This window comes from Pelecanus crispus, chromosome 6, assembly GCF_030463565.1.
Source record: "Pelecanus crispus isolate bPelCri1 chromosome 6, bPelCri1.pri, whole genome shotgun sequence".
Taxonomy (NCBI): Eukaryota; Metazoa; Chordata; class Aves; order Pelecaniformes; family Pelecanidae; genus Pelecanus; species Pelecanus crispus.
Genome location: NC_134648.1, coordinates 47,685,005 through 47,823,932, shown reverse-complemented (window position 1 = coordinate 47,823,932; position 138,928 = coordinate 47,685,005). Strand labels below are relative to the sequence as shown.

Sequence of the window (138,928 nt, the reverse complement as noted above, 5' to 3'; positions counted from 1 at the left end):
GTTTCTGAAGAGACCTCCATGGGCCACTCTGGAGACAGGACACGAATGGCCAATTAACCCAAGCAAGTACAATGAAGGGAATGTATCTCAAACTACCCAGGGCTGGTTCTCTGATCTGGCATGGTGAGCAGCTGGACATAGCAGACTGTCAGGTACAAGGGAAGTCAAGAGATCAGATCAGCTTAAACCTATAGATGCTTCTTTGATGAGAGCAAGGAAAGAAAAACAACTAGAAGCATGACTGTTTCTGGAAATGCCTTAGAAATTGCAGACCCAACAAAGCAATGTAGCACCTATCACACAGCGGTCAGTTGGATTTGCAGAGACCTTTACAGGCTCAGGAAGCTACCCTTCTAATGCATGCCTGTAACACTGCTGCTTCGGGGTGCCTCGCCTCCTCAGCCCTCCACAGCCATTTCCAAGTTCCCCTCAGCATCTGTCCCCTGCCCACTCTTCAACCATGTAAAAGTCAGACATCAGAGACAGCAGCAGCAGCAACAGGTCAGCGCTCAGTTCAGAAGTCTTCTAACTTGCCTTCCTTCCTCCACTGTGCGAGGAGTGAAGAGAAGCTAACTTCTGAGAACCAGCTGCAGTGCTGCTGCTCACAGAGCAGGAAGCTCTACTGTACACATTACCCAAACTCTTATCCAAGTCTTGCTCTGTCCTGGTTTCGGCTGGGATAGAGTTAATTTTCTTCCTAGTAGCAGGCATAGTGCTGTGTTTTGGATTTAGTAGGAGAAGAATGTTGATAACACACTGATGGTTTAGTTGTTGCTAAGTACTGCTTATGCTAGTCAAGGACTTTTCAGCTTCCCATGCTCTGCCAGGTGCACAAGAAGCTGGGAGGGGGCACAGCCAGGACAGCTGACCCAAACTGGCCAAAGGGCTATTCTATACCATATGACATCATGCTCAGTATATAAAGTGCAGGGAGTTGGCCGGGGGCAGCAATCGCTGCTCAGGGACAGGCTGGGCATCGGTCAGCAGGTGATGATCAATTACATTGTACATCACTTGTTTTGTATATTCTTTTATCATTATTATTATTTTCTCTTCCTCTGCTGTTCTATTAAGCTGCCTTTATCTCAACCCACATGTTTTACTTTTTTTTTCTGATTCTCTCCCCCATCCCACTGGGGACGGGAGGGTGAGCGAGCAGCTGTGTGGTGCTTAGTTGCCGACTGGGGTTAAACCACAACATACTCCTAACTTCCCTTCTCGCCACACAAGGATTTCTGTTCTGGGTTCAAGAGATCAGAAATAAATGTCACGAGCCATATGTGGACAGGGCTTTTGCAGTACCTTCCACCAGGGCTGTATTTTCCTACCTTTTTACTTACTTTAGAAATCGCCCCCAACTTATACACACAGTGCAATGTTTGAATCCAACAAGCTCTACAGCCTCCTCTATACGCAAAGAGCCCTTCAGCCTCAGTGCCACCTGAACATCCTCTGCCAGCACAGTAATTATAGCAAGAGACTCCTTCAAGGATCTGGCCTCTGTCAACCGTTCAGCACTGGGCTCTCTCACTGCCCCAAGACAGGCTCAGCCCAAGATCTCCCTCAGTCCGTCCTGCAGAACAGAGTACAAATAGTCAAAAAACAGACTTTGCAAAGTAAACAAAAGCAAAGCTCTTCCCCTGACTAGCACAGCCTGTGGGAGTCCAAACTCCTTGTGTGCTCTGCTTTAGTCTTCAGCACTTTTCACAAGTGCCAGATCCCAGCCCCACAGTCTCTGCCAGATCCCAACTCCACAATCTCTCTCAGACTTTTTACTATTTCCTCGGGCAAAATCTGATAAGAGGTTGCTGGGCCCCTGGTCTGCATGGTGTTTACAGGAACAGACCACTCTATCCAAAGCTTCATTAGGTAAACTAGACTCAGTATCACCACATGCACATATTTCAGAGGATTAAGAATAAGATTTCATCAAAAGCTATTTCAATTATCAGACTGCACAGCAGATACACAGCAAAGGTCTCTGAGAGCAAGTCTGGCCATGTATCAACAACCTGCCCATTCCATGAAAAGTCTACCTGCCTAGCTGGTCCCGCCCCAGGAAGCACCCTTGTGAGGCTCGGCAACCGCTGGAAAGCAGATGGGCGAGAGCACGGAGAGCAGCCTGAGAGCAGTGTCGGTGCAGATGGGAGATGGGATCAGGTGAGTGACTGGGGTAGAGGTTTTGTGGAGAGGCTGGAGGGTCTGTCCGGGGCAGCTGGCAAAGCAGGCTGCTGCACCAGGGGTGGAGCATCAGCACTTTGGTTCTGAGCCAGTAATTTACATTGACTTTAGTGAGGCTCTCAATGCCATCTCCCTTAGTATTCTTACAACCAAATTAGTGAGATAGTCACTGGATACATGAATAATGAGGTTGGTTGAAAACTGGCTGGACCATCAAGCTCAAAGCTGACCAGCAGTTACAAAGTCCAAGCGACAACCAGTGGAGCAGCATCTTTCAAGTGTCAATACCGGGCCCAATACTCTGTGATGCCTTTATTAACACCCTGAATGATGCGACAAAGTCTATGGCCAGCAAATTCACGCACCATACCAAATCAGGGGTAGTGGTTGATAGAGAGCAGGGCTACTACTTAGAGGAATGCCAGTAGGCTGGATAAATGTCTCATGAAGTTCAAAAAAAATAAAATGTAAAGTCCCCTGCCTGGGAGGGAATGAATCCATGCAACAGTACAGGGTGCTGCCTGACTGAGGAGCCACTTTGCTGAAAAAGTGTTTGGAATTTGTAAAAAGTTTGGGAATGCAGTGGGGGAACTCTTCAAAGCATGTCCCCAAGATCCTGTTTTTTTTACTATGAGGGTGGTCCAACACTGGACCGAGTTGCCCAGAAAGGCTGTGAAACCTCCATTCCCAGCGACATTCAAAACCCAATTGGGACAACGGGGTGAGCATCACACCCTCGTTCGACCTGCTTTTCACGGGGGGCCGGAGTAACGACCTCCGGGCTCGGAGCATCCTGATTCAGTAGTCCTCAACTAGAACGACCGCTTCTGCGTTCCTCCCCCAGCGCTCAGCTTCCTGGAGACCAGCAGGGAGCAGCGAAAGGCGAGGAATGAAGACTCACCCACCGGACCAGCAGCATTCCCGCCAGGCTCCAAAAACATGCCGGGGCTGCCCGGGGCTGCAATTCGGAGCGCCGGGCCCCGGGAAAGCGGGCAGGGGCCCGGCCCGCCACCGGCCAACAGAGGGCGCTGCGGGATGCTCTTACCGGGCAGGCCCGCGGGAGCACCGCCGCCAGCACCGAGCACCCTCGACAGCAACGAGCACCGAGCACCGCCGGCAGCACCGAGCACCCTCGACAGCACCGAGCACCGCCGGCAGCACCGAGCACCGCCGGCAGCACCGAGCACCCTCGACAGCAACGAGCACCGAGCACCGCCGGCAGCACCGAGCACCCTCGACAGCACCGAGCACCCCCAGCAGCACCGAGCACCCTCGACAGCACCGAGCACCCTCGACAGCACGGCTCTCGGGAAGGGACTTGCGCGGGGACTTGGCCGAGGCACGGAGAGGCCGGGGGGCGTTTTCTGCAGCCGGCGAGTCGGGTGCATGTGTGGGGGCTGCCCAGCCGGCTGCACCCACGGGTGCCAGCCCACGAGCCAGATCCCCCGTAACTCCTGAGATCGGCTCGATACCACTGCTCTGCACGTTGAACGTTGCTTGTTGCTTCAAGCGTCCGGGGCTACGGGGTTCATATTGCCCAACTCCCCTCCCTGATCTCGAGATCTAAACACATGCTTAACAAAAAACGAAATTTAAATTCTTACATAACCACATGACTCCAGGCACTGGGATGATGAAATCCTAAGCAGCACCAAGACTCTTCCACTGACAGAGGACCTGGAGGGGACTGCCAAAACCCAGAAGACACAGCCCGTCCCGGGCCATTTTACCGGACAGTTTTGCTTACAGCTCAGGATCGTGCTCACATCCATCATGCAGCTGAACACCAAGGCCACAAAGGCATTTGCACGCTTCTGTCAGTTCCAGAAACTCCAGTTCCAAACTACAGCATATTGGTTTAAGCTATGGCACTTTATCCACAGATGGCACGTATGGAAAATCAGACATGGGGGAAAGAAACCCCAGTGAATGGAAGTCTCAGGACCTAAAAGACCTGTATTTAGAGGCGGCGGAGCCTAAAAGCGCTGCCTCAGGTGTCTGACTCGTGCGTTGATGCAACCGGCTGGGGCGGTTTCAGGCATTCCCATGCCAGTCTCTCCACCCTGCTCTCCTGGCCTGTGTTAACACACCCGTTCCAGGGGAGGCAGAAAGGAATGGGAACTTCAGCCTTTGTCGCTGGGCACTGGGGAGCTCTGCACAAGCCCCTCTCCTCAGTCGCTTGGTTAGCTAGCAGCACTGGGGATGGGGGAGGGTACGCACAGGCTCCTTTTTGTCACCTGGGAGAGCTAGGTGACAACAGACAGCAAAGATGGTATTTTAATACTGCTAGTTACACCTGTCAGAGCACATCATCCAGATCTTAGAGATGCTCATACATATACATAGAGATGTTTCATACATCTGGAGCAGTTCCTTGCCGCCACAAACCCCGTGTGTTACCACTCGGCTGCTTTCACACATGCCACCAGTGCATTACTCCTCTGCTCTCCCCGACCCAGCTGATCCCGCCGATCACAGACTCAATGCATCGCATAGGTTGGAAGGGGTCTCTGGAGGCCACCCAGCCCAGCCCTGCTCAAAGCAGGGCCAGTCAGAGCAGGCTGCTCAGGGCCTCGGCCAGTCAAGTTCTGGAGGTTCCACAGCCTCTCTGGGCAACCTGCTCCACTGTTTGACCACCTTCATGGTAAAACATCAGGATTTTAGCACACGCTCTGAGGAGTCAGCACTCCAAACTGAATTTAGGCAAATCACTTATGCCCTCAATATGCTGTTCCATAGGAATTTATACAGCTCTGTCAGCTACAAGATCTGCCTCTTCCATTGCTCTGGTATTGGCATTTGACTGATCCTGCAGTAACTTTGGTCAGGGACTCAAGACCAGTGGGAACTCAACCCTCCCACATAAATATGTTTGTTGTGCCAGCGTAACTTCCTGGACCATTTCACTGAGAGGTCAGACAAGTAACTGCGTAGAAGCCAGGAAGGAAATGGAATCACATGGATGGGAGCAGAGAAGATAGCAGGACCACACATGTAGATTGATTTAAGCTATCCTGAAACTGTAGTTTCAGGGCCTCGATTTACCTGGCTATTAAGATTGGATCACACTCTTCACCCACTTCATATGGTTCTGGGGGACAGCTAATTGAGTCAGTGAAAAGCCAAGGTTGTCACCTTCAAGGCACTCAGTGGCCTGGCACCAGCACATCAGAAAAAAGGTCTCCTGAAACACCAAGATAGACTGTAGGCAACAACTCTGACCCTCTGGCACAGGAAGAGTCTGCAGTAATGTAATGCTTGCCTGTGCAAGAGACCCCATTTTCCAAGGACCTGTCCAAATTTGGAGAATGAGCTCCCTAGAGACTAAGGGCCCTTCAGTACCTGCCCCTCTAGACTGCATGCTATGCTGCTTTCACCTGTAATGCAAACACACAGCAACACAGAATCCGCTACGGAGAGGAGAGGGGAACAAACCACACATTTGCCTATTAGTCACATTTGAGGTTAATGGGAAAGTACTCAGACGCTGCTCTGAACGGCTCACGGTAAGCTGCAGAATAGAACAGAACACTTCAATCATTAGTGCCCATATAGAGCTCTGAGATCCTCATGTGGAAATCATTATATAATAAATACTTTGTCCTCATAAACACAGGTGATTATTTCAGTGCATGATGTATCTTAAAAGGAAATACAAACCTTTAGTTAAGAGTCAGAGCTGGTCTTTACCACATTCTGTGCCTGATCACCTGCAGGGCACAATCTGTCATGCAATATCCAGTAATTAAGCTATATTTATGACAAGATTGGAAGCTGTGAGATCATCCCCTCTGCAACTACACGTGATAGTTGCACTATTAGCTGTGATAATCATTCTCACATGCATGCAACAGTTCAGGCCTTTAGCAGCAGCCAATGTCTGATGTTACAACAGCAAGTGACAATGTGACACGGAGAGGAAAAATAATGCAGACTTTGGTCATAAAGTGGTTTGGAAAAAGGCAATTTTGCTGGGATTTGACTGCATGGCATTATACTCAATTCCACATATCCAGCAAATGGAATTGGTTTGTACTTTGATCACAAACACACAGATATTGCTGACTCCAGAACTGTCATCTTAATATCTGCCCTCTATTATAAGGAATCAACAAATAAGCTGCATTTATTTTTGGCATGAAAATACTTGCACAGTAAAATGTTTTTCAAATTACAGGTTCTAAAAGTTGTGAAAAAAATTGAAACATTGCAAATCTGGAGTGCTGCAGCTCTCTTGGCAAAGATGACTTGTGTTTACGTTATATGACAGGTTTAACAAGAAGCCATGTTAATCCTGCTCTGGTGTAACAAGCGAGAGGCTTGCACGCCTGTAGTACCTTTCCACAACAAGGACTAAAGCTACAGCAAAAGGAGTTTCATTAGGAAGGCAATTACAAGTTCAGGTCTTGACTAAATGTCCTGGGACTAAGAGCCAGAAGCCATACCCAGTGAAGCATTTGCCCTCAGTAGGGTCCCTAGAAACATAGAGGTAGATAGAGTATACATAAAACTTTTCTCAAATAAATATTCCTATTTGGGAACATCCCTTCTGGGGGAGGTAGTTTGTATGAGTATCATTCTGTAGTTCTAAAAGCTGTGGCAACCATCCCATCAGTTTGCCATGCCACTCGACTCGCAGACTGGAACAAAGATCTTGAAGATAAACAACTAGGTAGAGGAACATGTTTCCTTGTGTGTTATTCCACTGTATTTGTCTCCAGTATCAGCTATGTATCTACCTTTCAGTGAAAAACATTAGTTCATGTTTCCCTTAAATCCCACCCAATATTTAGGATGATTTGGGAGTAGTTTACCAAATGCCGCAGTCATCAGGATTCTTTTGGAGCAGTGAACACCTTACAGAACCCTTACAGTGAGGTAAATCCTCTAAGCTGCCAGAGCTCGTTCACAGAGGGGTGACACAGGCAACATCCACAATACCAAATGAAGCAGGGCCAGGAACTGTTCTGTGATGGGAGGGCCAGGCAGTACACTCACCACATCCACACTGCGCAGCACTTGGCCCATGGTCACCTCCAAACTACATGTGGTGTCCTGGTAGCCCTAAGGCATAAGTATTATTTAAGGAGTGTTATTTCAAACACCCAGAATTGAAGAAACGAGGGCCGTGCCACAGCCCAGTGATTTACAGCATGAAGCTAAAGGACTTGTCATATGCCAAAGCCCAGAGGTGCGTTTGATAGGATGAAACCTGCTAGGATATTGCTGGATGAACCCGCAGAGTGGAGGGAGCCCCAGTTTCACGCAGTCTTGCCCGCTGCTCATCGGACACATACTACCCTCTGAACCATGCCCAAGCACCACCTTGGAGATTGCTAGTTGGCACAGGCCAAGACTGTGTCAGGGACAAGAGTTATTACTGTGTAACAGGGCAGGGAAAATCAGCAGTCCAATGCCCAAGCTTGCTACCTTTGATTAGCACCACAGGCATGGCCAAGGAACCCAGGCTTGTGGCACCTGGAACATGCTGGCAAACAGCAGGAAAAAATAAAAGGGAGGGGAGGAGAGGGGAGAATGGGAGGATCTGAGACTCCCAGGAATAGTTAAAAGCTGTGAAGAGATGAATTCTTTGAAAGTCTCAGAGTGAAATCCTTATCTGTGCCGAAAACGCCATTGGCTTTGCACTCAACTCTTATGTAATGACAGCAAATTACTTTGATTTATTTTCCTTGCTGTCCTCAAGGTTAGTGACACATCATCATTAGGTTACGTTACTATTTTAATTCAATTGCCATACCACATGCTTAAATGCTGTAACAGAGCTCACCCTTCTTTCTATCGTGTGCTACCGGCAACTGTCATTTCTCCTACAACTACAGTTCAAATGCTTCATAGCAGCAATTGCATCATTCTCATACTGAAGCACCCACTTCAGTGTCAAAATAACGTTTTACTTAAAAACACCAGTAACCTGGTAATATCTGAATCCTGTACATTTCAGATTATATGCTTTAGGACTGACACTGCTACTGTATTTTATGGCCTTTGCAATACCCTTACCTGTTCAAAACAAATACTTAGTTTTGCAAACATAAGCAGATACTGTACTATGAGTTGGTTTCACTTCCCTTATTCCCCAGCATAAGAAGATTCAAGATGGGCTATTTAAAAGGAGCTAAACCCTTACCAAATGGAAGATGCAATGCAATCAGAATTAAAATTAATCCTTTAATGTTGCAGCTGGTTGTCTTTAGCCAAAAGGATCAAGTTACAAAACATTTGTATAAAAACAAAACTCAAATATAATCAGTGAAGAGGAGCTGAAAATCTGTTGTTCTGCAAACCAAAGATGCGGGGGGGGGGGGGGCGGGGGGTGTGTGTGTGAACAGAACAAGAGCTCCATAATTGGAAATAATAAAGATAGTTTGTCCAAATGCTAGCTACGACCTTCTTTTGTTCTCCCATGATATCCTGTTGATATAATATCCAGGTCCCTCGTGGATATCCGCTGTTTCCAAATGAGAAGAATGAGTGTTGTTAGTTTCACTTCAGCACCTCACAGGGTCACCAGCCTACCTACTATGTCTGGAAAGCCTGCTGGAAGCAGCGTCAAAGAACAACCTTATCAGCAAAAGATCTGAACGGATGAGGAGCACGGACATATGAGATCACATCTTGTGGTAATTTAAACAAATTTCAAATACCATTACAATAAGGAAGCACAGAACAAGAGCAAAAGTTCAGCTAAATACTTACAAACCCACATAGGAAGAGTCATAGCTGATGAGATCAAGCACACCTTTTCCCCCCCTCTGCTATCAGCCAGAGTCTTCTGACACAACCTGACAGCAACCACCCGAAGCAGGTTGTAAGGACAAAGTCAGGGTATAGTGCTGCCTCCCTACAGTATTCCCCAAGGCCCCAGAGATTCACAAGAATCAGGACTTCCACAGCCAAAGGGGTTGCTTTTGTATTTAATAGGCCTCATTAGCTTTTTCTTCTGTTCATTTTCTGGACTTCTCTTCAGTTCAAAAAAACCTCATAGTAGCCACAAAATCATGCAACCAGGTTTTCCACAAGTAACAACAATGTGGGATGAGCAACCTCGTCAAGTTTGGTTTTATCCCACGTTTTCCCCAAGTTTCATTTGATGCACATCATTCTTATGTTGAAAGAAACCTGCCCTCACTCGTGTCTCTGTAAGGCTGAAGAGTCCTAGTTCATTTACCTGATTCTCACCCAGCAGCTGTTCCACACCTCAGAACACCTCTTTACTTCTTGCACCTCTTACAGTGCTCTATGTCCTTCTGAAGATAAGATCAGAACCGTACAGAGCATTCAAAGCACCGGCACACCACAGATTCACCCCGCGCCATAATGATGCTCTCTGCTTTGTTCTCTAGCTCTTCTTTCTTACCTCCTTACCTCTTACCAACATTTGATTTGCTCATTTACCAAGCCTTGAGCTGAGATTTTTTACAGAACTATTATTATGCCAAGACCTTGTTCCTAAGTGATAAATCAGCTTCTAGGCTCTTCCTGTATATTTGAAGTTAGGATTGGTTATCTCCCATTTAAAACACTTTACATTTATGTACATGAAATTGCATCACCCACTCGCTTTGTATTGCAACATTTTACTAAAGTTCCTCTCGGATCACAGGCTCCAATTCAGATCCTTGTGGAACTTCACATACTGACTCCTTCCACCGAGAAAACCTTTTTGCTCTGCCTTACAGTGACTTGTCTTTAACCCAGTGTCAACTACCCACATGAGTAGTTATTCCAGTTTCTTCAGAAGCTTTTGCTGATAGTTTGTTGAATGCTTTTTAGAAACCCAAGCAGAGGACATCAGCTGAATCTCTACTCTCCACATGCCTTGCCGACTCCTCACTGGACTCCAGACAATGTGTGAGGCCATTTCTCTTTAGGAAAGCTCTGCCAGCTTCCCTGATACACATTTTTTCCCTGCACCCACTAGTTCATCTTTTTTTAAACAGTTTTCATTAACTTGCCTGGTACAGATAACAGGCTCATTGCTCAGCAGCTCTCCAGAACTTTTCTATCCACTTTTTTTTTAATTGGCATATTAACTATCTTCCCATTCTCTGTTATCAAAGCGCTTCTAAATGCAATGTTACACAAAACCATTAGTAAGCAGCTCAGCTATTTAAATCTTGACTTCTCTTAGAACTCTTGGATGAGTATCATGCAGTCCAACTGTTCAGCGCTTTTTATTTTAGCTATTTGTTTCATAACCTTTTCTACAGACACTTCTGCTTGAGACATACCCTCTGATAAATCTTTCACAAAATCAAGTACAAGCACAGAAATCTTCTTAAGTCCCTCTACAGTGAGCACAGAACAAAATAGTAATTTAATTTTTTTCTAGAACCTTACCTCCTCTGAACAACCCGTTTATTTTTGACTGTCCACCGGCTCTGACAACTTTTTTGGCAGGCTTCCTGTTCTATTTTGACCGAAAGCCGAAGAGTCAGATTTATTGGCAAAGTAACAACAAAACAAATGACAAGAGAACCAGCAGAACAAGTGTTCAAGGATACAGGTGCCTGGTCACCTGCTACACTGGAGTCAGGTTTCACAGGGTAGCTCTTGTATTGCAAGTGCAGTAAAAAAAAAACACCAAAAAAAAAGGGTAATTATTTTCTTTCACCTAATTCCATATGGAAATAAGAGCTAATTGTTGTTATGCATTTTTTATGTTAAGTCGAATTGTATCGCCTTTGATTTTCCACCGTCACCGGTCAGTTCTTCCTGCTAAGAGCTGATCATGGAGATTGCAGGTGGAGCGGTGACGCTAGGGAAGCCTAGCTAAGGCCTGCGAGAGCTACAAGCTGTTACGGTGAACCCGCCTGGGATCCGGCACCCAGCACCACGGGGAGCCAGGGAAGCTCCCCTTCCCCCTCCTGACACCTCGCTCCCCCCAGAGGGGACCAGAGCCCACGCAGCCCCGTCAGCCCGCCACAGGCGCCCACCTGCGAGGGGCTCGGCGCCTTCGCCGGGCTGAGCAAGGCGCTGAACGCCGGGCCCGGCTGTGGGGACGCTGCGAGGGCCGGGCCGGGCCCGGGCGAGGCAGAGGAACATGGCCGCCCGCCCCGCGCGCCGGCCGCTGGGCCAACGGCCCGGCCCTCGCGCGCGCCCCGCCGCCGCCCCCCCCTTCCGGAACCTTCCCGCCGCAGAGCCGCACGCGCCAACCGACGCCCATCGCCCGCCACGGGAAGAAGGGCACCGGCCGCTTTGCCATATATGGGCACGGCGGAAGTACTTGCGTCATGGCGTTGGCTCGTAGCGTCTCCGCGGGGAGCGGGACGTCACGTCCCTGACGCGCCCGCCGCGCGGCGCCCTGGCAACCAAACAGTAAACAGGGCGGCGGGCGCGCAGGCGCGGTGGGGCTCGGCGCGGCCCGCGGCGGCGGAGGAGGAAGAAGAAGAAGAAGAAGAATAAGAAGAGGAGGAGGAGGTGGCGGCGGCGGCCCCCGCAGCGCCGACCGGGCCGGGGAGGGCGGTGAGGCCCGGGCGACCTCACCGGCCGCCCGAGGGGAGGGCGGCTGTGGCTGCGGCGGGGCGGGCCCGGGAGCTGCGACCCCACGGCCCCGGGCCAGCGCGCAGGGTCCCGGGGAAGGCCCCCCTCAGCCCCGCTCCGGGCCTCTCCGCCGCCCGCCGTTCCCCCGGCTCCCTGAGAGAGCCCCGCGGGGTCGCGGCTGGGGCCGGCCCGGCGCTGGGAAGCTCCGCGGTGATGTCAGGTATCGGCAGCGGTGCCAGCTCGGGCCCCTGCGCCCGGCCCCCGGGCCTGCGGGGGAGAGGGGCCGCGGCCCGCGGCAGGAGCGCCGGAGGCGAGGGGCGAGCGGGGTGTGCAGGGCTGCCGGGGCTGCGGCTTCGCTCAGCACCGCAGCACCCTCCTGCATCCGGCGCCGCTTTGCTGTGCAGCCCTTCTTTATTCCACTACAAACGTGTTTAAGCCTCTTCATGTTGTTTTACAGCTCTGCGTTCTGTAATTCATAATAACAGTTCCACTATTCCTTGCGTTGTGTGGCAGTCTCGTTTCTAAGAATTAATTACAGTAATGCCCTCAATGGGATCGGGAGCACAGGAGGCGTCAGAGATAATGCAAGCGTTACCTGCTTGTCTTATCTCGTTCCATTGTTTTGTTTCACAAAGCTTTGTACCGATATCTGTGTGATGTATCAGATACGGCTTATAATTGAGGCACATGCATGTAATCCGTTCCAAGCAGAGATTGCTGCATTACTCCCTCTCATGGCTCTGTTGAAGTTAGTGGCAAGATTCCCACTGATTTAAGTGAGATTTCACTCCAGAGCTCTCAAATGCTAGGAAGCAGATAAATCATATCCATGACACGCCATAAGTTTTATCTAGCGCATCCTGAATCCTGGATCATCCTAGGCTGAAGGCAAAGAGTAGGGCTGGGGCCTGGAGTTAACTGTAACGTGCCTCATGTAGTGGCACCCCTGAGTTTGACATGGCGCAACAAATTCAAAAGCTGACACGCTTGGCACTTAGTGTCACTGCTGTTAGAAAGAAAAGCCTCAGTTGGGCTGCAGGACTGCTGTCTCTCAGAATTCGGCACTAGATTTCGCTTTAACCTGTCCAGTGATCATGAGAGATAATGGGGGCAGGATCACTCCACCTGTGTTGAGGGGACTGGATGGTATTCTGGGACTCTATAGACCCCTGCTGCTTTCTGCCTCTCTGCTCAACGTCTGGTGATTTCAACAGCACATGTGGGCTCTCCGAGGCCTCTGAATTCTCCAGCTCTGAACCTGATAGTTTTTCAGCAGAAGGCACGTTGTGATTCCAGATTTACTGACTTCACGGGGTTACTTGTCACGTCAGTCCCACTCTCTTGCATCTACACCTACACGACTGCTTCAGGGGTCAGCGCTACTGTGCATTTGCTGCGCCTGGGTGTTGCCCTTGTAAACTCAAGTGGTGATGTGAAAGTAGTTGCTTGTCGGTGGGTGGCATCTCAGTAGCAACTGGGGTCATTCTTCATCAGTTGTCAGCGCTGCCTGCAGCTTAATGTTGAAAGACGGGAAGCCGCGCGTGTAATATTTGCTTTTGCACAGGGCAGGCCTTGTTGAGCAAGCCGTGAAGCTGCAATATGTGCTACTGAGATGAGATACATCCTGTGCGTGTTCTGATTAGGGAAGGGGTGAAGAAAGCAGAGCCTGCCGCAGTGACCAGGAAATGCAGAGTTACACAAACCCAACCCTGAACGCCAGAGAAACCTCCAGCCTGCAGAGGTTGCCTGGGAGCACGGTGTCAAGGTGGCCTTCAGCTGGACACGCGTGCCAGCACAGGTGGCATCTTTGCCTCCACCTTGGGAAAGGAGTTCTCAAGAGCTGGAGTGACAGGGTGGGAGGCCATCGGGGGGGTCTTGCTGCTCTCGTGGGGCTCTTTGTGTGTGAGCATTAGGGAGGGAGCAGGGTAGTGCTCTGCATGCAGGGCAACCCACCCCAGCTGCTGTCCCACCAGAGCAAAACACGTCACTGTGCAAGAGCAGGAGTGACAGAGGGTAGCAGCCCCTCTAAACAAACTCAGGAAGGTGAGGCCACATTCCACAGACACCAGGGAGGGAGCACATTCCCAGAGCACAGGGGCTATTTGCCCTAACTCTTATTCATTCAAGGACTGGCCTAGCTTTAGTAGGAAACAAGGGGCAAGGGAAGGGCCAATGTTCTGCTTATACCACTCAGCCCAAAGCGAGAAGAAAGTATGTGAGCATCTCTCCTCCCCTCGTGGCCAGGAGGCAATACTCTGCAGCTGCTCCCAGAGGTGCCAGACCAAATCTGGGGGCAGCTGGAGCCAGGGTGCCTGTCCTCTCCTCCCCAGGCAGGAGGAAGCTGGGCTGTTAGGCACATGCAAATGATCAGGTGGACCCAGCCTGGAGATGGCCTTCCCAGTTCAGAGCCATGAACTCTCCTGCCCTTTTTACCTCCTTTCCAGTGAGGCCTCCAGCTTGTCCCCAGCAGGGTGGGTGGGAAGGGCATAACTGCAGCCAGCCCTGACACCAGGGCAAGGATGGGTCTGGCCTTAAGGGTATTCCAACCCTGATGCGCCCCATGCCTCAGGCAGCTAGCACTGGCCTGCAGTTTATAAAGCCCAGCCTAGATTAGAGGCCAGGGAACCCCTTTAGGGTCACAGGGACGCGATGCGAGAGGTAACGCAAGGACAGCTCCAGCAGTCAACTTAAATGCTTTTATTGACAATGTCTCTGAACAATAATAAGCAAACAATGCTTAAGTTTCATCCAAATTCACTTTCCACATGTCAAAAAAGACCTCAAGGTAGAAAAAAATAAAATAAAAATATAAATATCTGAGAATCCATCTTAATAAATAAATTAAAAACACAATAAAAACGTTTTCATGGAAAACTTATGTCAGAACATTCAGACCACCTCAACAACGCATGATCAGTAAAGTTACAATGAACATCAATGTAGAACTACAGTACATGGATATAGCTATTTATCTACCTACTAGAAAATAAAATAGAGTCTCTTTCCCCCCACGTAAGATGGGTCATTGCTAAGTCATCAGAACACGATATTGCCAGGAACACAGTAGTTATTGTTAATCAGCTGCACTAGATACGAGTTGGAGATACCCAGCACCAGGTTAAATTCCAATCATTTAAAACCAAGAGATTAATTAGTTAATGCTAGTGATACTAAGGAGGGGAGGGAGTCACCTACCCAGCCATGTGGGACATGCTACAGACTACCAGCTCTCATGGATGGGCCATTGGGGACGAGACAAACTCCATGCGATTTGCTACATCTCTGGAAGAGGTACGAGGCCTCGGTGCGGGGCGCTCTGCCAGGCCCCGGGGCACCAGGCCAGACGGGGGGGTGGCGGCGGCGGGGCCCTCCCCGGGCCCAGGGAGCCCCATGGGGCGCAGCGGTGAGTCCGTGGGGGTGTGCGGGCAGGGGAGGGGGTCCGGCAGGTCAGTCAATGCTGGAGCCCCTCACAAGGCCAGGAGGGTGGGGGAGCTGAGGGAGTCGGACGAGGGCTCGTTGCTGCTGCTGCCCTTCCGGTGCGCGGCAGCGCAGCTGGGGAAGGCGTCTGCCTCGGGGTAGGTGAAGACGAAGGTGGAAGTGTAGGTGCTGGGGCACGGGGTGCAGGTCACCACAGGGGTGCAGAGGGGCTCCAGCTCACCGCTGGTCCCGGCGCCCAGCGACTCCCAGTCCGACGCGTAGAAGGAGGAGGCCCCAGGCAGGTCCATGTCGGGCACGGAGCGGGAGGCCTCCCGCGGCCCCGTGGAGAAGAGCAGCTCGTCGAAGGGCTCAGCCTTGAGCTCCAGCCCGCCGCCGCTGGCAGTCTCCTTGGGCGGCACGGCCGGCGGCACCTCGGCCATCAGCGGCAGGGTGAAGGCAGCCTCCTCGGCCATGGGAGGGCTGGGGGTGCCCAGGTCCAGTGCGGTGGCAGCCGCCAGCTCCTCGGAGAAGCGCAGCTCCTCGGGCATCTTGCAGGCGGGCCGGTGGGCTGCCAGGATGAACTCCAGCTTCTCCTTCTCCTTCAGCAGGTTAGCGATCTCTGCCTGCAGCGCAGACTTCTCCTCCTCCAGCTGGTCGGTCTCCTGCAGAGAGAGCAGGGCTGTCAGCCAGGGCCGGCATCACCCCCGGCTGGAGTCCCCCCTCCTCTTGCCCACCCCCGCCCCCGGGTGCCCCCCCCGCCGCCTCCCGGGCAGCACTTACCGCCTGCAGCGTGTCAGTGAGCTCCCGCCGACGGTTGCGGCACTTGGCCGCTGCCATCTTGTTCCTTTCCCGGCGGATCCTTCTCTTCTCCTCCTCCTCCGGGGACAGCTGCGGGCAGAGAGAGGACGCTCAGTCCCGCCGCCAGCCCGGTGCCCCCCGGCCGGGATAGCCCGCCGGGCGCGCCCCCGCCCCCGCCCCCATCCCCGTTCCTCCCCCTTCCCCCCCCCCCCCGACAACCCCGGTCCCCTCTCACCTGCTCGACTTTGCCCCTGCGGCCGATGCTCTGCCCGCGGCCGCCCGGCGCCTTCAGCACTGCGGGGCGGGAGTAGGCGGCGGGGGCGGGCGCCGACACGCCGTAGGGGTGCCCGCGGCTCTGGGAGGGGGCCACCGAGGAGATGAAGGTGGGCTGCACCAGCCATTGCAGGTTGGGGCTGGTGGAGATGGCCGTCACCGTGGGCACGAAGCTGGCGCTGGAGACGGCCAGGTCGCTGCAGAAGTCCTGCGGGACAGAGGAAGGGGGGGGGCTGCCGTCAGCGGGGCGCCCGGACCGCTCCCCGCCGCCCCCGGGGCCTCGCCGGCCGCGGCGCCGCGCTGCCAGCGCCGGCTCCACACGAGAGCGGCCTGTTATAAATATCTCTGACGTCCGCGCTGACGCAGACGCTGCTCCGGAGTCTCCTGAATGAACTCGCGTTTTATCAATGAAGCCGCTTTACACACCCGCCGCAGAGCGCGGCCCGGGCCACGGCTCCCCCCGCCCGCCCCGCCGCGGCGCCGGGGCCGCTCCCCCCGCCCAGCCCCCGGCCCGGGGGCAGCCCGCCGCGGCCTGCCCTCCTCCGCGGGCACCGCCGGCCCGGGCCCCGCGCCGCCCGCTCCCCTCCCGCAGTCCGGTCCCGTCCCGTCCCGGGCGCTCCCGCCCCGCGGCGAGGGCGCAGCCGGCGTGCCCGGCGCCTCACCTGCGGGTTGACGGGCGAGCCCATGCTGGAGAAGGAGTCCGCCGGGGAGGGGTAGTAGGTGAGGCTGTCCCCGGCCGGGGAAGCGCTGCTGCAGCGGGAGGAGGGCGCCTCGTACTCTCCGGCGAAGCCCTGGTACATCATGTCGGCTCGGTGCGCGCTAAGCCGGCGGTGCGGTGCGGTGATAGCGGAGCGCCCTTGGGGAGGAGGCGAGGAGGGGGCCGGCTGCGTGCGTCCCTCTGTCCGGTCCGCGCCGCGCGTCTCTCCGCTCCGCCGCCGGGGCTGCCTCTGCTGCTGAGTACCGCGCGGCGCCTCCCTTTTATACCCTCCCGCCTCCGTCACTGGGGACGCACCACCCGCGCCCGCGGGGGGCCGCCCGCCCCGCGCCCGCCCCGCGCCGCCCCCGGGGCCGCCCCGCGCGCCGCCCGCCGCCGCCTCCCGCGGAAGGAAGCCGCGAGGAGGGGCGAGAGGCGGCGGCCGGGGCGGGGAGAGCCCCGCGGGCGGCGCGGGGGGGAAGCGGCGGCGGGGTTTCCCCCCCCCGCGCGGAGTGGTACGGCCGGGCTCGGGAACCCACTGACGCAGATATCCTTATATGGGATACATCCTGTGCGAGGGGGCGTGACTGACGGGAAGCGCTCCAGGCTGCAGCCAAGTGCGGCGGGCGGCGCGCGGGACGGGGCGGGGCGGGGCGCGGCGGCCCCTCCCTCCCCCACGCGTGGCGAGACCCCGCCGAGGGCCCCGGCGCTGCCCCCGCCGCCGCCGTCCCGCCGCAGGTGACCCCCTCCCCGCCGGCGGCGCGGCGCTCCCGGGCAGGCGGCGGCGGCGGCGGCAGCCCGGGCCCCGCAGCGGGCGGGCGGGCGGGCGCTTTGCGCCGCGGGCACAGCCCCGTCCGCGGCACCGAGCGGGGTCTGCCCACAGCGGGGCGCGGGGCCCTTCCCCGCAGCCAGCAGCCCGCCCCGCTCGTGTGGCACTACTGACTCGTCCATTACGTCCGCGGAGCAATAGGCGAGAGCGAGGGCCGTGGCACGGGGCGCCGGGAAGCCCTGCCAGGGCAGCCTGCGGGGCCGCAGCCCCCCGGGCAAGGTTGGGAGAGCGTGGGAGCAGCGCTCAGGGGTGCTGGGACACCTGCCAAGGGCACGGGCAGGGGGCCACCGGGAAACCACCGGCGAGGAGCGAGGGGTGAGGCTCGTCCTTTCCTCCAGTTTGGGTTTTGTTTTGATCCTTGTTGCAGCGAAGCCCGGAGACACCCACCCACGACGGGGATGTCAGGCAGCCCTGGCTCAGGTCAGGCTAAGCTGGGAGCCAGACCGCAGACTCGCCTTGCACGGGAGCCAAGAGATCGCGGCTATAGATAGTAACAGGGAAGCTGCAGCAGCGAGCGTGTTTACAGCAACAAACAGAGCCTGCAGCGCAGTCTCCAAGCAGGAGCGTCACCCAGCCAGGCTGGGATCCTGCTGGCAGCCTCTCCCGCTGTTTGAGCTCATGGGCTAAATGCAGCGCCTGATGCTGTTGCTGTTGCTGCGCGAGCAACCTCAGTTCTTAGAGATCTGGGCCACGGGGGCGGGAGAACTGGGCCAGCTGCTATTTCTGAGCTGCCCGTCAGAGCGGAGGGGATAGCCAAGGACTGCCACAGCTCACGGCCCGCACCGCTCCCTGGGAAGGACCCGCGGGGGCCAGCGCTGCCTCTTGCCAGCTCAGCGCCGTCCCGTACGCTAGCCCCTCTCGGGGCAAGCGTCGGCCACCCCAGGTCCCTGGGCTGCCACGGGCTCCTCGCCCTGGCCAGCGTCCCCCCCAAGCCAGCTGCCGAAGCAGTGGGGCGAGCATGGTCTCTTCAGCAGCCCCAGGCTGCAGGCAAGGAGGTTCCCCCTCAGCACTGCCTGGAGGAGGGATGTGCCAGAAAATTAGCAAAGCCGTAACCCTGCCATCCCTGCCAGCGGCCAAGTGACAGGCCGAACCTCTGTGGCCACATCCCCAGCAGGACCTGGGTTGACACACTGGTGCCCAGCATGGGAAAGAGCTTCCAACACTGTTTAAAGTCCCAGACGTTTGCTAGGTACGTTTCAGAAAATCCCTGCTTAGCCCTGCTGCTGTCTAACAAACTGCCCCCCCTGAAAAAAGCGTCTGGAAATCAGGGAGGGGGACCCACTTCACCAAAGCCCAAAATATTTTTGTGGCGCCCATGCAAACCACCTGTTGCCATCGCCGCTGGTGACCGAGCGTGCTCTGTTTGTACCAAACGGAAAGTGCACGGACGCTGCAGATTTCTAACACGTGGAGGCAAGGAAACAGAGAAAGCGAAAACACATGACGTGGGTTTGTTGTTTGCTCCAAACGCGGGGCGCACACGTTTTACCGCAGCATGTGTGAGAAAAAAAAAAAAGGAAGCAAGCGGTACCGCAGGGACAAAACAGAGTCAGAGCATGAACCCTCCCGCCCGGGTGACGGGGTTGCCCTCACCAGTGTGCCGCCAGAGCCTGACGAAGGTTCCTTGCCCCCCTCACCAGCCCGGAACAGGCAGAGGCATTTGGCCCTTCCAAAGTAGCGCAATCTGAGGAACGGACCATGAGTCCATTGATCACTACAATATTATTAAACCTGTACAGCCAGGGCCAGCAGGGTTTTGCCGGGCTCTGGCGGTGCTCGGCTGGGCCTCAGCTGTAGGGATGCACCACTGTGGGGACTGGGATTCTCCCCAGCCCAGGGGTAAGGGTCCCCCATCCCAGCACGACCCTTTCCCCCTGCTCCAGACAAGCCCACGGCATGGCTGGGCCCTGTGCTGGCAAGGAAGAGGTGGCTGCTGACCACCACCGGCAGGGAGCTGGCTCTTCCCAGATGCCTGGCCAGACAGAAGAGGCCATGGCCACTGCCACTGCTTGGGCACCACAATGGCGCTGGCAGGGCAGAAGGAGAGCACCCATCCAACAAGGATCTTGTCCTGGGTACCAGTGGGACCCCTCCACCTGCCTGGCCCCTGCCTGTCCTCCCACCAAGCAGGGAGGTGGGAAAGCTTGCAGCTCCCGGGCTTACAAGGGAGCAGCGAGCTCCCCGGCCCCAGAGTGCAGCATGGGAACTTGGCCCTGCTTTCACACCCTTCCTTCAGCTGAGCTTTGTGACTGAGCCTGGACTTGGAAAACCACAGCAGAGAAGCGCCTGAAGTGTGTGGGCCGGTGCAACCCGCACAGCCAAAACCCGCTTCAGGGGCAGCAGACAGCTGTGCCTAAATTTGGCCGCTCACCAGGGGAAAGTTCATGCCAGCAGTGTGGCCCTTTGGCAGCTGCGTCACAGCCCCGACCCACCCTCTGTCAGCAGCACCGACCACAGCGTGGTTCCACGTTCCCTCTCTGGGCACACACTGTGACAGACCTCTGCCTCCAGCTAACCAGGGGCTGCTGGGGTAGGTGGGAAGGAGACCTGGGGGACAGAGTCCAGCAGCAGGGCTGGCACGCGAGGTACGCTGCCGTGGGCACCAAAAAATAGCTCCTCACTGTAAAATACCCCTCTGCACTGAGAAGCCATCACTGCCTGGCCAAGCGCCCTGCCCATGCCATCAGAGGATCCATGCAATAGCCTGAACACCCGTTGCAGCACAGACTTCACAGACAGGCTCCAGGGGCATTAGTGCAATTCCCCCTGCACAGACCTTGCACACCCGCTGTTCCCAGTGTCCCCCACCACGTGCACTGCCAGCACGGCACGAGGGACCCCCTCCATCCGCCTGGCCCCAGGGCAGGGGCTGCAGGGCTCAGGAGCAAACAGGATGGAGAAGCAGGAAAGGGGGTTTATAAACCAGTGGTGGGGGCCTGCCCCCTCTCTTGATGTGGCCAGGGAGCAGGGGGTGGAGGAAAGGCCTCTAGCACGTTATCCAGGGGGCCTGAGCTCCCCCCAAGACAGACTGCAGCTATCGCCCTCCCACCTAGCCTGGGAGCCTCCAGGAGGGCAGGGTTCCCACCTCTGCTGGTCTTTAAAATGCAGCACATACCCAAAGCAAAGTATAAATAGCAATTAATAATCACAGCAGCTGGGTGTGTGACAGGGACATCCTAAAGAATAAACACTGCAAGCAGAGACATCCCGGCATCTCGTGGTCGTGCAGCCGCATGCCATGGGCCACCAATTACTGCGGATGACGCTGTCGAGCCCTCCCACCTGTTCTCACCACTCTGCCTGCTGCTTTCACCTGCGTCGTGGCGGATGCTAGCTCACCAGGCACGGCCAGACCTTGCTCCACACACTGATGAAACTGTGCGCTGCTTGCAGCTGACAGGTCCGAAAGGCAGCTTCACCCATTGCAGAGCTTCCTCCGCACCCTGGCACCGGGCTGGCAGCTGTCGCCCCACAAGCGAGGGTTCATAACCCAGAGCAATTCAAGTGCAAAGTTCTTCAGCCGCAGCTCCTGCTGCTGCCGGCGCCGTCCCTTCATGCGCTGTGGCAATGCAACAGAGCCGGAGCACTGCGGCCAAGCTGGCCTCTTATCTCCCCGCCGGCTCCAGTGCCATAGGCCCATCCCAGGGCATTGTGCATGCTCATGGTTATAATCCCAGGTCACCGACCAGCTGGGAGGAGAGAAACACCTGAGACAAAATGACCCACACATTTGTGGAACCGCTCGATATTTAGAAGTGAAATCCCAGAAATGAAAGGCAGTAAGCTCGTGCTCAGTGAGAGGCAGCACGTTCAAACCCAGTGACAGACAGGCTGATGCAGGTCTTTTCTGCTAATCAAACAAGATCCAAATGAGGCAAGCACAGCTGCGCTTTCCTCGCTGGAACCCCGCAAGGAGCTTTCAATAAAACCCCACACAATCAAGAGAAAGCCTAGGCTTCTTGTTGCATCCAAGAGCTTTCTGAAGGTGGTGGCTACACGGTCCCATCACATCAGCTGCCTCTTCCCCCGTGGGGCTGGGCAGCCACAGCAGTGCTTATGCCACGGGCTGGAGTCTGGATAAAGGGGTCCTGCTCCTGCATCGGCAGGGTGGCTCTTGAAGAAAATGGCCAAGAGTAGCACGGGGGGAAGTGCTGAGATGAAGAAGGAAAAGGCCGCTGTGCTTAGCTAAGGAGATTTTGTTGTGGGTGGAGAACAAAGCAGCCGAAGTGAAGGGAAGGGACAGGATGTTGAAGATTGTTTGGCTCAGGACAGAAAGAAACCCTCTAATTGTTGTGACTGGGGAATGCTCTTGGGGAAAGGCTCAAGAGGACTCAGGACAAAGGATCACAAAGCTGAAGATAGCCTGGGAGGGAGGGGGACAGCCTGCGGTTTTACCACTGCTTGGAGAAACAGCCCTGCTTTGCTGGCAGTAGTCCCCAGATCACCTTCCTCCTGTGCCATTCGGTGTCAGAGACCAGCACGCTGGGCAGGCTGCCCCGGAGGACAGCCATTAACACAAGCAAGGTCTCTTTTTTTGAGTCCTTGGCTGTCATAGCAATGGGGCTGTTGCAGGGACTCGGCCCGCCCTGGCCCAGAGGGAGTCACATTCAGTTGCTGCTGCTGAAATGAAATGGTAAGATTTGAAAGCAAGGTGTTTGCTCCCTGCTCTGGCTGAGCTGTACCTTGGCTGGACAGTCAGGCTGCACACAAGACAGAGCTGAAGGAAGCCATGGGCTATGTGGAAAGACACTGCCACTGCAGGACTAGGAACCCCAGTAACACAGCAAGAGAATAAACGACGAGGCATGGCTATGCAGCGAGTTGGCCTTCTCAGCCCTAGGAACAAACATTGGGAATACCCCAGGAAACTGAGGTTCCTTAGATGGTATTTAAGAAATGTAATAAATACAAAATTCAGTATTATTAAATGGTCTGGTGTTAACAGTGCCATGAATATACATTCAGGTAAACAGTGTGGAGTGCTGCCAGCCCAGCCCCAAGGCTTTGATCCTCCCCAAGGATCCAGATCTGCCAAGCAATTTGGTTTGGCTGGGGGGAACTGCTGGGAGGGGGAAAACATCTTTTGTGTTAACTCATCCCTAAGTATCTGTGCAACTAGAGCTTAGCATATGCTTGCACAGAGAGACCTGGGAGGAGTATGAGATTTGCAGATCATCTGGGGTGCTCTGCTCCATCTCTGCACAGCAAACAGGGTCTGGAGGAGAGCCTCTGTTGCTCACAGCTACCAGCCTGCAGCTCATTCCAAGTCAAGGAAAGCACTTGCCATTATCCAGGCCCATGCCAGCGCCGGAAGAGATTGGCTATTTCCTTCCCCATCAAGGTCAGATGGAAAACATGTAGACAATAAACAGGCCAGAGAGTACAGGCCTGGAAACTCAAGCACCTGCCCCCACAGAAGAGGCACAGCAATCCACCTTGGGACTAAGCTTGGCTGGTGATTGCACACGGGGCCCGTCCTTCTTTGAACACCCCTCCCGGGAGCCTGGCTGCCAGTGGCACGACCGCCAAGCCAGTGGGGACAGGTTAACTTTTCTCCCTGCTTGCTTTAGGACCTCAATGGAGCTCTGCAGGCTGTGAAACTGGCACCTCTCTCCCACGCGAGATACCCTCGCCCGTGCCGGCCTCCCCCGGCACCGGGAGCGCCAGCGTAGGTGTGGGCAGGCACTGAGGTGGAGAACAGGCGCCCTGTGCTCCAGCACAAAGCCCCAGTCAGCCGGCCTGGAAAGCCGCCGGCCGCCACCCACCCCCGGTTCCTGTAAACAGGGATTCCCTCCTGCCTTCCCCAGGCACACCCTGCCTCTCCCGGGGGCCGCAGGCAGCCTGGATGGGGAGAGCGGCCGGTCCTCATGAGGCAGCAGAGGACGGAGACGAAGCGCCGGGCGCCGGGGGAGGGGGGCGATGCTCGGCCTCCCACAGCCTGGGCCGCCCTCTCGGGGCCCACCGCCCCCTTCCCGCCGGGACCCCTCTGGCCCACCCGCACTGGCCACTGCAGTTTTGGGGTGCTCGCTGAGGCCGATACCCTGGCCAGGCCTGTGGCACCCCCGCGGGCCCTGCTCGTCCTCCCCTCAGGCCCGGCGTGGGGGGGGCAGCGGGGGGCCGCGGGGCCTGGCGCCCACCCAGAGACGGAGCCCCAAAGGCTGGGCGCTCCGCGGGGCCGCCGCACCCCGCGGCCGAGCCCCGGGCACGGCGCGCACCGGCACCCCCGGCCCGGGCCGCCCGGGGGGACGGGGTGCCCCGGGGCCGGGCACACGCCCACGCCCGCGGCCCCGACCCGGCCGCCGGGGCGGGGAGGGCCCGGCGCCGCGCAGGCCCCGCCCCCCGCCCTTCCCGGCCAATCCCGGCGCTGTTGCTGGGGCCGGGCCGACCGCCTGACGTTGCCCGGGAGACGACGGAACGTTGGAAACACACAAACCTGTTGACGTCGGTGCGTGGTTTCCGTAGAAACGGGCCGGCAACGTCATCGCCCTCCCCCCTCCCTCCTCTCCCCGCCGGAGCTCGCGGGCGGCGCAGGCGGCGGCGTCAGCCGCAGCGGGAGGGGCGGAGTCCCGTCGCCATGGCAGCGGCGGAGGGCGGGGCCCGGTCGCCATGGCAGCGGGAGCGGCTGTTGTTTGTTTGGGAGGCGGCGGCGGCGGCGGCGACGTCGGACGGGAGCCGGCGGCGGCCCCGGCCCCCGCCCCCGCGGCTGCCGGCGCCCGGTACGGCCCGGCCCGGGAGCCCGGCCGCGTGGGAGCCCCCACGGGCGGGAGGCAGCAGCCGGGGCCGTGGGGCAGCAGAGATCCCGGCAGCCCCCGCTGGAGCAGCCGCCCCTCAGACCGCCGGTGGCTGCTGGGCTCCCCTGCCCGGCGCGCCGGGAGGGCGGCGGCTTGGTAACCTGAGGAGGGAAACGGGCCCAGGGTTAAAAATAATCCCGCTGGAAGGGAGCATTGATTTTTAACCCGGATCAGCTGTGCTGCCCGCTGCACCGGGGAGCCTGCCCGGTGGTGGGAACAGCCTGGCTGGAGGAAGAGCCTGGGGCTGGGATGGGCTGGGAGGGACAGACGGACAGACGGACGGACGGATGGATGGATGGGGGGCCAGCCGCAGAAGGCCGTGCTGCGGGCGCTCCTCTGAGAGGAGCGGGTATGAGCTCTTGCCCCGCTGCAGGCGCGGGCTGAGCGCCCGCAGCACATGTGCTGGGGGTCTGCTGTGCTCGTCGCCCGGGGTGCCGAGTGGGGCGCGTGTGTGAGGTGGACATCCAGGCAAACCTCAGGAATGCGGCCTTGAAGCTAAAAGAAAGAAACTGAAAAGTGAACCACAGATGTTGCAGCATTTTCTGGTCCGTCTCTTGAAGAGCGGCCGGGCCCGTTCCCCTCCCCTCCCGGCGGCATCCCCTGCAAAGCCTGCTCTGCCAAAACCACCCGGCAGACTTTGCCCGGTGCCAGCGCGTGGCATTGCTCCCGCAACCGGCGGCAGTGGTGCCCGGCGGAGGCCCGACAGGCCAAACGCTCCTCCCTGCACCGGGGCGGCATGGGCTGCACTGGAGAACCTTGCTCCTGGCGCCCTGCCTCCTCCCCGGCTGCCAGCCTTTGGGTGTGCTTCGGGTGTCTTTCCCTCTGACATCAGCTTCCTCCCGTATGATGCGCAGCGGCCAAAGCCCTCCTAGGTGAGACGCCCGGCGCGGAGAGCTGGCTGGCGGCAGGACCCACCCACCGGTATTTCCCCTCTGTGCCGGGGCCAGGTGGGTGGGTCACACCGGCCGGGGGGCTCCCCTGAATCCCCAAACACTGCCTTCGCATCCAGGGTTGCACAAGCACCGCCGGCAGACGGGAGAGGAGGGAACCTCGGGGCCGCCCGGGTCTCTGCCGCCGTGTCGGGTGCCTGCGGGGTGGGAACTCCCAGCGCCTCTTCCCGCCGCCACCATCTGCTGAGGCCAGCAAACTGGAAACCAGCTGCTTGCCCAACCCTCGCCAGCAGCCAGGCTGTTGTCATTGCTGTTTGCTTTACATCAGCTCTGTTTGGTTTGGCAGGCTGAGGGCAGCAGGTTCAATCCGGGTGATTTTACGAGGTCTGGTTCCTGTCCCACGCCCCTCGCCAGTGAATGAACACGACGTACATTGAGGATACCCTTGCCCCGCAGCCCCGGGGCAGGAAAGGGTGCGGCTGAAATTAGTGTTTGCTTCTCAAGGGCAAGCCTGAAGTGCCGGTGTTTGGGAAGGTAATCACCAGGCGTGAGAAAAGGCCTCTGCATGGTCACGGCAGCTCCCCGCGTGCCGCGGGTGCCCGGTCACCTGCACCCGGGGACCGCCGGCCGCGTGGGAAAGTGTGGGTAGGCGGCCAAAGGCAGGGATCACGCCCAGGGTCTGTCCGGCTGCAATGCAGAGTGTGTCCAAAGTCACCTGCCAGAGCGACTGGGGCCAGCGGGAGGGATGTCCCACCGGGGCGGGTGCCCTCCCACAGCCCTTGCCCCAGGCAGTGCCTGCTGCTGATGCCCAGCTTGGGGGGCGGGAGGGGGGTGCTGCTCCATTTCCATCTGAGCTGCATCTTGTCCAGCCAGCTGGTACCTGTGGTAAGGGGGGTGGTTTCTTTTCTATGTTTCACAGTGAAGTGAGGAAGGAAAAATGCCACTAGTTACTCCTGCTGCTCCCCTTTTCCCAGGACAGGCTGTCTGCCCTCTAGCCCTGTCCCATTCTGGGGCGCAGGCAACGGGGCTGCTGGCACAGGCACTCACAGCTCCTGGGCTGCAGGGAGCCACAGAGGCCAATTAGCCTAGTGTCTTCCTCCTTGTTAGCTCCTGCCTCATCTCAGTCAACAGCGCAGCCCCATCCTGCCAGTCAGTGACCCCGCCGGGAGTGGGGTGCCTCCCCCATTTGCCACAGGACCTCACCCCCGGGGAAGGAGGAGTGGGGCAGAGGACGGAGTTCAACACGTGGCAGCAGTTCAAGTCACCTCCGCCCAGCCCTGCCCCGGTTGCTCCTTCCCAAACCCGCCCTGCCCCATGGCATGCCAGCCCAACTGAGCAGTGATGTGGGATGAGAGCAAGCGGCTGGAGATTTGGGGGATGGGGGGGCAGCCACGCAGCTCTGTGTCACTCCTGGTCCCCTCCTGCCTGAGCCATGTATCTCTTTCCCTTGTGCTGGCCATAGGGGCATGCAGCTGTGTGGCAAGCAAGTTGAGAGAGCTGACCTGGCTGGAAACAGAGCACTTTATTTCGGCAGGCTGGAGGTCAGCTTGGGCCGCTTGCTGCTCAGGCTTGCCGTGGGCTGAGCTGCTACCAGGGTCCCCTCCCCCCCGGGGGACCCCATTCCCACTCCTTGCCGGGTCCAGCTCTCGGCTGTGGGGTGACAAGCCGCCCTCTTGTGCTACCCCAGCAGAAAACCCTTTGCTGCCTTTCGTCAATCAGTCCTCTGCCAGTAGCAAGGTGAAATGGCTGGGAGCAAAGTCAGGAGTCAGCAGCTGGTGCAGGGAGAAAGCTGGGTCCCATGCCAGGAGGAGTGGGAAAAGTCAGCTTACAGCAGCTCAGCTCGGACTGCTGTGGAGCCGCAACCTGGGCGGCCAGGTACTCGGCTGTGCGGGCATGACGCAGGGTGCGGTGCCGGCAGCTGCCCAACTCCCTCTAAATCAGCTGATCCAAATCTGGGAGGAACAGCCAGCACCTCCCGAGCCAAGCTGGGGTGCACAGCACTGCTCTGGAGCCTTGCAGTGAGCTGCGCTGGCAGACGACTAATGCCTGGAAAACAGAAGATGATGGCTTTTCTGCCAGATCAACTCCTGGATCTGGTTTGCCAAGCAGCTGCATATAGTGTTGCGCTGGCACAACAGAGAGGCTGTGAGCAAGTGCCGAGAAGTTGGGATTGCTTAGGCTGCTTCGAACAGCCTTGGCACCAAAAAAGTGTAACCATGGTCACAAAGATGACCCTGAGCTAATAGGACTCCAGTTATCTGCAGAGCCTTTGTGAATCCAAGCCTGGGACAAGTGTTCACTGAATTCCCTCGCTAGGACAGGCTTTAATGAGTGCTGGAGCTGAGCTCTAGCAGGAGGGCTTGAGGGGGGGTTTCACCTGTCCTTCTGCATAATATTTGAACGTATTTGCATGTCCCTGCAGAACTGAGGGGTGGTTGCTTGGCTGTTCTCCTGTTCCAATTTATTGTGAGCCCATAACGTTTTCAGTCCCTGAAGCATTTTAGTTTCTTTGTGCTTTTCTTGGTTGCTCTGGTGCCAGTTCTGGTGGTTTTAGCAGCCTCTGCCCCCTGGGCAGCATTCACAGTGAGTTGCATCTGCAGCAGTGTTGCGGGGGGCTGCATAATAGCACCCCTGCTTTCGCTTCATCCCGAGCATGCACTGCCTGGCCAGCACTACAGGGGCTTACAGAGCTGCTGCGCTCTCTGTGCAAATCCTCTCCCTCCACACACACCAAATCTGTCCACGTAATCTTCGGGATGCTCCCCTCTATCCCAGGCTGGGCTGCACTCATTCTTTTGGTGATGATTGTCCTCTCCCTCCCCCAGCAAGCAGGATCACTCTGGAGTGAGCTGCTCGCTGGGATCGTGACTGTTGTGAAACAGTTTAACTTCCTACGGGAGCGGCAGCCCTTGCCTGTCAGCCTGTGCCTGGCGCTCACAACGCCTCCGGCACTCACAGCCCTGACGTGCACGCATGCACGCTGCTGCACGCACACCCGTCCCTCCTCTGGCATGCCTTCTGCGCCTGCTGGTTTCCCAGGGGCCAGGACCTGCCCTGGGGAGCGTGCCAGCAGAGGGGACATGGCAGCGTGCCGGGGGGCCGCGGGTCCCAGCGCCGATGGGCGATACATGAGGAAGATGGATATCGGTGCTGCTGGGAGGTCCCTGAGGAAGCAGCTCTACCACCCCAGCCAGCAGCTCCTTGGGTGGGTGGGCAGTGGTTATATGTGGACCACAGTCCCCTTGCCCTGCAGGTTATCCTGCACCCAGCAGTGCCTCCTCGGGAGTGGCCGGGTGGCAGGCATGGGCTTTCAGGCAGGAACATGCCTGGGGGGGGATGTCAGATGCTGTGGCCGCCATGAGCCTCGGCGGGTTTCCCAGGAGGTGACTCTTTAGGAAATGGGTGCGTCCCGCCGGTGCCACTGCGGGAGGCCCCGCGGGAGCTGCGTGGGAGCGAGGAGACCCACGGAGCAGGCTGGGCCCTGGCCTGACCCTCCGGTCATTAGGGAGAAGGTGGCTTTGACGTGAGTCAGCAGCAGAGCTGGGTGCAGGCAAAGCAGGGCCTGGAGAGCAGAGGAGCAGGGAGGTGCCAGTCGGCATCATGACACGTCCTAATTACTTTAGCTTCCAAATACATGTTGCACTATTAAATTTGCTTGCTTGCACAAGAAACAAAAGCAAGAGGCATTCCCCAAAACTCCTTCCAGGCAGTGGGCTCCAGCGCCTAACTGAGATGTTGACAGACTCTGCCTGGGGAAGACAGGGGAGCAGGGAGTCCTGGTCGCACCACCTCCTGCCAAAAATTCCTAAACCGGCAAGCCCAAGGCTTGCTGCCCTGCCTCGCCAGCCTGGGATCAGGCACCGGAGCATTGCTGATGAAGCCACCACCCAGGAGGGCCAGGAGCGGAGGAGCCGCAGCCCCCGTGGGCGAGGAGTCCTGCGTAATGCCACTGCTCCCCACAGTTGGGAAATAGCTATTGCGTGGAGGCTGGGCATTGTGGTCAGTGAGCACGGGACAGGATCGCTGCCGTCTGCTTAACCACGTCGTGCCTTACGTGTGGGAGGTCAGCCAAGGGAGCAGCCTCTGGGATCTCACAAGGGCTTGGCCGCAGTGTCAGACCGCAGCATGCCGGAGCACCAGGAAGCGCAGGCAGCAAGGGCACAAACCCCCCACGTCCCCTCTGCCCCATGGGGTCCCCCAGCACGCTGCCCGGCTCCCAGTGCCAGGTGCTGGGCTGGCCCTGCCAGGCTCCTCCGTGGTCCCACTGGTCTCCGGCGCAGCCACAGAGGTCCCATGGGAAGAGCAGCCTCCTCCTCCTCCTGCTGCTGCTGCTGCTCCTGCTGCTCCTGCTGTGGCTGCTCCTGCTGTGGCTGCTGCTGCTGCCACCTAACGGAGCTGCTCCTGCAGCCCGGGTGAGATGAAAGCAGCAGTGCTTTGCACCGGCAGGCCAAAACTTGCACACCTCAGGCAGCCTGCTGCCCCGCTGTGCCCGTGCCCATGCTGGCAGGGAGCATGTGTGACATGCAGGTGCTGGAACGGGTGAAACCCTTGCGTGCATGTCACACCACACAGCAAGGAGAAGACCCGGTCTGTCCCTATAGATGGTCGCCCTTGAATCTTGCTGACACGCTCTCTCTCCGTACACATGCACATACAGCACACTTGGCCCACGCGGCTGCCACACGCGTGGAGATCTCAGCTGCCGGGAGCGAGCATCCGAGCCACCGGTTCGTGGTGGCTGAGACAGGGAAAGCGAAGCAGCTCCCGAGCGATGCAGGTCATGGCAGGATGCTTTATATAACCCACAGCCACAGAGAAAACCAAAATAGCTGCCTCCCTGCTGCTCCATTCGTCTCTTCCATCAAACACAGATAAAATTAGAGCAGGCGGTGACGTGCACCTACGTCTGCGCAGGGACTCCAGGGAGACAGAGGGAGCCGGCTCAGGGCTCTGCCATTAGCGACACAGCCTGCCAGAGCTTTCAAGTAAAATCCGTCAGCGAGGCTGGTGTGTGGCCGCAGGGGATAGATCTGTGGAAGAGGAGGAGGCGGCGGTGGGGGGGCACGGCTACCGAAGGTGCTCGGGGACCCCTCCACACCTTGTTGCTGCCTTTTGGGAATGCAGGCAGAGCGCTCACACGCAAGCTGGGCTTTGCCACCGTACTGACCCTCGCCTTCCCGGTACGGACACCGCGGGGGTGGGAGCAGGGCTACTGCGAAGGCTGAGCTCTGGGCTGACGCATCTCAGAGTGCTGTGCCTCCCCGAGTAGGGGAGTGCCGGAGCAGGATACTTCTGCCAGAGCTTTCGAGCAAACATGCCTCCTTGGGCTGGGACCCAGAGCTGCGGGTGTCCCCTGGGAGGTGACCCGCAGAGCTGGCCAGCCCCGCTCGTCTCTGCTGACTTTGCAACCTGGTGGAGCCCCAGGCTATGTAGTACTGGAGGGCAGTGAAAATCTGATTCAGAAAATGCTGCGTGGAGACTCAGACCCCTTTAAGAAAAAAATAAACAGGAAAAAAGAGCCAGGACAAAAGCCTAGGCTAGAAGCTGGAAAAGAGTCATCTACGTCCCTGTATAGACACCCAGATAAGGTCTGAGCCTTTCACTGATGACATGAGAAACCACAATTGCTCAAAGCCTCTGAATACCAGGTAAAAAAAATAGTGTCATTGTCCAAAGCACACGCAGATGGACGTGTCTAACTTCAGCTCTCTCTTTTGGACGCGTTGGCTTTGATTTTTATTGTCTGGTTTACTGGTCTGAACAGAGGAGAGGGAGCCAGGAATGCGGTTGTCAGCTATGCTGTGACATTGCCCCAGTCTGTGACCTTGGGCACATCTTTCCCTGATGTCTACGTGTCTGCATGGGTGCTTTGGTGTCCCATCTTCTTCTCTGGGGCTAACATTCCCATCCTCATTCAGCTGACAGGGTAAGGAATCAGGAAGGTTAATATTTGTCAAACACTGAAGATGACAAGAGCCCTGGAGAAAATCTCTATGTTAATTTTATTTATGGAAAAGCAACCAAAAAAAGAAAAAAGAGGACAAAAGATTTAAAATTGCTTTCCTGGTCTGAGAGACATGTGCCTGCTCGTGAAGGTAATTTATGCCCTGTCCCCTGGAGCTCTGCCACCTTCTCCCTCCACCTCTGCCACACAACAGTGTTGGATACCTCTGCTCTTGGAGAGGTGGCTCAGATCCCAGCCAGCTCCTGGAGGCAGGAATCACAGATATATATAGCAGCAGGGCAAGAGGTGAGCTGGGCAGCCACAGCAGCAGCTCCTCACGCTGGGCTCGAAACGAAACCCAAAACCACGCAGAGCAAATGAAATCTGTTCATCTCCCCCATGAGTTCCTGGAGTTGAATAGCTCAACAGGGGAGAAGTGGCCAGAGAAGGGATACCCCTGTAATGCCGCGGGGTCCCTCCTCACTCAGTCCTGCCCTCAGCCTGCTGAGGCCACGTGGAAGTTGCTCGCATTTCCTTGGGGACATTGTTTGCTAAGTATCCATTGCTGCCTGTTATCTTATCTCACCTATTTCTGAGGAATTGCACTGCAATCCAAATACCAACCATACGGTGCAGAACAACTGGCATGTCCCTGCGTCCTCTGTTATCTTCTTCTCCTTTGGCCCACGACAAGGCTGAGGGACATGCGTGCACACACAGCACACTGGAGCGCCTGAAGAGGCACAGGTTGATTTTGAGTATTCAATGAGGCAGTTCAGAAAGGGTGTTTGGGAATCAAAGGGCTTCGTGTGTCTGTACAGCAAAATCCAGCTTCTCTGGGTTAGCACCAAAGCCTGTGTGACTCCTCATGCCCACAAACAGCTGTATCTGCATCCCCACGACCCAGCGCAGCTTCATACCCCTGCGATGCTGCTCCGAGCAGGCTCCTGCCCAGTGATGCCCACACGGCCGACTCCACGTGCAGGCAGAGCTCCCAGTGCTGCCTGCCAGCTGGGCAGGGGACATTCATCCCATGGTTGCCCAGGTTACCAGGTTCCTTCCTTTCACTGAAATCGCTGGTTTATTAGTAGCAGAAAACTGCTGAGAGAGCAGAGAAGACAGAGGTGGAAGGGACGAACAGGGATGGGACAGGCCAGAATCACAGAATCATAGAATCATAGAATCGTTTAGGTTGGAAAAGACCTTTAAGATCATCCAGTCCAACCATTAACCTACACTACCAAGTCTACTCTAAGCCAATCAAGGGTAGACTAGACTAAACCGTGTCCCGAAGTGCCACATCTACCCGTTTTTTGAACACTTCCAGTGGTGGTGACTCCACCACCTCTCTGGGCAGCCTGTTCCAATTCTTGATCACCCTTTCCGTGAAGAAATTTTTCCTAATTTCCAACCTAAACCTCCCCTGGCACAGCTTAAGCCCATTTCCTCTCGTCCTATCACTAACTACTTGGGAGAAGAGACCAACACCCACCTCACTACAACCTCCTTTCAGGTAGTTGTAGAGAGAAGAAGGACCCACAAAACATGTCCTTTCCCCACAAGCCACAAATCACCCTGGCTCAGGCTGACCATGCTGGCTGTTGCTGAAGAGTCACGAGACACCAAAGGCAAGTGAGGCAGCCATGGACCAGCTGCAGTGAAAGCGGAGAGAGGGTCGTGCAGCACAGAATATGGGAAGCCTTTGGTGCTTCCACTGCACTCTCACCTCACCTGTGCCCTCCTGCACACCAGCTCTTGAGGGATGGAAGGAGTAACACATGAACGTTGAATATCAGGCATATTTGTTGGAGGCAAGGGCGGAAGAGCACTATGACACAGTCTGGGATTCCCCTGGGGCTGTTGGAGGACTGGTTTTTACTAGCGGGATCTCTGCTGGGATGAGATGAATGGGGAGCGAGATTAATTTACAATCCCTCTTACGTCACTTGACAGAGGACTTAATGACTGGGATTTCCCTCTGTTTATCCTGGGGGAATTGGAGCTCATTTTACAAATTCTCACCCGGTGTCAGGCAAGGAGCCATTCTCAGGCTGTTTGAGTCTCTTTAGAAGACATCAGGAATAAAAATTGTTTCCCATGAGCAGTAGCAAGGAGCAGCCTGGCACAACTGCGGCCTGAAAAGGATACTTACAACAGGAGCATCTTTTTCCCCAAATCCTCAGCGCATTGCTCTTTCATAACTGTTCTGTAGCCCAAAATAACCTGTCCTGGCAGCTGGTGTTACTTGCATAAAGAGGAAGCTGAGGCCCTCAATGAGGTCAAAGGGAAGAGCACCCTGTCTAGACTAACATCCCTGGGGATTTCAGCCCCAGTCTCCTGGAAACCACCCTGGTCCAGAATTGCCCTGGTGAGTCAGAGCCACTTGCACAAAGCCAGCGCCGAAACAAACTCCAGAGCTATTCCACCACTCTGACACCTCTCCTGTGACCTGCTCCTCTTGGGAAGGCTTCTGCAGGGCAAAGGAAATTTCCACATTGCTCTTACTACTTGATCCTTATCAGCTCTTCCTAGCCGTGCTGCAGGATGGATGAGAAACTGCACAACCTATCCATCTTCGTTGCCTGGTTTTCCCTTCCCTCCAGCTAGAAGGCCTTTCTTGTGCTGCTTACTAAAAGGCCTCTCTATTAACACTCTCCATACCAGATGTGGCATGCAATGGTCAGCCATGTCTTTGGTACTCATGAATCCCAGTGCACTGACAGGGCTTGCAAGGCCCACCGGTCTTTGGTACAATGCTTAGGAGTGACTTCTTGCCTGTGGCCAGCAGTGAGAAAACCAGTATCCCTGAGGTACCTCTTCCTTGGGTTTTGGGGTGCCTCCAGCACCCCCACTCAGCCCAGCAGCTCAGCTTGCCCTTGCAGAAGGAACTCTGCAATGCAGAAGTTGCCCATCTGCACTGAGTGACCACAGAGGCTGTGGTTTGGGTGAGCCACCCTGCCCCGCAGAAGTCTTGCCGTAGAGGAGTTATTAATATTCCTGTTGCCCACGTGCCATGCTGACTAGCTTCCAGGGATAAGCGCTCTCCTCATGTGCCTGTGGAGAGAGGGGACTTCCCAGGCCTAATTCAATGCTTCCCATTCCTGCTTTCTTACACACCAATCTCTGCCGAGGCTATGAATATGTCCTGCTGAATCAGTGTTCATCCAGCCAACTTCCCCTTTTCACAAGGGGAAATATTTATAATCTAACACTCAAGCCACCACACAGTGCAGCTGGTGGAAGACATCCAATAAACACCCATCAAACTGCTGCCTTTGCTGCCAAGCCTCCTCACAAGAGTTGGCAACTTGAGTATCACTCAACTGCACTGTTGTTGGTTTATACGAAGTAATATTCATTAAGATGTTCATTAGATGCTGACCACTCTGATGAGTTGCATGAAGGAATGTTCTTCATGTAAATCTTCAAATAATCAGCAAGCATGTTCTGAGCTGAAAAAAGTCACATCAATTTGGAAGAATTCATTAAGGGTTGTCTACAGTGGACAACCTGGCTTGGTACTCTCCATTGCATCTAGCATGAAGATATCTTTGAAATACATAGCATCCATGTGCATGAATGTCCTCTGTTTATTGTTACCAGGTGATATGAGGATAATATAATTTAGAAATAGTGGCTCCATGGCTACAACTGAGATTCATTTTGTGTTTAAAATAGGGATTCGAGCTCTCTCTTGTCATGGTGTTCCCTCCCCAGTGTTCTTGCACTTACTTGCTACGTATAAGAAGGAAAGATCTGAGAACAGATAGATACAAATGTTAAATAGCTGAGAAGTTAAAAATAATTAAAATTAGTCCTTGAAGAAATACAACCTCTAGTAACAAATCTTTTTGACATTTAATCATCACCATAGTAGAATAATAAAAAGACTTCAGGGTTCCTACACAGTAAAAGCTTACTGCTATCATGTGCAAAGTCTACACAAGAATATTTATTTTTTAATTCCTGGGTATTTTTCACATTGCTTTTGACACGTGAAAGTTTCTCTGGGTGGTTACATTAAGAATTCAGTTCAGAATTTTTCTTTTAAAAATGCGGCTAAGTCACAACTCATCTAAACTGGGGATCATTTGGAAGGGTTGCTTTTAAACACACTCATACACAGGCTTTTCCTCGTACCTAGTCATGTATTTCTCTCAGTCACTGTCTCCTCCACCTTCCTTGAGAGCTGACTTGGCTACATTCCCATCAGGTACAACTGGAGGATGAGTTTTGTGAAAGATAAGCTTTCAGTTATGAAAAACTGAAATTGATTTAAGGAAATAATAATAATAATGACATGCATCCCAGAGTCCTGAGGGAATTGGCTGACGTAGTTGCCTAGCCACTCTCCATAATATTTGAAAAGTCATGGCAGTCAGGTGAAGTCCCTGGTGACTGGAAGAAGGGGAATGTTGTGCCCATTTTTAAAAAGGGAAGAAAGGAGGACCCTGGGAACTACCAACCTGTCAGCCTCACCTCTGTGCCTGGGAAGATCATGGAACAGATCCTCCTAGAAGCTATGCTCAAGCACATGGAGGACAGGGAGGTGATTTGAGACAGCCAGGATGGCTTGACCAAGGGCAAGTCCTGCCTGACCAACCCAGTGGCTTTCTGTGAAGGAGTGACTGCATCAGTCGACAAGGGAAAACCAATGGATGTCATCTACTTGGACTTCTGTAAAACTTTCGACACAGTCCCCCACAACATCCTTCTCTCTAAATTGGGGAGATACAGATGTGATGGGTGGACTGTTCAGTGGATAAGGAATTTGAGGAATTGGTTGGATGGTCACATCCGGAGGGTAATGGTCAATGGCTCGATGTCCAGATGGAGACCGGTGACAAGTGGTGTCCCTCAGGGGTCTGTACTGGGACCAGTGCTGTTTAATATCTTCATCAGTGACATAGACAGTGGGATTGAGTGCACCCTCAGCAAGTTTGCAGATGACACCAAGCTGAGTGGTGCAGTTGACATGCCAGAAGGACGAGATGTCATCCAAAGGGACCTGGACAAGCTGGAGAGGTGGGCCTGTGTGAACCTCATGAGGTTCAACAAGGCCAAGTGGAAGGTCCTGCACCTGGGACAGGGCAACCCCCAGTATCAATACAGGCTGGGGGATGAAGGGATTGAGAGCAGTCCTGTGGAGAAGGACTGATGGATGAAAAGCTGGACATGAGCCAACAATGTGCGCTTGCAGCCCGGAAGGCCAACCATAACTGAGCTGAAGGCCAACTGAGCTGCATCAGAAGAAGCATGGCCAGCAGGTCGAGGGAGGTGATTCTGTCCCTCTGCTCTGCTCTGGTGAGACCTCACCTGGAGCACTGCGTCCAGCTCTGGGGCCCTCAGCACGAGAAGGACATGGACCTGTTGGAGCGGGTCCAGAGGAGGGCCACAAAATGGATCCGAGGGCTGGAGCACCTCTCCTATGAGGCCAGGCTGAGAGAGTTGGGGTTGTTCAGCCTGGAGAAGAGAAGGCTGCGGGGAGACCTTATTGTGGCCTTCCAGTACTTAAAGGGGGCCTATAGGAAAACATGGGGACAATCTTTTTAGCAAGGCCTGTTGTGACAGGACAAGGAGTAATGGTTTTAAACTAAAGGAGGGTAGATTTAGACTGGCTATAAGGAAGACATTTTTTACAATGAGGGTGGTGAAGCACTGGCACAGGTTGCCCAGAGAGGTAGCGGAGGCCCCATCCCTGGCAACATTCGAGGTCAGGTTGGATGGGGCTGTGAGCAACCTGATCTGGTTAAAGCTGTCCCTGCTCACTGCAGGGGGGTTGGGCTGGATGACCTCTAAAGGTCCCTTCCAACCCAAAGCATTCTTTGATTCTATGATTCTATGAAATACCTTCACAGACATTGGACAATGAGACAGAATGCATTTAAGTCAAGAATTCAGCAATATTAAAAAGCATAGAAATGTATATAGTTGGTAAGAACATCCATATTTTTAAAAGTCAATGTATGTTTCAAAAAGGATAGTGAGTCGTCTTCTGAGGTCCTCCGGCTAGCTCTAAGTAGTACAGATTTGATGCTGGAGTAAGTATGTCATGCCTATCACTAGCTGTTATCAGAGAGAGGACAGTGGAGGGGCTAGTCTGGGGGGTCTGGGAGCTGGTCTGGGGGTCCCCAGCATTTGCCAAGGATGAGGTGAGTGAGGACTCCACCTGATCTGCAGGGAGGTGGACCTAGCATAGCCAAGGACCTCTTATTTAAGGTGCTGTTAATTATAAATTGGCTTTATCTCTTCGTTTCACTCATGTTTCATGGGTGAGGAGACCTCTCAGTCAGACTTGTGCAGAGCAGCAATACACAATGTAACTGCTGATTAGAGCTCATTTTCAGCATAAATTCGTTTTGAAGAAACCTGGGGTGGCATTTACCTCACCAGATTTAGATGTCTGGTTCAGGACGAGATGACATCTTCTCTAGAATAACCTCTTTCTCTCCATTGCTTGGAAAGAGGATGCAGCCCCTGTGCCCCATGAGATGCAGAGTTGGGTGTTTGATCAGATGGATCTCAGCTTTAGTATTTTAAGAAAAAATAACCGTAAAGTTCTGCCCCAAACCTAGATATGTACTCTCTTTTGTGTTGTCCTGAGCCTGCACTGAGTTTCACAACCAAAAGAAAAACAGTGGTATGACTTAACATTGGAGAGTTTGCCTGTTAAGACATGACAGTACCCCAAGCCTCTTTCTTTTAGAGTTGTGGCTTAGGTAACAAAATTGCATGCAATGTTTTGTTCTTGAAAGTCTATGTAAACAGCAATTTCTTACCCTCCCTGAGCAGAGGCATGTTTATTGCAGAGATCAGAGGAGGACAGGACAGGGGCTGGGGGGGTTGAGAGAAGGTAACAAGCCAGCTGCTTCTTGCAGAGGGTGGAGGTTTCTAGGTGGACTCTTTATTGGTGTTTGCTGGGAAGATTCATCCCGACGCAGCTGCTGGTGCGCAGTGGGCCTCTGCCGGCTGGGGAGCTCACGTGGCATACGCTGCTGGGGCCATGGGAGAAGCAGGGCTTTGGCTGGAGCCGCCTGTTGGGAATGGAAAGGGGAACTGGCTCCCCTTGAGCTCCAGAACCATAGAATCATGGAATGCTTTGGGTTGGAAGGGACCTTGAGAGATCATCTAGCCCAACCCCCCTGCAGTGAGCAGGAGGGCAGTAGGTGAAAGTTGCTGGGAATTGAAGCAGGAGATTTCCTCAAAAAGTTAGGAGGGAGCCTCGTGAGCCTGGCAGGCTATTGCTTGAAAGCCGAAAACCTGCCTGGCAGCAGGCAAGGCGCGGGGGAGAGACGAGAGGAGTATTGTGAATGCTCACTTCCTCAAAGTGGTTTGTGTGTGATTGAACCTGGGCTATCTTTCATGAAGGATGTTTTGTTTCTGCGAATAAACTTATGTTCTAGATCAAGCCACATACACTTGATTTCAAGCAAAACCAATTCACATTTATACAGGATTTTTTATTATTTTAGGTAGAAATCGCTTCAGTCACTGGGTGAAATGGAAATAGATATGTATAAATATATTGTAACAATAGTTTGTCTCCTCAAAGGAATTACCTTATATGCTTCTTGATCTCTAAAAGTTATTTTGTTCCATGCCTCATCCAAACACTATATATTTTAGCTGTATGGCCAGCACACAGTACCTGGGGTCTCTGGGACAGATTACAGGGGAACAGCACGATGGCTGTTTAGCTACTGATTTATTTTTAGTTGATTGAGTAACGTCCCTATCTGGATTGTGATCACGATGGTGACTGTGACGGTTATATCCCAGCAATGAGTTCAAATATAGCCCCTTAAAAGAAGAGGCCTGCACTTTTCAGAAGAAGTGGATGAATAATTTTGCATCGTTAGTAAAAACAGCGATTAGCATTGAAAAGCATATGTAGTTTTTATAGAAGTTTCTCAGTAGCTGTACTGGATTGCCAGGTGCAAGGCAGAACCCAAAAGGATTAGAGCATAAAAGTCAGTCTAGAATAGTTTTTAAGACAAAAATTGTTTCAACTTTTTATTGTCAAAAAGAAGAAAATGCAGAAATGCCACAGCAGCTGATGCAGAAACAGAAAAAAAAAGTCTAATTACATCATTCACACACATTCATACACATTGTTTCATAGCAAATCAGTCTTGTTTTCTGCCATTTACCATGGGATACATTTTGGTATAGCAAAAATTGACTACTGCCAACACCCTTCTTTGTCAGTCGGGAAAAAATCAGAAATTTGGTGGGAAAGGGCATATTTTCCTCAGTGGCCATTGCTGCCTCAGACTACAGAGATGCCCAAAGGTGTCCAGTGCTCCTTTGTTAACACAGGGCTGAAAGCCAAATAATTCATTGCTCTCTTCATTATTTTCAGGACAGCAACGAAACTGCATTAAGGATATTTGGAAATATATAAAGTACAGACGACCAAAATGGTTTGAAAGTTGGCAATGAATCATGATTGGCAAATGCCAAGATAATATTTATTTTGGGGATACACCCATCTGTCCACGGATTAGTGGCAGTGAGAACGAATACCTGCTTCCAGCTAATTGCCAAGCTCCCACAATGCGTAACACAGCAGATTAGGCTGAAATAGGTCATCGCTTCATCTCGACAGTTGCGTAACAAGTTATCAATTGCTTCTTCTCCTCTGTTAAGTGTTTCAGAATTACAGGAAGCATTTCATTTTGCCAGCCTCTGCTATGTGCAAACGTTAAGGCATGTCCCTGCAAGACTGTTATTTCTAAACCTGCAGCTGAAAGGATCTTAAAACGCGTTCCCTCTGCTAGAAGTTACTTTGCACACTCAAGGAAGGTTGCCCCATTGCATGTTTAAGTGCTTTAGAGAGTGAAAAGCTGGGGATTGTGAAGGGACTGGCAGCAGCTCAGTACTACTGTCTTTCACAACACGCTAAAGCACTAAAGCATCTCTGGTGGGGTTTTGTAATTCGATTTGAACTTGCCTGCGTGGCAGTTTCTAGCATAATGCATCCACACGAGACAAGGCTATAACAGAAACTGGGGAGTAAATTTGTCAGTCATAAATGTAACTCATCTAAAAAAGTACCATGACAAAATGGCCACTATAGGAAGGGATTGTAGTCAGTTATATATTTGCTCTTCGACGGTTGACTTCACACTGTGATTTTAGAAAATGAGGCTACCTTGAGTGAGCCACTTTCATTTGCCCCAGAAAATAAGACATTATCAAATGTTTTAAACGTGCTAGAAGGCTGGGTATGTATCACTGGTATGGGGAACGTTCTGCATGGAGAGATTTGTTGTGCTGTGCATGTTTCATCAGGAATTTTGTGGTACAACATTACAACATTTCATATCTTCAGATTCTAGGAATCTAGGTTTCTTAAAGCTTGTGAAATAATATCTATTTCTGCTTTAAGTGCTGCAATGGAAAGAATGTTTTCATTGTGCAAATATACTTTGACATATTGCAGAAAGAGCTAAATATTTATTTTGTTAAGGTTAAGCTTCCAAATAATTTAATTGTTCAAGTAAGGAAAGGTTTGTGAACCGATTAGAAAAATAAAGATGTATTGAAATGTGCAACAAGTGACCATAAATCCAATTTCAAACAATAAACTGGGGCTTAAACTAAAGTAATGGACTGAATATTTGAGCACAGGCGACCTTCACTTAAAAGGTACATGCTCTGCTGAGGAAAATTGTGGTTCCCCAAAATGCCATCTAAATGAAGGTCAAAGGTCTAGTGATGGGAGGGGTTTTTTTGTGAGGGTTCTCTTTATTTCCCTCCAAGCAAGGAGGTCACTCCCTCACTGCACAGTTGGGCTTAGTTTCTGTTCCGCGCCGCAGGCCCGGGGAGGCAAGCTGAGAAAGGGGGGAAGCTGGTGGTGTGGTGCCAGGGGAAGCAGAGGTCCAAAGCTGATTGGTGGGTTATTTAATGCTATTTCCCTAAAGAGTAAAATAAAGCAAAAGGAAAAAAAGGAAAAAGGAGATCTGAACGTATGCTGGGAAGGGAGAGAAAAAAATAATCATAGAATCATAGAATCAAAGACTGCTTTGGGTTGGAAGGGACCTTTAGAGGTCATCCAGCCCAACCCCCCTGCAGTGAGCAGGGACAGCTTTAACCAGATCAGGTTGCTCACAGCCCCATCCAACCTGACCTCAAATGTTGCCAGGGATGGGGCCTCTACCACCTCTCTGGGCAACCTGTGCCAGTGCTTCACCACCCTCGTTGTAAAAAATGTCTTCCTTATAGCCAGTCTAAATCTACCCTCCTTTAGTTTAAAACCATTACTCCTTGTCCTGTCACAACAGGCCTTGCTAAAAAGATTGTCCCCATGTTTTCCTATAGGCCCCCTTTAAGTACTGGAAGGCCACAATAAGGTCTCCCCGCAGCCTTCTCTTCTCCAGGCTGAACAACCCCAACTCTCTCAGCCTGGCCTCGTAGGAGAGGTGCTCCAGCCCTCGGATCCATTTTGTGGCCCTCCTCTGGACCCGCTCCAACAGGTCCATGTCCTTCTCGTGCTGAGGGCCCCAGAGCTGGACGCAGTGCTCCAGGTGAGGTCTCACCAGAGCAGAGCAGAGGGGCAGAATCACCTCCCTCGACCTGCTGGCCACGCTTCTTCTGATGCAGCCCAGGATATGGTTGGCCTTCCGGGCTGCAAGCGCACATTGTTGGCTCATGTCCAGCTTTTCATCCATCAGTCCTTCTCCACAGGACTGCTCTCAATCCCTTCATCCCCCAGCCTGTATTGATACTGGGGGTTGCCCTGTCCCAGGTGCAGGACCTTCCACTTGGCCTTGTTGAACCTCATGAGGTTCACACAGGCCCACCTCTCCAGCTTGTCCAGGTCCCTTTGGATGACATCTCGTCCTTCTGGCATGTCAACTGCACCACTCAGCTTGGTGTCATCTGCAAACTTGCTGAGGGTGCACTCAATCCCACTGTCTATGTCACTGATGAAGATATTAAACAGCACTGGTCCCAGTACAGACCCCTGAGGGACACCACTTGTCACCGGTCTCCATCTGGACATCGAGCCATTGACCATTACCCTCCGGATGTGACCATCCAACCAATTCCTCAAATTCCTTATCCACTGAACAGTCCACCCATCACATCTGTATCTCCCCAATTTAGAGAGAAGGATGTTGTGGGGGACTGTGTCGAAAGTTTTACAGAAGTCCAAGTAGATGACATCCATTGGTTTTCCCTTGTCGACTGATGCAGTCACTCCTTCACAGAAAGCCACTGGGTTGGTCAGGCAGGACTTGCCCTTGGTCAAGCCATCCTGGCTGTCTCAAATCACCTCCCTGTCCTCCATGTGCTTGAGCATAGCTTCTAGGAGGATCTGTTCCATGATCTTCCCAGGCACAGTGGTGAGGCTGACAGGTTGGTAGTTCCCAGGGTCCTCCTTTCTTCCCTTTTTAAAAATGGGCACAACATTCCCCTTCTTCCAGTCACCAGGGACTTCACCTGACTGCCATGACTTTTCATATATCATGGAGAGTGGCTAGGCAACTACGTCAGCCAATTCCCTCAGGACTCTGGGATGCATCTCATCAGGTCCCATAGACTTGTGTACATTGAGGTTCCTCAGGTGGTCTCGAACCTGATCTTCCCTTACAGTGGGAGGGGCTTTACCCCCCTGGTCTCCATCTTGTGGTCCATTGACTCGGGAGGGGTGAGGAGAGAGGTTGCTGGTGAAGACTGAGGCAAAGAAGTTGTTGAGTACCTCAGCCTTCTCCTCATCTGCTGATAATAGGTTGCCATTTTTGTTCATCGGGGGGGTACCCTTTCTTTAACCTTCCTTTTCTGGTTGATGTACCTGTAGAAGCCCTTCTTGTTATTCTTTACATCCCTTGCCAAATTCAGCTCCAGCCGTGCCTTGGTCTTCCTGACCCCATCCCTACGCAACCGGGCAGCTTCCCTGTACTCTTCCCAGGACACCTGTCCCTGCTTCCGCTGCCTGTGCAGTTCCCTCTTGCTCTTTAGTTTGACCAGCATGTCTGAGTATCTTTAAAAATGATCGTAATTTTATTTGCTGTCAAAACCTCTTGAGTACCTCTGTGGTGATCGTATTTACAGGATGCTGATCTGAAGAAGGGAGACAGCTGACGAAACTAAATTTTCTTGGCTGAGGAAGACAAGAGGCAAATTACTCAGGAATTTAAAAATGCAATAGTTAAACAGAAAGTGCATCTCCCAGGGAAGGACCTGGGAGGTGCCCAGCTGTGCAGAAGGCTCTAGTGAATTCAGACAGCTTGTCCCTCCTCAGTGCGCTCCCCCGCATTGGTTTGATTTTGTAAAAAAAAAAAATTCACTCCTTTAATGGATGATATTATTATTAATCATTGCCAGCCTTTATTAATAAATTAATGCCATTAATCGTTTATTGACTAATTAAATAGCCCGCTCGAAGGGACAAGCGTCACCACCCAAGCGCAGCGGGTCGGCACCTCGAGGGGGAGGCGAACTCCCGACCCGCGCGCCGGCCCCGGCCCCGCCCCCTGGCCCCGCCCCCTGGCCCCGCCCCCGCTCCCTGGGCCCCGCCCCCGGCCCTGGGCCCCGCCCCCGGCGTGACGCAGCGGCGGCGGCGGTCACGTGTGGCGGAGGCGGAGGCGGAGGCCCGGCCTGCCGCACCCGGAGCCGCCGCCATGCCGCTGCCGCTGCCGCTGCCCGGCCGCCCCCGCCTCGGGCAGGCCCCGCTCCTGGCGCTGCTGCTGTTGCTGGTGGTGGGCCCGGCGCGGCCCATCTCCTTCCAGCTGCCGGGCAAGGCGCGGAAGTGCCTGCGGGAGGAGATCCACCGCGACACGCTGGTCACGGGCGAGTACGAGATCGACGCCCCGCCGGGCTCCTCCACCGGACCCTCCGCCAACCTCAAGGTGCGACCGCGGCGGCGGCCCGGCGGGCGGGGCGGGGGGTAGTGGGGGTAGGCCGGGGCGGGCGGCGCGGCCCCGCCTCCCCGGCTGTGCGGGGGCGGGGCGCGGCGATGGGTGACGTTTTCCACGCGTGACGCCGACCCACGCGTGGGCTTACAGCGGGCCCGGCCTCCTGCCTGTGGGGCATGGCGGGAGGGATGGGGCAGGGCACGCCTTGTGCTAGGGGCCGCCGGCTTGCCCGGGGGCTTTGCCGCCTGGGTGTTGGGTAGCAAGGGAGCGGGGCAGGATTTTGGCTTGAGCCAAATGCGAGCTTTTTCCCCCAGAAGATCTCGTCAGGGCGGCGCGTCCCGCCGGCCGCTGCGATAAGGCCGTGCTAAGGCTGCTGACACCGTGTAAGGAGGCAAGAGTTACGGTGACGTGGCTTTCCAAAGGCTCCCTCCCCACGCACGGCCTGGCGCGGCGGGATGGAGCAGCGGGCTGCAGGGAAAGGGCGAGGTGGGGGCTTAGAAACGAGGTTTTGCTACACAAAATGGCTCTTCCCATCTTGCTGTGTCGTGGCTCACGTGGATTTTAAGGAGGCAGGTGTTCGCTACGGGGAAATAAAGGATCCTAAAGGATCTTTAGGGAGTGTAGGGGAAGGGTCAGCAGAATATACGTGACTAACGCACCTATGTGACAAGCAATTAAAACTTCAACAGCTTCACTTTAATTCTGTCCACAATCTGCCTTCCCCAGGCTTTCTTCAAATTTCCCAACTAGCTGAGTAAGGTCTGTTGCTACACAGTCAGTTCGTAACAGCTTTCTGTCTGTCTTTTACTTCTAAGCTCCCAAAGGCTTCAAAAGTAAGCATACAAAAAACAGAGACAGGATGGTCTGCTGAGGGGTCTCTGAACTCAGTGGTATTGCATGAGTATTTGAGATCTCCTGAAATCAAGTTGCCCTTCCAGCATCTGCCTACAGATCCCCAAAGGCCTTGGGTTATTGGCAGATGTGCTTGGTTATGGCTAGAGAAGGCTGTTTCTGGGGTCTTGCTTTTTCAAAAATCTTGTTCTGCTGCTCTTACATCATTTCTATGAGGAAACTTCCCTGTGTATAGGCAGAGCCAAGCAGCTTTAATGCTTTAAAATGTTGCTGTAGTATTTGCCGGGTAAGGTGCATGTGTTTCAGATCAAGTGCCATGTTCCCATCTGTCTCTTATCGCTTGGTGATCAAGCCTCCTGGTTCTCTGGTTGCCCACTCTTTGGTCAGCTGACCCCACAGTCTCTTCCGAAACTCACTTTTATGACAGAGGACTTGTCTAGGGAGGTGGTGAAGCAATGAATCCCACACTTGGGTCTTAGCCTGGCTTTGTTGCTGAAGCTGGTATCCAGGTAGGACTGCTCATGGAAGTTCTATTTTATTCTAACTGCAAAATAAAAATAAAAAAAAAGAAAGTCCTGTACTAGTTTGAAAAGCTACAAAGGAGACATAATAATTTATGCAATTCTTGCTTTCCTTCTTATTGTTCAGGTATGCTGTGGCCTCCCAACATGCTGGGCCTGTTGTAAGTGCTGTAACCCCTCTGCTAGGTGCATACTTTCTCTTTGTAGCTGCGTGGGAAAGGTTAGTTCAGGACATCATGTCTGCAGGTGGTTTTTCTCCTTCTGCACTGGATGGTCTGCTTTGGTCCCCTGGATTGGGCCACCAGACGTAGGAGGTTGGTAATTAATCCTGGCCGGGCTCAGTTCGGTTCCTGCCGGTGAGCTAAGTTTTGTGCGTGAGTGATACCCCAGTGCTAACAGTGGCACCCTGTGTTTTTGGAGGAATCCGTGGGCTCTGCCAGCTGGCGGCTGAGGGGCAGCCAAGGTCTCGCTGGGACCCAGCCACGTGCCTCTGCCCCATTGTCGAGGCTGGCGGTTTGGGGAACTGTCGGGCTGTTTGTCAGGGGTGAACAATGGCCTGTCTGTAGGGGATTGCATTACCGTAAATAACGTTAGAATAGCATGAAAAATCCCTTTCAGGTCAACTCCCCCACAAGCGTTCTGGCTGGGCTATTAGCAGCTTCTCCCGCCCCCGCACGCCCAGCTGAATGGGCAGTGTATTGGCTGATTTGGCTAATGCTATTCAGTTTTGATGAAATCAGACAGCAGAGCTTTTACTGTCCAGAATCATGAGCAGGCTATTGCTAGAGCTGCAAAGGGCAAAAATGGATCAAGCTGCATAATGTCTTCTAGCTAAAGATTAGCTTTGGTGTCTACAAAGCCCTAAGGGAATAGTGCTCAAAATAATAGGGACATTTGAGAGCTTTCTTTCCTGTGTTCTTGTCACCACTTCTTGGGTTGAAGAACCTGGTGTGCAGATTACGTGATACAACCCTGAAGAGGCTAGTGTTTTGGTTAATCAGGACCGCTCCATTGAATAGCGTGCACCATATGGTGGCCAGAACACATGCTTTTACGCCGTGTCTGCATGGTCAGATGCAGACAGTCCAGTACTCCAGCAGGACTTGAGCTGGATGCTTCCGATAGTCTGGTGGCTTCCAGGCAGGAGGTGGTTGTGTTGGTGGCTTGTGGCGGGGGGATGGCAACGCGGCCACCTGTGCCTGACTGCGCAGGCGTGCTTTCATCTGCTCGCTCCTTGAATACAGGTAGAGCTCTCAGCAGGAACTGCAGCGCGGGAGGAGAGCAGTGCTCCTCGTTGTTCTTGGATGCTGCCAAATACCATATGGTGCAGGGGAAGCTGTAACAAATCCAGTGACAGACAGCTACGGGATAAGCTGTATGTAGAGGAAGCTTGTTCCTAAATTCTTGCCTGCTATGGTTTATACCCTGAGGCATGAGGATCTATATACTTTATTATTTTTCCTCCCTTGATGCAGCAGCTGTCGTTATCCATGTGAAGGTCCGTACCTGTTCTGAGTCCAGCAGGCTGCCGGCATCAGTGGTATCCTGTGGCAGGGAGTTAATTAGGTGTTCTAATAAGAAGAAAGAAGAGTGTTTCCTTAGAATAATTTTGGGTATGTAGCCCTTTTGTATGGCCTTTGTACAGGGAAACGCGGCTGGCTTTCTTTTGTAAGATGGAGTAAAGGAGAATGTCTGACTTACCTTCTCCATACCATAAATTATTTTGTGTACTTCTGTCTTGTATACCTTTAAAATTATTCCCAAGCTTTTTGGTCTTTTCGCCTCTAAGACTTTCAAAGACCCCTAGTAACTTTAGCACCCATGCTTTTTCAGACATACCTATTGAAGGATAGAGTTGTGGGAAACTGGGAAGCATTCCAGTGGAGAATACACTGTTGATTTTCACGCAGTATTGTAATGCCTTCAGGGTTTTTTTTTTTTCGCCCCTCTCTGTGGTCAGGGTATTTCAGCTGGACGGAGCCTTTAATTGAGCTCAGTGATTCTCAAGTCTGCGTCATGAAATGTGTGTCTCTTTTTTTTACTCTTTGTTGAACCATTTTTGTAGACCTTCTACAGTTTTTGCCTGTTCTTAGTAATTTCATAGACTTAGTGCAAAGCAGTCATTATTCTGTCTGTGTAGTCTGAATTGTCCTCTGAAGTGGCCACTTTTATGGATCTTGGCACCCAAACCTTGTATAACTCGAGGCCACACTGATGGCTCATTTCTAGAGGAATAGATGTGCCATTTTCCATTTCATCTTCTGGGGAATGAGTTGTCTTTGTCCCATAAGGCTTCTCCATATCTCTGTTGCTATGGGAATTTATGAATTTTGCTTGCAAAAAGAAGGCAATGAATAACAGTTTGGTTCAGCTAGCGTTCCTAAATGTAGTCTCTGTTCAGAGATTACAGGAGGAAGAAGAATTGGTGTGGTTTTGGATTTTTTGGTTGGTTGGTTGTTTTTTGGTGGGGTTCTTTTTTGTTTAATATAAGAGTCAATAATTACCTTAGAGGCACCCTGACTTTGTCAGCTCCTGGAGTGGGGATGAGGAATAGAGGAATTGATATAATTGTGAGGAAGGAGGGAAACTGTTGAAAGGATGCAGCAGCTCCAAAGGGGATGCTGCGAGAACTCTTCCAGCATAGCACAGGCAGTGTGAGTCCGTGGCAGTGAAGCACTGTGTTCCTCACCCTCGTCTCTTTTACAGATAACTGACTCAGCTGGGCACATCCTGTATGCCAAGGAGGATGCCACTAAGGGCAAGTTTGCCTTCACCACTGAAGACTATGATATGTTTGAGGCCTGTTTTGAGAGCAAGCTTCCTGTGGGTAAGTGAAGTTGAAAGGTCTGTTGGCTGCTTCTAGCTTCCAGACAGGTTTATGTAGATGTGTGGATTAGGGGTGCGGGTAAAGTGATCCTGAGTGTGGTCTGCAGAACACTGTCTGACTTCTAAAGCTGATCTTCAGAAGGTTATGGGCAGTCTCACTGCAGAATATCTGCTGTTGGTATTGCATTTTAAGTTGAGTAATCCTCTGTGGCTGTCATGTAGAGCGCTTGGGTTTCCTCTGAAAGGGGAATCGTGTTCCTCCCACAGAGGTCACCACAGTTGCAGTGAGCGGCAGTACTGGGGAGCAACCCACACCTCTCTTTGCCCTTTTCATGCTTCTCCCCATCTTGCAGTCAAGCCAGGACAGAGCAGGATGCCATCATCTCCAGGACCCTGTCTTTCTCCCCAGCTGACCATCTCTCCCCATTCGGTGGCATGGGATCTCTCCCCACTGTGTACTTGGCAGCAGTCCTGCGTTAGGTTAGCAACCATTTTCTGGGGTTGAGGTGTACGTGTGTATAGAGAATGTGGCCTTGGTTTGCACCTGCAACTGCTGTCTAAGTGGTCAATAAAGGGAAGGGGAAATGAGCAGGATGTCAGCCTTGTGCTGCAGGGATGGTTGCCTAACGAGCTCTGAGGCTCGTTTCCTGTGAGTGTGACGCATGTGCTGCTTTGAGTGGCTGGGCTCAACTTTGGGACAAATGTGCTGAAAACAGCCAACACGTGGGCTCCAGTCTCATTTGAGGTGGTGCGAGTATGTGCAAGTTTGTAGGTGCTCACATCTTTCCATGGTTGCTGTCAGAGTTCTGCTCCCTGGACCTGGTTCTTCTTGGGTCTTATCTTAAAAGGTCCCAGAGCATTTTGCAGAGCAGTCGCTAGCAGCATTCCTCATATCTATTGAAAGGCAGCCTCTGTTTTGCTGTTCTGCTCCACATATAAGATGGAAATAGTTTGCAAATTAAAGAGAACTTTCCAGAAAGAGAAGACTATCTTCTTTGCTGGGATTGGGAGGGATCTAGCTTGGAACACCTCCTCTATAGTATTTTACAGCTAAGACGATGACCCCAAATACTCAGGATTTCACTTTTATTTCGCCCCAAAGGTAGGGGTTCCAAATGCTGCTTAACACATCAAGACAGGCAGGTACTAGTGACTCATCTGGGAGTCACTCATGCTATTTACTGTCCAACACCTGGGTATTTGGGAAGTATCCAGACAGTCCCACAAGTCCTTTCATAGCTTTCATGTGATCACACACTGAAGTGGGAAAGGCTTCTTTCTTTAGTTCTGTCTAGACTCTTATTTCAGTGCTTGTGACCAGTGGTGTCTTGCCTAGACTGAGCCCCTTAGAGCTCTCTTGATTGTAGCAAATGTTTGTTCCCTGGCTCCTTTGTATTGTTGCAAGTTTGTTTTAAAGCCGATGATGTAGCTTCTACCTCATGACCAGTGGGGCATTGAGGTGCCAAAATCTAGAACGGTTCAATTGAGCAGCTGGATCCTCTTCTGGAGGCTTTCTCTTTAGGGGCCTCCAAGCTGCCAGTTTCTTTTTGGACCCAGGTGCCCCAAATTCCTTGCTAAAGAGAGTTGCTGCATGGTGAGTATCTCCAGATTTCCCATGCCTGTGCTGGAAATAAAGTAAAGTAAGGGAGGTGGCACTGTGAGGCTTGATCATCTGCAGGACTTGATTAAGGTACTGTGGAAGAAGTAACCACGTCACAAGGAAGTGCCTTCTTTCCTCTATGAGGTCAGCATGGCAATGGCGGAACTGACCAAGTGCTGTTTTATCCCCATGTTTCTCTTTAAATGTTTCTCTTTAAAGGGTTGGGGGTTTTGGTTGCTTTTTTTTTTTTCACAGTCTGGTCAAGTAAGTAGTCAGGACTTGTAGTGTGGCAGCCAAAGAGTGTGTTGGTGGAGTACTGGAAGAGGAAAAACTGTTGGTAGAGGAAGCCCAGAGCCGTTGGGACCTGAGAGGTCTAAGCAACTGGGATTTCCCAATCGTTAACCACAGAAATGAAGAAGAGGAAGTGAGAAGGAGATCCTATTTAGAACGTCCACCTTATCAGAGTGGAGGAGTTCTTAGGGTGCTTCTTGGAGCTGTGGGTGTTTGCATGACAGGCTTTTTTCCCTCTTCCAGGGTGGAAGGGCCCTGTCTTCCTGCTCTGTTCCCAGGCACACTTCCTCTCGCACCATCTCCTAGATGAACAGCCTGGCCTGCACTACATGCTCCCCTGTAGGGCTCTTCCTGTGTGCTAATCTTTACCTCTTTGCTCCTTCTGTAATTCTTCTCTTCCCAAACTTTCTTAAGAGTGTTACGGATCACTTTTTCTGGAATTCCTGCAGGAAAATTTTTTTGATGTCCAGGTCAACCATCCTGTGTTTCCACTGACTTTGCAAATTGGAAGCTCCCCTAATCTCCTAGGAAACAGTTCTGTGTGCATGTGAGATGACCTCTTGAAGACCTCCTGGGGGATGTAGGTATCAGTTTAGTTCAAGATCTCTGGGACTTAACTGTTTTTTCTCTTTGCTGTTGATCCAGTCTGCTCTGGCGAGCACTGGCTGCAGGAGGAGCAAGGACTTAGTGAGGATCTGATGAGCGTGAAGGGAGCTGCCTAGTGCCTTGGGCTCAGTAAACTTGTAGAAGAGCAGCTTGAGTTTTTCCAGGCCAGTCCCTGACAATGTTAACTTCTTGCAGAATGTCTGCTTTCCATCCCTTTGCACCCAGCAGCTCTAAGGTTTCTGCTTTGTTATTGCCTCTTGGCAGCTCTCGCTACCAGCCTGACAAATTAATCCTTCCAGTTCTGTTCTCCTGCTCACTGGCCTTTTCATCTTTCTCATCTCTTCCTGGAAGCGCCAGCTCTCCACCCAAGTTGCTGTAATTTAAACAACATTAAAAAAAAAAAAACTCTCGCTGAACTGTGTGCTCTGAATTTTCTTCTGCAGCTACTGTTGCCTGTCCTACCTGCCAGTCTCTGAGCATGCTGGTATATGTATGGCCTAAGTAGCCAAAACTTGTGGTGAGAGAAAGGGGCGCTGGGTGGTTGTATACAGTCTGTCTGTTAAAGAACAGTGCTGGGATTTTATTTTGTTTTTACAGTAACCAGTCTTTCATAAGAAAACAAAAAAATTCCATCCTAATTTATCCGTTGTGCTTTTAAATAGCTGGGTTTGGATTTTGAGCTCCTGTATCCTTAAGGAAATTTAAGAAACAGTTTGTAGTTGATATGGATGATCTTGTCAGTAGGTTATTCCATGTTCTGCTAACAGTAGAAGGTGGAGGTGATTCTACTCTGGTGTTGAAGAGCTTCTCAGTGGGTAGAGAGAAAATTTGGGGATGTTGTATTGAAGATCTGGAGTACCTTCCTAGCTCTGCCTGGAGTGACCCAGTGTAACCTGTACAATGAATTTGTTTCTGGACTAAGGGAATGTCCACCTGGCAGCCTCCTAAGGCAAAGTGTGAGTACTGGACATGCTCCTGGATGAAGACTCTGAAATTCATAGTATAAATGAATTCAGACCTTGTGTTTTGCTGGCAGCCAGCTGAGGACAACTGTATGCCCCAACATGCTGGGATTTGGGAATGTGTTATGTACAAATGTTTCCTTGGTGGGTGGAATATGATACTCGGGTCATATCAGTGCTGCATTCTTTAGGGTATCTTATATGCCTATCCTATACATTTCTTTTTTTCCCCACTTATGAATGTTCTCAGATGTGACAGTTTGTAGCAGTTAAAAGAAGCTATTAGCCATAGGTGCCCCTACCTTGGGGGCTACAGCCTTAAAAGATACCTACTGTGCTGTTGACTGCAGCCTTATCCTACTGACTGTTTGTGCGGCTCCAGCTGGCAGTTCTCCGAAGTGGTGTTTTCCCACCTTCAGAAGCCTCTTGCCATCTTGGGGTTTGTATTACCAGTGTGGGTCTCGGACATCTGGGCTGTTCTTTCCCTGAAGACATGTTGGTAAAGGGATTGCCTTCATTTCTGCAGATACTGCAGCATGTGGGGGTCAGTAGTCCCCATATGCCATATTCCTCAATTACAGCAGTTTACCTTCAGCTCCTTTGTATGTAAAATCATTTACAACCCCAGTAACCTTGACAAATTGCCGGTGCACTTCCTGCTAGGAGGAACGTGGGCTTCCCAGTTGAATATTTGTCCCTCTGGTGACTTGTCTTTCTCTCATAGCAGCTGGTATTCATCTTCTAAACCTCTGCAGTTTTTAGAGTGATTTGCATCCTACACACACTTAGCGCTTTTAGTTACAGCTTGTTCTCATTATCTTTGGGAGGCTTTCCTTTGGCCAGGATTTATTGTGAAGTCTCTGTATTTTTAGGCTGGACTGTGCTGCCTCCGCAGTTAGCTGCAGACATGGAGGGAGGGGAGGGATGTTGTGAGTTCTTCCTCAGTGGTGGGGAGAGCTGGTGATTTCCTGGCAGGCTGAATGTTTTGCACAATGAATCCTTTCATTACGCTTCCAGGAACAGGGAGGATGCCGGACCAGCTCGTGATTCTGGATATGAAGCATGGAGTTGAAGCAAAGAACTACGAGGAGGTATGTCCCCTGGCTGCCTGCACTGCAGGCTCCCCTTTCCCAGCACTCACATGATGCCATTTGTAGATGTGGGGCTTATGATGGGAAGCTGTTTTCCCAGCGGTGATGAAAGTCTGTCTGCAACCTACAATTCCACTGAAGCTTTGTGTGTTAGGGGAGGAAAAAAAAAAAAAAAGACAAACATCAACTAAAATTAATTCTGTACTCTGGGAACTGGAGCCTAATATGTGAATTTCTTTGCTAGGACAGTGTGACCCAGCTTCCGGGCATAGATATTAGAGGCAACAAGAGACTGAGATGTGAAGTTTCTCTAGCCCCAGCAGTGGAGGGCATTTTAGGTTAATATCAGATCCTCCTAAAGGTCAAGTTGCATTGTTACTGTTCTTACCTTCCTGACTGTAAGATGTACTGGCTCAACAGCCCTGAAATGGCGCTTGTGCATTTCTAAGAACTAGTGGTGTATCAATGTAAAGGTGTTTGGCAGAGTAGTAACTGGTGTGGAATGGCTGTTTGGTTTGAAGGCATGACATTGCCAACAGGCATAAAGCCTAAGCGTTTCCATCTTAGGAGGACATCGCTTTCTTAGACCCAAGAGTCAGCTGTGTGGAATAGCAATTGCTTTGTGTGTGGGACAGTCCTGGCTGGTTTGGATGCTGAAATTTAATGGCTGCTACTATGCTTTTGGCTCACGAGAATTTGGGGTCAATCAGCCCCCAGCACAGACCCTGTGCCTGAGAAAATGAAAGTTGTTGGCGGAGAAAGAAAGGTTCCTGCAAATGATTGCTGTGTCCACTGCACACAACAGCGTGGGAGATGCCTTAGGGAGGAGAGTGGGTAGCAGAGGAGGCCGTGTATGGTGCCAGTTAGAAAACGAGCTAATTTCTGAGGTGAGCATGCTGGAGGTTTTATATCCTTTTGAGCTTTGGGCTAGCTGGTCCTGCATGGCTTAAGTCAGTCTAGAGCGCATCCTACGTGGAGAATAAAAAAGCACTTGGGGTCAGAGAAGAGCAGAGCAATCTTTGGGCCAGCTGTCTGGCAACCAGCTACTGAAGATTACAAGATGTCGAAATCTTGTGGGATAACCCCTGAAAGCGTAACTGGGAGGATTATGGTGAATACATTTACAGAATCTCTTTAAACACAATCCCACAGCGTACTCTGAGTTACATTACTGTAGTGCTACTTAGAAGCATTGTCCCTGTGCAGAAAGGTTCTCTTATGCCTGTATATCTACATGCTCACCGGTTGTACTGATAAAACTGTCTTGGAATAAAAGTAAGTATCCATTATGCTCATCAGTGTAGTTAGGCCGATGGAAAAGGTCTGTGGACAAACATGAGGTAAGAAGAATTTACACCTGCAGTTCCAGCTGACACCAAATGCAGATCTTGGCAGTGCTGGCAAGCATTCTTGACTTGTGAGGACCTCTGAGTGGCAGACTGTGTTGAGCCTTGTTGAGCAGCATGTCTGCAAAGGACTTAAACTGGTTTACTGTTTATACAGCTGCTATGAATGTTTAGAGACACTGCTTTGCAGTATGTTTTCTTTTTTTCATCCTCTCTCCCCCCAGGTTGCCGTGGTATTTGTGGGTTTTGACTTGACAGGTTGCTGTAAGGCCTCAGAGGGGAAGACTGTTGCTCAGGTTTCTGTTCTGGAATTGCTGCCTTTTTGAGCCTTTTGCTTGTGATGTTCATCTGCTGTAAGGTACCAGTGACCTGTCTTCCCCCCCAGTTCTTCTTGTTGAACTGCTGCAAGGAGACTTGATGCAGGGAGTTGAACGAGGGTCACTGATACCATTCTACTTGTGCATGGATATATGCAGTGAGAGGAGTGGTGATGTCCAAGTCTGGCTTCATAAGCTTTCACAGATCCAGACATGCTTGGAGCAAAGCAACTGGGAGAGTGAGCTGCATTAGAAAACCTAACTGTGTGGTGGCAGTGTCGTACCTTAGTTCTCTGGGGTGGGGAGGAATAACTTTCTCCATTCAGTAAGTAGAAATGAAGGTAGGGAAAGATGAAAAGAGTTTTCAGGGGGCACTGAGAAGGCTTGGCGATGTAGGTTCCTTTCCAGGTCAGCTACTCCTTGCCAATTCTTGGCTGTAGCATGTCTCCTTCTGTGCTAGGAAGAGAGTCTTTGAAGAATCTTTGAGTGGCCCCTGAGAAGTTCAGTGGAGTTGTTGTCTCAGTTGTTCTGGTGGTCCATATGTTCCTTCTAGGATGATGATGTTCCACATCACAGATGCTTGGTGGGCTTTTTACAAAATGCCTGTGTATATTGGCTTCACTAAGGATGAAGGAAGTTCCAGGAGGTTCCAGGATGTGTATCTCGGAGTACATGCAGGACTGAAAGTAGCTAGTGGCTGTTTCCAGCTAGATCTGTTAAGAGCAGCTGAAGGGATGCAGGATGGAGCAGACAAGCCTTGCTTTTCCCAGTGGAGCCTTTGTAGCTCTCTGTGAATGAGGAAAAGTGCCCTCCAGGAAGATAATGGAACTGGTCAACACAGGGTTAGCTTGTCAGTAGAGCTGCCCCAGACCTTGTGTGTGTTACAGACCTGCTGCTCTAGCTGCCTCAGCAGAGTCTGGGCCATAGGCATATTTACACTGGTACCAGTTTTTCAGCAAAGCTCTGCTAGCAGATATGTGTCCAGGCCACAGGGTTTTGTCAGTACAACCTGTTGGCTAGAAAGCGGGGTTTAACCTCCCGTTTCCTACCCCTCCTCACAAATGCACTCAGAATTGACGCTGCTGTGGTGGCAGAGCTGCAATATACAGCTCGCCTCAGCATAAAAATCTCAGGTGACTGCTTGAGAGCCTGCTGCTTGCCAGGATACGCATGTCATGGGAAGACCCTTCAGTGAAGTGGCTGATTAGCTAGCACTGGCCTGGTCACGAGCATCTCTTCAGATGGCTTTGATGCCCAGGCAGCTGCCTCTGGATGCCTGCACCTGGGTGCCCTGTTGCCTGCCTGTTGGCACCTGGACCACTGAGGGGTGGCGTCCTGCAGCTTACATCTGAGTAATCCTGTGTGGTGGTGAGACTGGTGGTAAGCTGCAGGTGCTCCATGGGTTTTCTGTAGCACATCTTTCTTCTGCTGCATTGCCTGGGGACACTGCATCTGGCCTTTATGGCAGGGGCCTGTCACTTGTTGGTAATAGTGACAAATTCTATGCAAGAACCAGAGTTACCCAAACCCTATGCTGTAGCAGTGGCAGGAATTGCAGTTAGCTTCCTTTGAGTAATGACCTTGTGTCACAGACTTTACATAATGTGTAGTCAGGTTACAGCCAGGACTGGGGCAGGGACACGTATTTACACATTCAACTTTAAATAGTTGCTCTTGTGGACTGTGCTTTCTAATTGAATTTCCTGTGGATTTTTCTTTTTGGGTACAAGTCTGTGACTTGTGGGACTGTGGGTTGCATGTTCTGCACAAAAATGATGTCCTATAAGACCAGCTTTTATGAGGGAAGTGTATTTTTCTTTCAAACTGGCTCAAAGGCAGCCCATCCAGTTAGTATTCCAGCAGCGTCATCTGGTGGCTCGAGGCAGATGGAGCACTTTGTAGCTGCGTGGTCCCTACCAGGAGCGTATGCTGCCCTTGAGGTTATCAGTCTAAGTGATAAAAGCCCTGAGCTCTTGTGGGTGTAATCAAACCACCACTACTACTGGGAATCAGGCCACCTGGGCTTTCTGGGGCGTGCAGCAACAGTTAGCAGAGTGAGTCTTGGTGCTAATACCCTGTGTGCCTATAGAACAATATCATATGCGTATGTAAGTTAGTCACCTGTATCTCAGTCTGAGACTTCTATTCACTGGAGGTTTAGTCATGTGGCAAGCTCTTCTACCCACTCCTCAGAAGCCAACTGTGAATAAGCTAACATTAGGCTGAATAAGGAAGAAATGTGCTTGTATGCATACTGTGCTCCTCCGTTGTGTAGGAGGGGTAGTAGGAAAGTATGCTTCAGAGAACAGGTGGGAGAAGTGATAGTGTTTTATGCAATGGTAGTTTCTGGCTTGCAGAGGTGTTTCCCTAGGGGAAGGATGCCCCAGATCTGTAGTATGTGAGGAGGAGTGATTCAAACTGGCAGTAAAAGCCCATGTGGGAGCTTTTGGTTTTGGCTCAGTGATTGCCTGACTCTTCTGTTTTCTAGATTGCTAAAGTGGAGAAGTTGAAGCCTCTGGAAGTAGAATTGAGGCGCCTGGAAGATCTTTCAGAGTCCATTGTTAACGACTTCGCCTATATGAAGAAACGAGAAGAGGAGATGAGGGACACAAATGGTAAGAGACTGTGTGCTCCTTCAGAGGGATGAAGCTCTAAGACCCCTTACTTCTGAATGTGTTATTAGGACGGCATCTGGAGATCCAGCAGGTCTCTGCCTGTTCCGTTCCTAGTAAGGGAAACCTGCTGATATTTCTCTCCTTCTGAAGCAGTCACCAAGTCTTGTGTATCCCGTCTCTAGAAATAATTTCTTTCTGTCTCTGTTCCTAATGTGAATTACTCTGTACCATTTAATGTTGCCCATTAACAACAGTTTCTCCTTGTTCCCTCTCATCCTTCTCATTGTTCCCTCTGCTTTTATTCTGAAGTACTGCTGGTGCTTGGGTGCCCTTGCCTTCACGCTGTATGTTATCTTGCCTTTGAAGTTTCACACGGGTGGGGAGAGAAAATCCTGGGAACTTTACCCTCTTGAGGCACATCCTGTGATGTCAGACTCCTGTGCAATGGTTTTTGTCTGTTTCAGAGTCAACAAACACCCGGGTTCTGTACTTCAGCATTTTCTCCATGTGCTGTCTCATTGGACTGGCCACCTGGCAGGTTTTCTACCTGCGTCGCTTCTTCAAGGCCAAGAAACTGATTGAGTAAAGGAGCAAGTCCTCCACCCCCTCCTCTCAGACCCAGCTGGATACCGCTGGGACCCAGCCATGGCCCCCTGGAGCCATCTCACAGATGATACCCACTGAATGGAGCTTTTCTGCAGATACTTGGACCCTAAAGGGGGAGGGGAGCCTAAACATTGGAGGCAACTGGGGACTTAGGAAATCCTGTTGGATGTTGAGGGTGGGGGAGGTTGTGATGGGTTTGGGGATTCCTGGGGCAGCGATTAAATAAAAAAGATGTTTCCATGACAGCTGCAGCAAGTTTTTGCGCTGTCTGTTCTCCTTTTATAATCTTGGCTTGATGATGTCTCCCATCTTGTCTGTGACTGTAGTGTTACTCTGAGCCACTTGACCCTGCTGAGCTCTTTAGGTGCTGTGCAGCTAGCCCTGGGGCAGAGTAGGGGATTCCCTGTTCTGACCAGCTGGGATCTAAGCCTCGTGCAAACAGAGGTGAGTGCAAAGCAATAGGTTTCATCACTCCAGCAGGGCCTGAGGATAGAGGGAGGTCCAAGGTTTGGTCCCTGTCGTGGACCTCTGTGTTTCTCCCTGTGGGAGCTGGTGTCTTTGTGCTGACAGATCAGGGCACTTGAGCGTACGGTGGTTCAGCCTGGAGGAAGGGGAGCCTTGGAAGGAGGGCTTGGGAACGTGTTTGAGCTTGGAAAGAAGCCTGCTTTGCTCAAATAAGCTGTCCAGCCTTGGTCTCACCCTTGCTCCACGTGTTTGTCTTGGATTTGCTTCTCTTGTTCTGAAATGATGTAGCAGCTTTCCTGAAAGCCTTGGTCAGGGACGGCCTTTTGTGCAGACAGGAGGCCTCAGTCAGATACAGTCACAGAGCAAATAGGAGCAGGTTATGCTAGGAAACTTGGTCTTACGTTGAGCAGGAGACTTTTCTCATCTAACAGTGTCGCGTTTATCCAGCAGGTAGCTGGCTGAATCTCATTTTCTGAGATCTCAAAGCAAGGTGGGCCACTGCTCATGTAAAGCATGAGGGCCTGTATCCTGCATTGAGGTCTGAGGGTGCAAGGGTGCTTTGCAGGTTGGCAGAGGATTTGGAAGAATGTGGATGAACTCAAAAAAGCAGTACAGGGTAGGAATAGGCTAATTCTACCTCTGGGGGAGCCTGAACTGTGCCCTCAACAGAACTGTTATTCCCCGATGCGGTACTACAGAGAGAGCAAGCAGCTTCTTGTCGTTTCTCAGCCGTCCAGGTGGCATGATGTTAAGTAAGCTAGGCTGGGGAAAAAACAGGCGGGTTAACTTCCTGGACTTACCTGCTGCAGTTTTTAGGCAGTGATTAAAACTTTTTCATCTTCTCTGCATTCCTTCAGAGCAAATGGTTCAGCAGCACAGCATTCTGGTGTCATGTGCCTAGACACTTCTGGCTAGGGAAGGGGTTGTCATGGCCCTGGGCCTGGGCTACCATTTTGAAAGAAGCATGGTTTTATAATTTCTGACCTGAATCTGATCTATTGCTGGGAAGGAAACAGTTGTCCAGGCTGATCCAATGGGAAAGGGGATGAAAAGATGACCTCCTGTCATCTAAATACATTAGTACTTTGCCTCCCCTTTGCCATTGCAAAGTTCCTGCAGTTGTTAGTTCTCTGGCAAGTGCTTAGATTGCTTTTAATTTGTTTCATTTTTGATAAAGCCATATTAAGAAGCCAAGTCTACCCTTGCATCCATTTTATCCCTGTACATTTTTGAAAGCTGTTACAGTGCAGAACAGCAGTGATGCCACAGGACTGAATTACAGAAGTCATTTGAAGGTAGTTTTAGGTCCTACAGTTTGAAGCCTGTAGATCTGTTAAGGTTTTGCTTTTGTTTTTATATAACTTGAAAAGACAGTACAAGAAAGGGACTTTTCCAGTCTTGACTGTTTTGATATCCTCTCCCCGTCCTTATCTGAGTACAGAGATATCTTTATCTTAAAAATCGTGGTGAGGCCTTAAGTTCCCCAGGTGACTGTTACAGTACCATCGTTCTGGTGTTGTGTTTTGATCCTCACTGTACTGGTATGGTTACTGGGGAGCAGGTGTGGGGGACTGGTGTGGATTTACTTGTAATGACTGGCTGGGGGATTTTTGTCAACTTTCTCAAATAAAATTTCTTTGGGGAAAAACAACCCACCTCAGTTGTCCGTGTGAGTCTTGTGCTCTTTGTGCACGTTCCTACCAACTGCTGTTTCCTGCAAGCTGACCTGTCACAGGAAGCAGCAAGTACACAGACCCCCACAAGCCTTTGGGCTTCCCTAGCAACAGTTAATTTCTAAAGAATTTAAGAATTTCAGACTCAGGAAAGGTACCAGCTGCATAGGCTTTTCTGTGGCATGGGACCAGCACAGCAAGCGAGGTGTCTCTAATACAGGTTACTATTTTGTTCTCTTTCTTCCCCCCCTTCCTAATTATATCCCTCTGTGGAGGAATTTTGAGGCTGATAGTGAAACAGGGCTGGTGCTCTAGAGTACAAGATTCAGTTTTTCAGTGTCGACTCCCATGTAAAATGTAGTTCATTAAGACAAATGGAATTACTTTCAGTTTTGTGCTGTAGAGGAAATTTAAAATTGTTGCAAAGGTGAGTTGGTTCTACGTGAGTGGCAGATGCTTACTGAAGAGTGGTTAGGTACTTACTGAACTGCTGTCACACCTCTGCTGAGCCTGCGAGCCTTTTGTCATGCAGTAGCCAGGTGAGATATGCCACATAACAGGACTGGGGGCACATAAGTGCTACATGACTAGTATTATCAGAGAGAATTTCAAGAAGGGAAATTCCCAGATCTTTGTATAAGGATTAGCCTCTGCAAGTTCTTGCCCGGATGAATATCTGAGTATGTGAAATCGTACAGCTGTTCTCATGCGGTAGGTTGGCAGCGGGTCTGAGCTGTTTTACAGCACTGCAGATGCAGAGCTGGTGTCTTCATTCCATTTTACTTCTGGGAAATGGGCTAAAGTTGAGTTGTTGCAGATATTTGGGTCTGAGCCCATCTTTGTGTGTGACACATGCATCGCTGGTAAATCTATAATTGCCTGTAGCAAACTGCATCAGACGTTTCCAGCCTCTTCCACCCACTTGTCAATGTGACTAACGATTTAATTATCACACTGCTTAACAGAGCGCGTGAGCATTCCTAAGTAAGGTATATCTTCGCGTATTCCCCCTCCTGCTATGCCAATGTAGGCTGCACCCTGTACAAAGTGCCTGCTGCAGCTGCTGTGTGTGTGCACGTGTGAGGGGGTGAGCATTTTGCACACTCTGTTGCTCATTTCTTACAAGCTGCTCAGGTATGTGAGAAATAACCCAAGTGTACAACACCTGTGTTGTCTCTTAACTGGCAGATCAGGGACTTTCGACTCAAACTAGTTCGGCAACTGATTGGCAAGCTCATGAGTGGATTCCTGCCTGTGCATTTCACAGGGTCCTACAGCAGAGGTTTGGGAAAGTAGCGCGGCCTCTCTCCACCCCTGCGGTTCATGTGATGCACTTCTGTCTCTCTCGTATCTTTAGTTGTGTCCCTCCGCTGTACTTCTCTTTCAGATGCCTGAGATGGCCTTGCCCTTAGTGAACGAAGTCTCTGAGAAACGAACTTCCCATACGTTGAAGGTGGCTTGTTGGGAAGGAGAGAGCATAAACCTGAAATGGATGCATCTTTCACAGGGGAAAAAAAGTTGGGTCTGGTGAAGACTGCAGGAGGTCAGGGTTGGTGGTTCTGTCTGCTGCCCCTTCTCCACCTGAGAAATGCGTCAGGCTTGTGCTTGCTCTGTTGTTCCTCTCCCAAACCACCGCTGGTGGTGGTGTGGTGGCTCTGGCAGGCCTGCTTTTCTCTGAGGAAGGTGGAAGGAGCAGAGGATTTAGAAAAAAAACTGCCTGTTGGCATTTCTTGGACCTTCTTATAAACCTGAAACAGGTGAGCCCATGCTTTTGCTGCAGCACTAAAATACTTGTATTTGCTCAGCAGTGTTTATAGACAGCCTGTTTTGCTTTGCACTGGCAGTCTGTTGCACAGGCAGGAGTTGGGAGTTGCTCTGTTTCAGCTGCGGCTGATGCAACTTAAACTTTCTGCAAAATGGCAGTAGTTGATGCCTGATTACTCCTTCTGTTGCCAGAGGTCCATGTGGTTTATCACCTTAAACTCAATGCATTAGCTTCTGCACTTCCAGCTTGCTGACACAGCCTGCCAGAGGACCTGTGGTCTCCAGGTGTCCGTCCCAGTGATCGCAGCTACGAGGATCATTTGTTTAGCTCATGTTTGGAGACAGCTGCTGTGCCCTGAAGGACCCATCTGACTTGTTCTATTTGAATTTTTGCAATAAAATGTACATGTTGAATAACTTCCTTTGGGGGCACGTTATTCAAAAAGGGCAACGACACAACCATGCTCGCATTTCTCAGTCTTACTTCTGTGGTTTCCTCTGTCACTTAATTTCCTTTCATAGCTGATAATCCTGAGGTACCTTTTCCCTGAGCTTTTAAATCGGTTGCATTATGTGATCTTTGCATAAGCTGCACCAGGAGGTTCTGCTGGAATTGTAATGAGAAGAACTTGTTTTTTCTTGGTTATACGGGCACTGCTGTTCCTACAGCCACCACACAGCTGGGGCAGGCAGAGGGGAGGGCGTGCTTGTGTTTTCCAGCTAAATCCTGTGGCAGCTCTGATCTGATCTGCTGTAGAGCTTTACACTCTAGGGTTTTCTCGCCCACACCAGCTGCTTGGTCTTTTATTTCCCCCTGAATATACTTTTATTGGATAATCTTACCCCAGGTGTAAGATATTTGCTATGCATATGTAACTAGAATCTCAGGGTGTTGTCTTCTTAATTATAATTAACCATGTAGATGCCTTGTCATTTCTTCCTTCTCAGTGTGGCTCTTTCCTTGTGTTAGTAACATAATCAATGTACTGTCTCGACTCTGACAACCATGAATGAGCTCTTTGAACTGAGGCTGATACTTGCTATGATTTAGTTTAAATTACAGTGTTCCTACCCTTATCCAAACTCATCCTTCAGTAATGGTTTTGCAAGAGGCAGAATGGCACATTGCCTCTAGGTGGTGCGATTTCTTTAAGTGCTTGAGCAAAAAATTCAGTGTAAAGTCAGGTGTGTATTTTTCAGTGGTATTCCAGTACACTTGAGTGGGGAGTGGCTGTTAGTTCCCTTAGGGTCATCTTGCTGTGAGAATTACTGCACTGCTTTTTACAGTGTAGTAAAGGCAATGCTGTGTGGTGGCTAAACCTGATTGTAGCTACTACTGTGATCATTTTATGGAAGAATTTGTGTGATACTGTAGATAATAATGGGCAAGCTAACTCTACTTTTCAAATTGGAAAAATTAAGATTGACTTTTTCAGTTAGTCTTGTGATTTTCTACAACTGTTCCAGATTCCTTAATCCCATTTCTGGGAGATTTTGCCATCTAGACTTTTTTTTTTTTTAAATTATTATTATTTGCCAGGTGACATTTTGCCAGGTACTCCCCTTGCAGTGGAGGGAGTGAATGATCCTTAGCAGAACATGTCTGAGCTTCTTCATGCGTTCCTGCAAGCTCCTTTATTCTAAAACTGACGTGCTGTCTTTGCTGCTTGGAAGGACAACATCTTTGTATGGAAATAGTTATGATGCACAGCAAATACATTTTGATGGGTAAGTTACTTTTAAAATAGGTGTGTATAATGCTGAACAGCTCTTTAACCCTCACCACATTGCAAGGAACCTTGCTCGTTGTTTCATGCTCTGAGCAATAACGCATCTTCCCCAAGTAGCGGGATAAGAGCTAACCAGGCTTTGTTTTTTAGGGATTTGTGCTTCAGCTCCTGATGTCTTCTGTAAGCGTAGGATCACCTGTCCTGCAGTGAATGTTCCCCATCGTTCAACTCTGCTCTCCTATCTGTGGTTGTGACTGTTGAACTTCAAAAACAAAATATTGAAACGATGACGGTGTGCATTATCTATGAAGAAAATAAATCACTTACCTAAGATTAAGGTTGCTAATACTTCCTTATGACAGAGAATTTATTGCAGCTCCAGATCTAAAATATTATTTATGAAGCATTCAGTTTATTTAATCTTTGTTATAGAGAAACGTCATGAATCATGAGCGGCACGGTAAGGGACACAGCTATGATTTATCGATGGTGTAAATGTGTATCCACTGCAGATGCCCTCATCCTCCCAAGCAGATCTTTGAGCTTGGGATACAGTTGTGGTGTTTATCGGTGTGTTCTCCCTTGCAGCAATTATTTTTCAATAATGTATATCATGTGCAGTAAAGAAAAAGTTAACATCTGTGCAGTAAGAAGCAGTAATTACTCTTTTTTGATGTAAATCAGTTACTTCAGACAGGTTTATTACCAAAATATAATTTGAAAGCTTTTTAGGAAAACAACCTTGAACTCTTGACTTCTGGGGAAGTACAGCAACTTCTCTGTCAAGCGCCAAGGCAACTTCTGCTTCACACAGGTTTTATTAGGCAACGGCTCGGAGGTGGAAGATGGCCTCGGCAGCCCGCGCTTAATGCCCAGCGTTGCACTGCTTAAAGCGCTGCTTTTAACACGCTTCAACAGGCTGGTTTTGGGGGGGCGGACGGGCCGGGGCCCGGGGGCGGACGGGCCGGGGCCCAGGGGCGGCGGGGCCGGGGCCGGGCCCAGGGGCGGCGGCGCGGCCCCGGCGGGAGGCGGGAGCGCGGAGGTCGCGGCGGCAGGAAGCGGTTCCGGGTCGTCGTCGGGAGCCAACATGGAGCCCGTCGGGCTCGCGGGGCCTCGCTGAGGGAGAGCCGGGCCGCAGCGGGGCCGCGCCGCCGCCATGTCGCTGGGCGAGTACGAGCGGCACTGCGACTCCATCAGCTCCGACTTCGGCAGCGAGTCCTCGGGCAGGGGCGGCTCCCGCGGCGGCGGCAGCCTGCCCGGCGAGCAGGAGGAGCTGCACTACATCCCCATCCGCACCCTGGGCCGCGGCGCCTTCGGCGAGGCCACCCTCTACCGCCGCACCGAGGTAGGCTGCCCCGGCGGCGGGGCGGGGCGGGCCGGGCGCCGTTCCGCGGAGGGCCGAGGGCCGCTGTCAGGGCGAGCGGGGCGGTTTCCGGAGGCTGGGTGCTCGGAGGGCCCGGCGCCCGTACAGCCGCAGCGGGGCTGGCCCCGGGCCGTGACTGAGGGCCCCGGGCCGTGACTGACAGCCCCCTGGGTGACAACAGCCCCCGGCGGGAACAGCCCAGGTGCGAAGCGACGACCTCGGCCCTCGGTGTGGAGGGGCGCAGGGTTTGGGTTTCGGCGTGTTTGAATGCCGCCAGTCTCTCGAGCCCCTAAAGTTTCATAGGGAGATGCGGAGGCTCTTCTGACGGTAATAGATTCCTCATTTTTCTCTGTTTTACTCCAGTCACAGAGGGCATGGGGGCATCTCATACAGGTAACTCCTGTGTGATCAGCATTTCGGCATAATCAGGGGAAACTGGCTGAAAAGGCAGTCCTCCCGTTGCTTTCAAGTCGTTTAATCCCATCCAGTTCGATCGTAGTTGTGCTTTTTAGCAGCTGTCAAAGAAAAGCGCTTCACTTGGGTCCCCAGGGAAGTTCTTCAGGTTTTTGTCTGGGGGAAGGCCACCCTGAGGTGTCACGGCTCAGTTGTAAGTGAACACTGTTCACTTAACAGATCACACATAGCATGTCGGACACCTTGGGTGGGCCTAACAAGGGAGAACTAAATTTGTTCTCATTTCCTTGATTTTTTTGTTTGGTTGGGGTTTTTTTTAAGGAATATCTGGCTATTTGTAATGGCTTATTGTCTTGTAACGTATCCTACAGTTATGGGATAGGAAATCCCTTTATTGAACCAGAGTCTGTTTAGTCTTTATGGAAACAAGACAAACTCCGTGTCTTTCCCTGCAAACCCTGTGGTATGTTTTTTGGGGGTTTTTGGGGTTGTTTTTTTTTTTTCCAAAGGAAGTGTTGGCCAGCTAGAAAGATGGCTTCAGGCCATCGCTATTCGTAGTGACAAACAGAAAAACCTCAAAACTTACTGTTGTGAAGAATCTTTGTCTGAAATCTCTAAGAGGCAGGAAAGTCTTTTTACCTTTCCTGAAATTTTAATTTCCTGCTATAAAGGCACATACTGTTCTCTTCGCAGTAGTGTCTTTTTAATTAAAAAATGTTTTTGTGTTTCAGGATGACTCACTTGTAGTGTGGAAGGAGGTGGATCTGACCCGGCTGTCAGAAAAGGAGCGTCGTGATGCTTTGAACGAAATCGTTATCCTTGCCCTGTTGCAGCATGAGAACATCATCGCGTACTACAATCACTTCATGGATAACACCACGCTGCTAATTGAGCTGGAGTACTGCAATGGTGAGATCCCTACTCCCACTTACAAACAGGCGGCTGCCATGTTGCTGAGTCACCCTCCCTGCAGAACCTGCAGGAGCATTGCTGGGGTGTCCTCTGGGGAACGGAGGAGTGGAGGTGAATTCTGCTGCCTAGCTCCTGAAGAAGAGATCGAGAACTATTCTGATTGATTTGTGTCTCAGGTGCCAAAGAAAGAAGCCCAGTAGTTAGTGCAGGCAGTTCAGGCAGCATATGGTTTCTTGAGTCTTCTGAGTAGCCGGTGCAGTGGAAGAAATGGGTTATTGGTAATGTACACTTCTAATGCACCTTGCTGTGTTCTTTTAGGAGGACAGTGGGAAAAGACCATGAGGATATTTGGGCCTCTCTGCCAGTACAGAGTGGGACTGTTTTTCAGTAGCGTCACTTAAAGAGACCCCTCCCTTTGGCAATTATAAATCAAAGCTTACAAATCTACTGGCACACTGCAATAGGGACTTTTTCCTGCCTTGTTTTATCAGCTTCTACGTTTACTATTTAAAAAAAAAATGCGGTCCATCTGGTGTTGGAGAAAACTTTAAAATTCCATCCAAGAGTAGATCAGATGGTATAGTTTGGAGTTTGCAGGGGAAACAGTCCCAGCTGGGATGGAGAGGTAGAAGGATTTGACATGCAAGTCTGAGTTGCAGCTGCTCTTAGACAGTGCGAAGAGGAGGTCATGTACAGCTAATACTGCTGGAACAGGATAGCTAACTAGGGCTGCAATATGGTTCCTATTTGGATGAGTGGGACAGCTCCCCTGGCTAGGTGTCCTGTGTGTTGGGGGTTACGTTAAGCCTTGGCTCATCAGCAGAAACTTTTTTTTGGTGGAAAAGGCTATCATCATGTTGTTATCATCTTAGATTGCTTTCACTGGGACAGGTTGGGGAGGACAACAGAGTTGTGCAAGGTATTTTTGAAGGGCGTCAAACACCCTGGTTGGCAGGTTGGCCAAAGCTGGTTTGTCTTCTCTGCTTTTTGTTCTTTTGCAGGGTGGAGTCCAGTGTAAGAGTAGGGGAATGTTAGATCTTTGATGCAGCATTTATTGTAGGAGTACTCTGTGCAAGTTATTTAGCTGCCCCAAAAAGACTGCGTGCTTGGGGCCATTATAAATTCATTGGAGGGCACAGAGAGAAGCTGCACAGTACTGATGTCTGTACATAGAATCATATAGAGTAGCTTGGGTTGGAAGGGACCTTTAAAGATCATCTAGTCCAACCCCCCTGCAGTAAGCCTGTCTGCCTGACAGGCCTGTCCCACGGAAGGTAGGGTGAGGTTCATGTTTGTTAATGTCTCTAAACTGTTTTACTTTGGGACAATAACCAGGAGATGAGCATATAGCCTGCGTTGCCTGAATATGTCTTGAGTGGTACAGAACCAGGGACATGAGAAAGAGGGAATCTCATTTAGACTTATGGATATTCGTTTTGCCAATTTGTTGATAGTTGTTTCTGTGGCTCTTTTTACAGGGTATAAGTCCAAGATAATTTTTGAGTAATTTTTAAAGTAAGGCTGGACTAGTCACTATCAAACACTCCTCAGAATCCAAAGTTTCTGCTGCTTAATTAGCATGTCTCTTCTGGAGATCTAGGAAAGACTTTCAAATATGAGTAAATATTGTCCCCATTTTACAGGAGAGGAAGCCAAGTTATTGATTTATTTGCCTATAGTTCTGTATGTATATCATGGTACCATACGACTTGGATTTATCATGGGATAACATCAGTGAATACATATGAAATAGATTTGGGAAGAAATATCCTATAAAATACATCTACTGAAGAAAGAATAAGAGTGTCAGAAGGTTAGATGTGATCAGATGAAACAAAGCAGAAAGTAATTTGGGGTTTTTTTTCAGTACATGTGCATAGAGGTATTGGTTATCTGAATCAAGAGCTAATTTGTCTCCTTGTGTAGGATTTTGGCGATGTGGTACCTGTCATGCTGCCCTTTGGTTCAGAAAAGCTGCAAAAAAAGATGGCAAAAAACCAGAGATGAGGAACAGAATTCACTAAAAGTCTGCATAGTCTGAATTGCTAGGAAAGAGGTTCATAAGAAGAGGCAGAAGTGAATACTTTGGTTAAATTGTGAATCTGAAGAGTGATTTGTAGGTAATTTGCAAGTGTGAACATAAGACAGAAAAAAGAAATGTTGAGAGGTTATAGCAAGGCTGAATAAGAAGAAATTAAGCAAAGAGAATCTTAATTAGAATGAGAAGAAATTAAGCAAAGGGAATCTTAATTAGACTATCAGAAAAATCTTCCTAACATGGAAGTCTGAAGTAAGTCCCTCAAAGAGGCAAAGGAGACGTTGTGACCTGCTTTGGACATCTACAACTTGACAGGCCCATGGAAATCATACAGCAGAAAGCTGTCTTACACCATACCCATGGGAATGGGAAAGGGCCTGGTGTTCTGTTACTATTAGGACATAATATATGATAACTGGGAAATGGAATAGCAACAGGATGTGATCAGAGATTTGGGATTTACTGGTAGGATGCTAATCTGACAGGGAGTCTCACTGCCTGCAGCCGTCAGCTTCATTTCTTTTAGCTCTCCTTGATTTTCAGTCTGCTGTCTTGAAATTATGAGGTGCCCTTAAGAGTCTGCTGATTTCAGGCTTCTGTTGGTGGTGGTGCTGCTCTTGCCAATGCTTTATGAATTCTGCATCGATGTATTTGGCAGGGCGCATGAAGGAGAGAGGCAGGTCGGGGCTGGGCAGTAAGTGGGAAAAGGCAGTAACTTGTGCTTTCAGGGGCTATTCCAAACTTATAACTGTTTTCTTTCTCTTTTTTTTAATGTATTACTTATTTATATATAATGCTGAGTGGGACAATCTCACGTGATTTGGTGTACAGGTTATAAATGTTTACGTATCCCAAGAAGCACTTACAGATCAAAAAGTAGGGACTGCTAGCCTGTCTTACTGATTCACTTTTCAGAGAGCATTAAATGCTGGTGTTAACCAAGAATCATCTCTGCTTAAGCTTAGATATGCCAGTGAAGTTCTTAGATTGAAGAAGAACTTAATTTTGTGAGTGCTTGACCAGTTTAAGTGAAGAGTGCTGGAGGAGAGCTGTAGTGATTCATCAGATCTCTTAGGGGATGTGAGTATTCCTAGCAGTAGCTGAGCAGAGTAACTGCTGCCATTAACTAAAATGAGCCTCTCTGTCTTTCTCACTCACTTATGATTACAGGAGGGAACCTCTACGATAAGATTCTGCGGCAGAAAGACAAGTTATTTGAAGAAGAGGTAATTTGGACTGGTTTGAGGGACCAGTGGGGCTGGCCTGATGTTCTGGGGATCTGTCTGGTTATCTGAGTATTTATACAACATTTTTTCCATAGTGCTGGTGGGGAATTTCTGTGTATATCTGGGGACTGACATCCTTCCTCTCCTGCTGAATATTGCAAGCATTTATGGACTATCATAAACTTTTTATTTTCCTTTTTGGCTGTCTATAGGCAGCATAAACTTCCAAGGCAGAAATAATGAAAGAGAGCACTCAACTGACTTGGGTCACCTTATCATCTTGGCTAATATGTAACTTTAAAGCCTCTCTCTGTGTTTCTTCCTTGTTGGTACTCCATTTCTCTGTCTTCTTAACCATTTTCTAGATTCTTTTCTGAGTAATTACCTTGAATCTATCTCACCATAGATTTTTTCCTTGTTCCTTTTTCTTTTTCTTTTTCTTTTTCTTTATTTTTTTTTAAGCTTATTTCCTGCTCTCTGCTTCTACTTCATGCTGAGGTGGTTAATGGTTACACTTATTTATCTTATATAATGACTTTTAAGTCCTTCCAGCTCATGGTGAATATTAGATGATCACAGTTCGTATTCCAGAGAGCCCAACTGTAGATCTTTCCCAGGTGGTCATAAGCTGTCATTCCTAAGTCTTTTCACTCACGAATTCTGTGACGCTTGTCAGGACAGACACAATGAACAGCACTAGAACAATCTACCTTTTGGAATATCTTTTCAGAGGGTTTCCGAAACAGGAAATTCTAAATTTTCATATTCCTGAAAGAGCATCTAAATGGTATGGTCAGGCCTTCTTGCTGTGCCTCTGTGTGACAGGGACATATGGGGTTTTGGGGGCGGGGGGTTTGAGCCTCACATAAGGCTTTTATTCCTACCTTTGCAGGTGGTGGTTTGGTATCTCTTTCAAATTGCATCGGCTGTGAGCTGCATTCATCGAGCAGGAATTCTTCACAGGTGAGTGTGGCCTATGGTAAAGCTGAGGTAACCAGTGTGGTTCATGGATGTAAGTACAGAACTCCTTTGAGTAGTGTTTGCTTCTGTGTTTAAAGCAAGCACTGAGCTTTTCTCCAAAGCATAGTGGGACTGCCTAGATGTTAAGTATCACTTCTGTAAAGAATTTTTATTGGGCTAGAAACCATCTTGTGATAAATGGGCAAGAAATTTTGTATGTGAAAATGGAATTGCTGTCTTCGATGCTGCAGCTTTGTGAACAAAGAGTTTATCCATGTAGGAAGGAAGTAAATTGGCCCTTTATTGCCATAGCACATAAATGATGTTTGCTAAAGTGGGTAGGAAGAGCAATTACCACAGGTCAAAGGTACTTCCTACCTGCTCCACAATTAATAGCTTCAAACCAACATGTACATTCTTCTGTAATTCCTGGAGGCTAACAGTGACAAAGACTTTGCACTGGTGCATTGCTGTAATATAACCCGTGCAGAAATTTGTCTTGCATTTGGCTGAATCTCATTTCTTTGGTCTGTTATTTAAGGAAGTAATATAGCTTGTTAGCTGGTAGTGATAATTTTGATGTTGACTCTGAGATTTTAATGAGTAGCTAATTACCTTTTTCTGTTGCTCTTTTCTGTTTGAGAGGGGTAAATTTCATGGCTAATGTGTGCTTCAGGGAGGCCGTGATGTTCTGGGGAGTACTGCACATGCAGACAGCTGTTTCCAGCATGGCTGGATTGTGTGCTGCACAACATCCTTCTCTAACTAATGAGCATAGCTGTGTGAGGGTGTTTTCTGTGGGATAGCATCCTGGTTGCTGCCATTCTAAATCTTTGGTTATTGGCAAGCCTTGCTAATGAAGGGTTTGTACCCTACTCTCAAAAAAGTAGTGCCTAAGTTTTTGACCTCAAGCAGATGTCACGTCTGTCCTGCTTTGCAGTGATTTCCTGCTTACCACCTCTGTTGCCCATCTTCACAGCAGGGTTCACAGTCTAGGAACATGTGTAGCCCCAAATCCTTCCGTAATAATGAATTGAACAGTTATTTAAATGTTTGCAGTGATTTCCTTCTGCTGCAGACAGTGTCAGAGTGACCCAGGACTTTGCGATGCCCCAAGTGGATGAATGCAAAGTGCTGCTTTACTTGATGTTGTCCTGATCTACACTGTGAAGTTGTTGATGGTACGTTAGGAAAAGGGGGTGTTATGAAGTGTTGGCCATGGGAAGCATAACGTACTGCGGGGGCTTCCTCTCTGTATTTACAGCCTCTTATATTGATCTGTGAAACTACGTATAAGTTATTCTGTCTGGGAGAAAGTGTTTTCAATGAGTTTTGGAATTCAGCATTTTAGTGGCCATCAGCCTTTTGATCTTCTGGGCATAGTACATCATGTTATAAAGAGTTGTTTTTGAGGCGTAAGGTAGAGGGATGTTATGTTTAAGTTCTAGAGTAGCATCTGTTTCACACCCTCTGTGTGTGTATTTATGTTTGCATACATACCTATTCATGCATACATTTATGTTTTTAGTGAGCTCGGTGACTCCTGGCTTGGGTCTATTTATAAAACCAGGAAAAGTAAGACCTGCTCAATGACTCTTGTATGAGAAGAGACTGAGAGGGGGAAAAGAACTATCTTTGATCTGTGGCCTTTACATAGGTGTCTGAAGCCTGAGCTTTTTAGACTGTGTTGTGTTTGTGTGGGGATGTGATAAAACACGGATAACTGCAGTTACTGCCCCAGTACTTGGGGTCAAATTGCCTTTGGAGAGCTCTGTGTGTGTGTGAGAGAGTGCTGGCAGAGTAGAAAGTACCTCATTTGGTGGGGGGAGTTACAGCAGTGTGTGGAAAACTGTGAAACCCAGAAATATATTTGAGTATCTGCATTTCTTTTTCTCCTTTCAGAGATATAAAGACATTAAATATCTTTTTAACCAAGGCAAACCTCATTAAATTGGGAGACTATGGGTTGGCAAAGAAGCTGAACTCCGAGTACTCTATGGCTGAGACTGTGAGTATCTGCCTTCTTTGTGTGCAAACTGACGTGTGTTTTTCTTTCATCTCTGCATACCTTGCAGAAGACCAAGGATGCTGTACATTCTTGCTTCTTGTTTTCTGTGGTTTTCCTTTCCCTCTCCCCTCAACTTCCCTCAATGTTATCTCACTAACATTGGCATATTTGCTGATGTGCTGCAGCCTGCAGTTGTCCTTGCTCCCAGGTTACCTTTTGGAAGTCTGACTCTGCAAAGCAGCAGTAGACTAAAGATAAGTGCCACTGTGGGCATGGAATTGTGCCAGAGCCAGTATAGCTGTGCTAGAGAGCACTGCTCTTCTTTCCCTGGTACCTAGGTGTCGTGGTTTAGCCCCAGCCAGCAACTAAACACCACGCAGCTGCTCGCTCGCTCCCCCTACCCCGGTGGGATGGGGGAGAGAATTGGAGGAGTAAGAGTGAGAAACGCTCCTGGGTTGAGATAAGAACAGTTTAATAATTGAAATAAAGTAAAATAGTAATGCTAATAGTAACAGTATAATAATAATAATGTACAAAGCAAGTGATGCACAATGCAATTGCTCTCCACCTGCCGATGGATACCCAGACAGCTCCCGAGCAGTGATCGCTGCTCCCTGGCCAACCCCCCCCCAGTTTATATCCTGCGCATGACGTCATATGGTATGGAATAGCCCTTTGGTCAGTTCGAATCAACTGTTCTGGTTGTGCCCCCTCCCAGCTTGTTGTGCACCTGGCAGAGCATGGGAAGCTGAAAAGTCCTGACTAGCATAAGCAGTACTTAGCAACAACTAAAACCTCAGTGTGTTCTCAGTATTGTTCTCATACTAAATCCAAAACACAGCACTATGCCAGCTACGAGGAAGAAAATTAACTCTATCCCAGCCGAAACCAGGACACTAGGCATGGTACTTCCAAAGGTGAATCTATGTAACACAAAGGCAGTGCTATCTGAAGGTACAGAGACAGCAGTATAGTCACATCAGTACAGCGCTGTTCCTCTGGGCTAGTTAAGCCCAGCTTAGCAAGTTAAATTAATTTGGTCGTGCTGCTGTGCTAACAGGGGCATTTTACCTCAGCTGGATCTGAGATGTCAGGCAAGCACATGCAAGCTATTGCACCATGCTGTAGATATGTCTCCTATCTCTGTAATACTCGGGCTCTGAACTGGATTACAAAGAAGCAAAAAGGGCACTTGTGCTTCTTATGGTAACCAGGTGTATGGTTCATTGGTAATGTTCTTGGAGGGGCGCAAAGTTTTGTAGGAGAGATTAATTCTATCAGAAGGCTGACAAGCTTGGCTTTGTTCCAGAGCCTTCCAGAAAGCAGTTTTGCAGCCAGAGTTATGACACAGGGTAAGTGGTGTTGCAGGCACCTGAAAGGCTCAGCTTGGATTTCCCAGCTCCATTAATTTCTGTGGTGAGCACTAGGCTTGGAAAGGGAGACATTGTCTGGAGCTCCTATCTGCTAAAGGCATTTATTATAGTTTGGGATGCAAGCCAGCTTGCACTTCTGCTTACCAGGCTGTATTATTAGATTTAATGCAAGCTATTGGTGTTCTGTTAGGATGTGTAGTTAAAAACTTGCCAACCTCCTTCCAGAACATGAGCGCTGTTGTGCAGTTGCACAGTTAAGTGGGAACTCAAGGCTACTGCATGAAGCCCTCACTAAGCTGGCCTGCAGCAAAACCACTTCTGTTTCATCACATTTTTCATGGCCTTCTGGCTTTCAGAGAAAGTGCAGTCTGTGCTATGAGTTTCCAGGTTTGTTTTTGCCTGTGTTGTGTGTGTTCATGTACACCTGCGAGGTGTTTTGGTTTTTTTTTTTTTCCTTTTTTCACTTCTGAAAAATTTTGAACTACATACCTTCAACTGTATTTAATTCTGTATATGCTAGCTGTGCTCTGGGCTAGTTGCTGAATTTGTGATGTAATGACAAGTGGCGGTCTGGAAGTAATTTTTTGTGAAGTGAGTGCAAAACATGTTATTGTCAGTAATTGTAACAATCAAATTACAATTTTGTAAAATGTTTATATCTTGCTTACTAAATACTGATTTCTTAATTTATCATTCTTTCTCCCATTTACGTAGGAAGATACAGAGAATATGCCTGTGTCTTTCTTATGGAAAGCTTACATTATCCTTTGCTTAAAAAAGGTTTAGGTGCAGTGTCCTAGTTCTCCATATGATACTCCAACTAGGTGGCCTTCTAAACCTTCCTGTGGCTAGGACTCGCGTAGCTCTGTAGCTGTCACGCTCTGTAACAGGAAATGGAAGGGAGATGGCAGATACTGAATGTGCCTATTAGGTATCTAGTGTACTAGCAAAGCCTAATGAAAGGCAAGCTTTGTAGTCCTTGGAGCTTTGCTGAGAGAGTTGAAAAGAGGGCAACTATAAATATTTCCCGTTCTTCTAAACTCTGTCTTTTTCATTTTCTTTCGCTGTCTAGTTCCTTGCTAGGGAATGAGCTCCATTCATCTGGAAGCTTCATTCTTACGCCTTTTATCATGTTTGTTTTGTGTCTCCTTGTTGTGACTTTGAGCTATGCCACTATTTCTGTTGTAGCTGGGAGGGCTTCTGTATTTAAATGCTGGGGTTTGGGATTTTGTGTGTGGTGGTGGGTGTTTGCTTTAAACCAGTTGTTCAGGAAAGCCCACTTCTGAAGTGAAAGCCTTTCAGGTGGGACTCATGCCAGCTTTCTACTTACTGACCCAAAAGTAACCCCTCTTTTGTTGGAGACAGAGTAGCCTTTGTCCTGGCAGTACCTTGTGATCAGACAGAGTGGCTCCATAGCCATGGGCTGGCATCTGTGTTTGGAAGCTTTGCTAGATCCCTTTTCCCTCAACCTCTTATGAGGGTTTCCATGTGCCTGGTCAGTACTTAAGCCCCTGATTACCTCTAAATGTAGTATACTGAAGAGAGAGGCAAGTCCTTGCTGCGTTCTCATGACTACTACTCTATTGGGAAGTATGTACTGCATTAGGATCTGAGCAAAGAGGTGTCTGGGATCTTCTAAGAAACGCAGGCACAGGCTTGTGGACAAGAAGGGAAGAAACGTGCTTGCTGTTCCCATCACTGCAGCACGTTCGTGGGGTGTGTCATCTGTGTCACTTCAGTGCTGTGTCAGAGCTGTGTCTAGCTCTGATGCTCGTGGGCCTGTGTGAACATGATGGATGCAGAGCTCCTGAATTGAAAGCTGCTGATCATTTCTGATTTTTAAATGTTTTTTTTTTTTCCTAGCTGGTGGGAACTCCATATTACATGTCCCCAGAACTCTGCCAGGGTGTGAAATACAACTTCAAATCAGATATTTGGGCTGTGGGCTGTGTCATCTTTGAGCTGCTTACTCTGAAGAGGACCTTTGATGCTACTGTAAGTCTGCAAACCAGGGTGGACTGAGTAGCCTTATTTTTTATACCCTGAGATTCACACTTTACTCATAGCTTTCTTAACTCACATTTTTCTTTCATTGTTGTTTAAATCTGCTGATTAAGAAAACAGTGGCCTGGAGGTGCCAACTATAGCCAGAGAAAACTTCTGCCTGATTTCTCCTACCCTGCACTGCAGGTGCCTCTCTGGCTTCTGCCAAACCCACCCTTGTCTGCAGCCCTGGGTTTACCAGATGCAGAATACCTGCTGAGCTAATTTGTATCATGGTTGTGAATGAAACATCCTTTTCTCTACAGGGAGGAAGTTTGTGATTGTGTAGTCTTTCTGGTTTTTTTCTGCACTATTAGCTGTGAATTTTCTGTACAGCATTCTGTAGTGAAAACTTCTGGCCTTTGGATTTCATAGGATTTAATCCTGTTACCCTTTCTCAAAGTTTGGGTACAAGAGAGGTGTGGTCAAGCTGGCCTGAAGAGGGTGAGGAGGAGCATTGCTGGCTGGTGTATGTGATTTGCCAGCTTGTGCCATGAGATGGGAAAAGATGCAAGCTGCCATGGTGCAAGATTCTGTTACCCTTAAAGAGCCAATGTGAAAATACCACCCTTTCCTGACTTCCTCTCATCATGGCTACCAAGTCCCCAGTAACTTTGCTGCTGTGCAGTGTTTCAATGGCAATATGCTGCACAGGAGACTCCATGCAGAGAGAAACCTACCCTCTTACCCTCCCTCCCGTGTTAGGGCATTTGGTGAAAAGCTGGATGTTGCCACCAAGTCCTAGCTATCAGAGGTACCATTTCTGCAGGAATTATTATTAGGTTTCTGGAGAACCTACTAGGCAGGGAAGAAGAAGGATGTGTCCTGATCAGAGAAGGAGGAAGAAAATAATGGTGGCCTGTAGCATCTGTCCCCGTTGGACACATTGTCCAGTTCAGTTCTCTTAGTGCTGGTTTCTGGTTTCTGCCTAGAATCCCCTGAACCTTTGTGTGAAGATTGTACAGGGAAATCGTGCCATGGAGGTTGATTCCACTGTCTACTCCCGGGAGCTGATCCAGATGGTGAATTCCTGCCTTGATCAGGTTGGTGAAATACTTTTTTAGTTTTCAGACACCCCTTCCCAGCTGCCTAAGCCATGGAATTCAGGGGTGAAGGGGAATGACATGCCTATTTCAGCATGAGGGCTGTTGATGCAGGGTAATTTCTGTGAGGCCCGAGGCGTCACTAAGGCTGGGCTTCTTCCAGTCCTCTGAAAGCATTGTCTCAAGATGCCATTCAGTCCTGCAAACTCTGGAGGAGTGCTGGGTTTACTCTGATGACAATTATTTAATGGGCTGGCAGAAGCAATTATTTCCTAATGCAGTGCTGCGGAAGTGGGAGCATCATCTCAGTACAGTCTCTTAAGGTTCTGACTTTCTGACCATGACTCTGACTTTCTTTAGGGAATTAATTTCTTGAAAGCAAACATAGTGTTGATACCTTCAGAGCGTGGAAGTCCCTCCTGCACATCCTTGGCATTTATTCCTATTCATTCCAAATATTTGAATTAATTCCTTTCCCTTCTGAAGGGAGTCAGGGACGGAGGTCCATGCAGGCTTGAATGAGGTCTTCTGGATCAAGATTTTGTTGTAGATGATATTTCCCAGAGAATGACTTGTTGCTTGCTTCTTTCAGGATCCAGAGAAGAGACCCACTGCAGATGAACTGCTTGAACATCCCCTTCTCAGCAAACGCAGGAGGTAATTGGATGGTCTTGCCTGAAACCTAGACAGGTGTCAGGGAGAACAGGAGGGTTTGTGCTGACTAGTGAGGCAGTTGAAGTACACTTCATCCTCTTTAGGAGAGAAGTGCATTCTTGCTGTCTTGTCTTCTCATCAATCCCTATGTTCTGTTGGTGTATGGGTATGGTGAGAAAGGTCTCTGCATCCTTTGTCTTAGAGGTTGTTGTATTAAGAACCTTGAGGCATCCCTTTCTGAGGCTCCTTTGAGGAATGCTGGTTCCTGCTCTTCAGATCTCTGTGAATGAAGGGTCACAGAGATCCTCCTATGGTCATCGGAAAAGGCCTTTCAAAATATACACATCAAGCAATATAGAGACCCTCACTTTCTCCCTTTGTTGCCTCCCTCTTCGGGGGAGAGTTGCATTGGAAGTGGCCCATTGTAGCTTAGTTTGACCATCAGCCTGCACATACTGTCTTTCTGTGAAAGGTAGACCATAACTCTGGACTGTTTGGATCCCACAATGGTTGCTTTGGGGACAGCAGATTTAGTCGTTTACACCAAGGTTCTTTTACTTGGTGGTCAGCAAAGTTTGAGTTTTGTCTTGCTGTATGCACTGGTAAAAGCCCAAGTCCTGATAATATTTAGCCATTGAAGGTCATTTTTGTGCCATATGAGTACTGGTTGGCCACATTCTGGTATATACATAGTTTGTTGTCCTCAGCTCTCCTGGAAGTTTGTTAGCTATATGGTACATTACTTCCGCCCTACTTACTGTGTATTGCTGTGAGCTGGTAAACAGCTGCCACATTTCCTCCAAGAGGGAGCGGCATTTTATTGGAAAGGAGAGCAGTTGGTGTGTGCTGCTTGTCAGTAAATTGCTTTGGGCGATGTTACTGTTTCCTAAAATGCTTTTTCTCCTTTGGCAGGGAGATGGAAGAGAAAGTCACACTGCTTAATGGGCCAAATAAGCGACCAAGGTAATTACTTGGGCATGTGTTTGAAAGGAGGTCTGGAGAGAACAGCTCCCCAGAGAGGGACTTTGCTGAGAGTGTTAGTCTGTGACAACCTTAATGGAATAGTGTAGTTTAGAAGATCCCTAAATGCTGGAAATTTGACATAGTTGTTACACGGTTCTTGTCCCACATTTTACTCTGCCTTTCATATCCCGTTTATATGTATGGCTGGAGCCTTACCTCAGCAGGTCCCATAGAGCTCTAATCTGTCCTACTGAGGATGTAGTCTTTACAGCCTACATATCTGAGGATGTCATGTAGATCCTTCCTTTCACACAGATTCCCTTGAACAGGAAGAATATGACTGTCTGATTGTTGAATATTAAATGAATATAAATATCTTTCATAAAACTGGATATATGCAGAGGTTCTCCACAGTCACCCGCAAGCCTGTAAGCAGGGTTGCTCCATGAAGCAGGTAGCTTCTGTGACATGTGTAGCTCTTTTTCTGTTGATTTGTCAGATGGAATTTGACCTTTTTTCCCTCATAAACGTGGAAGTACTATCTGGGCACTTTATGTGAAGTTGTTCCAGTTCATGGGTTGCTCGCAAACAGTTTGCTTTGATTACAACTTCCACTTTGCAATCTGCTTGTGAATTGATTCTTACCTGCATTGAAGAGTTGTGTTTTTGTCATCAGATGGAAGCCTGTAATTTGAATAAAGAGGAGAGGAAAGTCAGAAGCCTTTGGATGTTTCTGTATTTTGAGCAAGATTTCATGATGGTGTGTAAGGCTTTCATTTTTCACAAATGAGAACAGCTCCGTGGCCATTCAGTGAAAGCCCAGTCTTTTTAAATTACATAAAATTGGATTGTAGGCTTTTTAAAATGCTTCCTGGAGGCTGCTTTCTCTGCGGCTCTGAGACAGGTTTGATCCTGAGTCTCCCTGTAGGACTTGAGGCCTCACAACCACTCAACAAAGAGAACGGCTTGTGAAAGTAAAAAACATGAATGGTTGTGAAGGGAAAACTGACGGACAACAGTAAGAAAATGAGTGATGACAGTGAACGCAAACTCATTATTAAATGTATGTGTGTTTTGCGGGGGGTGTCTTGTGCAGGTCAAGTACCATGAATGAGGCTCCCATTGCAGTGGTGACTTCACGCACTAGTGAGGTGTATGTCTGGGGGGGCGGGAAGTCCACCCCCCAGAAGCTGGATGCCATCAAAAGTGGCTGCAGTGCACGCCAGGTGTGTGCTGGTAACACTCACTTTGCTGTGGTGACAGTGGAGAAGGAGCTCTACACCTGGGTGGTAAGTGAGAGAAACTTGTGGAAGGGGGTAAGGGTGGGAGAGGAGAGTCCAGATCCACTTCTGACTGTTCATGAGCCTGGTAGAATCAGATGGGCAAGCAGCTTGGAAAAGGAGAAAATCTGATTGTGAGGCCATCTGCTTCAGGGCTGACCCAAGACTCCCAAGGCAAATGTGTTTTTGGGAGAAGTTTTCCATCATGACAGGAAGTGTATTGGAGACTTGCTGTGTACTTGAGGATGGTAGGTGATGAACTTGTAGGCCCAGACACTGAGTCAAACATCTCTTCTTCCCATTCCTGACTACTAGAAATGCACTGGAGGCTTTGTGATGCTCTGTTGGCTTGTGTATTTTTGAGGAAGGTTTTCTGAGATCAGAATGGGTGGGATGAGTGACCTCATAATACAGATGTCATCTGTGAGGCAACTTGTGGATGAAACCAGAGATGTCTTACGCTAAACAACTCTGGTTTTTATGATGAGTGGAAATTCTGTAATAGTTTAAAGTGAATTAAAAAAATGTTGGCATATGATGCATTTAAAACAATTTAATCCAGTCTTCTTGGGCTTAGATGGTCAGTGACATGGAGGTATTCTGCATCTCCAGGCTTCCACAGGCTTTTATACTGATGATGCAGAATCTGTTAAGACAGATTAGAAAATACTGGCAGGTGGGTGAGAGAAGAAAGAGACCCAAATGGGAGGAGAGCACCCTGAAGTCATTTGCTGGATGTTCCTGCAAGAAGGGCCACAGAAAACTTCCAGCTGGCTATTAATATTTTAGTTTTAGCTTTAACACTACTCAGAATTGTTTTATTTTTCTTGTAGAATTGGTAGGTCTGGCCACTTCAGTGACATTTGTTTCAAGTTATGGGTTTCTTTGCAGCCATTAGGATTTAGAAAAGTAGGTCTAAAAGCTGAAGGATGAACTTCAGTCCTGCAGCAGGGAGCAGGTTCTGTAGCCTGGCAGATGAGAAGGGAGCAGGGATTCCTCACCAGCTGGCGGCCTGAGACCGGATTACTCCTTGTTAGTGCATAACTGCCTGAAAGCCTGTGCTACCATTTAGAATGTTGCCTGCTGTTATGCCACATAGCAGACAACAGTCTCTTCCCTAAGGTAGCTAACACACTTTCTCTTGCTCTTTGCTGTCTTTTGTTGTTCGTTCGAGGTGCCATAATTATTGACACCGTCTCTGGAGTTGTGGATGCATAACCTTACCAGATGTTTCTGTCTTGCAGAATATGCAGGGGGGCACCAAGCTGCACGGGCAGCTGGGACATGGAGACAGAGCCTCCTACCGGCAGCCAAAGCATGTTGAGAAGCTTCAGGGAAAAGCCATTCGCCAGGTGTCCTGTGGAGATGATTTCACAGTGTGCATCACAGGTGAGAGCTGGAAGGGGACTGCCATCCCCTTGCTTTGCTGTGCTGTGGAGATGTTTGCCTTCACAGTAAGATCAGCAGAGGAGCTTTGTGCACGAAGGAGAAAGTCCCATATGTAACTCACCTCTCAGTTTTGAGGCTAGTAGGTGCAGTAGTGGAGATAGATCAACACTATTATACAGAGAAAGATATTGACTCCCAAGAAGGCTGGGTGTTTTGCTAAGGATGTGCTCCTTTTTGGTGGCCAGGTGTTGAGCACAGCTCCTTGTGGCTGTGCAAAGTCCCTGCTCTTACCAGTGCATGTGTTGCCCCCATACATGCCCATATTAAAGACAGAGGAGCCTGAAGTCAAGAATGTAAATGTGTTTGAAACTCTTTTTGGACTGTGTGGGGAAAGAGTCACCCAATGATAAAAGATGATGTGTACCTGAGCTTTGCTATTTAATTCAGAAAGCTTGAGGCCTGGTAGCTGTGTCTAGTTCTAACCCTGCTCATACTTTTAAAGATGTGTTAACTGTGGTGTTATCTGTTGTGGAAGAATTTGAATCTCACTTTACTCATGAAAACATGATTCTCACCAAGGTAGTTTCCAGCTTATTTTGCCAATGCTGGAAAAGCAGAGGTTTGATAGAGATAAACTCAGATGCTCAGTGCTGGAGGAGTGACTCGGGGAGCCACAGGATCATTTGTGGGTTTCTATTAAAGAAAGTGGCAGGTTCAACCCAACATTTTTTTACACCAGTGGCCTGAAATAGCTGCAGGTTGTGGGGTAAGGTCATGCATCTTAATGTGAACAAGAAAGGACTCCATATTCTCCTGATGACATTCTTCTGCACTAAAGAGGAAGATGATTACAGAAAAGAGGTTGCTCTGGCCGTGTCCGAAGAGGTTAATGTGCAGCCTAATACAAGCTCTGTGTGCTGACCGAGCTTCCCTTGTGTCCTTTAGATGAAGGCCAGGTGTATGCCTTTGGCTCGGACTATTATGGATGCATTGGTGTTGACAAGGCTTATGGCTCTGAAGTGCTTGAGCCCCTGCAGCTGGATTTCTTTCTTACCAACCCTGTGGAGCAGGTCTCGTGTGGCGATAACCACGTGGCAGTGCTGACCAGGAACAGAGAAGTTTACACGTGGGGCTGTGGAGAGTATGGTAGGTAGAGTCTCTCTGGGACCTAAAGGCACTGGGGCATGCCTGCTCCAGAAAGCAGCTTGGTGCAGGTGTATAATGCAGGGCCTGGGTGAAGGCTGTCTGGTATGTCCTGGGGGCAAAAAGCATTGTTTCTTTGGGGCTTGCTTTCCTTGTAAGAATGGGGAACTGAGGACTGAGCCCTTGGGACTTAGCGAAGCTCTAGGGTGCCGCTTGGCTTCCTTGTGGGTAGGGCAGTTGTTCTGTGAGTGGGGTTGGATTACTTTGAGGATTGGCAGGCAACGATGCACGTACAGGAGCAGGTTTCTAGTTCTGTAGGGAGATTCCTTTGGAACTATGGAGAGGCAATAGCATTTCTTAAGGGCAGGCACTTCTAACTGCAGTGTTTTCATTGACGCAGGGCGCTTGGGCTTGGATTCAGAAGAAGATCACTACACCCCTCAGAAGGTAGGGCTGTGACGACTACTTCCTGAAATCTGCATGGGCATAAATCCAAATTAGTTGCTGTTTGGAAATATTAACTGTCAGGGTCCGGTGTTTTTTCTGAGATATCATAGAGTTTGCGAGGGTTTTAACTTTACTTCCTCACTTTATTTTGCTTCATTTGTCCATAGAGATCGTGGCAGAGGGGCATGCCACTCCCAAACCAGGCAGCATCATGACTTAGAGCTTCATTGCTCTGATCTCCAAGCTGGAACTGGAAATGCCAAACTTAATATTGTAGAAATCATAGTAGGAAATACCAAATTGCATACCTCGGGTCTGTAGAGGAAACTCAAAGCAGTGCAAACAATTGGGAGTCTTTGAATTTGACATGATGGGTTAAAGATGAGTTGAAAGTAAAACCCTCTTGAAATACAGTGCTAGGGGTAACTGAGGTAACCTAACCCGCTGGGGGTTAGAAACCAACAAGGATGTGCCTGGAAGCCAAATATCTGTGATCACAGGGTATCATACCCACACAGCACAGACCCAGCCCTGCTCAGCTAACTGGGTCTGGTGCTTGTAGACCCCAGCTGGCCAGGATGCCTGTGCGCATTTCTGGTTCCTGTGCTGGCTCACCAGTGTCTGCACACAAGGTCTAGAATGCCTTGAATTTCTGCATTGTGACCGGAGTTTTTGTATGCTATATAGACTTTATGATATTCTTGCACCTTCATTCAAAATAACTGCATTGGGTATTGTCAGTGTCCAGATGAGCTGAACTGCTGCTCTAACCCCATATGTTTTCCATGTGCCAGCTTCTATGTAGTAGGTGTTGGGATTTTGATTTTCTTGGGATATATTTCTTCCACATAGGTGGATGTTCCAAAGACCTTAAACATTGTGTCCGTTCACTGTGGCTGTGATGGGACTTTCCTGCTCACCCAGACAGGCAAAGTGTTGGCATGTGGACTCAACGAGTTCAACAAGCTGGGCCTGAATCAGTGCACATCAGGGATAATCAACCATGACGTAAGTGAATTTGGGTCCCTGGCTCCAGCTCCCAGCAGTCAGTAGTATCTGGGGAGATGGAGGTCCTGTGACAGTGACACAGCATTCGTTAGCTTTGTGCCAATTTGTTAGTTCCAATCCAAGATAGTGGATACTGGGATTGTGGGAAGAGGCAATTTGTTCCTCGGTTTCCTGTCTGCCCTATGGGCTTATGTCAGATCTGAGGTAGTGAAACAGATAGCGAGCTGCTCCAGGGTGAGTTAGCCAGTGACAAGGATTCTGGCAGTTCTTTACCATACCCGTGGTGGGACTAGATTCGTGTTGTGGTCTGCCAAGACCTGCTTGAGTAGGTCTTAGCTGATGAATGTGTGGTTTTTCACTCTGTGCTTACCCACATGTCTTTTCTCAGACATACTGTGAGGTGCCATATGCCACTTCCCTTACTTTGGCCAAGCAGCTGTCCTTCTACAAGATCCGTACCATTTCTCCAGGGAAGACACACACAGCTTCCATTGATGGTGAGCCCTGTGTATTAAGAATTGAATACTGGTTGGTGGATTACTTTACATCAGCTTTGCCCTTTCAGCCTGGCCCTGACATTGAGGGTTGTGCTCTTGGTAGCAGGGCTCATGCCTGCTCCAGGAACCCAGGATTCCTGTTCCTCAGCAGTGTTGCCTCCTGGCCAGCTGAAGCAGCAACATCAGCTTCTGGGTCAGCCTTCCTATTTTGTTGAAGTGGGGGGGGGGGGGAAGTTTGGGGAAGAATCATGCTCTGGGATAGCGGAGGAATTGCTTATGACCAAGTTAGGCTTTGCCCACATGACACTAGTTAGAGGGCTGTGATGAGTCCCAGCCCCCAGCATCAGAAAAGGGGAGCAATGGGAGAAGGAACTGGGGAGGTGCTTCCAGGCTGAAGCCATTCCTCTTGGCTGGCACTGTCCCCTCCCAGCCTGGCTGGCTTCTCGGCAGAGTCCTGCCTGGTCATGGGCTGCTGCTACTAGTTCTCTGCATGCATGGCTGCTTCCAGAGTTGGGCCCTTGCTGTGACTGTCTCCTCGTTCCTTCTCTCAGAGCGAGGCCGCCTGCTGACCTTCGGCTCCAACAAGTGCGGACAGCTTGGTGTTGGGGACTATAAGAAGCACCTGGGAATTAACCTGCTGGGAGGCCCCTTGGGGGGTAAGCAGGTGATCAGGGTTTCATGTGGAGATGAATTCACCATAGCTGCTACTGACGGTGAGTGGGTCTTTGCGAAGCTGTGGTGGGTTACTTTGACCTAGATCTGTAATATGGTTAACTGGTTCCCACTGATCATTTCCTAGACTATCCCCACGGCAGTCTGGGGTCTATGCACTGAAATAAAGAAATCCTCCTAGCCTGGGGCTGTCTGGCCCTGTTAGTTGTCCCAGTGCAGCGCCAAGCATTTGCATTTTGGGCCCCTCAATACAAGAAGGACATTGAGGTGCTGGAGCGTGTTCAGAGAAGGGCAACGAAGCTGGTGAAGGGTCTGGAGCACAGGCCTTATGAGGAGCGGCTGAGGGAACTGGGGTTGTTTAGTCTGGAGAAGAGGAGGCTGAGGGGTGACCTTATTGCTCTTTACAACTACCTGAAAGGAGGTTGCAGTGGGGTGGGTGTTGGTCTCTTCTCCCAAGTAGGTAGCAATAGGACAAGAGGAAATGGGCTCAAGCTGCGCCAGGGGAGGTTTAGGTTGGATATTAGGAAAAATTTCTTCACGGAAAGGGTGGTCAGGCATTGGAACAGGCTGCCCAGAGAGGTGGTGGAGTCACCATCCCTGGAAGCATTCAAAAAACAGGTAGATGTGGCACTTCGGGACATGGTTTAGTCTAGTCTACCCTTGATTGGTTTAGTGTGGACTTGGTAGTGTAGGTTAATGGTTGGACTGGATGATCTTAAAGGTCTTTTCCAACCTAAGCAATTTTATGATTCTATGATTCTGTCCTTGGGGCTGCAGAGTGCCAGCTTGGTGGCTGCCTGTTAGATTCGTTATCAGTTTGTTCTTCCACTGGCAAAATGGAGCTGGTGGATTAGATACTTTGGGATAGCAGTTACAGCAGAGAGGCTGCGATCCTCATAGCAATTACAGGCTAAGAAGGAGGGAGGGAGGGAATTGAGGCTCCTGAATCTCTCTTTCCTCAGACAACCATATTTTTGCCTGGGGTAACGGCGGGAATGGGCGTCTGGCAATGACATCAACTGAGAGAGCTCATGGCTCGGATATTTGTACCTCGTGGCCTCGGCCAATATTTGGATCATTGCATCATGTACCAGACCTGTCGTGCCGTGGCTGGCATACCATCATCGTTGTTGGTAAGTGTAAGTTTAGGATGAAATTTTGGGATCTTGGTTATGGAGATGTATTGCTTGCCAGGACCAGGACTATAAATTCTGCCTGGGAACAGGCCAGGTTGCTGTTGGGGGAGTGTGGCAAGCTGCTCGGAGCTCTAGGCCTGCAACATTGGCTTTGTTGTATGCCTTTGTAGGAGTTGTCTTGCTTTCCATGCAGCACTCTAACTGAAGGCATGCTTCTCTCCTTGCAGAAAAGGTGTTGAACTCTAAAACAATCCGATCCAACAGCAGTGGCCTGTCCATTGGTACTGGTGAGTAACCTGCCCTGGGGAGCTGTGGTTTAAGTCGATTCAGTGGTTAGTTTGAGTGGGTGCAGTTTGGTCCTGCAGCATGGTTTCTCTGTGTTTGAGAGGCCTCATGGAAGAGCTCAAAGGGAGGAAATATAATTGGTGCCGTGCGTGGGAAGAGATGGCCCAAAACTGGGAAAGAGAGAACTGAAACGGAGGAGAACAACATGGATGCAGCGAGGCCTTTGTAGTTGAGGAATTTCAATTGGACAAGGAAAAGCTGAGAGGAATTCACTGAAGGGAGCAGATAAAGGAAGGGGGGCTATGGGGCTGCTGCTGCCAAGATGGAGTCCAGTTTCTTGGACCTGTGGGAGGGCTGGGGCCAAGAAGCTGCAAAAGACTGCTGCACACAAGCCATTTTGGGGAGGCCTGCAGGGAGTGTTAGGAGCTGAGCTGTTGAGGGAGATGCCGCTAGCACGTGCTCTCACTGTGGCCGTACGGCCCAAATTGCTGCATCTTCTCTGCTCCAGCTGGGGCTTGGCAACAGGAATAGCAGAGGTAGGGAAAGTATAGTTTTCACTCTTGTTTGCTAGTGGCTCAGAGCTGTACAACTGGAGGAGGAGAGGAAGAGGATAATGAACAGGAAGCAGAGACCCCCAATCCCAGTGGAGGCTTTCGGGGAACCATGGAAGCAGATCGTGAGTTGGGGGGCTGGATCAGCACCACAGAAGCTAAGGGAGGCAACAGTGCTGACAGCAGCTCCTGCCCTGGCTGGCTGCGGAAGGTAATGTGATGCCTCAGAAATGCCTTAAAATGGGGATCTAGGCTGGGGAAAAGCAAGTGGCCCCTTCCACCTTTAAGGGATGCTCCGAAAGGTTTTCAGAGCTGTGCTGCGAGGGGAGCCCTTCAGGCCTCACTGCCTTTTCTACCACAAGAGGGTGTTGGTGCATTGGTTGAGGAGATGAAGTCAGCTGCAGGAAGGCAGGCAGGCCTGACAGTGCTGCTTTTGTGTATCCAGGAGCTGGAGAATGCCGAATTCATCCCCATGCCTGACAGCCCCTTTCCTCTGAGCATGGCATCTTCAGAGCCCGAGAAGGAGACTCTCCCTTACCAGAAACTTCAAGGACTCAAAGTGGCCTCTGAGGAGCCTGTTGGATTAAACAAGCCCAAAACGGAGCCCTGGGTAATGTTATCCAAGTGAATGCTTGGCCAAAAGCTCTTGGGGACCATAAATGGCAATGTTTGAATTATGGGGAGAGCTGAAAAGAGGGTGTTGGATTGGCCTAATTCATCTGGATGAGGAAAAGAGGGCTGTTGATAGTCAGAGATGATGCTGCAAAGAGAACACTTCACAGGAATCTAGAACACAAAGCTGGGGCTTGGTCAGATTGAAAATAATGACATCAGTTCCGTGGAAAAATGTGGTTAATGCAGTTGGCAAAAAAAAGAGAAGCGTAGCAGAACCTTGAAATTTAGAAAGCAGAAATTGCTGTGAGATAGGAGAAGTAGTGATACTGGAAGTCACTGAGAAATTACAACCTGTGAGACTACCTTGTTCCAGGAGTTTTCTGTCCCAAGAGGAGGCACAGATCCCAGGCTTAGGGAAAGGGGGGTAAACCAGATGCATTTTGGTGATAGGAGGACAGGAGCAGCTTTCCCAGAAAAAGGAGGAAGTTAGTGGCTTTGTACTGAAGACGTAATGACTAGTAGCTTGCTGACCTTGGCTGCTAGAAGTTTGGGAAGTCGGGAAACGAGCTGGGGTGACGCTTTCTGTGCATCATTTCTTGTGGCATATACAACTCCTGGCCTTGCACTCGAACGTGGCCTGGCTTCGCTCTGTGTCCCTGCAGCCTACTTGCCTGAGTCCAACCTTGCCGTGCGGTGAAGGGAAGGCTGCGTCTCCTGTTGCGGGCTGCATGTGCAGTGCTCTGCAAGTGGAGGTGACACACCTCCGAGGCCTGGTTTTACAGTGTCTGGATGATCAGAAGAAGCTGCAGCAGGAAACCATTCGTCTGAGTGCCCAACTCCAGCAGTTTTGCAGGGGGACGGAAGGAATGCAGCAGGTGAGGACCTATCACCTGGGTGCACATCCATGCTCAGAGCTCACTACACTGATCCTGGCTCCTGCGTAGATTGTGGAGGCTGCGCAGAAGGAAGCAGCTCTTAACAGGTGTCTCTCTGGGAGCAGGATCGGGGGACTGAGCATGGTGCCTGTCTCTTGTTTGAGCTGCTGATGCAGGCTCTGGTAGTAGCAACAGGAATGAAGTCAAGAAGAGAGTTTCCTGTTAAGACAGCCCTGTCCTTGAGGGACCTGGGATTCCCCTTTATTTCTCCTGGTGAGAAGGGATAGGCAGTCAGATGTTGAGGAGAGTCCCAAATGGTTGCGGAGAATACAAACTGTGCCTTGTGTGGCTCCTAGCTTCTTTGCAGTTAGTCCTAGAGCTGTTTGGGTAACTGCTGTGTGTTTTGGCAGGTGGAGGTTCATACCAAAGGAACACAGACAGCCAAAGAGGAGATGGAAGTGGATCCGAAACCTGATTTGGATTCAGATTCCTGGTGTCTCCTGGGAACGGACTCGTGCCGCTCCAGTCTCTAGTCTCCTGAGCCCACTGGGATCCATCTAACTTCACAGCACACTAACCGAATGCAGAGAGCGGCTTTCCTGGCTTCAGGTCACTCGCAGACAAGGAGCGAGGCCGGAGGCTCCAGAGCAGCACCCATGTACGTTTGATATGAACTAGGAGTAAGTTTGAGAGGGTAAGGGCCCCTGAGCTCTAGGCCAGCTCAGTGATTGAAGCAGCAGCAGCTCCTCTTTGTACCTTATCTGTCAATTCTGCACGTGAGGCAGAACGGCCCCATTACGGCAATGGCTCCAGTAGCAACTTGTGGCCCTTTCATTGTTTCACTGCTTCTTGGGAGCTGCCTTTGGGACCCCAGTATTCATCACTGCATCTCTAGATGAGAGGAGGAGACATGTTTTGTGCTGAAGCTGGCCGAACCCTAAGACTCGCCACCTTCACTTCAGAGGGGTGAAGGACTAGGATCCTCTCCCTACCACATGGTAAGGCCCAGCTGGTGAGGCTGCTCCCCTCTGCTCAGGGGCAGAGGGAGCAGAGAATGTCTCATTCTGAGTCAGTGGAGATCTTCCTGTTAGGGAGATAATGGTAGACAGCATGTCCCTGGCCTCGAGGCACAGCTTGTGGCCATATGGCTGTGTCCAGTGGCCTGTATAGACAGAGTTTAAAGGCTTTATTCTGGGTGCCTAGAGCTTTCCAACTTCCAGGCAATGCACCGAGATGAGTGAATCAGGTGTTGTTTCCAATAGCAGTAGTGGAGACTGTCTGAGATGGGATCTCAGGTTCTCAGTTTCAGACCACCTGCTTCCCAACCAGATGATGAGCATCCGGGCCTCAGACTGTCACCCATTTCTTGCTCCAGCTGTTCAGCTTGGTTTGGGTGCCAGAGCTTCTGGTTTCTTGGCATAAGCCCGTAGCTGCTCCCTGCTTGGCTTCTGTTCTGCTCAGCCCCTGGTGCCCACGCTCTGTGTGGGTGTGGGAAGAATAAGTGTTTTTTCCACTCAGTGTTTTGATGAAGCTGGAATGCAGTTTCCTACCCAGAATAGGTCATTAATGCCGTGGTCACAGGATGCAGTCTTCCCCAGTGACTATGATCAAGTCTCCTTCCGGAATTCACCTTCTTTCTAGAAGTGAGAGGCTTTCCCAAGAAAATTGGAGATGGGAAGAGGCATGGTCTGATGCTCCAGATTTCCTCATTTCCTGTTAGAGAATGAGGTTAATTTTATTCCCCTTAAATTTATTAGCAAACTGACTTTGAACTAAGCTTTTGGGATTGGTAGGGTCCCTGGGAGCAGCTAGCCTCCCCTGCCTTACGTGAAGCCTCTAAGGAGTCCCGAGTCCCTCTCACCTTTGCTGTGAGAGTGGGGTTCTGATTTCATTAGGCTTAAACCATCCCCATCAATGGCATGTCACTAGAATTGCCTTAGGTCTATTGGAGTTGGATATCCTATCACCTCTCCTAGACTTCTTTTGAGAGACTGTTCCAGGGGAGCCAGCATTCCCCATTTGTCTCTAGAGGAGGATGCCAAACCATTCTGCTTGTAACTTATGCTCCTTAAATACTTCTTTGGTGCCTATTGCTAGTATCTTGGAGCTGAATCAAGTGCAGTCTCTCCAGTGCAGTGTCCAGGGCAAGGATCATACCAGTGTGCAGTGTCCAGGGCAAGGATCGTACCGGTGTGCCCGTCCATCGTTACCGAAGGCAGGCTAGGAGGACAGCCCTCCTGGGAGGTGGTGAGCGTCAGGCACCCTGGCGTGGCCACGTTGCTTGGTTGCCCTTGTGACTCTGCTCTCCTTTCCCCCACGTGCGTTGGAGCCAGTTCTCAGGTTAGGGTCCCGGCTTGAGAGTTGTTGCAGTTGGGAATGATTGAGTTGGTCACGTTGCGGCAGTGCCTTTGAGGAGTGAAGAGTCGAGCCTGAGCCATGTCCAATAAGCAAGCACCAAGCTGATGGGAGTCGCTCTCCTGCAGTGCACTGCTGTCCTCATTTCTCAATGCTCTGCAGTTGGGAAGCTAGGTGCACAGACTGGATTCCCCTTGGATCTAGTGGAGGATTAGGGTCCCTGACAGAGGATGCCCTGTGCTCTGCAACCTCATATGTGCCTTAGAGGATTCACGCTATCCAGGTTGTGCCTGTTACAGACCACAGATTTCACACCAGCCAGCTATGCAACCAAAAAAAGCAGTTTAAAGCCAGCACCTTCGTCTTGGGCTGAAAGTGGAAGGGCAAGTGGGCAGAAGTGCCTTTGAGCAGTTTTAAACCCTTTTTACTTCTCCCCTTCTTGCAGTGCTAGCTCCGTATGTGTTGGTCTCCTGCTAGTATTGCTACTGAGTTGTTATAGTGGAACACAACTTATGCCTGCTCTGACACTCTGGCTGAAAACTAGTTTGTCATTGTCTTTTTTTGAAAGGTTAAAGGGTGTAGTGGTTTGGAGTTTCTGTTTAAATAAATGTTTAAACTCATCTCCTGTGTTTGGAGTCTTTTTATTTCCCCCTTCCGCCCCCAAGAGAGGAAGGGGAAATATGCATGTAGTCAGCTGGCTTCATGGCATTCTGTTGTTTGATTATTTCTTTTGCTTACAGAAGGAGGGCTGAGGGGCTTGCAGGTTCTTTACCATGGGGAAAAGAGGTCAGGTTCTGTGTCCCTTCATTAAAGAAAACAAACAAACAAACAACAAAACAACTCTTCTCTTGCTGCTGCATCTCCTCCTAGTGACGTCAGGTGGCTTTTGTGTGTGTGTTTATTTCAACAGTTTGAGTGCCAAGTGGGAAATGAGTAACAGGAAGAGAGAGGCTCAAAGGGAAGAAGTACCTGTTTCTCTCAGAACAGCTTCTGCTGAGCATTAAAGCCTACAGAAGTGAGAACCTGCCTGACACCTGCTCGGCCAGCTGTTCCTGCACACTGTACTTAATGCCTGTCACTTCTAACTTTTTATCAGGGTTTTTAGTAAATTGTGAAATGTCTTGAGAGGCAGAGCTGGGTTAAAGACTTAAAATTCACCAGAGATTTGGATACTGAAAATGCAGCATGTCTCTGAGAGGGGGATTGTGCTGCAGTAGCAGAAGAGAAAGCTGAGCTGGCATGAATAACAGCCTGAGTAGTGCCAGGGCAACGCTAACCATGACAGCAAAGAGGCAGGGTCCACCTCTGTGCTGAGCCTGACGCTTTGGCTAAACTGTTGCTAAGTTTTAAACCAGTTACCAGAGACTTTCTGGATACTGCTGTCTGCCTTGACCTGAAACAATAGCTCAGCAAAGAGGGGTGAACTGCTCACGGTTAGCTCCGAAACAAAGATAACAAATAAAGCCTGGTAATTTAATTTCAATAACTTTTGTTTAATCTACAGTTTCAATCTCAGCATTAGCTGTTTGCCTGTCACTTAAGAGAAGTCCCCAACAGACGGATTTATTTTACAGTATCAAAAGCTTTTCTGTGTGCATCTACCCCAGTCACCATTTGTACTCTGCTGACTTTTAGGGTCCACTAAACAGTCAATGAAACACAGTGCAAGGGAAATGGAGTTAATATTACAAGACAGGCAGTGGTTTGTACTCTCTTATACCTGGCTAGCACAGTGCAGCACTGACCCTTTCTGGGACCTTCATGCTTTCCTAGGGCGTGCCAAGGGGTTACCTTTCTAGGTGTCTATAGGGCAGAAGCTCTCCAACTTCTTTCTGGAGTCCGGTCCACCCATTGAAGGCTGGAGTGTTTCTTCATATTCAGCTTCTGACTAGTCCAGTTTAATCTAGTTACTTTTTATCTTTTTCTAGGTTCCCATGAGCTGCTGCTATGTTACTGAAAGACTTGCAAAAGGAGCTGCTGGAATTTTTTTGTTTGTTGTTTGCTTCCTGTTGCAACTTTCTCATACAAAGTAGTCATTCTTACTGTGAGAACACAGACCACTCTGTGACCATTTAAAACAACTTTTACACAACAAAACTAGTCTAATATATTAAAAATTAGAACCTGGAAAAATAAGTGACTTAGAAGTGTGTAGGAACTGTTGCCAATTATAAGCAGATGATTCTCTAAAAGGGTCTGTAGGGCACCTATTTCCCCCAAAAGACCCTTTAACAGTGTGTGACAAAGATCTTTAGCATGAGGCCAAAATCACCAAGAACTACCTTACATCTTAAGAAGATAGCAAAAGAAGGGGTATATTTTTGTCATAACTCTCTACCATTGCAGCAACTAAGATGAAAATAAGCAGATGACTCAAGGAAGGGTGCAAGCCCTGTGTTTTAGAGGACCCTAGTAACTTGACTTGCAGGAAAACTCCAGTTTTTTATATTAAATCTAATTGTTGATTTAACCCTGAGCATAAAAGTGAAACAGCTAACAGGTTTTCTGATGTGAAGTTCCTTAGTGTACTGTCTGGGGGCACAGGGTGTTTGGCTTTTTTTAGCTGTAGCAGTTCTTAAAAATTCTGGAAGGAAATTGAAAAAAAAAAAAAAAAAAATTAGAAGCCAAGATAGGAGTTAAGGGAAGGTTGCCGTGGGAAGGAATTCCTTCTCAGCTCCTGCAAGTGATACACTGAGGTACAGAACTGTCACTGATGTGGTGGTGTTCACACTTTATACAAGAAGCCTGCAGATAGGAACAAATGCTCTGTATCGTGGTTCTTAATTTCTAACTCCTGCCGTATGCTCTCTTTCATGGTCTTCTCCAAGTCCATCTTGAAACAATGCAGGTTCCTTGCCTGTACTAATCTGTTTGGGAGGTTTTTCCACGACCTCACTCCTCTCCTGGTTAGAAACCTAATTTCCAGTCTGAGCTTATTCATGACCTATTTTTGATCTTGTGTGGCGTTATTCTTTAATTAAGTATTTCTTCTTCCACCCTTTCCTGACTCTCAGTCCCAGCTATTGTACATGGTAAGTGACACGTTGGGATGGTTGTTGTTGCCTCAAGGGCCTGGCTGGTTCGGAGAATCTCTGCTGTTCTATGCGCATGAATTGACATATGGACTCAAACAGTAAGTGCCTGCTACTGTTAGCTTTTCTCACCCCCTGAGTTTCTGATCCTGAGCTTCCTGTGTTGAGGAAGCATTTAATAATACTCCTCCCTCTTCTCCTTTTCTGATTCAAACAATGTCACACTGCATTTCTAAGTGGTAATATTACAGATCTTCAGCTGTTAAGATGTAGCCCCAGGATTGTCACCAGCGTTCTAGAAAAGCATCTAAATAAACTCTTAGGCTGCTGCAGAGCAAGCATGGAATAAACCTACCTACACAGCTTTCATTATTCAACTGAACAGTGCTACAACAATGAGCAGTGACCAAGCAGCAGCTCTGGATCCTGTCAGCTAGTGCAGGTACAAAGGATGGAAGAACACAGCAGTTTGTGTGCTGCAAAAAAGTCAACTGCTTGCATAGCTTCCTCCCCTCCCTCTGACTTTTCCAAATGCCATGTCTAAATGCTAAATAGTTTTGAAGAACATAGAGTCCTTTCCATGGCAAAACAAAAAAAAGAGGAACCCCTCACATCCTAATCTTTTGTAGGTAGCTACAATAACAACGCTATGCCAGCCAGAACCACTGTCATAGAATCATAGAATGTTTGGGGTTGGAAGGGACATTTAGAGGTCATCCAGCCCAACCCCCCTGCAGTGAGCAGGGACAGCTTTAACCAGATCAGGTTGCTCACAGCCCCATCCAACCTGACCTTGAATGTTGCCAGGGATGGGGCCTCCACTGCCTCTCTGGGCAACCTGTGCCAGTGCTTCACCACCCTCGTTGTAAAAAATGTCTTCCTTATAGCCAGTCTAAATCTACCCTCCTTTAGTTTAAAACCATTACTCCTTGTCCTGTCACAACAGGCCTTGCTAAAAAGATTGTCCCCATGTTTTCCTATAGGCCCCCTTTAAGTACTGGAAGGCCACAATAAGGTCTCCCCGCAGCCTTCTCTTCTCCAGGCTGAACAACCCCAACTCTCTCAGCCTGGCCTCGTAGGAGAGGTGCTCCAGCCCTCGGATCATTTTTGTGGCCCTCCTCTGGACCCGCTCCAACAGGTCCATGTCCTTCTTGTGCTGAGGGCCCCAGAGCTGGAGCAGTACTCCAGGTGAGGTCTCACCAGAGCAGAGCAGAGGGGCAGAATCGCCTCCCTCAACCTGCTGGCCACGCTTCTTTTGATGCAGCCCAGGATACGGTTGGCCTTCTGGGCTGCAAGTGCACATTGCCGGCTCATGTCCAGCTTTTCATCCACCAGTACCCCCAAGTCCTTCTCCTCAGGGCTGCTCTCAATCCCTTCATCCCCCAGCCTGTATTGATATTGGGGGTTGCCCCGTCCCAGGTGCAGGACCTTCCACTTGGCCTTGTTGAACCTCATGAGGTTCACACAGGCCCACCTCTCCAGCTTGTCCAGGTCCCTTTGGATGACATCTCGTCCTTCTGGCATGTCAACTGCACCACTCAGCTTGGTGTCGTCTGCAAACTTGCTGAAAAAAATGGAGTCTGCAGCTACTGATGAGCTAATGGAGAACAGCTCTCTTCTCATCAGACACCACTACTTTAAAAAAAAAAGAAAAAAGCGCAAGCCTCCCTAACCTACAGGCAAAATACGATTCTGAAGAACAGCCCCTTTTTGATGGCTGGTTTGCTCCTCGCTGCTGTCCTGCTGACAGCCTGCAGCCACAGCCTTTCTTCCCTGCTCAGCTGACTGAACAGCGACAGCCTTACACCTACACTGAGACTCCATGTTGAGCTCACCGCACATGGGAAGCGGCCCCCAGAGGGGTGTCCCACGTGGGGCAGCCCAGGGCACAGGTCAAAGTACACGGGTTCTAGTATTCTGCTTATGTGTCCTGAGCTGCTCACTTGGTGTACATACAAGCTCAACACTCACAGCCAGTGTTGAGACTAGGGAAAGCATAAGTGTCTGTGGCTGAAAAATGGAATCACCGCAGCAGGTACAGATGGACACTACCTCAGCAGTGCCCCCTCTGCAGTGGGGATGGGGGCCTATTCTTGATGGTTTTGCATTTGGGAATATGTCTCTCAGCTGCTTGGGGAGCAAATCGTCGTCTGCAGTAGGGGCAGGCAACGTAGTCTGGGTTTTCGATGGGAGGCAACGGGGGCAAGTCAGACACCTTCCCTCCCTTGGAGAGGACTTGCTGCACCTGGCGGGCCTGGCGCAGGGTCTGGATGAAAACCTCGTGCTTCTGTCTCCAGTTGTTCCTTCTGGGTGGCTTATTCTGCAGAGGGGAAAGGCAGTCAGAGCTACTGGCACCACCGTCAGCCTCCATTCTCAATCTTATTATGCTCAGGGTCCAACTTGCGTCACCCATCCCTGGGCATTCCCTGTTGATGTAAAACCCTCCCTGAGAAGGTGAGTCCCACAAAGGGGATCAAAAAGACCAGCCTGAAGGAGGATTTGAAGGAAATACTCATGGAGACATCAATACTTAGAAAGAGCTTGAGAATAACCAGAAAAGCAAGCAGTAGGGCCAAGGAACGGAGAGCGTTGTTACAACTGCTTTGCAGGAACAAAGCTGCATGTTTCCGCTGCCTTCGTTTTGATTGCCTGTGTTATTACCTGAATTTTCAGTCAGTTACCTGCAGCCCCTAATGCCACAGAGCTTTACTGCAGCAGACCCAGTCTGCACCCTGAACATCCTGACTACAGCAAGGAGTGAGCTTTCTCCAGGAGTACACCCTTGACGCATTTCAAAGACAAGTCAGTTAGGACCCTTGTCCCTGTCTATTAGATTTTAAATTGATCTGTTTATCCATTTGGCAAGAACCTTTCAGAGGCAATAGCTGGATTGTATCCCTTAGCCCCATGTACATGTGAAGGCGCTCACATGTCAGTCAAAATTAGATGTCAAGGTGGAAGGAACATGAGCAGTAGATGTGGATCGAGGGAGGCAAAGGGACTGCACATTACCTGAGGCCCCTCTGAGCTCTTCCACTGCTGGTACTGTTCCAGTTCTGTGCCCCTAGCTCTGGCCCTGCTGGAATCAAACACTTTTCTCTTGGAGCCTTGGCTCTTGCTGCAGATACTCGTGTGCTTCTCAAGCCTGCTGCAGAGAAACTTACGTCCGCAGAAGCTGCACTGTCCGAGCCCCTCCTGCTTTATGGCACCAGCAGCCTGCATGTACAGCACCTCTGTGGACGGGTGGTCACCAGATTCTCGGTCTGAGAGGGCAGCGGGAGAAGGGCTACATTTTAGGGCCAGCTCTGAACAAGAGGCTAAATGCTCCATGGGTATACGGTCTCGAATTTTGCTGTTGCTGGCCACCAGCCGCTCCTTCTTGAGTTTCCCCATAGCCAGCTTTTGGGGGTGGAGGGTGGTGCCAGGCTTGGGGATAGCGGCCTCTGCAGATTGTGCCCCATTGAAGACCCCCCGACCATCACCTGGTCTGACTGCAACTCTGACAGTTTTCTCTTCAGTGTGCCTCACAGCCTTTCGCTCATGGGTCCTCTCTGCTTCTCTGTCTCTTCTCTCCTCTGCCTTGACAAGCTCCTTCTCTCTTTGAATCCTCCTAAGCTCTTCCTTTGTTCTCCTCAGCTTCTCTCTGAGGAGGGCCTCTTTCTTTCGAATTTCCTCTTCCAGGTTCCGTCCATCAGCCTCCAACTTTAGGATGTAGGCCAGCTCTCTGCTGTATAGATGGGAGGCTGACTGTTTAGGCACTGCTGTCCAAGGAGAGAGCGCTGCAGGTAGCTGAGACCTCCCTGCTGCAGGCTTCCCTTTGCTCATTGAGCTAGGCCTACTATTTGGAGCTTCCTCCGTGTATGGGGAATGTCCAAGCTGTGCTGTGTTGACCACTGGAAGACTCATGCCCTTGTGGTGAAAAATTGGTTTCAGGGGATATGCACGGTCCACTCCTTCTTTCCATCTGGTTACTGATTTAGCTGGTAGAGTCTTGGTCTGGCTGGTGAGATACTTGCTCTGTAGGCCAGCTGAACAGAGGCCTCCATGCCTGGAGTTGTGTTGACTGCTTTCTGCAGAAAGAGAATATGAATAACTTCGGCTCTTTCGGGCATAGAGATCCTTTAAACTTTCCTCTTTGTCAGGTATGAGTTCATGCTGAAAGCAGTTCTTCTGGTGTTCCAGCTGGGAACTGGGAACAAGCTTCGTAGCTGCCACCACAGAATCCACTGGTGGAAATAAAGCCATTCACTGCCTGAGAAAGAGCCTGAGGTTAGACACAAAGTCATTACAGACCATCTTATCCAAAACTGGACAATTTTTCTCCTAACAGTCTACATCTGGAGGCTACAATGGCAGGCTATAATAAATATTCGCAAAGGTTTTGTAACTTTTCTGGGTTCTGTAAATCTTTACATTCCTTCCATCTAGGGAGCTCCCATGCTGCCTCTTCCAGTCCCAATTGGTTATGCAGCCAGAAATAAGATGTGCTTTTATTTCGTTTTCTATCTGAGCCCTGTCTTATCATGGTAGCAGCAGAAACATGCTGTACTGCCAAAGAAACTGTTACACTCCCGCAGGGTGTTTCCCATAACGCGTCACTTCAGTCTCGGCATTGTAGATCCACCAGTGTGGCACACAGGTGTGACACGCAGGCATCCGGTAACGCTCAGTACAATCATCCCGTGGCTCGTTCTGCCACATGCCCCGAAGTGTGTCAGGTACCCAGGCCCCAGGCCGGCGGCGCGGGGCGAGCGGGGTTACGAGCGGGGTTACCTGCGGGGCTGCGGCCGGCGCTCCGCCCGGCCTCCTCGGCAAGCTGCGTCGCCTCCCGTTTGGCTCACCGGTCTGCCATCGCCCGAGAGACCCGACACCTCCGACACCTCCTCCTCCTCCCGCCCCGCCGCCGCCCCGGGCGCCGTGTTGACGGCGGTTGCCTGGAGACAGGCACGCGGATGCCAGTTCCTGCGCCGGTCTCGCCGGCGAGCTGCCTCTCGATGGTTTCTCCGCAGCGCCCCCGCTCCACTCCGCCCTCTGGAGGACCCCACCTCTATGGCCAGGTAGGGGCGAGCGAGCGGCGGGCGAGCCGGTATGCATTATTCATGAGGCGGCTAATGACGGACCAGCCCCTCCCGGCCGCCCGCGGGCCCTGGCTCTTCATTGGCCCCAGGGGCGGGCGAGGCCACGCCCCCAGCGCGGGCCGCTCCGCGCAGGCGCAGCGGGGAGTGCGGCAGCGGCGGCGGGAGGAGGCGGGCGGTGGCGCCATGGCGGAGGGCGAGGGCCTGGTGTCCGTGGACTACGAGGTGTCCGGCAAGGTGCAGGGCGTTTTCTTCCGCAAGTACACCCAGGTACGAGGCGGGGCGGGCTCCCGCGGCGCGCCCCTTCCTGAGGGGCGGCCCGCCTGTGGGGTGCGCGGTGCCCGCTGTCAGCGCTGGCGGGGCTGCGGCGGCTCCTGTGGGCGCCTCGGCGGGGCTGAGCCGCGCCTGGGCTGGATCACGGCCCCGGCCCCGGCCGCGGCTGAACGGGGGCTGTCGCCTCTCGGTGCTGCTGGCGGCCTGTGCCGTGTTACGTACGCACGACTGAAAAGTGCGTTTCAGCCCCAGTTGTTCGCGTGAAAGAATGTAATGAGTAGTCGGGTGAATCCTCTGCTGCTTTCCTGCTGCCTGAGCCATAGGAACTTCCTTGGAGGTCTGTGTCTTGCCTGTAAAATTGACTCCTGTACCTGAATGTCATTCTGTAGCTCTCTTACCGTTCGGATTAATCTCATTTTGCTCTGCATTGTCTTCTCAGGGGGAGGCTAAGCGGCTAGGACTCGTTGGTTGGGTCCAAAATACTAGCCACGGCACCGTGCAAGGACAAATTCAGGGTCCGACTGCCAGGGTGCGGGAGCTGCAGGAATGGCTCAGGAAGGTAGGGAGTCCCCAGTCCCGCATCAGCCGAGCTGAGTTCAGCAATGAGAAGAAGATCGCAGCGCTGGAGCACAAGGACTTCCAGATTTTGAAATAACTTTGTCCGGGAAGAAGCAAAAGCTGGAGCGTGAGCTACCCACACAGAACCTTTCCCCTCTTCCCCATTCATTCAGTCAGCCACTATTCAGCTCTAGAGAACTTTATTTTATTACATTTCTAATTTATTGGTTTGTTGTACTGTGAGTCTAGCTCTCCGCCTTTCACAAAACTTTGGCACTATCTTTATTATAAAAAGGGGCTGTTTAGGGACACAGCCTCTTTATTTCTGAACGTGTGTGCAGAATGGGGCTTGAGTAGTTGTATGCGAGTAAAATTCGTAATTTGTATAGCGTTGCGCTCACATGAAGGAAATCGCAGAGTCAACGCCCATACTAAATATTGCTAAAAACGTTATTTCTGTTCGCTAAACGCCTCGGAAACAATTTATCTTGTTCCAGAACTTTATTTTTTCTGTGGAATAAAATTGCTTGGAGCTTCATGTGCGGAATGGCGGCATCATACGGGGCTGGAGGGGATGGGGCCCTTCGAGCGTGCGCCTGTTGCCGATGCCCGCCCCTGCGGGGCCGTGGGGCGTTACGAGCAGCCCCCGGTGCCGCTCCGAGCGGACGAGGCCCGGCCGAAGGGGCCCGGCCGAAGGTGCGCTGCCCGCAGCCGACCTCCCCGCGGCCGCCCGGGCCCGGCCGGGGACGGGAACTGCAGCTCCCAGCATGCACCGCCCGCGGCCGCCGGCCCTGCCGGGAGCCGCAGTCCCGCCGCCTCCCCGCGCGCAGCCGCCCTGCGCTCCCGCACGCGCCGCCGCTCGCCGTTGCCCCCCTGCAGGAGCCGCGCGCGGGCCCGGCGGCCCGCGACGGTTGGTCTCGCGCCGCGGCCGTTGTGGGGCCGCCCCGCCCCCAGGCTCAGCGGGTGCCGGGGGCGGGGGGGTTGCTCTGGGCGCCTCTCCTGTCAGCGCCCCGGCCCGGCGGGCGCCCGCCTCCGGGCGCTACTTCGCCCGGGAGCGGGCAGAGGCCCGGGCGGTGAGGGGAAGGCGAGGCTGCCCGCTGCCCCTGGGAGCGAGCCCGGGCGCGGGTCTCGGCTGCCCTGCTGTGCCCCCCGGGGCCCGGGAGGCCCTGGGCAGCCATCACGCAGCGATCACGCAGCGGGGCACCAGGTCCCCAGAGAGGGCGAGTAGCGCTTGCGAAGCTGCGTGGGGAGCTCTGCATGACAGGCACAGAGGCGTCCCCTCGAATACCAGTAAGAAACCAGGAGTCATCAAGGACAGGACTGGCAAATAGTGGGTTCTCTTTCACATAAACGGCTTAGTATCCCACACCCGTTCCCAAGTCCGCTTTATTCCTTTCTCGGACAAATTACAGCAGGTGCGCTTTGGCCAGAATTCACATTGTGAATTTATGTGAGGAGATTGAGCTAAAAACAAGAGGAAAGCAGCCCTGTGCCTGCTTCTTGGTAGTACCTTCTGTGTATTTTTGGTACAAATGGAAGCAGAAGCCTCTTGCTTGCAGGTCATTTGAGTTTAGCCTTACCATGGTTGGAGTTTGGTTTAGGTACGTTAAGTTTGAGAATCACGTTGGTTAGTAAGGAGCATAGACTCACATTCTGGCCATTTAGCCTGAAGGCACCGATGCTGTGTAGTCAAAGCCTGAGCAGGAAAGTAATCACAGAAAAAGCCTCCAAATACCAGGAAAGCTAACAAAAGTATATTTATGAGGGTGAGTGCAATAAATGAGAGTTTTTTCAGGCCTTTAATTTGTATTGCTTTTCTTCTTCTTTTTTTCCCTCTCTCTACCCAGGGAGTTGTTTTAAGGAACATGGAGGAGTGAGCTCTCTGCAGTTTCTTGAGTTTCTCATCTATCTGATTTTGACATGATCAAATGTTTGGTGGAAGATGTGCGAGCCAGGCTGCGTTCTGGAGTGACTATCCACTCACTGGGGCAGTGTGTTGAGGAGCTTGTCCTCAATAGCATCGATGCCAAAGCAACGTGTGTAGCTGTCAGGGTGGATTTGGAAGCTTTTAAGATCCAGGTAGTGGACAACGGCTCCGGGATGGGGAGAGAGGACTTAAATGCAATGGGAAAGCGGTACTTCACCAGCAAGTGCAGCTCAGTGGGAGACTTGGAGAACCTGACATTCTATGGCTTTAGAGGGGAGGCTGTGGCAAGCATAGCCAACATGGCCAGCATAGTGGAAGTTTCATCCAAGACCAGCAGGACAGCAAAAACATTTGTGAAACTGTTTCACAATGGGCAAGCACTGGATGTCTGTGAAGCCGAATTGAGCAGACCAAGTGGCGGAACTACAGTGACCGTGTGTAATCTGTTCCATCAGTTACCAGTGAGGAGAAAGTGTATGGATCCTGTGTTGGAATTTGAGAGAGTGAGACAGAAAGTAGAGGCTATTTCGTTGATGCATCCTTCTGTTTCACTTTCTTTAAGGAACGATGCTTCTTGTTCTATGGTGCTTCAGCTCCCTAAGACAAGAGATGTATACTCCCGGTTTTGTCAAATTTATGGACTGAGCAGATCGCAGAAGTTACGAGAAATAAATCATAAGTCTGGGGGATTTGAGCTAAGTGGTTTTATCAGTATTGAAGGACATTACAACAAAAATATGCAGTTCTTGTATGTGAATAGAAGGCTTGTTTTGAAGACAAGGCTACATAAACTAATTGATTTTTTATTAAGAAAAGAAAGTGTCATTTGCAAGGCAAAAAGTGGCCCTGCGAGCAGACAAGCTAGTTCAAGTCCTGGTCGCCATCGTTGTGGCCCAGAGTTGTACGGCATCTTTATTCTCAACGTGACCTGTGCATACAGTGACTATGATGTGTGTCTGGAACCTGCAAAAACTCTGATCGAGTTCCAGAACTGGGATGTTCTTCTAACTTGTGTAGAGGAAGGATTGAAAGTATTTTTGAAACGAGAACATTTGTTTATTGAACCATGTAGTGAGGACATCAGAGAATTTAATGAAGATAATGACTTTTGTTTGTATAAAGCTCCAGTTCTGAAGCCCTCACTCTCTGACGAGAAGAGCATCCAAGACAGTTTTAAGAAAGCATGTGATGAAATTGTGGATTCCTATGAAATGCATAACTTGCAATCAAAAGATGTCAAAAGGAAATCCGTGACTGGGAAAAAATCTTTGAATCTTATAGAGTCAAGTAAAAATCTACAGGAAAGTGAAATTGCCCCAAATCAGAAGATTGCTGAACCATCTGATCCATGTAGAAACAACAAAGTGGAGATTCCACTGCCCAGCAAAGATGACACGGCTTCTGATTTCATTATATCAGATATCTCAGAGCAGGAGCCAAAAGACACCAAGAGTTCCCAAAAAGCGTCTGATACTCATCTGAAACCTTCAGAAGATCTTCGTTCCTCTTTTAGTGGAGGGGCTGAATCAGAAACAAGAAAAATAGACAGTTGTGGTGACCTGCAGCATTCTGCAGAGAATTACATAAAAGATGTGGGAAGCAAGCAAGGCAAAGTAGTGCAGAAAAGCAGTACAGTCCATATCTTAAATAATGATGTTATTCAGTTGCCGTCTGAGAGAGAAGACCCTACTGAAACAGCAATGGGACCGGACACTGTCTCTGGAAGTTCATTGATGAGACACTGTAATTCAAGAAGAGGAGACAGGAAAACAGCTGAAGAGAGAGATGATGCGGGAAGAGGGCCTGTTAGTTCAATACCATTAAAACTGTACTCTACAGGCCTCATAGCACGTGTTATGCAAAATGAGCCCCCACGTGAATGTGAACAAACAGAAACAAATACTGCATTAAACATGCATTGTAGACCTGGCCCTGGCAGTGCCAAGGATATTTTTGGCCACAAAGTGAGTTTTCCGATTCAGTCTTTAAATGCTAAGGATATTTCCAGTAATACAAATAAAGAATATACACCTCCTTACACCAGAGAAGTATACATGGCTGATGGTAATGAACGGTTAGAGAATAAAACTTTGTCAAATCAGACGAGTGAGGGGATAGCTATGCCTATTGCCACTAGTAGAAGACATTATGAGACATCGAATATTACACAATTGCCACTGGCAACTTCTTCAGATATTCCTCACAATAAAGGTATAAAAAACACTAGAAGACAAATAGCTGTGCCAAGATCTCAGCCCTCTAAGAAGCTGAGCTTGTCCACGCAGCTGGGTTCATTAGAAAAGTTCAGGAGATATTATGGGAGAGTCAAGTGTACGCTATCAGCACTGTTGTCAGAGCAGAGTGAATTTGGTCTCCCAGTTTCTAATCCACAAGCTAATTGTGCCTTTTCAAAGAATGAGAATGATGTCCATGGTAGTGTGAGCACTTGTGAAACTCCAACTTTGGAAGATACAGATGCTAATAATAGTAGCCAAGTTTTTGGTTCTTTGGAAGAGACTTTATTCTGCAGTGGAGAAACTTCACAGGACAAACAAGCCCTTTGTCAGAGTCCTTTGACGTTGTCTGACTACTCTGAGGTTAGTAAAAAAAATCCAAGTTGTAGAAGATCTCCAGGTTCATTATCATCCAAACTGTCCAGAATGAAAAGTGACCACAAAGACATAGAACAACTTGGTGAGCAATTCCAAGCAGATTCAAGTAGAAAAGAGGACTGCTGTTTTGATCTCGAATCTTCAAATAATGATTTTTTTTGCAATGCTTGTCAAACATATAAATCCTCAGTTGAAAAAATGAAGGAATGTAATTACAGCATTTCTAAGGGGGATGCGTGCTTGCAATCGGACAATACAAGAGCAGAGTCCATGAAAAGTACTGTCAACACAGCACCACTCAGCAGCATAGAGGGGGAGTACTCAGTCTCTTCAAGTAGTGTTTTAGCATTACCTGCTAAAAAGGATTGTACTGACATCATCTGTAAAGATAAAAGTACATTAGATGAATCCTCAGAACAAAATTTGAAAGATACTGAGGTTCCCTGTATGACCTTCCCAAGTAACTTGGAATTCTCTGCAGACAACACAAGCACAGGTGGTCCCAGGAATGATTTCTGGGGTTCTGACTGGCTGCAAGATTTTGATGTTTCGTCGGGTAAGACAATATACATCAATAAAGCGACTGGACTGAGCACCTACAGCACTCCTCCTACTGAAGGATTTCAAGCTGCCTGTGTTCAAGATATAACAACAATGGCTGTGAATGTTGTCTCAGAGAATGGTAAGGGGGGGGGTGGTTGTACAAATGGGATGAGGAAAACTGTTTGTGTTCTGCTAGGTGCATAAAATACCTTGCTGACAGCACCTGACAGTTTATGCTGAAATATCCACTGCCTTACTTGTAATAGCTGTATGAAAAACAGGAAAGTGTTGGAGTCTATGGAGACAATGACACATTAACATTCATTATATTAAAAGATAGTTTTTAATAAGACAGTAAAAAGAAATGTGAATCTTGTCAATTAACAGGCAGCTAGCTGCCTGTGCATCATGACATTTACTGTCATCACAGTTATATGTAATTGTTGTCACATATAAAGTGAGGGACACACTTTAAAGTAAGTGTACTAGAAAAATTTTCTGGTTTTTAACATTTTGTCCTAGCTGCATACAAAATTTAAAACAACCCTTGAAAAATGAACAAAAATCTGACTTTTTCATTGAGAATGTGTAGCCTCCTTTCTGCAGATTCTGGAAGCCTATTCCTTCATACTTAGCTTTGTAGGAGATGTTGAACAGCATTGTTGGTGGTTTGAAGATGGAGCTTTTCCAGGGGTGACAGGACATTACATTGTATTGGTTTTTCAGCAGTGTGGTGTTCACAAGTCTTCATTGATCTATCTGTTGGGTTTGGTTTTCTGTGTCCTCCTGATCTGGCTCAGCAGAATAGTGTCTTTGGTAATTTTCCCTTCTGTGGATATATCTTTGTTCAGAGTTGTTCCTTGGTCTGTATATAGGCAGATTTTATGAGCAAAGATGCAGCCATTCGTCATGTAGACCATATTTTCTACTGTACAATTTGTTTTGAAAAAGTAGTTTGGATTTCTTTCTAGATAGGTCTCCCATGAAATATTTGTCTAATCAATCATGATAGCCTCTGGTTTGTTCCATTTTTGTCTGTTCCTTCTTTATCACCAGTCATAGAAACACTGGTGCAATAGGTGTTTCGGTTGTTAAGCTATTCCCTTTTAAGTATAATAATTGATGCCAATAATTCTTAATATCTGTTGTCTTCCACTGAAGTAAACTTGTTATTACAAGGAGAAGAACATCTCTGGTTTTATTAGGTAAAATTACTTGCAAGCACAAATGTACACGCCTTGACTAACACTTTTAATTTCTGTGGTTTACCAATTTCAGTTGCCCACAGTGCTGTTTAGTAGCCAGCCAAAGCACTGAGATGTGGAGCTTGACCTTCTATCCAAAATGTTTGGATAGTGCATTCATGTTTATGAAGAGAATGCCTCACATACACTTATGCTTTCAGATTATGTATAGTGTGTGGTCTTCGAAGACGTATATTGTGTTACATCTTGTTACCTCCAATGTCAGTGTTCTTTCTAAGCCTTATCATTGGTGTTACTCTCTATTGTATCGATGGTGCCACTCTTTCTTAACTCTGTCAATGGTGTTACTCTTTGATAGGATGTCTACTGCAGCTTTTTGGCTTTTCTTAGGTTGAAGGTTGGATATCCCAAACCTTCACAAGGTGTTTGGGCTCTGGCTAGACCCTATAGATCTTAGATTTTCAAAGTTCAACAAACATGCTCTTTCACACATTTTTCAAGCAAAGGATATTCATTCTGTTTAGTCATAGGAATAAAACATAACTGTGTCCTAACACAGCATTCATGTCTCTTGATGTTGAGCACTGTTTTGGACTGCTGTTAAGATCCAGGAGTGGAATAATTTCTTCACTTGCTATGTATGCTTTCATTTTGCTTTTTAGAGTAGTGTCAGTAACCCCATGATGTTGACTTAGAATTTCATAACCCCATGATTTATTAAGAACAGCATCTCATACACAAATTTAGGGAAATGACACTGGTTGGTGGCAGGTGGAAGGAGGTAAGAATAATCCATATCCTCTTTTCCATGACAGCAGTGGCCATCTGCTGTTTTTTCCAGTCACATGCCGTGTGGCCAACAGAAGTGCTAGATTTTGTAGGTTAGACTCCGGCACCTTTGTACTGATTAAACTGATTGCTACAGGAAAATTTATCAAGCTTCATTTCACCATCAGATGCCTTTTTGAATAATCTAATGCTATGCATTTGTAGTAGGTTAACATCTGAGTTCAGCTTGGTCTTTGTTGTTACGCCAGCTATGTTTGCATTTTTTGTTACTTTTATTACATTATTGACTGATACAGCATTACACCAGTATATTTTAATGATCTAATTGAGGCAACTGAAAATGAATACTCAAGTATGGTAATTGTATGTGGTTTGCATGTATAAAGTAGATACATTATTACTCTCAGCACCTTTTACTTGTCTGAAAAATCACATTAATAATATCTCTGCCAGCTCTGAATTCTCACTGGCTTTTGGGCAAGAAAATCCTAGCTTTATGAAAAATGTATGTCCTGAACAAGGATTTTCCCTGCAGCAAGAAGCAGTGAAATGAATCTTTGTCTATGATTCTATGATTCTATCGGAAATACTGGACTTTTGTTCACATAGATGATAGATTCTTCTGTGAACTTGAGGGATAATATCTTTCAATGATAATAGCTATAAAAGTTCTGTCAAAGCCTGAATTAGGTAGCATTCTTCAACTTGCCACAGTTTACGAGGAACCACATCAGGCCATCTTGTCCTCTATTCTGGGTTTTGTGACAATGGGATGCTGAGTTACTCTCCCGTGCTGGGCTGCCAGTTTGGATTCTTGAAAGGATTCTCGGTCCCCAGGGTAGGACCATCATTGGTCCTTACTGGAATGAAGCCAACAGTCAGGAGTGTACGGACTGGCCTAGGATCTCATAGAGCCTTTTCATACGGAGCTTATCAGCACGCAGCTGGTTTTCGTTGGCGTTATCACTCTGCCACTTTTCCTGAATGCACACCCTTAATTTCTTAGTAGAAAGGAACTTTATTAATTCATTATTATTTCACAAAGAATAGAAGTCTGAATTGTACCAAAGGAAGGGTGAAATGTTTACCAGTGTGCTGGAAATGTGAGCCACTTTTCTTAATAATCTCAATAACAGTGCTGGTTTGTAATATTAAATCATTTCTGGGTGGGTAGGAACATGTTGTTAGGCTTACTCTGATAGCTCATGTGGTCTCACTGACTTGCAGTTTTCAGTTTTACAAATTCCTCATAACTGTATTTAAGTATTGATAGGAGTGGTGATAGGCTGAGAGTTTTGCCACACCCTAACAGGGAAGTCAAAAGTGTTTTGATATCTGACAGACTTTACTGTATGCCTCCTCTTTCCTTTGGGGATGACACTTCTGATTGCACAGATTCTGGAAATAATTCTTACGAGATTAAAGCAGCAGCCAATTTTTAAGAAGGACAGTCTTGCAGAAGCCACAGTAATATTTTAAAATAATACATTTCCTGATGCAAGTGTGTCTGGTAATTCTCAGCTTCTTATATATGTGCTGTTATTTCTCAATGTTAGGTTGCAAAATCTGTGGGATACTCTAATTTGTACGGGGCTAAGCACATGCTTATTTATGAGAATATAATAATTGTATAGCTTTTTGTAATTTTGCATTCTGTTGAATCTGCAACGGTAAATTTATATTGTTTAGGGGTTCAGTTCAGGTGCCACCCCTTCAGAAGTGAGATTGTGCTACCCTTCCTTCCCAGACCTCGAAAAGAGAAGACTCTAGTGAGCCAGGATCTGAGAGGTAGGGCCAGCTTTCCAGGACGCAGTGTTCTGTGGCAAAAAAAAAAATCAAAGAATTCTCCCAGATGTCCCAACAGGAACCCAGAATTACTCAGGGTCTGTTAACAATGGGACCGTGTGAGTCATCTCAATCTAGAACTGGGAAAAAAGATCTTTTAGGGTTGAAGGCAGGTTAGGGGATACTTATTTACAGGATGAAATACCCAGTTCTTTGTTGAATTATGTCAGTAGTTTAAAGAATAATTACCTACTCCCTTCTTTGTACTCGTTCCAACCTTGGAATGTGAACCTTCAATCCTCACTTTTTTTTTTGTGGTGGAAAGGATGAAATCATTTTTTTGGTATGTGGCTTTGTCCAGAGGGAGTGGGTAGCTAAACAGGTCTTTCTTTTTCCCCCCCATCCCTACACCTCCACCCCATTTCCAGGGCCTGCTGAATTGTGCTGCAGCATGTTTAGGAGTCAGAAAGCTGCACAGTGTCCTTCCTAGTTAAAGCAGACAATAGAGAAGCCCAGTCTTATGTTCCATTATTTATTTCTACATTCTCCCCTTTTTATGATAGAAAAAAATAAAGTAATACTTGTGCGAGGTAGAGGTCCCAATGCACCTTCTGTTGATGGATGGTAGTAGTCCCTGTATTATCTATGTGTTCTTTCCTAGATGCTGAAGGGGAGTCTCTCCAGTCGTTGCTTTCAGAATGGGATAATCCTGTTTTTGTTCCCTGCCCAGACGTACGTATTACCTCGCATCTTATGCTAAAATAGGAATTGGTTTAGCCTTCTGTTGTTTTCTGACATGGGCACCAAAATTGCAAATATTGTAACCATTGCATATAAATTATTCAGCGATATATTAGACTATAGACCTGGCAGTTATGTGTTTTTATAGACTGTTTATATGTGAGTCATTGTTGTGGATTTATTCAAAGTCAGAGAAGCAGGCATCCAGCTATCTTTTGCCTTATGTCTTTTCAAAAGCAAAACATTATTGTAAGCTGTCTTTCCCTCTACAGAGATAGTAATCTTAAAATTAAAAGTTAAAGGATGGCAAAATTGTAATTCAGTGTCTGTCCTCTTTGTGGACAGAGTTAAAATAACCCAGCTTTCTTCTCTGGGATGCAATGGGTCTTAAAAGTGTATTTTACTATACTTGTTTTTATAGCCTGGCAGGATTAGAGCATGTGAGAGGGAAACAATGTTGGAGCTTTTAGAAAAACTTCCTTTGTTGTCATGAGGTAGCATTATCTTTAATCATCATGTTGTGTGTGTGTAAACATATGTATGTAACCATTTCCACCTGCAAACAATAGGGACGGAGCAGCAAACCACCTGCTGGTGAATTTCTGAAAAGGAACAGTTCTGTTCAGTTGTTGCTGTAACGTGTACTCTGACTCATTTCAGGGTAATACATCTTTTGCATTGCAGTCCATTGAGAGCTCCCGTAGGCTGATACTTAACTTCAGGTTTTCTAATAGGTACTTGAAATCAGCTGAATGCATTGAAGTTAGCAGGTAATATCCAGATGGGAAAGTGTATGAGGAGGGAAGCAAAGGGATTGCTGGATGGTATCTTTAGCTAGTGCTATTCTTGTGTAGAAAGCTTGGTTTGTCAAAATACAGAGTTATTTCAGGTTTTTCTTAAAGCTGGTTTGTTGGGGTTATTTTGTGTGTGTTTGGGGTTTTTTGCTATACACTTTATAGCCTGCTTGATCTGTAATTCTGTTTTTACAGATTGCCGTTGATGTGACCAGCAATCAGGCTGACAACCTGGCTGTGAAAATTCACAATATTTTGTATCCTTATCGTTTCACCAAAGACATGGTTCATTCGATGCAGGTACAATATGATCTATTACTACTTTTCACCCCCAAATTCCCACTCAACAAATGGGATTTGGTGATGTTTCTGCCTGGTGGGAAAGAGGTATCCAGGGAAATAGTTCATATCCCTGATTTTCACAAGCACAAACAGAATTCTTGGTTGCCTTGTGATACCAGCAGACATGTATGTCATGCCAGATCTTAGTGTCATCTCATGGTTATCAGCTATCTGCAAGTGACTATAAAATTCCTTGACTGTATGGTTAAATCAAATCAAGAGGCAGCCCTGCTACTGCTGCTTAGAAACACTGTTAACTAAATGATATTTCAATGGGCAGTTTTTTATATTCATTGTAGGCATTTGTTTAGTTCTTATTCCTCTGAAATCTGTCCTGTATCTTCCATTTTTATTGACCTTAGAAATGTAACTCTTCAGCAGACTGTTTTCAAAAGCAAATCCCAGATTTCATGGAAAGACTTGAAATTTCACTTTAAGATTTATGTCTGCTCTGAAAAGTGATTCTTAACATTGGCATCATAGCATCAAGTTTAACTGGTTTAGTGCTTCCTTATCAAATGTTTTGAACCTTAGCTTAAAAGCTAAGGTAAATGCATGGCTTCAACTTACATTCTTTGATGGTTTGCTTGGATAGAAATGCCAAAGTGGGTTCTCTGCCTCTCTTGCATCCCAATAACAAAAGGCTTACAGGCCCAGTTAGCATTATTCTCATGCAATCAGGTCGCTGACTTTGAGATTACAGGTTCTGACTTGTGTGGGGCACGGTAATGTTGATCTCCAGGGTGGACAAGGATCCAAATGATTCCCTTACTTGTATTGTCCATGCAAGAATAACAGGAGTAAATAAAGTTATTACAGTAAACAGGTTATGTTTTACAAAGGCAAGAGAGGAAAGCTGGGAAATGGAAGGTGCCATTTTTCTGTTCACTCCTCATAATAAGACTGTTCTTTAAAACTTACTGAGTGGTTCTGTGATTAACTTTAGCTGCATAATATTTTCCTTTGTATGATTTTAAGAAGGTAAAGCTAGAAGAAATTACTGCTTCCCGTCTCTGAAGGAGCTAAATACTGCCTTCAGTACCCTATAGCAATTTGGAGAATCTCTGTAGAAAAGACTAAAAGCACAAAATGTTGCATCATGCCACAGGAAAAGAACAAAAAGAATCATTAGTGCCTTGCTTCCCTGCAAAGAAAGAGGATCATCTATTCATTTTTATCTAGGAGGTGAACAATGCACATGTTGTGAGACAGAGAATTCAGAGTGAACTCTATCTGTGTGACCTGGGGAGAAATTCCTCCCTAACACCACATCTATTAATTTAAATCTAACAATAAGATGCTGAAAGCATTGTGCATCTCTGCTTAGTATTCCCTATAGCTCTGGTTGATTTCTGATGCTTGAGGGGAAGGTGGAATCAAGTCACAGAGGCAAATTCTACATCAGAAAATGAGGGGGAAAAAAAAAAGTGCTTCCTGGCTCCTACAGTTGATCAGCACAAGTCGTTAAACACAGGGCAGGTTAAAAAAGGTTGTTTACATTCTCTTTCAGTGATAACAGCAAATCAAATACTCAGAGCTGCTGTGCACAGCTTTAATTCCCAACTCAAGGAGGCTTCTACACGAGCATTTAATCCATTCTGTAAAATTCCAGCTCCACCTTAGAACAATTAGAGCTCTTGCCCTTATGACTCTCTTTGAAAAAAATTGATCCAGAATTATTTTCTTGGATATTTTGAAACTTTCTCTTAGTTCCAGATTAAACTGTTCCATGGCTGATTTATGGTCATTTGACCTTCTGTCAGTATTGTCTTTTAGCTTAAATAATTGCTGCCTTTTCCGTATTTAGCCCTCCACTGTATTTATAAAGAATAATTATATACCTTCTCAGTCTCAGTTTTGCTAGGCTGAATTCTTTAAGCCTCTGGGATTAGAAAAGATGTGGTTTCCACTACCCTAATCATCCTACCAGCTATTTGTTGTGCTTGATCCATTTTCATGGTTGTTTTCTTTTGTTTACCTTCATTTTAAAAACAATTTTACCACTGGGTACCAATTTTTCTGAGTGTCTTACAGGTTCTTCAGCAAGTGGACAATAAGTTTATCGCTTGTTTAATCAACACTAGGAATGAAGCAGATAAAAAGTCAGGTAAGAGTGGTTATTAACATGAAGTTGAGGTGGCTGTCAAGTGTAGTCAGCCTGCAGAGGGAATGCTGTCCTGTTTGTATTCTCTTCTTGCCTTGGGATGATACTGTGAGTAGAGGAAAATGTTAGTATTCACTTGAAATTTCCTGGATCTTCTTTATCTTTATTTTGGCCCTTGTTGAATGTTCCTACTGCCTTCAGATTAGTGTTATAAAAATAGATTGTACTCAAATTACTAACATCTTTCAGACTCTGTTCACAGTGCCTGGACATATTCATTGTTGACGCTTGCTGAAGCTGTACAAAAAAGGCATTCAAAACCAGTAGTTTTCGTAACATTTTTAAAGACTGTATTAAACAGAACAGTTTGTGGGTGACCTCAGCTCTCATTCTGAAGTTAGATGCAGATGTCAATAGACAAGAGTTTCTGACTCAATCTAATTACCTTAATTTAAATGCCAATTTGGATCACTAAATTTCTGTTCTGTAGCGACTTTATGTTCTGCCAACACGGCCTCCTCCTCACTTTAGTTCTGTAAAACTGGCTGATAGTTACCCTCTAAATGTGGCCTCTAGAGAGTGGTTATTCTTCCCAACCTGTGCAGTTGTCTGGTACAAAGTCGCCTATTTCTCATCTCTTGTGGTACATTTTTAGATGGAAACCTCTTGATTTTGGTGGACCAACATGCAGCTCATGAACGAATCCGCTTGGAGCAGCTTATTGCAGGTGAGGATTCAGATGGTCTTATGAAGGAAGATAGTCAGTGCACAGAAAAGTACAGACGAGCTGTCTGAAAGGGAAAGCTTGCTAACTAACATATTGTAAGCATAAATCTGGGATTTATGGAACCAATAGGATATTAATTTGTCATCTTTATCCTGATCCCTAGGAGAGTGCAGACATTCAGTATCTGCAGCAGTCATAGTATTGGCAGCTCAGAATTGTTAGAGCGTTTCCAAAAATAGAAGATATACTCCCTACCCACAGAACCATCAAACTAAAGTAGCCCTGACATAATGAAAGAGCAGGAAGACTGATAGGAAAAACAATGAAGAGGAAGTAGAGCAACATCAGTAAGATGATGTGGTTATTCTGTGAAGAATAAGACATGGGACGCAGAGTAAAGAGCATAGTTCATTTGGTTCCTTTTTAGCTGAATACTGTGCTTAAAGCCTAAAATTTCCACAATCTGAAACTGTTTGCAAAGGGATAATGGTCTTCTCTGTAAGCTCATTAGCCATTGGTTTCAGTGTTAAAAAGCACAATAGCCATCCATCAGGTATTTAAAAATCGTTGACCTTCTCTTTCATCAATAAATGCTGCACAGTTCCTGCAGAGAGGGTTCCAGGAACTCTGCTCCTTTTGGTCAGGTACTGAAAAAACTTAAAGACTGAAGGGAGAAGTGCTTAATGAATAGTATTTTAATGCCATTTATATCAGACTGCTCTGTGGAAAAATTGCTCTCTGTGAGTTGGACTAAATATATCAGTAGGGTTTTTTTTGCTATTTAGGGTGACTCTTTTTTGGAACTGGTGGGAAAAAACAAAGTGGCATTAACCAACCCTTCCCCCGAGACTAGATGTCTGGTTTATGACATTCCCAGTACTGCACAAGTTTCAGGAGAAGGCATTCTGTGGTCACTTTTTAATCCAAGCAGAGGATTGCGTGCCAAACCATAGGGTCATTAAGGGTAATGCCTGCATAAATATTCTAAGAGAGGATACTTCTAAATGATTCATTCACAGATTCCTATGAGAAGGAAGCTGCAGCATGTGGCAAGAGGAAATTACTGTCCTCCTCCATCTCTCCGCCTTTGGAGATTGAAGTTACAGAAGAACAAAGAAGATTTCTACGGTTAGTATTGGCCAGTAGCTCTAAACTTTTGGGGATGGCTCTGTTGACCAGGAAGATCTCTACATATTGCTAGGTTACCATGAAGCTTGGGAAGGAAGCTGTTGATTCTTTCCTGAGCTGAGACCAATCGTCTATATCTGTGCTGAGGAAAATAGGTGTGCTTCTCAGGCACGTCGTTACAACATCTCAAGAGAAAACTCTCTGTGTGAGAGAGGTGTGCCATCTCTGTGCCTCTGCAATGTGCTCTGGTTTCCCTGGGAAAGTAAACCTTCATGTGTGAGCCAGGAGAGTGCCGAAGCAGCCTCCAACAGATCCTGCTGTCTGGAGCTCAGGACCCAGGAGTGCACACTAGAGTGCAGTGCCCATGGTGTCCATCTAGTCACTGATTTAACAGGCAGTGTTTGAGAAGAGCAGGATGGGGTATGGAAAGTTTGTATTGTGAATCCTTCAAAAATGCATTCCTTAATCCTAGGTGCCTGCCAAGAGTAACTAATGAACACTGTTTCCCAAATGTTTCAGAATGGTGGCCCAGCTGCTATTAGGATGTTTAACTTGTACTGCAAGAGTTTAGATGCAGATTTGTTGTTGGATTATTGCAGACCTGTTGGACACTAGTCAAACTTGCTTCCCCCAAATCCCCGTCTGTCACCTGCCACATGTGTTTGTAGGCTTTTTCCCTGCATTGTTTTTAATTTTCAGGTCAAGTTCTATCGTAAGATTCACAGGACTACCTCATTATTCTCAAACTGCTCTCTTTTGTGATTCCTGTGGCAAATTCGACAGTTTTTGAATCACTCCTTGTTAAGATTGTTGCCTATTATAGGGATACACTTGTTTGGTGTAAAGCCCTTTTTGGGTGTATCCAATCATAACAGTATTACTGCTGTATCCGTTTGGTAACTCTTTTGTGTGACAATGGCCAATACCAGAAATTCCAAAGGAAAGTGTAAAGCACTATTTTGTTCCATCTGCCTTAGGGAAAAATGTGAGAATGTAACCATTGCTGTTCGTAGTTCAGTAATATTCGGGTGCCTTTGTTGTTCCCACCTCTTAATGACGTTCTTGCTAACATCACAGTACTTATAATGCCTCTTGTTCAACTTTGAATTATTTTTGCACTCATCTTTGAATGTCTTCCATTCCTGATATATCTACTTTTGAGACTGGATGGCCAAAATTGAATACAATATACCAAGTGAGGGAATCCTATTGATTTGTACAGTACCTTTGCAGTTGTGCCCATATTTTCTGTCTTTTATATCCACACCTGATATTTTGTCTGCTTTTTTGGCTACTGCTGCTTGCATGAACTGCTTGTTTATTGAATGGTCGTGACAATGAAACACAGAGTTGTGGGTTTTTTTTTTTATTTTTGCTATTTATGTAGAAGCCAACAAAACGTACAAATAGATCAAATTATTCCTGATAATTTGCATTTATTTGTCTTTAGGAGCAGTGAATTCCATTTTTCTGTCCATTTTTCATTATACCTTTTTTGTTCATCCTACTGATTTCATACATCGTTTTTCTACTTGTTTTAAGTTCTGATTGAGTTCAATGTCGTCTTTAGTCTCAGATAACCTAAATAATTTTGTGTTTTCTACAAATTTTCCTGCCTGACCATGCCCCTTCTTTTCCACATCATTAATAAACAATTCTGAAGATACAGACCAAGACTCATGTCATGTTGGACACTGACCAACTGTTGCCAGCATAGCTTTTTTCCATAGTCTCTAAATCATGACAAATGTTACTTCTCTGTCCATGACAACTTTTTGCATTTGCATTTCTAGCCACTTTTAAGAGATGGCATCAAAGGCTTTTTGAAAGACCAAATAAATTCTGTGAGCTATTTTCTTCATCAGCTATATCATAAACATACTACAAAAGCAGTAAGATAAAGTAAATCAGAGAGGCATGTTTTTCTTTTAAGGACACTGGCTAAATTATTCAGCACAGTGGGATGCCAGTTGTGATTTTTAGTTGTCACTTAAGATAATTGATTCAAGAAGCTTACTGGTGCTGGCATATACCAGTGCTGGCTTACTGGTGCTTTTATTGTGTTGCTCTTTAATTTATCAGTATTTATTGGCAGTTTGTCGCTTTACCGTTGTTCTGTGAGACTATCCTTACTAAAAAGTTACATATTAAAAGTACTATGTAAAAACCTAAATTCTGTTGTTAATGTTGCTGGCAGGGTATGACTGTATTCTCTGGTTAAGTTTGATGTAATGAAATAAATTAACTTCCCTAAAAGACCTTTCTCTTCAGCTATGCTTGCTATTTAATAGTTCAGCTGGACCTCTGGTTCACCTGCAGCTTTGAGTCTGTTATTTGTCTGCTAAGCATTGTAGTAATGCATTGTTCTGTTGACTCTCTTGAACTTCCTTTTCTTTTTTTCCCCTTAAAAAAAAAAAGCCTGATTGACTTCAATAGCTGCTTGGATGCTGTCATTTCACCACAATGGGCTTTTTATGTCTTTCTCTGCTCTTGCTGAAGGCTATACCCTCTTTTTTTGAGTAGAATTACACAAGTCATCTCCATATGAAGGCTAATATTCTCACGACATTTTATTAAGTTTAGATTAGATTCTTTTTTGTTCAAAGAATCTCTTTTCTAAAATTGACCTCCACCACCTTTGTTTTAAGTGAATATTCCCTAAGTTAATAAAATAAACTATATATTGTTACAGTTGTTTTCATTTTGAAGACAAGTTCTCATCTGACTGTGAAGTCCCATTTTTGTGTGTATTTTTCCATCCCCAGGATGACGTATGTCAGATTAACTAGAGGTTGTTCTTTCCTGGGTTCTCTTTGCTTAATGGGATATAAAGTTCATTAAACCAGCATAAATTTCTTACAATATTTTTTTCCATTGTAAGTATTTGCTATTATGCGTCAATTGAAATCACAGTTTTTTAGATTAGACTTAAAGGAGTCTTTATGCTGCATAATTTCAATATTTGGAGTGTTTGTGTGTTGAACCGACACCTCATGCATCTTTAGAAAGACAGATTTATAAATTTAGACATAAAGCTCTCCACATAATACAGGAACTCTTAGATCTTGTGGTTGTGGAACATGAAATATGCACAGTTGATTGGAATGAAAAAACATGGCTGAATGTAGGCTGAAAGGGCAGAATTACTTGGAATGTCATGATGCATGGATTTTGAGATTGGAAACTGTTACAGGAAGAAACATATATGGGGACTACAGAAATATTTATGTATGCTTTAGAGACATAGCTACTGTGGTTAATGTCTTATTTTGGTGTTTTGGGTTTGTTTTTTTTTCCCTCAGATGCCGCTACAAAAATTTGGAGGACTTGGGTCTTGAATTATCATTTCCTGAGACCAACAGCTCCTTGATTCTAGTGAAGAAAGTGCCACTATGTTTTATAGAAAGAGAAGCCAATGAATTACGACGGAAAAGACAACCTGTCACTAAAAGCATTGTGGAGGTCAGCTGTGGATATGGGTGAAATTGTGATACTGGGTCTTGTTCTGTGTCAATAGCCCAGGGTATTAGAGTATGTCTGTTATGAGGAAGACAATGAAGTCCCTTGGCAAATGTGGGTGCCATCCCTTTTAGTAGCTAAATAGTCCCACAACTGAAATGCCTGAACTATAACAGACACAATAGGAGACTGTTTCAGACTTGGACTAGAAGCTAAGAAAAATAGTATATAGTGCAGATGTTTCAACAGTTTACTTCTTGTGAATGCTTGAATGAACAGTAAATGCTTGAATGAACAGTAAAATGATTAATATTGCTGATACAGAAGTATTATTTGTAAGGATTTAAAGTTGTTTCCATGAAATCTCTACACGGGCAGTGCAGCTTTCTAAAAGCTGCTGTTCCAGATGTTCTGCAGTTTGAGGAAGAAATTGCTGAACTGATTACTTGCAGTTTCCATTGTAAACAATTCTCCACGATCGTAACTGCTTCAAGGACTCCTTAAAAATTGTTTCTGGAGTACCATATTCAGCCACTAGGCTGAGCCATTGTGAATCAGTCCAGTCTTGCCGTACATTTCTTTTGATATGAAAAGAAGAAACAGAGGAGATGATTCATCCAATTAAATTTTCTTTTCCAACCTCGCTATAATCAGGAAGAACTCAAAATGCACTCTCCTGGTGTGATTTGGGAGCCAAGAGCACTAAAAGCGGCAGGGGAGGGGATCAGGTCTGTGCCTCACGAGCACTCATTCTTAGCTGATACCTCAAGATCTCATGAGCATTTTGGCAGATCTGTTCTGCAGTCCTTTTAATTAGGACTGGTAGCACCTATTCATGATTGATTATGAATTCATTGCATTTTAGACATCAGAAATGAAATTCATGTGGACTATTATCCAAAGAAGAAAGGGCAGCTATTCAAAGATAACATGCATTCATTGCACTCTGAGGTATAAAAGTTCCATTATACCCATTGTACAGATAGGAAACTGATGCAGAGAGAAACCAAGTGATTAGTCTAAAGTCTGATAAGATACTTGTGAGAGGTCAGGACTTGCACCTACATCTTTCACTACTGTGGTCAGTCTACTAGCAACAGCATCATGTTTCCTGGTTCTAGCAGTTACACAGTAAATTATATACAGATGTGGCCAAAGCAGGGTATGGGCAATGAAAGGGAGAAATAGCAACTGATGATACTGCCTTTTTCTTTCCAGGAGCTTATGCAAGAACAAGTTGAGGTGAGTTTCTGTCTGCTTCTGAAGTTGACTATAATAATGCAAGGCTTACTGCATGAACCAAAGGGAGTAAGTGTGTTAAGCCTCAAATGAGAGAGGTGGACTAGATAATCCACTAACTTTTCCTCATTTTTAGTTTCCTTTGTGTTACAATTCTTCCTTTTTCTCATGTTAAATGGAAAGTAAGATGATGTTCCCTTACTACTTTTAGCTAGTGCAGACCACAGGAGGAGGAGCACGAGGGACACTGCCTCTGACGTTTCTGAAAGTGTTAGCTTCCCAGGCCTGTCATGGTAGGGAAACTGTACTTTTCTTTCATTCCTTCTTTTTATTTTTTTTTTTTAAACCTTTCTGTCTCTACACAACATACTCCCTGGGGCAGTGGTTTCAGAATGTGTTTGCAGGAATTCCAGGATTACAGACTGTGTGTTTCATTGGGATGAGGAAATAATGGTCTTTTCATGGACAGTACTGTGAGGGACAAGCAATACTGCTCTGATTTATTCATGTATGGGCCTAACGTACTTTCCAACCTTCACATGAAACACAGATGGAATACAGTTCTGAGATACACTTATCCATGTGAGCTCTAAACCATTCATTTTAGCTCTGCGAAGGGGCAAGGGGAGGTGCTGGAATCTGCTTGAAAGCAAGCAGGAAAGACAACTTAGATACTCTTCTCAAAAAGCATTTTTTATTTCATATAAGTATCAAAAGTGCTGGTTTAAGTGTGCCTGTGACTTTTCAAGTATTTTTGGAAGGAGTGCAGTAAGAATTTACATCTTCTAAGGGACTATGGCTTTCCAGCACCTGGAAATGAGCAGACCTTACAGGTGTAGACTGCAGTAGCTCTAGCCTCTTGTGGCAGTTTCTGTGCCATATACAGTATTAACAAGATAATGCTGAAGGGGTAAATGTGAACCAAAAGCATCTATTTTCACAGGGTGTCACTGCATTCTACAAATGGCAGAGAGTATGTAATTTTTTTTCTATCTAAAAAAGTCCCATGGCTGAAAGGCAGATTGCAGATGGTCTTGTGCATCTGTGAAGGCTAAAGATTGCAAACACTTCTGAAGTGACTCCTTAATGTTCTGCTTGGATTTCCTCTGGATCATTAAGTGCTCACTTGTGAGAAAGGACTTAGTGGCAAGGCTAGCATTTGGTCTTGGAACTGATGCCTGTCAGTGGGAGGCACATAGAACTGATAAAGCCTATGGAACTGATATTAGCTGTCATCTTGGTTTAATACTTTTTGATTTGTGAACTGGTTGCGTCTTTAGCTGTAACACACACACACGCAAAAAAAAGCCCATTTGCCTCTTGCAACACCATCTGAAAAGCCAAAACCTAATAATCTTAACATCCATCAGACTCGGGTTAGGTGAAAGTTTAGGCCACGGAAAGCTGATCTTTATGCAGCAGGCTGGTTAATTGAGCTAAGCCCTAAGTCTGCCATACTGCAGCCCTTGGGCTGTCTTTGCAGCCTCCCAGCTAATCTTTGGGAGCTGCCTTGTTTTCTGTGAAAACCACAGCTGTGGAGGGAAGCGTGCTGGGTGGTTTGAATTCTCTTTGGCAGTGCATGCAAAAATTTGTATCTTTTTTTCAGGAGCTATTAAGTTTAATGAGCATTTGACTTTGGAGGAGAGCTGCAGGCTTATTGAAGCTTTGTCATCTTGCCAGCTGCCCTTTCAGTGTGCTCATGGAAGACCTTCCATGATGCCTCTTGCAGACATAGACCATCTGCAGGAGGAAAAGCAGGTACTGTGTGAGACAGATATGCCTCTGATAGTCCACACTCTGGATTATCAGAGGCATGTCATGCACGTGTGTGTTAGAACTAGAATGGGCCAGTTTGAAACCATCACTACTGGCTGTATCTTAGTTGAATTTTTACATAGCTGTTACCAATAAAACAAAACTTTAGAACACTAAACCTTGGTCCTGCAAACACTTTAGCAAAGGATCTTACCATATTTCATTTGAATGGTCACATTGACTTCAATGGGGTCTACTAGTCCTTAAAGTTAAGCATATACTTAAAGTGTTTGCAGTTTTTAAGTGTAGAACTTGGAAAACATGTAAATTCTGATACTCTACTAGTGGCAAAGATGCTAATTAAACAAATGCCTACTTCCTCAAAGTTTAAGATGCTATAAAATGGGGGAAAAAAAGCAAAGAAATAGCAACATTTAAATTAAAAAAATGAAATCATTACTCCTTCCCTTTTGCTGTTACTGTGCTATATTAAGTTATGAAATTGGATTCTGTTGAAAGTCAGGTGGAACTTTGAATTAGATATTAAAAAATCTTGGGAATGACTGTACTAGGACAAAGAGTATGGAAGCATTGAAGCTCGTTTACTTAGTTATGATTCAGTGTTTCTTCATTTTTCTCCCTCCAGCCTAAACCTAATTTGTCTAGACTGCGGAAGATGGTGCGAGCACGGCACCTATTTGGGAAAAAAAGACCCTAATTAAAAAAAGTTCAGGCTGTAAGCTGCAATCACTAGAAGTGTTGGTATGATCCAGGTCCCCCTGTTGTTAGACAACAATACCCTGTGTGGAGCCAAGTTTCTGAGCCAGTGTGGTCACTGAAGTTCTGCTCTGACTACTGACCTAAGAGGCAGAGACCAGCCAGGAGAGCACGGCAGGAGGAGCCCACCCTTGTAGCCTGGAGAAGCATCTTCAGCATTAAGGAATTACATTGTAAGCCTGGGCCTTATGTTAGTGCTTGACTATCGGAGGCAAGAAGTTGCAGCCACTCACCATTACTAAAGTGCTTTTTCTCTGCAAGCACACCATGATTTTGCATAATAGAGAGGAGTCTTTTAATTAATGTATTTTATAGTGCTTTGAAAATGGGGAGGTATTTATTAATAAAATTAACACTGAACTCTTTCCTTGGGCTCATGGCAGTGGTTGGAATGAGGATCGACCAGCTTTATAGTATGTATAGGCCAACTTAGGATCAAAAAACATTCTTTTTATTTAACTAGGCAATGAATGACACACCCAGCTGTTTTCTCCAGCTCCCTGCAGTTTGCATTCTTGAGTGAGAGATTTCTAAATCCTAGCATAGCCCCATGTTCTCAGGGTGCAGAAACTTACCTCCACAGAAATAACTAAATAGCCCACAGCATTTTTTACAATAGGCAGACTTTTTTTTTACAGGTTCCAGTTCTATTTTGTGTCTTGGCCTAAGGTAGAGGAGTAGAGTTTATTTCAGGATGGAGAAGAAGATGATATCTTTGTTTAATCACAGACATCCAACTTAAAACCAAATCAGAGAGATACTGACATCTGCCGAATCAAAAGTAAAATAAGGAGTGGAAACTACTTTCATTTGATGCCTTAACTGTGGTGTAGTGTATTGCCATACACTGACTAAGGAAAAGTGATCTGACTGACCTGCAAGAGCCTGAGATTTCTAAGACCTTCCATGCTGCCCCTCACAAAAATCAAGAACTTTCTGAATGAGACAAGATGTCCACCCAAGAAGAATAATCACAGTCACTCAGTACAGGAGAGGAAAGACCCTCAGACTACAATAAGCGAAGCAAGAGCTTGAGCTCTGCCTTCTGACACAGGGGTGAAGCAGCTAACTGACGGGACTTCTAAAGGTCTGCCTTTCATCAAGAATGGAATTTCCGTTCCAGCATTGTACAAAAAGCTGCTTTATATTTCAGCAACTCATCAAAACTTGTCAGAAAATTCTGCCAAAAAAATCCATTTGAAAGACAGTTGCCAATGGATTCCTATGGCGTTCATATGTGAAAGCCCACCCTAAAGCCTGCTTTAAGTTGCCTTTCCTCATAGGCGCAGGCAACTCACTACACTGGTAAAACTCCTGCTACTTAGAGAAACAAAGTAACTGTATGTGGAAAACTTGCTTAACTGTGAGATCACTGTAAACAGCCTTTATTGCAGCATACTTTGAAGTAACAGCTTAGCTGCCCCAGAGTTACACGTATGCCTTGCTGTTTCAAAATCAGTTAACAGCAACACGTGGCTTCTAACACAGTAGAGAGATCAATACCTGTACAAGAGCTCTGCCTTCTGTTGCTTTTGGGTAGCAAAGACATTGCTGAGCAAATTTCCCACTGATTCCCCGCAGCAACCCGTCTTTGCAACATACACTTTAATTAGCTGTTGTATCTTTCTAAAGAAAAAGATGGGAAGAGTATGGAGAGTGACGTGCTTCATGGCATTACAGTTCATAGTCATCTGGATGGTAGAGCTCACTCATGAGGCGGTAGATGTAGGAAGGTGCATTACCCCCAATGTTAGAAATGAAGAGAGTAATGAGCTCTGGAGGCACGTAGTCAAACACTGGGCAGTGAACGTTGATCTTTGCCAGGATCTCCCCTGTAAAGTGAAGAGCAGCAATATTAGACAAAGGAACTCAAGGTACATGTAGACTTCTGCACATCTTCCCGAGCCCCTAAGAAACTGGCTATGCACATGCCACCCTGAAGTCAGCACTGGAATATCCTGAATACTTTTCAACTTCCTCACTGACATCATTGAATTACAGGCCTAGAGCAATCCTGGATGAATAGCAGCACTCTCTTTTGGTAGTTTTTACTGATTAAAAACCCCAGACCCCCTCTGATGTCGATTTACTAATTGCCAAAAACCCTGCCAGAATGTAACTGGAATACAAGAATCCTGATGCTGCCAAAGTTATTATTTAAAGAAAAGCTCAGAAAGCCTAAACCAAAAACCTGTGTCAAACCTGCTATCTTCATTTCAAAAGTCTTTGTCACATAGAAACAGGGCTTTGAAAGAGACTTTGCTATCTGAAAATGGGCTTGGGAGCTGATGCCTTTCTAAAGATGCTGCTTGTGTGGGATTGTGCATATCTCCATTGCAGAGATACTGGGTTTCAACAAGTGGATCACATAACAAAGTTTCAGGAAGTTAACATGAGTTGTAGGAAGGAAAGGAAGCTGCCCTCGGTGTGGGGCATGTGCTCTGTCCCACAGAAAACTGCCACCTGCCTGGCACCATTATCACAATCCTATAATAAAACACTGACTATTTCAGAGCAGAAGCAAAAGTGCAAAGATGGTGTTCAAAGGAAATCCTTTTTCTGTACTTCCTGTAGTAGACCGTTATGTATAAAATAGGATGGTTCCCAGCACTTTTTTCTGCTTAAGAGAACAGGAAAGGATTTTCTGTCTTGGGTTACAGGACAATCTCATGTTTAAATTTTGTGTGAGTTATTAAAAAAATTTTTAAAATTATAGCCTGAACCAGCTTGACCAGCCTGTATGAAGAAGAACCAGTACCTTCTGTGAATGGCAGCACTTCCTGTGGTGACACGAACTTGTGGAATGAATCTTCTTCATTAGGGAACTGAATGAGAAAGAGTACAGGAAGGTCAGGAAAAGAAGAGACTGCCTCGTTATCCTAGTGAAAACAGATCCTGGGTGCTGGAAGGAACTAAAGCGAGGAAGATGACTTGCCAGGTGATACTACATCTGTTTACAATAATTACATAGTGCCTGTGCCTAGAACCTCTGCAACATCTACAGGTGAAAGGTTTTTCCTCAGAGCTTTAGAGCCTTCTGTGACCTGGCTGCCCTTCTGCAAAGCCTAGGGAACTGGAGCAGAGGAGCAACTTCCTCAGTCTGCAACTTCATCTGACAATACTGAAAAAGTACTGAGTGTAAGGAGCTCTAAACTGTTCCATCTCCATCTACTTCCTCTGTCAGGACAGAGGGTCTTTCAACACTAAAGATACAAATTGAAATCTGCTGTGGTTGAAGAGAAGTAAGTATGGTGATGTCAGTCTCTAGTAGGCAGTGATCTACATCCTTATGCCCAATACACTGCTTACTCAGCACATATGGCAGAGGAGGGTGCTTCAAGGAGATCCTGAGGTGTGCCAGATTTGGGTGAGGGTCTCCTACCTGAAGTAACAGCACTAGATGGGGGAGATGGCTCATTTACCAACCTCGCCTTGGGACAGATGGCGCTCTCCACCCTAAGCTCCCACAAGCATAAAATCACCCCCATCTCTATGTAGAGCAGGTGCAGTCCTGAAGAGCTGCTGTACGTACCTGTGGTGAAAGCTTGAACATGGGGGCACACACGATGAGCGGAGTGGAGTGGTGTTTAGCTGCCAGTGCCAGAGTGTGAGTCCCACTCACAGCAATCAGGGCGCCGTTGGCCAGGATTGTCTTTGTACCAATGATGACCTTAAAAGGCAAATCAGCATTAGATAGCATGTTCCATGGCAAACTGGGGAAGGAATGCTTCCTGGCTCAGACGCTGCCGGATGAGCTGGAGGAGGAGTTTGTCAGAACAGCCAGCCAGCCAAAGGCTGGAGTTATAAGGGCAGCTGGATGCCTGATCTGTTTCATCTGGCACTGGCTCTGCACCGAGACGTTCCTCTCTAACAAGAGCACGACTCCAGCATGGTGAGGCCAGCACAGAGGACAAATGTATGTTCTACCACAGGGAACACCGAGCAGAAACTGGGGTGTGTTCCCTATTGTTCTAGAAGCCTGCAAAGTAAGCTTGGTACAAGTAACTTGACTGCTGGCTGCAACAATTCTCTTGCTGTAAAATGGGAATAACATAAAGCAGCTTAAAATATATAAGTAAGTGGTGTGGATTGATTTTATTATGTTACTTTTTTTTTTTTTTTTTTTAAGTTTGGGGTGCCAAGTCTTCATCTTGGTGAAGACGACACACCTTGGTGATTCCCTTTACCACCCCGACACACCTTGGTGATTCCCTTCACCACCCATCTTGTGTTCCAGGCAAGGGGAGTTTCTTCCCTTTGGAAATGCTTTTTGTTCCATCTTCTTTAAAAACTGAGTTTAATCCTTTGAGGTCTCCTGGCTTGGTTTCTTGTAACAGTTCTGCCTGTTAGCCACTAAGGCAGAAAAACCTATCACCGTGCAGTTAGTCATCATTCTGATTTGGGGTTCCACACTGAATCTCCACCCCAGCTGTAAATACGTATTGTTACAATTTTGAGTCTTCAGTGAAGAAACGCATCCATCACTGCTGGGACCTGCAGCTGGTTTGGGAGGCCTAAGCACCCAACCTGCCGTGGACTCCCTCCTCCAGTAGAGCCCTCCTTACCTTGTTGACTCGAGACATGACAGCAAAAATAGCTGCATCACTCATGACAGTAGTTTCAATGTTCTCTTTAGATAGTCGGACAGCCATTTCGTGACCCTAAAAAGAGGGAGAATCCAATTGGTCCTCTGGGACATAGCTCCTGCAGTGCAGTTGTAGAGATATTAGCACTCAATTCTTGTCTGCACTGCAAAAATACCAAGCAGTGGAGCACAAATACAGCCCCCTGACTGAAGGACACGGGGTACGATAACGAGCTGTCTTCAATGTCTCATCTGCAGAGGAACTTCCGTAACATTCAGCTTGCCTCCAGAGACAAGTAAGAACGCACGGGACAACGTGGCACCTGGAGAGGACGGCCAGCCCAGGCCTCACCTGGCAGAATGGCGCACACTCCGCCACGATGACCTGGAACTTCCGCTTGCGGGCAGCTTCCTTCAGGAAGGCCTCAACAGTGCGCGAGTAGCCGATTGTCATGATCACCTCATTGGAGTGGATGTGCTCCAGCGCCTGCATAGCAATGTTATCAGTGGTGCCCTCTGTAACAGAAGGAAGCCGTAGGTGGAAAAGCAGCCAGGAAAAGCGACACCTGTGCTGCTAGGGCTGCCCTCCAACAAGATCGTTTTTTGCTAAAGCAATGCTATGAGCACTGGTAGAGCAGGAGCAGTGTTTCTCCCCGTTCTTTTTAGCAGTGGAGAGGGACCAAGAAACTGGCCTTTGAATGCCCAGTGCTCCCTAGCTACTCATAGAAATAGCTATATTGAAAACTCCATCATGAGGGGAGTGGATTGCATCGGCACTATTCCAGACAACCACTGTGCCCACCCAACAACTAGTGACAGAAATTCAATGGTTTTACAGTTCAGTAGCACTAGAACCACATGGAAAGCAGAGGCAGGACAACCTGGGTCCCAGAAGGAGAGCCGGGTGCCCAATCTGTCACAAGACTGCAGAGAAAGAAAAATGTATGACAGTGCTTTATGCACAAGGGTCAGGTTATATGTGCATAGGGATTTAGTCCAACCTTGGCATATTTTTGATACTCTTCTTCAGAGGACTCAACTCAAGACTTCCCAGAAGACCAAGAGCACAGGCCAATATCCACCCATACTGTTCCCTCTGCAGTGTTCCACCCATCTCCCTGTAAGCCAAAGAGGACTTAAACTAAGTCCTGGGAGCAGCAGGACTTCAGTTCTTTAATTCCTTCAGATCAAGGCTCCCAGATCCTTGCTGTTTTCTTTCCCCCTAAGAGCAGGGGGAAGCATCAGTACCATCCATAAGAAGCTCCCTCATGGGGTAGTTCAGACCCATCCGTACCATACCTAGCTCTATTAGCAGCTCATTAATAGCTTCAATAACATTAGCTCTGAGGGGAGGATAAGGGGTGCTGAAATCCTCGCTCAGTCCTCCGGAAGTCAGGAGTTTGTGCAGGGATTCTTGCTGGTCGCTTTCCTCACTGCGCCCGTGAAGCCTGCGGGGAGAAGCAGCCCTTCAGCCTTGGGAGAGAGCACAGGGGCGCAGCCAGGCTGAGTACTGTCCCCACAGCGCAGCGCACGCAGATGTGAACAGAGAGGAGGGAAAACCACACGCAGGAGGAACGCCATGCCATGCCAAAGAGTTTCCCTAGCTGTCTGTGGCAGAAAGACACCCTAAGCTCTGCCAGGAAGCGCCTTCCTAAGCTGTGTGCAAACGCTGCAGCCCACGGATGAGGAGCAGGCTCAAGGCTACTGCCCCAGCGGGATGGTCCCTCCTGGGAATGCAAGGAGAGAACAGCCCGAGGTCAGGGCACAGACTGTTCTCACACACCCACAATACATATGCCAAGCGGAGTTTCACTAGAGGAAATGTCATCAGCTATGCTGAAAACGACAGGTTTCCTTTGATGTTAAACTTGCTGAATCCCTCTATAGGAGAGGTGGGAAAAGGGGGTGATGGAAACTAAAGGGGTCTCAGCTGCAGCAGAACACACTACGCGGGAGGACTGTTCTGGGCTCCTAGGAGGGGTACAGGCAGCAAGGGAAGGGTGCTTCACCTGCCATATTCCTCCCGAATGACCTTCAGCACTCGCCGCACCATGTTGCCCACGGTCGTCTCAGACGGCTGGGCTGCCGTCATCCTCTGGCCCTCTGTCCGGATCAGATCCATGAGCTCCCCTGAAAGACGGGAGGGCCTTGGTTATCACTGCCCAGAGCGAACCCGCACAAGCATCAAATCAACGCAGCCACAACAGCCCTACGGCCAGAAGCTGGCCCTGGCACCGGTCACGCAGCACTGGGAAAACGTACAGAGATGCCAGCAGAAAGCCACTCGCAGAGCGGTTGGTTCCATAGGGTTTTCTGTAGCATAAATCACTTGGACACAATGCAGACTCAAAACTTATGGAAGACCACAAGCAGTGAGCTTAGTGCAAGAGGAAGCCACCCGCTGCCGGCACGGTCAGTGCCCGGACTGCCGCCACTGAGGACAGAGCGTGGCTGAAGCTGGGGAGACTCCTGTGGCTCCTCACGCAGCGACACCGGTAAGCGCAGCGGATTGTACAGGGCTGAGGTGCGACAGGACAAGCACTGGGAACCCAGGACCACCGGCACCTGCTAGCGAGGCCCCCAGCCCCCGCGGGCCGCAGCGCCAGCGGCACTGCACCGGGCCTGCCCCGGCCTCGCCGCTCCCTCGGCACCCGATGGCCGACACCGGAGCGCCGGGCCCAGCAGCAGCGCGGCCCGACGGCCTCGGGGCGCCCCCCGCCACTGCCCTCCCACAGCTCCCCCCACCGCTGCACGGGGTCCTGCCGCCCCCGTGCTCCCGGCGCCACACGGGGCCCTGCCCGCCGCCGCCGCCCAGCCCTCACCGGCCCGGCTCCATCGCCCGTGCCCGATGATCTTCCGCAGCAGCGACAGCGTCTGCCGCGCCGTGTCCTCGGAGCGCGGCCGCTCCCCGCCGCCCCGCAGCCGCGCCACGAAGGCCTCGATCTGCTCCGAGAGCTCCGAGCCGTGCTCGGCGGCGCCCGGCATGACGGCGGCGGCGGCACTCCGGCCCGGCTGGCCTCCGCTGTTGCACGCACCGCTTCCGCTTCCGCCGTCCCGCTTTCCCATTGGCGGAGGCTGCCAAAGTGCTCCCACCCCGCGGCGGCGGCGCAGCCAATGAGAAGCGCGGTCGGCAGGTGGGCTGCGGCTCGCCAGGGCTGGCGGGGCGCGTTTCTCTCGTAACTCGGGAGACGGGCGGTGACCCCTGACCCCGCTCGCCGCGCCGGACGCTGCCGGCCGCGCGGGGGCTTGTGGGATGGCGGCGGGCCGGGCACCGAGGGAAGGGGCACGGAGGGGCGGCAGGGCCGGGCCGGGCCTCGCTGCAGGCCTCGGTGCCGGGCGGCGAGGTCCCGTGCGGGTGCGAAGGCGTTGGAGCTGGGCGAGCGGGAGGCGCCCCCTGAGGTGGGCGCCGGGCCTGGCGTGCCCGTCCCCGGCAGAGCTCGGGAGGCGTGGGCTGGCCGGGTCCCGCGGGCCGGCGCGGACGGAGCGGCGGGGTTCCCTCCGCGTGGGGAAGTGCCGGGCCTGCACGCCAGCGTTGACGCCTCTGTGGAGGGGAACGCTGCGGGCCGGCGTCGGGGAGGGCCTGCGAGGGGGAACGCGGTGTCCGTACTGCGGGGCAGGAGGGAGGGAGCCAGGTCTGTGCCGAGCAGCGGGGAGAGCCTATATGCAGGGATTTACTTTGGACTGTGCAGTGTTCTAGATGCAAAGAGCCAAAGCAAATGGGGTGGGAAAGGCGCAGTTCCTGGCAGCCCAATTGTTCTTGCTGGCAGAGCCAGAACCGGCCCTGGATAAGGCAGGAATGTAGCTCCTTTGTGTCTAGTTCCTGGAGCTCTGTGTCCAGGGAGCAGGCAGGAGCCACGGTGTAATTCTCATTGCGGCGCTACTTTACTCCATGGCTCTGCTCTGTGTCCTGTTGTTTTAGATTAGAAAACCAAAGCAAACTGGTTTATGCTGGAAGCTTTCAGCGGGCGCTTCCTGCAGGGGCCTGTAGGGCCTTGAGCACTCATCACATCTTCTTTGTGCTTGTCTGATTCTCTTAGGACTCGCCCCACAGCCAGTTGCCATCCAGGGACTGTTGGGTCCTCGGCAAGATACCAACAGTTTATGCATTGTGTCTTGAGGACGTTTTGCAGGTGATTTCTCACCCAAAGCCTGGGCTGGGCTGAGAATCCTTCCACCCCTCTGTCTTCTGCTGCTTTCCCAAGTGCCTCTGTGTGCCTGGAAGCCAGAGCACCTGCCAGCCTGGGGAAGGAAGCTCACCGCATCCCTCAAACGCCTGGCGAAAGGCAACACATCTGGGTTTGCCTGGATGTGCTTGGTGGGTGCTGCTGCCCTGGCTGGAAGTCAGAGTTCCCCTCCCTGATGAGCTAGTCTCATCATTTGCCCCTGGAGAGAGTCAGTAGAGATTAACAGGGTTTGCCCTGCTGTTGGCTCGGCTGCGCCGGGCCCCACTGTGCTTACCAGGCACATCTTGTTCCCCGCTGCCTTCTGTCCCACTTCTCCCCAGCTTTAGGTGTCTGTTTTCTTCCATCTTACATAAATTGGAGTCTCCCTGGGGCAGGGCCTCCCCGGCTCTGCATTTGCGCAGGGTAATGCGGTTCCCCCTTTTGCCCCTCTGTGCAGCTACGCTGCAGGCAAGGCAGAGGATGGCTGCCTGCGCTCATCGGCTGCCTGTGCTCATCAGCTGCCTGACTCTGACGCTGGCCATCCCCATGTGTTGCTGTGTGCCAGCTGCCATGGCATGCAGAGACAGCTCCCACGCATGCACCCTGGGACCAGGCATGCAATGAATTGGCCAAAAAAAAAAAAATCATTGCTTCGGAGCTTTTCTTTGTTTGTTTACTTATCTCACTAGTAAACAGAGCGGCTCTTGGAGATTAGACAGGAGGGAGAAGAGGAAGGGAAACCGGACTCTGAGGTTATGACCTCCTTGTGGATGCTGGGCTGTTTACATTCCCTGCTCCAGTCCCAGTAACTATTGCAGGGCAGTTTCTTCTCAGTGCCTTGCCAGGCTGCAGAGGTTTTCCCTGCTCAGACTGTTCCTGCCCTGTTCCCTACAGCACTTTCTGCTGGGCACTGCTGCCACAGCTGGCCAAAGACGGCCGGCAGTCCAGTGTCCCTTGAGGGGAAGAGTCCTATGCTTGGTCTGCTGCCTTGTATTTCATGAATGAAAGCCTCTGAATGGGGATTTCAGGAGCTGTCAGCCCTGTGTAGGAGAGCTGAGACAGAACCTGCGGCTCTCTGGAGAGCTGAAAGGCAAACCATGGGCTCTGGCTGCTTGGAGGGACTGTGGCTACAAGGCATCTGGTTGTCATTAGCCAGCAGCTGCTGCCAGGACACAGTGAGTTAGGCAAGGAGTACCCAGGAGGACTGAAAAAGAGGGAGTGGGGAAGAGGAGTGGCAGCGAGGGCAGCGCAGGGAGTGTGGGGCATGTGGGGAAAGCAGCTGGAAAGGCACATCTTGGTGTACTTGGCTAAAATCTTGCTGCCTTGCAGGCTGTGCTGGCTGAGGCAATGTGTGTGGGGGTGCGTGTGTGCATCCCATGGCAGCTGGAAGGAGACTCACCTGGTGATCCAGAGCTGCTGGGCGTTACGGAGCGGGACCCCCCTCTCCTGCTTCAGCCACAGACAGCTACCTCCTGCACAGCACACCCTTCTTCCCTTCCTGGGTGTATTCAGGTTCCCTGGAGCAGAGTTGGCTGCTGCAGCTTCTCATCTGGTGTGTGAGCAAGCGAGGAGGCTGACATGACTGCAGACGGTGCTGGTGCTGTGGGCAAAAGAGCTGAGCAGGGGCTGAGCTGGCTGGCTGAGTAAGGCAGCACGTTTTCTGGGCCTGCAGAGGAGCTGAAATCAGGCTCATCTCAGGGAGCTGCCAGCCTGCCCAGGACAGCGTCCTGCTCTGTACCCTCAAGGATGGCTGCTGGGGACACTGCTTCCACTCCACCCAGTGAATTCTGCATCCGTGGGGGCTGAATGTTATCCCCAAAATGCTTGTGTGAGGGAGGAGAAGGCAGGATGGAGGCTGGGTAGAGCCTGGGAGCACTGGAACATTGTGTGCTGGGAGGCTGTTTGGATTAGAAACTCTCAGCGGATAAGTGGGCTGGGTGAAATGCCAGGGAGGGGAATCAGAGTTTGCTGAACTCAAGTAATTGGACTCGTCTGCAATACCCGGCTAAGCAAAGTGAGCTGCTCACGCTCAGCGCAGGCGAAAGGAAGGAGCCAGCAGCCGAGAGCCAGCAGAGCCACAGCCCAACAGGGCAGGCTGTCAGCACAGCATGGACTGTGAAGACTGGGTAGGTGATGCAAGCAGCAGCAGCATAGGGTCATCACTGTTGCCTAGTCCACCTGCTGAGCACGAGTGACTGAGGAGCAGTTAAGGATGGTGTGGCACGTGGGAGTGGGGGGAACACAAAGCATGGTCAAAGGAGAAGGATGCACCAAAGGTGTCTTTGGTGTGACATGATTGCTCATTGGAAGGTCCATGATCGAAGGCCTGAGATAAAAACAGAGGGGATGTCTCAAGCCCGAAGCTCTTACAGCCACACATGTGGAGGCAGGAGTGAATCTGCTGAAGGCCTGAGAGAGCCCCAACCAGTGTTTTGTTTGTGCTACAGGGGAGAATGTAGGTCACTTAGTGAAGGGGATGGAAACGATGGGCTGAATTGAGTGCTGAATGCACGTTTAAAACTCGAGCTTCCAGGGAAAGAAGACCAAAAAAACCCAAACAAACAGCCAGTGATCAAAAGCAGGTACGTGAATAGCTGGAAAGCTCTGTGGGTCTGGAGGCGCACACACACGTTGCCTGAGTCATCGGCAGTTTTAACATGCTTGAAATTCACAGCTGACTGCAGGTACCAGGGCACGTGTTCTGCTGGTCTTCGCTGATGACCCTGGTAACAACTGTCCCCTAAACTGATCATCCACAGGAAAGTGTGGCTGCCATAACTGCCTGGGCGGCCGAGGAGAAACAGGCAGGGCTTGCTGTGGGGAGTAACAGGACAGATTGAGCGCCTCAGGTTAGCAAAGGATTTGATGCAGCTCCTTGCTTGGCAGCCTACGTGTACGTGCGCCTGTCGCTGCCTAGAAAACGGCTGCTGGCTCATCCTCACGTCAATGCAGCACCCGCGGGCAGGCCGAGCCCGTAGCCAGACCCTTGCGGTACCGATGCAGTCTGCGATCCCTACGGGAAACAAGTAGGCGGTTCTGAATCTGGCCCAGGGACACTCTCTCCTGCCAGCAAATTTGCCATTTGCGCCCCCCTCTTTTTTTTGGAGCCTTAAAAATAGAGACCGAGGCCATGAAGCTGGAGGGTTTTTCTAGGGCTCATTGTGGAAGCAGTAGAGGTTGGGCTGCCCCTCACCCTTCCTGGCCCCCGGGAGAGGCATGGGAAGCTGGCATCCAAATGCCTCCCCTGGATGTGGAGCCTCACTCGTCAGCGTGTCCATTTGTGGCCGTTCCCCAGGTCTCCTCTTGGGATGCAGGCAGCTGGAGGCAGCCAGTTCAAAGGCCAGGCTGGTCAGGAAGAGGAGAGGGAAGTGTGGGAAGTCGCTGCATGTCATGTAGGAAAACAAGCCCCAGCAAGGGACGAGGGAGAGCAGTGCGGGGCTGGGCAGGAGGTGCTGGCCCCAGCATCACTCACGGTGTGCCGGGCCTTCATACCCGGAAAAGGCGTTGGCTTTGCTTGGTGCCACCAAAGGCAAAAGCGGCTCAGAAAGCTCGGTGGCACCGCGCAGGTGTTGGCTGTGGCTCTGTCTCTGCTCAGAGGGCGTGCGGCAGGCTGGCCGGGGCGCAGAGGAGGTGATGCCGGGGGTCTGTCCCTCCAGGCTGGCTTCGGAGAAGCCCCTGAGCAAACCTGGTGCGGCTGCAGGAAGCCAGGCCCTTGGGGCGAGACAAAGCGTGGCCCGGCTGCTTTGTGGTCACCGAGGGGTCCGTGACACCAGCAGTCTGGGCTGCTTCCTGGTCACCGGCCAGCTCCCCGCAGTTCCTCTGCTCACGCGCTCCCAGCGCTGCAGCTGGCCCTGGGCTCGCTTTGCTCATTGTCTGCTGTGGGTGATGGCAGCTATTCAGCAGCTGCCAGGTTTCAGGGAAAGGGAGAGATGAGCCACTCCTCCGCCCACGTTCTGGGAAAGCCTCCGGGATGAAGCCCTGCCGATGCACACGTTCACTCCTCGATGGAGAGAGCATGCCGTGGAGTCTGCATCCCCCCTCTGCCTGCATCCCACATCCCCCCCCTTATCAGCAGGCCTGATGCCGGGGAGCAGAATTTGGAAGCAGCCCAGGCTGCTGCCCTGTCCCGCACAATAGCGGAGCCTGCTGCTCCCCCTCTCCTCGCCTGTTTGCCTTCTAGAGCCAGGCAGAGACTCGCCGTCACTATTATTTTGCTTTGTGTCAATATTATGACAGCTAAAAGCAGGAGAACTGCATCCACATGATAAGCGGCCAGAAGCTCTGGGCTGGGCGTGGATTGGGTTCGAGTTTGGCAGGGGAGAAAAGCGCCTGGCAGCCCCTGCCCACCGGCTGGCTGGGCTGGGAGAGCTGGGAGGGGAAGGACAGCGGCAGAGCAGCGGACAGTTCGTGCCTGTGTGCCTCTCCTCTCCATTCAGTGCTTGCTGCTGTTTTCCCGGGGCAGATGAAACATGATAGATGTGCAGAATATGCTTGGTTCTCCAGTGGAAAAGTAACTTCCATCTCTTTCCTGGGGAGAGAGGCTTCTTCGCTCCTGCTGGGAGAGTCCCATCCCTCCTGGGGCTGCCATACCCCATCCCTCCCGTCCCCTGCGGGCCTCGGGTGTTTGATCTGTGCTGGTGGTGGCGGGTCACGCACATGCTGCCGCACCAGTCTGTCCTGGTCGCAGCCTGTTTGGGCTTTCCTAAGTGCAGCGCTCTGCAGCTGCCGAAGGGAAATCCCTGCAGGGTTTCTGGGATTTGGGGGCTCTGCTCCCACCCAGGGCTTTGGGAGAAGAGCTTGGGCAGAGCGGGGTGAGCTGTGCCACGGGTGCTGCATCTCCACTTCCCACTCTGGACTCTCGGCACTTCATGTGCAAGGGGCTGTTGTTTTGGCACAGTAACTGCACACCCTGCGGAGGCTGCTGATGCAACATTCACCTGCAGGCACCCACGTATGCTTGGGGCTGCGGTTCGGCTCTGGTGCCTCGCCCTGCTCCAGGGCTGTGCTCTCCTGCTAACACCCGTGGCCCGGCCAGTCCCTGCTGCGTGGAGCTGCCTGGCCAGCCGGCCACTAAACGCTGTGCCCAGTGGTGTGTGCTCTCCGTCGCCTCCCCACCGGGCACGGCTGATTGACGGCTGGGCTGGGAGATGACTGGTCATCACTAACCCTCCTGTCCGCTACCGGCATTGCTTTGCCACCTGCCCACGGCTTTGCCCTGGTGGGAAGGCAACTCCGTCCCCCACCCCGGGCTCAGCCTCGGCGCTAAACTAGGCCTGCGCTGAAAGACGAAGTGTTAAGCTGAGCGGCACTGGGTCTGCCGGCTGCCGACCTGTTCCTGGAGCACTGGCTGGCGGAGGGCCACGGCTTCCCAGGGCTTGGACCTGGCAGTCTCAGGGTCCTCCTCCCCCGTGGGGGATTTAAGCCGTGCCTGGGAGCCGCAGCCAGGCTTGCATGGGTTCCCCTTGCCCAGGTCTCCTGCCTTGAGTGCTCTCGGGCAGCCCTGGTGCCAGTCCCATGCCCCTCCAAAACTCGTGTCTGACCTGGGCTGGCCCTGATGCCTGCGACCCGGGGGGGGGCAGACCCTACTCTCCACAGGCATGGGGCCGGGCCGTCAGGTGCCTGCGGTTTTGGTCGCGGTTCCCCGGGGAGGCCGAACTCCCCTCCCGAGGAACCAAAACAAACAGCAGAGTTCCTGCCACGTGCGACCGGGGCTGACTAAGCCCGGACGCTTCCGCCTGCCACGGGCAGCAGCAGCCGGGGCCGCGAGCCACCACCATCGGGGTGCACGGCACGGCCCATTTCCCCCTATTGTCAGCCTCCCCCTCGGCAAACACATCCCCCTGCGCACCTGGGCTGGGAGGAGGCACTGACGCCACAGCAACCAGCCAGCAGGAGCGAGGGATGTGCTGCCGCCGGCCTCTCTCGGAGTTGGAGCTGCCGCGGCATGGCTCTGGGGAGTCCTTCAGGGCCCGGGTGCCCGGGCAGGTTGTGTGCAGGTTGTTTCCTTGAGGAGCAATGCTGACCACCCAGGGGTCACTGGTGCAGCCCTGCTTGCCTGCAAGGACACTGGAGAGCCCCATGTTTCCTGGAAGAAGTCGGCAGCAATCTCCTGGCGGAGAGGCTGGTCCCGGGGAAGCCCCTGACCGACTGTGCCCATCCCTGTTCCCACTCTCACGTGCAGGTACATGCAGCTCCAACCAGCCAGCCTCCAGCCCTTGGCCTTTTGCCTTCCATCCCCACTGTGAAGACACAACGTGCAGAAGATTGAGCTGGTTTATCTCAGCTTTAGCTATGAACCAAGTCCCCTGTGCTCACTGACAGGGGAACTTAGGAGAGTCTAAGAGCCAGATCACAGGGCTAGGGAAAGCAATTGAACAAAACACCAAGAGTGAAACATGGGCACTCTGGGATGAAGGGCAGGCACGAGGAGCCCAGTGCCTTACATTTTCATGCCGCTTTGACCTTGGGAGTCCCATCGCAGTCAGGATGTAGGTAGCTGCTGGGGGGACTTGCCCGCTGGGCAGGAGCGGCAGCAGCAGCCCGAGGGGGTGGCTGTGCCAGGCGTTGGAGCACGGGGGATTTGGCACTTGCCCCGACAGAAGCCTCCAGCCCTGATCAGACTGACTCCGGTGTCCTAAATAGCAGCAGCAGCAGCACAAAAATAATGCCCTGAGGATTTCAGGGGTGTTCTCCAAGGGCTTCGGGGGTGACGCAGCAGGTCCTGGTTACAGTTGGCTTAAGAGCTACACAAGTACGACTTTTTGTTGGGCTCTTTTCATCTGAGATGACAAAGGTGGAATTTTGCAGGGGAGAAGATCCCCGTGAGGGGATTTTGATGCTCAAATGGGGCTGGTTTATGGAAAAGGAGAGTTAGAGGGACCTCGCCTGTGGTGAGCAGGCTGAGGTTTCACAGGGGAGAGCAGCTGCCTGCGCTGGGCTGCTTTGGTGCTCACAGGAAGCCTGGGCCCCTGCTCTTCCCCCTCACCCAGAAGATGTAAGAGGCACAGAGGTGAGCCTGTTGCGCGTCAGGGCAGCGCCGCAGTGTGCTTGCAGCCAGGTGCCGTGGCTGCCCGTCCCTGCCGGACTGCCAGGACTCACCCGGAACCCCATCATTCCCCACCCGCCTCCCTCCCCAGCGCTGCGAGCAGAGCAGGGAGGTGGCACAGGCAGGTGGTGGCACATTCGAGGCGATGGTCTCAGCCCACGGCCGCTACATGGGGCTCACCATGGGGGAGGCATCTGCTCTTTAAGGAAATGTCTCTATTTGCCTTATGTCCCTGGCCGGTCCCTTGAGCCTCTTCTGTCCCTTGTTCCCAAAGTGCGTAGCTCTGCTCCCCAGAGCCCGGTGGGAGGCGGTGCGAGGGACGCGCCTGTGCATTTATAGCATCGACCTCCAGCCCGGTCCTGCAGCTGGGGAAGGGTAGGCTCGGCCCCTGGGGAAGGAGTGAGGCAGAGGGGAAAGCGAGCAGCCGCGGCCCCAGCCAGCTGGATGTTTCTCCCATTTGCAGGAGGATGTTGCTGGTCACAGGTTACCAGTGTCCAAATATTGTTTCTCTGCTCCTGTCTCTGCTTTGTGCTGCCTAGAAAGGGGATGCTCATCCCAGGAATGTAAACTCTGCCCAAGGCCTCTGAGGAAATAGCTTCAGACCAGGAACAGGATTGCACTCAGCAATTAAGAGCTGCTCTCCCCAGCCACACGGCTCCGGGGGGGAGAGGCCTTTGCTCCAGCGCCAGAGGCTGGCCTTGTGTCTGAGAGGTGGCCCCGAGGGACCTTCCTGCAAGGACAGGCGTGAGGCCCCATGTGGTCACGGTCTTTGCAATAACAGGATTCTGTCTGTCCAGCGAGTTGGCAGCAGCTGCTGCTCAGGGCGGCCTCTGGTCCAGGCTCTCGGGTGGGAGGAAACGCTCCCTTCGACCCCCATCTCAAAATCATCCCTGGGGAGGTGGGGGGGGGGGGTCCCCTTGGCCCAGGAGGGTCCGTGGGGTGGCAGAGGGAGAGCATAGGTGCGCTCCAGCCATTGCAGCGGGGACGTTACCTGCTCCTTGCTGCACAGCCAGGGGCGAGAGCGTGAACAGGCACCGAACGCCGCCGCGGCAGCCCCCGGCAGCCCCTCAGCTGCCGCCGTGCCGTGCCGTGCCGCTGAGTGATGAATTGCAGTGCACCCGGCCCCCGGCGGGGCCGGGATTTCTGTGCGCTTATCTCTGCAGCATCTCCCTGCTAATTTGCCAGGCCCTGCTCCAGCAGCTTTCTCACACACTCAGCGGTACCAATGCCTGGAAGCTCCAGCCAGAGCCCAGCTCCCGCTGACGCCTGAGCCGCTGCCACCTGCACGGCCCAGCGGGGCTGGGGACAGGCAACTGGCGTGTCCCACATCCCCTGGGGACAGACCCCACGGGGCTGGGGACAAGCCACTGGCATCCTCACGCCGCAGGGACAGACCTCACACAGAGGTGGGCAGGGAAGCCCTGGAGCAGCCTTCCCACTCTCCCAGGAGGACAGAAACATGAATCCTGGCAGGGACACAGAGCCCGTTATTTCCCTGGGACCTGCGGCCCCTGGGGGATTGTGTTGCCCGCTGGCATCTCTTCCCTTCCCACCTCCCAGCTTCCCTGGCC

General features: G+C 49.5%; 7 protein-coding genes across 11 annotated transcripts; 4 read left to right on the top strand and 3 right to left on the bottom strand.

The window, feature by feature from the left end:
- Nucleotides 1–15,130: 15,130 nt before the first annotated feature.
- FOS (Fos proto-oncogene, AP-1 transcription factor subunit) lies at nt 15,131–17,040 on the bottom strand. Its single transcript, XM_075712701.1, has 4 exons — nt 16,836–17,040; nt 16,136–16,381; nt 15,883–15,990; nt 15,131–15,764 (listed from the first exon to the last, which is right to left on the bottom strand). Exons 1-4 carry the CDS (start codon nt 16,974–16,976, stop codon nt 15,153–15,155), a joined length of 1,107 nt encoding a protein of 368 aa, XP_075568816.1. The 5' UTR covers nt 16,977–17,040; the 3' UTR covers nt 15,131–15,152.
- A 26,910-nt stretch (nt 17,041–43,950) lies between these two features.
- Nucleotides 43,951–59,937, top strand: TMED10 (transmembrane p24 trafficking protein 10). The gene is made up of 5 exons (XM_075713159.1): nt 43,951–44,178; nt 48,264–48,384; nt 52,860–52,933; nt 57,085–57,211; nt 57,676–59,937. Exons 1-5 carry the CDS (start codon nt 43,951–43,953, stop codon nt 57,795–57,797), a joined length of 672 nt encoding a protein of 223 aa, XP_075569274.1. The 3' UTR covers nt 57,798–59,937.
- On the top strand, nt 58,240–90,499 carry NEK9 (NIMA related kinase 9). Of its 5 annotated transcripts, XM_075713155.1 has the most exons (23): nt 64,606–64,794; nt 65,176–65,205; nt 65,958–66,135; nt 69,347–69,402; nt 70,295–70,365; nt 72,265–72,370; nt 75,607–75,738; nt 76,719–76,829; nt 77,422–77,486; nt 78,396–78,446; nt 79,543–79,735; nt 80,971–81,115; nt 82,061–82,261; nt 82,659–82,705; nt 83,558–83,713; nt 84,102–84,210; nt 84,762–84,923; nt 85,845–86,015; nt 86,246–86,305; nt 86,875–87,065; nt 87,300–87,464; nt 88,132–88,344; nt 88,755–90,499. In XM_075713155.1, the coding sequence occupies exons 1-23, from the start codon at nt 64,606–64,608 to the stop codon at nt 88,875–88,877; spliced, it is 2,925 nt and encodes a 974-aa protein (XP_075569270.1). In that variant the 3' UTR covers nt 88,878–90,499. The 5 variants fall into 5 exon arrangements, with proteins under 5 accessions (XP_075569273.1, XP_075569270.1, XP_075569271.1 ...); XM_075713158.1 differs by lacking the exons at nt 64,606–64,794; nt 65,176–65,205 and adding an exon at nt 58,240–58,261; XM_075713156.1 differs by lacking the exon at nt 65,176–65,205.
- A 5,285-nt stretch (nt 90,500–95,784) lies between these two features.
- Nucleotides 95,785–97,976, bottom strand: ZC2HC1C (zinc finger C2HC-type containing 1C). Its single transcript, XM_009489578.2, has 2 exons — nt 96,744–97,976; nt 95,785–96,051 (listed from the first exon to the last, which is right to left on the bottom strand). Exons 1-2 carry the CDS (start codon nt 97,974–97,976, stop codon nt 95,785–95,787), a joined length of 1,500 nt encoding a protein of 499 aa, XP_009487853.2.
- Nucleotides 97,977–98,992: 1,016 nt separating this feature from the next.
- On the top strand, nt 98,993–99,735 carry ACYP1 (acylphosphatase 1). The gene is made up of 2 exons (XM_075712801.1): nt 98,993–99,076; nt 99,519–99,735. The coding sequence occupies exons 1-2, from the start codon at nt 98,993–98,995 to the stop codon at nt 99,732–99,734; spliced, it is 300 nt and encodes a 99-aa protein (XP_075568916.1). The 3' UTR covers nt 99,735.
- A 1,822-nt stretch (nt 99,736–101,557) lies between these two features.
- Nucleotides 101,558–121,524, top strand: MLH3 (mutL homolog 3). Its single transcript, XM_075712072.1, has 12 exons — nt 101,558–104,858; nt 108,403–108,501; nt 109,160–109,230; nt 110,229–110,333; nt 112,410–112,482; nt 113,135–113,206; nt 114,226–114,334; nt 117,637–117,796; nt 119,012–119,035; nt 119,244–119,325; nt 120,639–120,790; nt 121,434–121,524. The coding sequence occupies exons 1-12, from the start codon at nt 101,558–101,560 to the stop codon at nt 121,503–121,505; spliced, it is 4,320 nt and encodes a 1,439-aa protein (XP_075568187.1). The 3' UTR covers nt 121,506–121,524.
- An 18-nt stretch (nt 121,525–121,542) lies between these two features.
- On the bottom strand, nt 121,543–129,134 carry EIF2B2 (eukaryotic translation initiation factor 2B subunit beta). The gene is made up of 8 exons (XM_075712073.1): nt 128,972–129,134; nt 128,159–128,279; nt 127,449–127,597; nt 126,502–126,665; nt 126,130–126,225; nt 125,097–125,234; nt 124,323–124,389; nt 121,543–123,396 (listed from the first exon to the last, which is right to left on the bottom strand). The coding sequence occupies exons 1-8, from the start codon at nt 129,132–129,134 to the stop codon at nt 123,239–123,241; spliced, it is 1,056 nt and encodes a 351-aa protein (XP_075568188.1). The 3' UTR covers nt 121,543–123,238.
- Nucleotides 129,135–138,928: the final 9,794 nt, after the last annotated feature.

Coding starts and splice junctions, on each gene's coding strand:
- NEK9 (XM_075713154.1), top strand. CDS start 64,606: ATGTCGCTGGGCGAGTACGAGCGGCACTGCGACTCCATCAGCTCCGAC. Junction 78,447..79,542: donor GGGCCAAATAAGCGACCAAG/GTAATTACTTGG, acceptor TGTCTTGTGCAG/GTCAAGTACCATGAATGAGG. Junction 84,924..85,844: donor CACCATAGCTGCTACTGACG/GTGAGTGGGTCT, acceptor CTCTTTCCTCAG/ACAACCATATTTTTGCCTGG.
- ACYP1 (XM_075712801.1), top strand. CDS start 98,993: ATGGCGGAGGGCGAGGGCCTGGTGTCCGTGGACTACGAGGTGTCCGGC. Junction 99,077..99,518: donor TCTTCCGCAAGTACACCCAG/GTACGAGGCGGG, acceptor TTGTCTTCTCAG/GGGGAGGCTAAGCGGCTAGG.
- ZC2HC1C (XM_009489578.2), bottom strand. CDS start 97,976: ATGGCTTTATTTCCACCAGTGGATTCTGTGGTGGCAGCTACGAAGCTT. Junction 96,052..96,743: donor AGAGCTCAGAGGGGCCTCAG/GTAATGTGCAGT, acceptor TCCCCTCTGCAG/AATAAGCCACCCAGAAGGAA.
- EIF2B2 (XM_075712073.1), bottom strand. CDS start 129,134: ATGCCGGGCGCCGCCGAGCACGGCTCGGAGCTCTCGGAGCAGATCGAG. Junction 127,598..128,158: donor ATTCGGGAGGAATATGGCAG/GTGAAGCACCCT, acceptor TTCTCCCCGCAG/GCTTCACGGGCGCAGTGAGG. Junction 126,226..126,501: donor AGTGTGCGCCATTCTGCCAG/GTGAGGCCTGGG, acceptor CCCTCTTTTTAG/GGTCACGAAATGGCTGTCCG.
- MLH3 (XM_075712072.1), top strand. CDS start 101,558: ATGATCAAATGTTTGGTGGAAGATGTGCGAGCCAGGCTGCGTTCTGGA. Junction 104,859..108,402: donor GAATGTTGTCTCAGAGAATG/GTAAGGGGGGGG, acceptor TATATTGTTTAG/GGGTTCAGTTCAGGTGCCAC. Junction 113,207..114,225: donor CTTGGAGCAGCTTATTGCAG/GTGAGGATTCAG, acceptor ATTCATTCACAG/ATTCCTATGAGAAGGAAGCT.
- FOS (XM_075712701.1), bottom strand. CDS start 16,976: ATGATGTACCAGGGCTTCGCCGGAGAGTACGAGGCGCCCTCCTCCCGC. Junction 15,991..16,135: donor GCAGGGGCAAAGTCGAGCAG/GTGAGAGGGGAC, acceptor CTCTGCCCGCAG/CTGTCCCCGGAGGAGGAGGA. Junction 15,765..15,882: donor TCACTGACACGCTGCAGGCG/GTAAGTGCTGCC, acceptor CTCTCTCTGCAG/GAGACCGACCAGCTGGAGGA.
- TMED10 (XM_075713159.1), top strand. CDS start 43,951: ATGCCGCTGCCGCTGCCGCTGCCCGGCCGCCCCCGCCTCGGGCAGGCC. Junction 44,179..48,263: donor GACCCTCCGCCAACCTCAAG/GTGCGACCGCGG, acceptor TCTCTTTTACAG/ATAACTGACTCAGCTGGGCA. Junction 57,212..57,675: donor GGAGATGAGGGACACAAATG/GTAAGAGACTGT, acceptor TGTCTGTTTCAG/AGTCAACAAACACCCGGGTT.